A 121,896-nucleotide genomic window follows, 5' to 3' on the forward strand; every position below is an offset into this window, starting at 1 on the left:
AGAAGAATTTGTAGAGGGTAGTGTTCCTATCTGTCTTTGTCATTGTCCTTCTAGATAGTACAGATCACTGGCTTGGAACAGGCTGTGGAAGGAGCCTTGGGGACGTCATAGATTCCCTACAGTGTGGAAACAGGCCATGTAGCCCAACAAATCCACACCAACCTCCCAAACAGTATCCCACCCAGACCCATTCCCTACCCTATTACTTTATATTTCCCCTGACTAATGCACCTAACCTACACACCCCTGAACACTATAGGCAATTTAGCACAGCTAGTTCACTTAACCTGCGCATCTTTGGATTGTGGGGGGAAACTGGAGCACTCGAGGAAACCCACGCTGATACAGGGAGAATGTGCTAATTCCAGACTTGTTGTAGTGCATCTCATAAATTGTACACGCTGTGTAATTATATAGAGTTATAAATAATTCAAGTCAGAAACAGACTATTTGGCCTAACTATCCTGTTGTTACAAGTATGTTCTATAGAACCTTCTAAATCCTCAACCATTTCCATTTCAAAGGGCAAGTTCAGCAGAGACATGGAAACACACCACCTGCAGGTTCCCCTCCAAATCACTCACCATTCTGACTTGAAATATATCGCCATCTCTTCAGTGTTCTTCATATACTCGGAGTTCCTCAAACTTAGTACCAGTCTAGTAAATCTCCTCTGAAACCTCTAGGTTAAGTATGCCCTCCGTAACAGCATTGTGAGTCTACCTACAGGACAAGGACTTAGGAACATAGGAGTAAAGTAGGCCATTCAGCCCCTTGAGCCTGCTCTGCCATTCAATAATATCATGGCTGATCAGTGACCTAACTCAATATATCTGCCGTTGGACTATACCCCTTAGATTAGATTACTTACAGTGTGGAAACAGGTCCTTCAGCCCAACAAGTCCACACCAACCTTCCAAAGAGCAACCCACCCAGACCCTTTCCCCTACATTTACCCCTTCACCTAACACTATGGGCAATTTAGCATGGCCAATTCACCTAATCTGCACATTTTTGGACTGTGGGAGGAAACCGGAACACCCGGAGGAAACCCATGCAGACATGGGGAGAATATGCAAACTCCACACAGACAGTTGCCTGAGGCAGGAATTGAACCCAGGTCTCTGGCGCTGTGAGACAGCAGTGCTAACCACTGTGCCACCGTGCCACCCATTGTGATACTGTGCTGCCCATACACCATTGTTAACAAAAAAAATTATCTATCTCTGATTTAAAACTAATAACTTAGATAGCATCAACTGTCATTTATGGAAGAGAGATCAAAACCAAATTCTAAAGTGCTTCCAAACATCTCTCCTGAACAGTCTGGCCCTAATTTTTAAATTCTGCCCCAATTTTAGACCCCAACTGATGGAAATAGTTTATCTTTAGCTGTCCGTCTTTTCCTTCTAATATCTTGAATACTTCAATCAAATCATCCCTTAATGTTTTAAATTCTAGAGAAAACAGGCCCAATTTGTATAATTACTCCTCATAACTTAACCAGTGAAATCCGGATTTCATTCTTGTAAACCTACGTTTGTACTCACTCCAAGCCCAATTGATCCTTCCTGAGATATGGTGCCGGAATCTGCTCTCAGTAGTCCAAGTAGGATCTAAACAGGATGTTCTATAGTTGTAGTATATCTTCTGAATCCTTATACTCCAGTCCTCTAGGTAACCCAGCTGCCTTGATTATTTTCTGCATATTTGTGGCATTTTAAAGATCTATGTACCAGAAGCCCTAGTCTCTTTGGATTTCCATTGTATTTAATTTAATACCATGTAGAAAATAGCTTAATCTGTCCATTATCAATTCAAAATTGATAACCTCACCCTTGTTTACGTTGAACTCCATCTGCCACAGTTTACATATACAATATTCTTTTTGTAATTTTATTCAATACATGTCTACAATGCTACCTCACTTTGTGTCTCCACATATTTGGATATATGACTTCCTATGCCACTATTCAAGTCATTAATGGATAATGTGAGTAATTGATGCCCTATCACAGATCCTCGTGGGACACCATTGGTCACATCCTGCCAATTTGAGAACTTACCCATTATCCCTACTTTCTGTCACCTGCCACTCAACCAATTTCCTAATCATGTCAGTAATTTGCTGTCAATCCTGTGGGCTTCTCCCTCAGTTAACAGTCTCGATCATATGCTTCTGGAGGTTCATATAAACAATATCCATAGACATTCTCCTGTCTACAATCTTAAGTCACCTCCTCAAAACATTTGCTGCAGCAGTTCAAGAAGGCAGCTCACCATCACCTTCTCATGGGCAATAAGAGATTGTTCAATAAATGCTGGCTGAGCCAGTGATGCCTTCATCTCATAAGTGAACTTTTCAAAAGTCCCTTCCTAAGCTAACTTACTAATTTCAGCTTTTAAAAATTTCTCTATTCCTTTTCTTTCAGTTCCTTTTGAAAGTGTCAAAGCTATTTGTCTCAAAAATTCTTGTTGTACTGCATTTTATGTTCTTTACATACATCCCTTTTTTTCTGGTTTTGTTATTATGTATCTTGTACTTAGGGGTTCTAGTTTGGGATTCCCTCAGCAGTGGAAATGTTTCACATCTAACCTACCCATCCCTTTAAAATCTCTTAAGTCTTTCCAAAGAAGAAAGTATGATTAGTCTTCCCCAAAGCTGTAATCTCATTTCTGCTACCTCCTTGTAGATCTGCTACCTCTGACTCTAAACTAGAAAACCTAAACTCTTCCCCCAAAAGGCTGTGGAGACTGGGTCAATTTAAATTTTCAAGAATGAGTTTGAGAGGTGTTAAGTTAAAAATCAAGGCTTATTTAATGGAGTTGTGGTAAAGATTAGCTATGGTCTAAATGAAATATGAAAGAACAATCTCCAGCATGGTTCTGAATAATATCTGCATGTTATTGATTGTTATTTATCAGTGACGAAGCACAGCCAGGAAAAGCACAGCCAGTCAGGCAGCATCCAGAGAACAGGGGAGTCGACATTTCGGGCATGAGGCCTCCATCAGGAATGAGGCTTGTGGACCCAGGGGGCTGAGAGATAAATGGGAGGGGGTGGAGCTGGGAGGAAGGTAGATTTCACTAGTTTCCCCACTTCCCCTCCCCATACTTTATCCTAGTCCTAACCTTCCAACTCAGCACTGCCTACTTGAATGGTCCTACCTGTCCATCTTCCTTCCCACTGATCTGTTCCACCCTCCTCTCTGACCTATCACTTTCACCCCTACCTTCATCTACCTATCACATTCCCAGCTACTTTTCTCCCAGCCCCATCGCCTTCCCATTTATTTCTCAGCCCTCTTGGCCCACAAACCTTATTCTTGATGAAGGGCTTATGCCCAAAATGTCCACTCTCCTGCTCCTCGGATGCTACCTGATCAGATGTGCTTTTCCAGCACCACACTCTTTGACTCTGATCTCCAGCATCTGCAGTTCTCACTTTCTCCATTGTTATTTATCAACCTAGGTTATCCTCATACGTATCTTTAATAACTCTCAACCTCCGTTTTCAGTCCTGGTTGATCTCCCTGCCCTCCATAAGTAAATCTTGCTTACTTATACAAATTTAGTTTACCCATCTGTTGCTCTACCTCTCTTTCCTTCTTTAAAACTCTTTACTAATTACTCTTCTGACCAAGCTTTTCATCATCTGACCTCATATCAGCTTACATTGCTCAGGTCCACCTTTGCTTTACAGTGCTCCTATGAAGTGCCTTAGGAAATTTTATTGTGTTACGTTGGATAATGCCAAGCTTGGTTTTCAAGAGCCTGTAGGATTTGTTTTATGACTTCCCCTTTCCTTGGATTATTTTTTAATCTGTGAAGCAGGATGAGACATGTGTGTGTATCTTCTTCCAAAGTGTACTCAGTGAGAGCTCTGTGATCAGCCTGAAGAAAGAAGACAGTTCACTGAAGTCCTAGCATCCAGACTTACAAGGATCCAATTATTGTTTAAAGGCAGGTGGAGTGATGCAAAGCGCACAGACAGCAAGAGAGTTTAGATTATCCATGAACTCTGGACAAACTGACAAAGACTGTCGAATCTTCAAAATAAGTAAAACTGCCACTTGGATTCACTATCAATCTGCAGATTAGTGAACAATCAGTTCAAACTGATCTTGGGGTCGGTAAATCACTGCAAAAGCAGATTGGCATATTTGAAATTTGGAAAGAGTAAAGAAAAGAATTGGATTATACTCCTGATAATTATTTCACTGTGTAACAAGGATTTGTTTGAGTATGTGATTCATCTCTGGCAGTGCAATATCATGGTTTGCAAAGTCATTGAAAACGTTATGCCTCATGCTGGAATACTGTCATTGGGGGAAATAAATTGACTGTTATTTCAGGAATTTAGTGCTGTCCTCCCCCTTAGCTGTCGTCTTTTTGCTGTCTCTTTTGTACTGAGGTTTCTGAATAGCTCATTACAGACTGAGTTGTCTGGACAATACCCAAATGCATGGCAGACTCAACCCAAGGAATATACAAAATAAAAAGCCACCAAGACAGATGCACATTCTTTTTATGTAAAATGAAATAGTTATACATTTGTAATAATGACCTGCTTATAATATCTGAGTCTACATAAACATCCCACTATTGTGACTGTCTGTTATAATATTCATTAGCAGAAATCTTGGCAGGATCATCTTGTTGCTGTCAGGTTTATTATTAAATTTACCATCAGGTTATGATTAAAGGTTCGGATTATAAACAGTCAAGCTCCAATGTTTAGAATCATCCAGTTTCTTTTGCAGCCCATTCTGCTTTTCTCATATGACAGTTACAAGTTTAAAAGGACCTTTTATACACGTGGTCATGCATAGATTTCCAACTTTGTTGAGGTATTTCAGGTGGCTGGATCACAGGTCACCTGATCATGTGACAGCTGGTCAGATGATATGCAATCACAACACCCACAAATATTAATGTGCTTACCTTATAAAATTCATGTCTACTGCAATTGATTATCTTTGTAAGTTCTTGACAATAACTAGAAGTTCTGAGAACCAGGAGGAGATATGTCAGTTGACGAAGCTAAAAAAAAACAAAAAATTGAATCAAAGGGGAATGGATTCATAGGGAGAAAACCAGCAATATAGAGGTACTTTGATTCATATTAATAATGTTAACAGTCAGGTTCCTTTAGTAACTAACACTAATACAATTGGTAGTCTGTAGTAACATAGCTGATAGTGATAGATGCAAGGCTCAAATACCCTACCTAAAAATTAGTAGTAATCTTCAATTCACTGTTCAATAGCAAATCCTTCCCATAGCATTGATCTCCTGCATAGGTAGGGCAAGGAGACATATCCCATATTGGCATTTTTTTGGAAGGATTACAAGTTGATCTCAACGTATTTGGCCACGTCATGAATGCCCCTTTTGTGGTTGGCATGTCTTGGAGTGGGACTTGACGACAGCTTCAGGCTCAGAGGTAGAAACGGTACTTGCTGTATTGTCATTAATGTTAAAAAACAAACTCACTGACAACTATCCTGTAACCTGAGCTAGATTTAGTTGACACAACACTAGGTATGGTCAGAGTTCCTAGCCAAGCCACTGTTAAAAGGGTCCCATCTCTCAGCCTCTCTGTTAAATGGGAGAAACTGTCAAGAAAAAAAAGGAATAAAAAGAGAATTCTAGAGATAATCAGCAGATGAAGAAATCATATTAAACATTAAACATGAATTTTGTTTCTCTCACCACATTTGCTGCAGGACCCACTGTTGTTCTCCAGCAGTTTGTTTCCATCTCAGATTTCCAGCCATCATATAACTTCGTTTTTAGTCAAGATAATAAGAGACATAGTTAAAACATGACATTTCATACCTTTGCTGTGACTGTTTGTCGAAACAGCACTTATTATGTTGCACACTGAGTTCTCTTTGCTTTCTACTCCCATCATCATTGTCTCATACTGCCTACCTGTTCCTCAACATACAATATTAAATTTGAGCTACTTATCATCATCTTCAAATCCCTCTATAACTTGTATTTTAGATCAAATATTAAATCAGGCCTAATATGCCTGTTTCATTTAAAGCAAAATAAAATTAATTTGCATCTTCATTGAAGAAGAACAAAGAAATCTGGGGACGTGGCTAATTTTCATCCTCATCTACATGTTAGTTGCTGATGAAGGGCTTTTGCCTGAACGTTGATTTTCCTGCTTCTCTGATGCTGCCTGATCTGCTGTGCTTTTCCGGCACTACTCTAATCTTGACTCTAATCTCCAGCATCTGCTGTCCCATTTCTGCCTACATGTTAGTTGTATCAATTGAAGTTAAGCACATATAGGTGGGAGCTTTGAGCACATATATACATTCACTTACAGAGAGCTCAGTGATAGTGTCCCTACCTGTGAGCCATGTCATCTAGGTTCAAGCCCTATCATTTCCAGAGGTGTGTAATAACATCACTGAATAGGTTGATCAAAAAATAGTTCTACTTTTACTGATACAAGAGTAGAGTTAGGAGATGTATATTTGTAATGTTTCATTCTGTGAATAAATATATTCCAAGACTGGTTCAGGTTTCATCATTCACCATTTAGTTTCTGGACCACAACAACAGATAATGAACTAGATATCAAGCCCTGCTATTCCCAGCATCCTCATCACAAAAGTTAAAGATTTTTTTACAACTGTGCAGAAGTTGCCAGACTCAGGGTGACAGAAAACATGGACAAGGTTTCTGTACTTAACAAGAATGACTATTTATTACAAATAAGCAGACTCTAGGTACAGTTACACAGTCAATGTATAAGTCTACTAGTTAAAACTCTAATCCCCTTATAAACTCTCCTGACACACATTTGCACACGGACAGGAAGAAAAAAGCATGGATGTTATAGACACAAGGAAAACTGGAAAAGCTCTGTAGTTTCTGTTCACAGGATTGGAGTTTACAATGAGTGTTAAGATTACTTGCTTTCACAACACGCAGTAATCCTTCAACAGTCCTTAGCTTTAAAATAATTGTTTTTCCATTGCAGTCCACACAATTAAAAATACAGAAAAAACAACACTCCATCTTTACACTATTAGAAATAAAATAACTCTTCATTCATCTCATTGCTCTTGGTATGACTTTGCTGGGCACAGATTGTTGCAAAACAATTTTCACCACCTTCAGGTATTATTCCTAAGATGGTGTTAGTGATTACCGACTTTCATTGGATTTACATTGGTCCATGATTATGCTTGATAAGATACTACAATGATGGTTATTGCTTCCTGCAGAATAGCTGACCAAGTAACTCCTCCTTTTACCCCTGTCACTTGATATATTGGAAGGATATACAGGCTGATAGTCAACTGTTTGGTTATCAACACACACACACACCATGGCCATTACTTCATTGAGCTTCTGGCCTAAAGTAAGAGACAATACCTCTGTGCCCAAGATGTCACAAAACAATTAGTACACTCAAAATTAATCGATTGTTTGCAAAGCAATTTGTGACATGCAGAAGACATGAAATGTTGTTCAAATGTAATTATTTAGTGAGCAGGGTGAGTGAAGGCTGATAGTAATGTTGGCTCATTGAGTTTTTACATCAAATTGTGCACTGTGCGGAGTAGAAAAGTCTGAGCTGGAGATTGAAGTATAGTAAAGCAATTTGAGATGAGCACCAAAGCAACCGTAATAATAGATCAGTTGGCACTGGTACCACAGCTGATCATTGTTTCATGTTAGAGTGTAACAACTTAAGTATGTAGTGTAACAATTTAAGTATGTAGAGTAGCAGAGGGTTCTGCTTTTAATCACAGTGTAATCAACACATCTTCATTTCACAGACTTTGAGAAGCATTTCTGATGCAGTGATAGCCCACGGCGATTTAAAGTTAACTGCAGCTGCTTCTGCCTTGTGTTTTATGGTGTGCTAATACCTTCAGCTCTCAATGCATGAGTCTCTTAGATTGGCAGCAATTCAAATAAAGTTTGCTGGATTTGTCAAATTTATTGATTAGTGGGATCCAATAACAACCATATCTTGCCTGCTGGTGATCTTAGTGAATTCATCAAATGGACTTGGGAATTGCAGGTTGGTAGTTTATGCAAATTAACTGCTTAAATTTCTTATCTAATTCACTGTATTTGTATTTCACAAATTCTCCACTCCTGTCTTTTCTCTCTTTTTTACATTGTTTACAAAACGTTTTTTTCCCATCACCAAATCACTCGTGATATTATATTAAACAATTAAGCACCACCAATAAATCACCCATTTTCCATTCTTGCTCTTAAGATATCAACTCAATAATCTAATGTCCAGTAGTTCTAACTGCCTCAACTAAAGCATCAATTTACAGCAAATTCTATCCCACTTTATCCAATATCTGCAAGACTGCATATTCATTGGGTTATAATCTGGATTGGAATTTGACTGAAAACTTAATTCTACCTTGAGCATTCTCACACTTGTTGGTGCATGTCACTGTCAGTACAGTAATCTACATTCATTGCCTGTGGTAGTGTGATGGCTGGAGCTGCCAAAGTAGAGATGTTGTTCTTCAGAAGAAGAATTATAGCAAACTCAAAATGTTAATTCTGTTTCTCTCTCTACTGTCAGATTTCCTCCAGTACTTTCTGTGCTTGTTTCAGATTTCCAGTATCTGCAGTATTTTACTTTTATTAGAGGTGTGATGATCCTGACTGCCTCTTTAAAACAAATGCTCACATATTGCTTATTGATATTTTCCTAACCAATCTATTCAGAGATGTTATTACATACCTCTGGAGCAAGTGAGACTTGAACCTGGGTGCTTGGCTCTCAAGTAGTAGCACCTCTACTGCACACAAGGGTTTCTTTGGTAAGTGGTACCAAAAGACACAAACTGAGACTTGCTAGAGGTTAATTATTGAAAACAGATGCTTAATTGCAAGGTCAGAGTAAACAAACAGGAAATGATTAATTTTAACTGTCTGAATGCCTTTCATACTTTGAAATGGCGTAACAGAAATATGTGCTCTGAACACCAGATTTGGGAGTATAAATAGCTTCACAATTGCAGTAATGCAGTGAATGATTACAGTTTTACTGCATGCACTGTGTTTCCATATTTAGCATTTGTAAAACATTAGTGTAGTTTTGCTTCCTTTCTACCACAATTTATTTAAGTCAACATTTCAAATGCAAAGCAATAAAATTAACTAACATAATATAAAATGTATGATTTTCACACAGAGATCTTTTTGGTATGAAGGCCAGTAATAGTCCTAGTGTGAGGAACTGTTTCATATGTTCATGGTAGCAATTCTTGGGAGTTTGAGCTGTCTCCTATAACTATGAATTTGTTCTCTATTTGTTAGCCAACATTTACTTGGCTCATTGTCCAACTCCATAGAATTTTTCTCTGCATTAGTCTCTTCCTTTCAACTTCAAAGGTCGCATTCACATGATCATTAGTTCTTCCTGTAGTTGAAGTGTCTTTTATGCCTGCAGGTGTTTCTTTGGTAGCAGAACATTCTTGCCTGCAGTTTAACTGTGTCAATGCCTAACACATCTGCAGACTAGAAAAATCCCAGTATCAATTACTGTTCAATTGATCTTAGGTAGGGCAACAGAAAAGTGCTACATTTGGCCCTAGGTCAGAGAATAGAATACATGCTCCTGATAGCTATTCAGTGGCCCCTGCTAGGAATGCAAGTGTGAACATTGGAATTGAATAGGGAATTGACTGAGCAGTGTTGAGAAGTAGTTAAATTACTACTTAGCACTTCCTGCCATTGTTGACACTGAAATAATGGCTTTTTGTTTTGATTTACAACTGTTAATGGGTGAATGATGGTGATGTCGTTGATTGAACAGCTTGAGAGGTTGGATGAGTGTAAGTAAAAGATGTTCTTTGAAGATACTATCATTGATCTTGACCACCCACGTATGACCTAGGAGCCACTAGTGTCACTAGTGTCAGGTATTTAGGAACAGTCAGTCGAATCTCAGACAGTGACGAACAGACTACAGACAGGAGGTGGAAGACCTGGAAAAATGGTGCACTGAGGTCAACCTAACTCTCAATGACCGCAAAACCAAGGAACTCATTATTGACTTTCATCGGGATGTTACTCATGCCCCCCTACACATTAACAGCACAGAGGTGGAACGAGTGGAGAGTGTCAAGCTCCTGGGAGTGGTCATCTACAACAAGCTTTCTTGGACTCTTCATGTGGATGCACTGGTTATAAAGGCCCAACAATGTCTCCTCTTCCTCAGGCAGCTGAGGAAATTTGGCATGACGGTAAATACCCTTACCAACTTGCATAGGTGTGCCAACAAGAGCATTTTGTCTGGATGTATCACTACCTGGTATACCATTCAAGTTCGGAGACGGTTACAGAGATGGAGAATTCGGCCTGGACAATCACAAAGGCCAAACTCCCATCTACAGAATCCATCTACCAGGTCTGCTGTCAAGGAAAGGCGACCAGCATTCTCAAAGATCCATCCCACCCTGGCAATGTTTTTCTACAACCTTTACCATTGGGGAGAAGGTACAGAAACCTGAACACATCCATCAACCAGTTTTGAAATAGTTTCTACCCTACTGTTAGAATACTGAATGGACTCACAAACTCTTAACTTTCGCCTGTACCTGTGTTTTCGTTTTTGCTGCTGTTCACCTATTATTTACTTATCTGTGCTACTTAATACTGTGATCTCCCTGTATTGCTCACAAGACAAAGCCTTTCACTGTGCCTCGGTACATGTGATAATAAACTTATTTCAATTCAATAGATCTATTAATCGTCCCTGGCCATCTGCTCCCATCCCTTCATCTGCTGTGAGGTTAGTGCCTCCCACAGAAGCATCACCTCTCTCTCCTATCAAGCTGCATCTGTGAGCCTAAGAGTCCTTGCCTCTTTGCTGGTGCTCCATTGTGCAGATCCTATGTGTAGCCAGTGTCAGTACAGTCAACTTTTCAATGAGTGCTGCTCCCCGCGATGGATGGCCTTTAAGAGGAGTAGGGTGGCAGCATCATTTCGTTATCAGTGCATGCTGCTTGGTCCCCTGATCAATGCCAGCAGTCAATAGCATGGAACCTATTCAAAGATGGGAGTTCAGCGACCACTGAACCCAAGAATAAGTGTATGCTCATTTTTAACCCTCAGTCTATGGTTTGTGCTTCCTGAAGATACAAGTTCTGCATTTATATTTCTCAAAGGAACTCTTGTGAGGCAAAAGTGACTGCAGATGCTGGAGATTAGAGTCAAAAGTGTGGTGCTGGAAAATCACACGGATCAGGCAGCATTTGAGGAGCAGAATTGACATTTCAGACCAAAGCCCTTCATCAGGAATGGTATCTCTTATATCTCTTATGAGCCCATTTTATAGTTTTCTACTTGCTTTCAAGTGCTCGTAAAAACCGAACACTTTTGACTGTGTCTTTAATCTTCTTCCTCTTCTCCAATTTCCTCACTTCCCATTAAATGTTCATCTTGCAAAATACTTTGAGCTTATTATCTAGCTGATTAATGCTACATAAGAAGGTACACTTGTATCACTCTGTGAATCGACGTTTCAGGCATGAGCCCTTCTTCAGGAATGAGGAGGATGTGCCAAGCAGGCTAAGATAAAAGGTAGGGAAGAGGGACTTGGGGGAGGGGTGTTGGAAATGCGATAGGTGGAAGGAGGTTAAGGTGAGGGTGATAGGCCAGAGTGGGGATGGTGTCGGAGAGGTCAGGAAGAACATTGCAGGCTAGGAAGGTGGTGCTGAGTTCGAGGGTTGGGACTGAGACAAGGTGGAGGGAGGGGAAATGAGGAAACTGGAGAATTCTGAGTTCATCCCTAGGAGGGTTCCTAGGCAGAAGATGAGGCGCTCTTCCTCCAGCCGTCATGTTGCTATGGTCTGGTGATGGAGGAGTCCAAGGACCTGCATGTCCTTGGTGGAGTGGGAGGGAGAGTTGAAGTGTTGAACCACGGGGTGGTTGGGTTGGTTGGTCTGGGTGTCCCAGAGGTGTTCCCTGAAACATTCTGCAAGTAGGCGGCCCGTCTCCCCAATATAGAGGAGGCCACATCGGGTGCAGCGGATGCAGTAAATGATGTGTGCGGAGGTGCAGGTGAATTTGTGGCAGATATGGAAGGATCCCTTGGGGCCTTGGAGGAAGTAAGGGGGGAGGTGTGGGCGCAGGTTTTGCATTTCTTGCGGTTGCAGTGGAAGGTGCCGGGAATGGAGGTTGGGTTGGTGGGGGGTGTGGACCTGACAAAGGAATTAGGGAGGGAGTGGTCTTTTCGGAATGCTGATAGGGAAGGGGAGGGAAATATATCCCTGGTGGTGGGGTCCGTTTGGTGGTGGCGGAAATGACGACGGATGATATGATGTATATGGAGGTTGGTGGGGTGGTAGGTGAGGACCAGTGGGGTTCTGTCCTGGTGGCGATTGGAGGGGCGGGGCTCAAGGGCGGAAGAGCGGGAAGTGGAGGAGATGTGGTGGACAGCATCGTCGATCACATCTGGGGGGGAAATTGCAGTCTTTGAAGAAGGAGGCCATCAGGGTTGTTCGGTTTTGGAACTGGTCCTCCTGGGAGCAGATGCGGCAAAGACGAAGGAATTGGGAATACGGGATGGCGTTTTATAGCGGGCAGGGTGGGGGGAGGTGTAGTCTAGTTAGCTGTGGGAGTCGGTCGGTGAAATGGAGAGGTCTAGGAAGGGGAGGGAGGAGTCTGAGACGGTCCAGGTAAATTTGAGGTCGGGGTGGAAGGTGTTGGTAAAGTGGATGAACTGTTCAACCTCGAGGCAGCGCTGATACAGTCATCGATGTAGCGAAGGAAAAGGTGGGGAGTGGAGCCAGTGTAGCTGTGGAAGATAGACCGTTCCACATATCGTACGAAGAGGCAGGCAAAGCTGGGGCCCATGCGGGTGCCCATGGCTACTCCTTTGGTTTGGAGGAAGTGGGAGGATTGGAAAAAAACGTTGTTCAGAGTGAGGACCAGTTCAGTCAGTCGAAGGAGGGTGTCAGTGGAAGTCAGTATTGGAACTGGTCCTCTTGGGAGCAGATGCGGCAGAGATGAAGGAATTGGGATTCACGATTGGAACTAGTCTTCCAGTCTCAGTCCCAACCCTCGAACTCAGCACCACCTTCCTAACTTGCAATCTTCTTCTTGACCTGTCCGCCCCCACCCCCACTCCAGCCTATCACCCTCACCTTAACCTCCTTCCACCTATCGCATTTCCAACGCCCCTCCCCCAAGTCCCTCCTCCCTGCCTTTTATCTTAGCCTGCTTGGCACACTTTTCTCACTCCTGAAGAAGGGCTCATGCCCGAAACATCGATTCTCCTGCTCCTTGGATGCTACTTGACCTGCTGCGCTTTTCCAGCATCACATTTTCAGCTCTGATCTCCAGCATCTGCAGTCCTCACTTTGCTTTTCCAGTGCCACACTTTTTGACTCTGTCCTCGGGCATCTGAAGTTTTCACTTTCTCCTCATCAACATCCTGTACAACATCAACATGACAACTTATATTTAATGGTCTGAGCAATGAAGGCAAGCATCGAAACATCTTCCTTACCAGCCATTCTACCTATGGTGCAATTTTCAAAGAACTACACACATGAAGCCCTACATCTCTCTGTTTGACAACACTACCCAGGCCCTACCATTAACAGCATAAATCCTACCCTTGTTTTACCAAGATGCAATGCCTCACATTTAAACTCCATCTGCCACTTCTCAGCCCATTGTCAAATTGATCAAGATCTCTTTGTAATCTTAAATCATCTTCTTCACTGTCGACTATACTACCAATTTTGGTGTCATCAGCAAGCTTATTAACCATGTCTATATTCTCATCCAATTCATTTATATAATGACAAACAACAGTGGATCTAGATAACCTTGTCCATGATATTTTGTACCATTTGAAAGCAACCTCTATGTTTAAGTAGCCTTGTAGGGAATATGAATTCGAACTCTCTCACTATTTTCATTAGTTTTGTTCAATTCCATGCTGCCTGTTTGACCCTACCTGAGGGAACACAGCATAAACTTGCTATATTTGCTAACGCTGAGAACCAGATAAAAAGAAAACAAGGTTTCCAGTCCCTGTCCTTAGCAAATTAGTTATACAGTAGCCCCTCGACATACGAACGACCCCGTTCATGAACAAATCGGTTTATGAACAGAATTGTACGTAAAGTTTTGCTTCAACGTACGTACGAAATTCAAGGTACGAACGAAGGTACGAACACAAAAAGCCTGTGGTTTCATTGTAATTGTTCTGCTTTGCTACGCGCACTTTGAATATCCGAACAATGGGAAAATTGATTCAGTTCACGAACTTTTCAATTCGCGAACCGGGTCCTGGTACAGATTAAGTTCGTAAGTCGAGGCGCTACTGTATTTAATTTGGTTTTGCTTTGGGTTAATATGTGTAATATGTGGCAGCAGCGTATACCATCTAGAAGATGCACTGCAACAACTCAATGTTGACAGCACTTTCCAAACCCACAACCTCCACTACCTAGAAGAACAAATGCAGCAGATTAATGGGAACATGCTCTCCTTAAAAGGGCAAAAAAGCTGGATAAAAGGCAGCACACCATCTGTCCTGAGTCTTTCTGCCCTATTGAGTTGTTTTCCTTATGGTATGGGAGAGAAACAGGTATTACAGGAGATGAAAGTGGGTGGACATTGTGCAGGAGGGTAGGTATCCTGAATGAGTGAGTAGGCAGAGAATGTATGCTATTAGTGTATTGAAGGGTTGGATGGCTGAGGGTGAGTAGAGAAGATGTTGTGAGCAGTGGTAAGAATGGTAGAGCATGTGCTCTGGTATGAGTTGGTTACAGAGCAGAAATACAGTGAGTGTGAAGTATTAAAGAGAAGACGTTGGAACTTATTCTGGCAGAGTGGAGAAGGTCATTGACTTTCTTCCTACAATATTTGGCATTTCTCCAGATGACTGAGACTGCTTTAACCTGGGACAAGGCTAGCATGGTCTGGCACCTTGGCTTCCACTGCTAGTCCTGGGACAGAGTCCTGTGTTGGCATCACCCTGTCCTGCAAGACCTCTAAGACTTTGCCTGCAAAACAGGGCACGAACTTACCCCTATCTGGCACATCCAGGGCAAATTTCAGAAATCATTTAGGCAGCTCTGGACTGAAGGTGTTTGCCTGCATGCACAACAGACTTTTAAAGATGGTGCCAGTGCATGGAATGCTGGTGAGTTTTGAGATATCTGTTGTGTGAAGAGTTGTTCTGGGAACAGCATATGGTAAAAAGTTGCAGAATTTAGATGTGAGATACACCATTGGAGCAAGGCAGCTGATTAACAATGTAAGTTTGGCAAGATATGATAACACTCATGAGGCAAGTAAAAATCCTCCAGAAAACAAAAGCAACTTGGACTTAGACAAAATTACATAAGATTCAGTCCCAGATTTTCTTTGTAGTTCCTTTCCTGAGGGAAAATGGAGTAAAAGCAATATTCTAGCCCTTCCCTGTGATCTTTGAGTCACCACGTGAACAGATCACTGAAAGGTCAAACCAACTCCAGCTTTTAACCAACAGCCAGTTTCATGAAGGTAAATCTTTCCATGTGTCTTTCTCCAACCTCCCAAACAGCTCAGCTGGACCTGTGAATTGCCACAAGTTTCATGAGTTTTTCTAAACCCTGACTGCAGCACCTAACAGCCAAATAACTCATTATAACTTGTCCTGAGTTCTAATAGCACACAGATATCCAATTGCTGTTGGCTTCTTCTACTGAGACTTCTACTCAGAATCCATGTTGTTCAATTGACTTTCCTGGGATGCAGCTAAATAAATCAGCACTTCTAACATGGAGACTGTGTGTCTCACAATTCTCTGACTTTCAGTCCCTGTCTGTAATTTCTGAACTCTCTAATGAGAGGATTCAGGGTAATCCAAGATGGAGGACAGGAAAAATTTCTGGCTGTAACAGACTGCTCCTTTTTTGCGGTATTTTAGGTGTTGGAGGTGATTGCCTCAAATTTCAGGAACAGCAATTACTGTTTTATATGCTGTTGCATTGTTTTGGAACTTTGGAGAAAAAGAAGTCAAAACAATAGCACTTTTAAAAGACAGAGGGACAGACAATAGGCAGCATGTGGTCAGGCCAGTGTAGGGGGGAGAGAGAGGAAGAGAGAGAGAGAGGGAAAGAAAGGAACCCTCACTGCTAACTGACACTACAGTGAATCTGCACAGTTACTGCCTTTGCTGTTGAATTAATGTATTGCTGGACATCAGAGTACATTGAGGAAAACTTAACAAACAGTGAAATTCACAACTGATCCTGGAGAAACCTTTTTGGGAGAGGTCACAGCACAGACACAGATAAGTGAATAGTTTTAAGTGTAGCCATGCTGTAAATCTACAATAGTGAGTAGAGTGGTTTCTTTCTTGATTATATGTTTTATTCAGAAATGTCTCTTGATTAAACTTTAAAATGTAAGCCATAAATATTAAGTTAGCTGGGAGCAGTATTTGGAGAGGAATAGGACAGTGCTATTTTCTGGGTCTGTCGATTGGAAGAAGTAAAAATAGCCCTTATAGAGTCATAGAGAAGTACAGCACAGAAAAAGACCCTTCAGTGCAACTCGTCCACACTGACCAGATATCCCAACCCAATCTAGTCCCACTTGCCAGCACCCAGCTCATACCTCTCCAATCCCTTCCTATTCATATACCCACCTAGGTGCCTTTTAAATGCTACAATTTTACTAGCCTCCACCAATTCCTCTGTCAGTCCATTACACATACACACCACCCTCTGAATGAAAACGTTGCCCCTTAGATCTCTTTTATATTTTTCCCCTCTCACCCTAAACCAATGCCCTGTAGTTCTGGACTCCCCCCACCTCAGGAAAAAGACCTTGTTTATTTATCCTATCAAGCCCCTCATGATTTTGTGAACCTCTCTAAGGTCAACCCTCAGCCTCCGACGCTCCAGGAAAAACAGCTCCAGTCCATTCAACCTCTCCCTGTAGCTCAAATCCTCCAACCCTGGCAACATCCTTGTCAATCTTTTCTGAACCCTTTCAAGTTTCACAACTTCCTTCTGATAGGAAGGAGACCAGAATTGCACGCAATATTTCAAAAGTAGCCTAACCAATCTATATATTATATATATATTTTGTTTTCACTCATTCACTCTCTTCACATAGATTCATAGACATGTACAGCATGGAAACAGACTCCTCAGTCCAACTCGTCCATGCCGACCAGGTATCCTACCTAATCTAGTCCCACTGCCAGCATCTGGCCCATATCCCTCCAAACCCTTCCTATTCATATACCCATCCAGATGCCTTTTAAATGTTGCAATCGTACTAACCTCCACCGCTTCCTCTGGCAGCTCATTCCATGCATGTACCACCCTCTGCGTGAAAAGTTTGCCCCTTACGTCTCTTTTATATCTTTCCACTCTGACCCTAAACCTATACACTCTAGTTCTGGACTCCCCCACCCAGGGAAGAGACCTTGCCTATTCATCCTGTCCACACCCTTCATGGTTTTATAAGTCTCTATAAGATCACCCCTCAGCCTCCGATGCTCCAGGGAAAACAGCCCCAGCTTATTCAACGTCTCCCTATAACTCAAATCCTCCAATCCTGGCAATATCCTAGTAAATCTTTTCTGAACCCTTTCAAGTTTCACAACATCTTTCCAATAGGAAGGAGAGCAGAATTGCACGCAATATTCCAAATGTGGCCAAACTAGTGTCCTGTACAGCTGCAGCATGATCTCCCAACTCCTGTAGTCAATACTCTGACCAATAAAGGAAAACATACCAAATGCTGCCTTCACTATCCTATCTACCAGTGACTCTAGTAAAAGGATATGCTCTTCCTGTCAGATGTGAGAGTTTAGGGAGAGTTTGTGTTACTGAGGATTATATCTGCAATAAATGCTGTTGGTTGTAAATTCTATTAGATGAAATGGATTGGTTGAAGTGACAGTTAGAGGCAATGAAGAATTTGCAAGAGCAAGGCTGTGATGGGTGGCAGTAATAAGAAGGGAGAAAAGTCACAGATACAGTCACAAAGATGGGTTAACTCCAGGAAAGGTAAGAGAGATAGGCAGTAGTCTCCTGTGGCTATCCCCATTTCAAACAAGTATGCTGTTTTGGAAAATGTAGGGGTGATGGATTCTCAAGGAAATGTAGTACAAATGGCCAAGTTTCTGGTATCAAGACTGGCTCTAATGCAATGATGGATATGTCGGGTTCCAAGAGATCGATTGTATTAGGTGACTCTCTAGTCTGAGGCACAGACAGACGTTTCTGTGACCAGCAGCAAAAAATCAGAATGGTGTGTTGCCTCCCTGGTGCCAGGATCAAGGATATCTCAAAGACAGTGCAGAATATTCTCAAAGGGGGGAAGGGACCAGCAGGAGGTCATTGTACACATTGGAACCAATGACATAGGAAGGGAATAGGATAAGATACTGAAGGGGGAATATAGAGAGTTAGGCTGGAATTTAAAACTGAGATCCTCGAGAGTAGTGATATATGGATTACTCCTGGTGCTATGACCTAGCGAGGGTAGAAATAGGAGGATAGAACAGATGAATGCATGGCTGAGGAGCTGGTTAATGGGAGAAGGATTCACATTTTTGGATCATTTGAATCTCTTCTGGGGTAGAAGTGACTTGTACAAGAAAGACTTATTGCACCTGAATTGGAAGGGGACTAATATACCAGCAGGGAGATTTGCTGGAGCTGCTCGAGAGGATCTAAACTAGTAAGGTGGGGAGGGAGGGTGGCTGGTGGGACCCAGGGAGATAATGAGGAAAGAGATAAATCTGAGACTGGTACAGTTGAGAAAAGAAGCGAGCCAAATAGTCAGGGTAGACAGGGACAAAGAGAGCAAGTAGGACTGATTAATTAAACTGCATTGATTTCAATGCAAGAGGCCTAACAGGGAAGGCAGATGAACTCAGGGCATGGCTAGGAACATGGGACTGGGATATCATAGAAATTACAAAACATGGCTCAGGGGTGGACAGGACTGGGAGCTTAATGTTTCAGGATACAATTGCTACAGGGAGGACAGAAAGAGATGCAAGAGGAAGGAGAATGGGGTTTTTGATAAGGGATAGCATTACAACTGTACAGAAGGAGAATATTTCCGGAACTACATCCCAGGAAGTTATTTGGGTAGAACTGAGAAATACGAAAGTGATGATCACCTTATTGGGATTGTATGATAGACCCCATAATAGTCAGCAAGAAATTGAGAAACAAATTTGTAAGGAGATTTCAGTTATCTGTATGAATAATAGGGTGGTTATGGTAGGAGATTTTAACTTCCCAAACATAGACAGAGACTGCCAATTTCTGATTCAGTATGTGGATTTACCTACTAGAGAAGGTGCAAAACTTGATCTACTCTTGGGAAATAAGGCAGGGCAGGTGACTGAGGAGTCAGTGGGAAGCAACCAGCAACCATAATTCTGTTAGTTTTAAAATAGTGATGGAAAAGGATAGACCAGATCTAAAAGTGAAGTTCTAAGTTGAAGGAAGGCTGATTTGATGGTATTAGGCAAGAACTTTAAAATTGGGGCAGATGTTCACAGATAAAGGGATGGTTGAGAAATGGAAAGTGTTCAGAACTGAGATAAAGAAATTCCAGAGACAGTATATTCCTGTTAGGGTGACAGGAAGGACTGGTAGGTATAGGGAATGCTGGATGACTAGACAAATTGAGATTTTGGTGAAGAAAAAGAAGGAAAAGAAGAAAGTATATGTCAGGTATAGACAGGAGAGTACGACTAAGTCCTTAGAAGAGTATAAAGGCAGTAGGAATATACTTAAGAAGGAAATCAGGAGGGCAAAAAGGGGACATGGTATAGCTTTGGCAAATAGGGTTAAGGAGAATCCAAAGGGTTTTTACAAATACATTAAGGACAAAAGGGTAACTTTTGGTTACGAGAGACAATAGGACCCCTCAAAGATCAGATCAGTAGCCTTTGTGTGAACCCCCAGGAGATGGGGGAGATACTATTTTGCATCAGTGTTTACTGTGGAGAAGGACATGGAAGATATAGACTGTAGGGAAATAGATGGTGGCATCTTGAAAAATGTCCATATGACAGAGAAGGAAGTGCTGGATATCTTGAAATGCATAAAGGTGGATAAATCCCTAGGACCTGATCAGGTGTACCCTAGAACGCTGTGGGAAGTTAGGGAAGTGATTTTTGGGCCTCTTGCTGAGATATTTGTATCATTGATAGTCACAGGTGAGGTGCCAGAAGACTGAAGGTTGGCTAACATGGTACTATTATTTAAGAAAGGTGGTAAGGACAAGCCAGGGAACTATAGACTGGTGAGCCTGACATCAGTGGTGGGCAAGTTGTTGGAGGGAATCTTGAGGGACAGGATGTACGTGTATTTGGAAAGGCAAGGACTGAATAGGATAGTCAACATTGCTTTGTGCTTGGGAAATCATGTCTCACAAACTTGATTGAGTTTTTAGGATAAATAGACAAAGTAGGGGTAGACAAGGATAGATGATGAGAGAATATTTTCCTTCCTGAGGAAATATAGAATACAGAGACATTGTTTCAAAATGACAGCTTTTCTACTTAACATGGAGATGTGGAGGAATTTCTTTTAAATTAGATTCCCTATAGCCCAACAAGTCCATCCAAAGAGAAACCCACCCAGACCCATTTCCCTCTGACTAAAGCACCTAATACCATGGCCAATTTAGAATGGCCAATTCACCTGACCTGCACATCTTTGGACTATGGGAGGAAACCAGAGCACCCGGAGGAAACCCACACAGACACGGGGAAAACGTGCAAACTCCACACAGAAAGTCACCCAAGGTTGGAATTGAACCTGGGTCCCTGGTACTGTGAGGTAGCAGTGCTAACCACTGAGCCACTCTACCGTCCTCTTCTTAGAGGGTCATTAATCTTTGGAATTCTCTACTTCAGAGAGCTGCTGGGACAGAGTAATTGAATATATTCAAGGTTGAACTTGTCAGGGACGCATCCACCCAATCCTTCAAGCACTACATGCCCTGTATGTAACGGAGTGTATCGATTATGGCTTGGACTTATCAGCCATCTCAAAAATCATTAAACTGGGCAGAAACAAACCATTCTTAATCTCAAGGTACTGCCTAAGAGGAGATTATCCATGATCTCATTGACTGTTGGGACAGGTGCAAAGGGACTGCTTCTAATTCTTTTGTCCTCTATTCAGTTTGGACACCAAACCTCAGGAACTGATCTTTTTGATGGTACCACATAGATTCAAGAGAAGGATGTCAAAAATGTTAAATTATGAGAACAAGCTTGATGAACTTGAATTGAGAAGGTTAATCAAGCTGTTTAAAATGATAAAAGGATAATATAGGGCAGATACAGGGAAACTATTACTTCACATTGGGGATCTAGAATACTGAGACAAACCTCACTAAAATGAGGATCCAGAAGTGAAGTCAGAGAGCACATTTTCACACAAAGGATAGTGATAATCTAAAACACTTTCTGAGCCAGAAGCTGCCAATATTATGTTTTCAAACAAATGGATTTTTGTAAGGTATGATACTTTTTAATCAAATGATATGAAGCAAGAGCTTGTGAACAGAGATGAGATATAATCTACCATGATCTAATTGAATGATGGAACAGACACAAAACACAGAATGTCTTACTCTTTTTTTCCACGCCTCTGTGATCCTTGAGCAGATATTATTTGATAGGATTACACTTTGTAATGATGATCCATCGAGTTTGATTGTCAAGGTCACACATGAAGGATAACCTCTCGGATGCGATACAAGAGAGTTGCTGGTGACAAAAAAACACTGTAGCCAAGATGGCATGACTGTCTTCAGCAGCAAAGATGTAGAAAAGGACAAAAATGTACAATAAAGATAGTTCTATACATTAGTTACTCACTTTTACTGTGAAAATGTTGGGTTTTGCAATATAAACTTAATTTAACTTTAAAGCTGCAATTACTGTATCACCTGAATATTTTGTCAAGTTGAGACATGAATGCCTTACTATAATACCCAAAGACACATAATGATATAATAATTATCTGAGTTGCTTGGATACCTGAATTTTGCTGGTTAACACCTGAAATACCACTTATATAATATCGACTACAGTTTGTTTTGTAACAGCTGCATTACCAATACAATAAATAAGTGGAAAGTGTTCCCATTAGCAGAAGGATTGATAATCAGAGGAAACAGGTTTAAAATAACTAGCAAAAGAATCAGAAGGGAAATGAGGAGACATGTTTGTACACATCAAGTTGTCATTAGTGGGAATTCACTACTTGAATGAGTGGCAAAAACAGATTCAACAGTACCTTTCAAATAAAAACAATATTTGCATTAAACAGAGCAAGCACAATGAGGTGAATGGCTGCCTCTTTTCAGTCTGAGGTTGGGGAGAAGGAACAATAGAAAAGTAATCTTTAAAACTTTGTGGAGGAGAGTTGCTTTTCAGACTGGAGGCCTGTGACCAGTGGTGTGCCACAAGGATTGGTGCCCAGTTCACTGCTTTTCCTTATTTATATATAGAGGAACCTCAATAATCTGAATATCAATTATCTGAGTATCAGATTATCCGAAGGAAATCTCGAGGTCCCGATAGAAACATTACATCAAAGACGTTTTTCCGATCGCATCTTGTTTACAGTGATTAAACAGGCACTGCCTCCAAATGACTGACCTCCCGCCCACTCTCTCTCTCTCTCTCTCTCTCTCTCTCCATTCTTTCCCTGGAGTTCTACAGAGCGATGTATCTAAACCCCCCTTCCCCAGATAATCTCTCCAACATTGTCCTGTACAGGGCAGAGGTGGAACCTGTCAAAAAGATGCAGTAAAAAGTTTTGTGTGTGTGTGCGCACGCTATTTGGAGACTTACAGCACAAAGGCGGCAGCAGCAGCAGTCTTATTGTTGGTGTCCAGTTCTTCTGCCCCAGAGAGGGGGTGGGATTAGAAAGGGGTGGGGGTGAGGGTGGGGGTTGGGGGGGAGGGGTGGTGTTGGACTGGGGGATCGTCTCCTGAATGGGGAACAGACTTAACAGAAAACTCCAAGCCCCAGAGGAAAGGCATGCAATCGACTAACCGAATGATCAATTATCCGAATAAAACAGTGCCCGCCCATTTCGTTCGGATAATCGAGGTTCTTCTGTAAATGATTTGGATGTGAACAAAGGAGGTATGGTAGTAAGTTTGCAGATGACACCAAAATTGGAGGTGTACTGGACGATGAAGAAGGTTATCTCAGAGTACAACAGGACTTTAATCAGGTGGGCCAATGGGCTGAAGTGTGGTAGATGGAGTTTGAATTAGATAAATGTGAGGTGCTGCATTTTGGAAAAGCAGATCAGGGCAGGATGTATACACCTAATAGTAAGGTCCTGGAGACTGTTGCTGAAAAAGGGACCTTGGAGTCCAGGTTCATAGTTCCTTGAAAGTGGAGTCCCATTTAGACAAGATAGTCAAGAAGGTGTTTGGTATGATTGCCTTTATTAGTCAGTGCATTGAATGTTGGAGTTGGGGAGGTCACGTTGCAGCTGTAGAGGACATTGGTTAGGCCACTTTTGCAATATTGCATGCAATTCTGGTCTCCCTGTTAAAGGAAGGATGTTGTGAAACTTGAAAGAGTTCAGAAAAGATTTACAAGGATGTTACAGGGTTGGATGGTCGAGTGAGAGGGAGAGGCTGATTAGGGTGGGGCTTTTTCACTGGAGTATTGGAGGCTGAGGGGTGACATTATAGAAGTTTATGAAATCATGTAGGGCATGGATGGAGAGACTGTCTTTTCTCTGGGGTGGGGGAGTCCAAAACTAGACGGCACAGGTCTAAGGTGATAGGGAAAAGATTTAAAGGGGCAACCTTTTCATGCAGAAGGTGTTGCATGTATGCAATGAGCTGCCCGAGGATGTGGTGAAGGCTGGTACAATTACAACATTAATAGGGCATCTGAATGGGTATATGAATAGGAAGGAGAGGGATATGTGTCAAATGCTGACAAATGAGACAAGATTAATTTAGGATATCTGGTCGACATGGACAAGTTGGACCAAAGGGTCTGTTTCCATGCTGTACAGCTCGATGACTCTACAGAATAAGAATGATCTCATTTTGACTGTTATGTCAGCTTGCTTCTTCCTGGAAAAATAGTGTGATTGCATGTCCTAAGCATGTTGCTGATTGTGACCATTTCACCTTCCTCTTTGGTGAGACTGGGCCTTTGAGAACATATGAAATAGGAGCTGAATTAGATGTTATGGCATCTCAAAACTGCTATGCCATTGAATAAGATCATGACCAATCTTCTATGTTATCTACACTTTTCCTCACTATTCTCACATACCTTGAGTTCTTTAGTACCTAGAACTTCATCGAACTCTGGTTGAACTATGGCTCGGCTCCCTGGGGACAGAAAATTCCAAAGGTTGGCAGTCTTTTGAATCAAGACATTTCTCCTAATCTCAGGCTGAATGGCTGAAGCCTTATTCTGAATCCATGACCCTGTGCAAGTGTGACTCCACACTCAGGGAAAACATCTGCCTTACCCTGTCCAACTCCTTTAAATTGTTCCAGTGACACCGCATCTGATCCTGCTAAACTCTACGAAGTATAGGTTTTGCCCACACAATCTTTAGTTCTTGGACAATCCATTCATTACAGAATCAATCTGATGAATTTCCTTGGTTTCTAAGGCACACGCATCCTTTCTTGGGTAAGGAGACCAAATTGTTTCATTTGTCTGACTCCAGGATTTGTCATTTTTCCATCCAATTTGAGGTTTAGAGTAACGCAGAGAAACCAAGCGCCAGTGCAACTTACGATTCAAATCTAGAAATTGTGTAAACAGGAGCCAGCCAGTCAGTTCCCAAAGTTACAGTCCTGGCTCGCGTGTCACATTACAGTGGGTAAAAGGAACTTGACCTTCAAAAACAAATTTTAAAAGGCATTTCCTGTTTTCAATATTCCTCTTTTTTGTTTTGAACTTCTGTAATTTCACGAGAAACTACCATTTCTATTCAGCATGTGAGGCACTATATTCACACATTCAACACTATTTCTTCACATCACTGCTCCTTGCTATTGCTTACAGAAGCCAAATTATTTGAGAAATGAAAAATATTTTGCTGAAGTTAGTGTTTATTTTCCTCTCTCCTGCATTGAATTTCCCATACTGTTTACTTAATGCTTGTGGTCTGTGGCACAAAGTTGCAGCACCAGACTGTAGGAGAGTAGGGTGGGGCCTTCCTTCACAAGGCACAGAAAGCAATGGGCAAATTCTTGTGTTGCTGAAGCAAGTTCCAACAGCCTCCTGTAAAAAGGCTGACAATTCTCCAGTCATTGTCGACTTTTTAACTGAGTTACATCCGCCTGTTATAACATTGTCTGCACATTGGGGTGGCGTTTGGGTTTGAGGTTGTGGGTCAGGAAATGGGAAGGCATAGTGCTTGAACATTAATAAAGTGAAGAATTGTGGCAGTTGTTGCTGGATCTCTTAAGTGTTCAACCCAAGACATTCTGCATGTGTGCACTGGCTTCTAACTACAGTCTGAAATGTTTACTTCATATTTAGGATAGTTATTATCTGTGCCAGGCATAGGAACAACTTAGGGAAAAAGTGAGGACTGCAGATGCTGGAGATCAGAGATGAAAATGTGTTGCTGGAAAAGCACAGCAGGTCATGGCCGAAACATTGATTCTCCTGCTTCTTGGATGCTGCCTGACCTGCTGCGCTTTTCCAGCAACACATTTTCAGCATAGGAACAACTTACCAGAGCACACTTCCCACTTGCTGCCCTCTGTAATTATACATCTATGTTTGGCTCATGAATAATACAGATTTGTTTTAATAAGCCTATAATTATGCAGAAAATCACCAATTAAATAAAACAAAGCAGCATTGTTAACAATGCAGAGCAGCCATTCAGCCCATCTGTGCCTGTGCCAGGTTTATACTAGAGCAATTCAGAGCTAATCTTAATGCTCTGGTCTCTCCACATAGCTGTTTATATTCCTCTACTTCTAACCTTTACAGTGGAGGCCATGAATTCATTACAATGATGAGGATGAGAAAAGTATTGGAAAGATTTGCTTTCTTCATTGCCTGAAGTTCTTGAGTCTTAATGGGCTTTAGCCAGAGGTTAAGAGAATCAACGTTTCGGGCATGAGCCCTTCTTCAGGAATCATGCCCAAAACGTCGATTCTCCTGCTCCTTGGATGCTGCCTGGCCTGCTGCACTTTTCCAGCAACACATTTTCAGCTTTGTTCTCCAGCATCTGCAGTCCTCACTTTCTCTTTAGCCAGAGGTTCAACTAAAAACAAAATGCTAGGAGAAAGTCACTAAACAAAACTAGGATTTGCAGTAGGAGAATAAATGTGACTAAATTTTCACTAAAATTGTTTTTTTTTGCAGTCAAAGCAACACAAGGTCAGCTCTCCACTGTAACACAGTTAATTCCCCATTGTGTTACAATAACACAGTAAAATGTATGCTTTTTTTCACACTTCAAAGATATCACATTAACCCATTTTTAATAGTGTAATTATTTAGCGTAGTGCTGAGGTAATTAATTAACATAAGAAAAGCAGAAGCAACAGTTCAAATTTCATCTTGACACATAGTTACATGGAATTAAACAGAAAAGTAACAAACCTTTCAGTATAAGTGATCTAGGCTGATGTTTCTGCCCCATGCAAGTCTCCTCCCACTTTGTCTCACCCAGTCAGCACATTCATCTATTCCTTTTGCTTCATGTTCTTTTACAGATTTTTTAAAAACTGCATCATAAAAAATGATCATGAAAGCTGCCCATAGTCATTACAATCCCTAGTTCTTGAAGTCTTTCAGTGAGAGGAAACTATTGCTTCTGCTTGGTCAGATCTCTGTGAGAAATGGTGTAGTTAATTCCAGCAGTCAGTGAAGTGACTTAGCACTTAGCTTCTCACCACTGCAAAGGCCAACCAGCATACACAGCTAGAATTGATCCATATAAATTGTAGCTCTACCAGCATCCCCCATATCTTGAAACATACTAATCTCCAACGAAGGTGAAACAGAGTACTTGATGTGCTTTACAATGGTACAGTTATTTTTCAGGAGAGATTGAAGTTACAGTTTACATTACACAAAATAAAAAGATACATTTGAGGTGGAAAATATTAGGTTTAATAATTGTGAATTTTTTTGTTTTATCACGTTATTGAATTGTATCAAAATGCTAATGCAATGTGTGCTGGTATACAGACAAACATGGTAGCCATTTTTCACAATGTTATCACAGGCTGGTGAAACAAACAACACTTTAAACTTTTTTGTTTTAAGGGAGTTGTTGGGTGAGGATGCACTTTGGGTCATAGTACCAAAAAAAGGCTATTCTTTAAATGGACCTCAATTTAAATTCTCATCTCCAGCACCCAGCCAATCAAGCTGAGGTCAGAACCTTAATTCCTAAAACTTCCGTTAAGTTAATGTGTTTTCCCCAGCCTCTGTAACAATTTTTTTAAAAGTTGCTGGCTGCTGTACTGTTGTATTGTAATCCTGCCAAAAACACAGAAATCAGAATTCCGGATGCTTGTTGAAGTATTTGTAATGTAAACAAAGCTTCCTGCAGACCTGAAACATACAGATACATTCCATACTACTTTTGACTGTTCAAAAACGGAGATGTTTGTCAGAATGTAGGGGATTCTAGAGAAGAGAAAAAAATCCTTCATCATACATGTTCACTCCATCCAGAGTCCACTGGGATCACTCAGTCATACATTTTCACCCCTCTGAGCAACAACTCCCACATCCATCCAGTGTGGAACTCAAAGACTGGCATTTAAACAGTATTTTTCATAAGGTCAGGAAATCTTATTTTTAAAAAATGAATCAGCTTCTTTCAATACAGCACATGACGTTCCTTGCTATGTTTGCAAATACAGGTTATATTTAAAATATAAAATTTATTTTTCCATGTCAAATATTTCATGGACTGGTCAACAGCCCCTTGTTATACTTCTTACAAACTTGCATATATGAATTAATAAAAAAAGAGGTAGCCCATTCAGCCCCTCAAGACTGATCCATCATTCAATAATCTGTTTGTAACCTCAAATTCGTAATCCCATCTTCCCCAATGACCTTTCAACCTTTGCTTACTTCAGTCTTAAAAGTGTGCAAAGACATTAGTTAGCCCACTTTTCGAATATTGTGTGCTTTTCTGGTCTCCTTCCTATTGGAAGGATGTTGTGAAACTTGAAAGGATTCAGAAAAGATTTACGAGGATGTTGCCAGGGTTGGAGGATCTGAGCCTACAGAGAGAGGCTGAATAAGCTAAGGCTGTTTTCCCTTGAGCATCTGAGGCTGAGGGGTGACCTTATAGAGATTTATAAAATCATGAGGGGCATGGATAGAGTAAATAGACAAGGTATTTTCCTGGGGTTGGAGAGTCCAGAACTAGAGGGCATAGGTTTAGGGTGAGAGGGGAAAGACATAAGAGAGACCCAAGGGGAAACCTTTTCACGAAGAGGATGGTGCATGTATGAAATGAGTGCCAGAGGAAGTAGTGAAGGCTAGTATAATTGCAACATTTAAAAGGCATTTGGACGGGTATATGACTAGGAATGGTTTGTAGGGATATGGGCTGGTTGCTGGCATGTGGGACTGGATTAGGTTGAGATATCTGGCCAGCATGGACAAGTTGGATCAAAGAGTCTGTTTCCATGCTTTACATCTCTATGACTGTGCTTCCAACATCTTTTCAGAGTCTCAACACCCAAGAGAAACAAAATTCACCATATCTCTGTCTTAAATCCCTGATTTTTAAGCATGTTCTAGATTCTCACATAAAAGGGAATATCCTCTGCACAATCACGGTCCCTCAGCATCTTGCACGTTTCAATCAAGCACCTCTTACTCTAAATTCTAATGGACACTATCCTAGACTTTGTAACCTTTCCTCAAAACACACCCACCACCACCACCACCACCACCACCATCCCATTTCAAATCTTGTCAGGTTAATCTTTTCTGAAACTGCCTTCTGTAAATAAAGTGACCTATACTGTGCACAATACTCAAGATGTGACCTGACCTAGGGCCCTATATAGAATTTCATAGAATCCCTACAGTGTAGAAACAGGCCATATAGCCCAACAAGCCCACTCCGACACTCTGAAGAATAACCCAACCAGACTCATTCCCCACCCTATTACTCTGCATTTCCCATGGCTAATGCAATTAACCTACACATCCCTGAACATAATGAGAATATACCATGACCAATTCACTAAATCTGCACATCGTTGGACTGTGGGAGGAAACCGGATCACTTGGAGAAAACCCATGTAGACATGAGAGAATGTGTAAATAACTGAAGCATAATCTCTATAAGACTCTGCTCAAACTGCATCTGGAATATTGTGAGCAAATTTGTGTCCCATGTCTGAGGAAGGCTGTGCTGTCCTTTGAGGGGTCCAGAGAAGGTTCACAAGAATAATGCAGGAAGAAAGATTTTGTCATAGGAGAAGTGGTTGAGGACTCTGGGTCTGTACTCGGAGTTCAGAAGAATGGGGGGAGGCGGGATCTGTTCAAAACTTACAGAATACTGAGAGGTCTAGATAGAGTGGATTTGGAGAAGATGTCTTCACTAATAGGAGAGAATAGGAGCAAAAGCACAGCCTCAGAGTGAAGGAAGGTCCCTTTAGAATTGAGATGAGGAGGAATTTCTTCAATTAGAAAGAACTTGTTACTGCAGAAGGCTATGGAGACCAAGTTATTGAGTGACTTTAAGACAGACAGATAGATAGGTTCTTGATTAGTAAGGGGATCAAAGGTTATGGAGAGATGGAAAGAGAATGCAGTTGAGAAACATATCAGCCATGATCGAATAGTAGAACAGGCTCAACGGGCTGAATGACCTAATTCAGCTACAATATCTTATGATCTTATGAATTTCCCTCACAATAAATGATAACATTCTATCACATTCCTTAATTGCTTGCTGTACCAGCGCACTAACCTTTTTAGATTTATGCACTCGGACACCCAGATTCCTCTGCACCTAAGACTGTGCAATCTGTTACCAAATTTAGTGAATTTAATTTGCTTCCTTTTTATTCTTTCTGCCAAAATGCACAATTTCACATTTTCTTACATTGTACTTCATTTGCCATATCTTTGTCCACTCACTTAATGTTGTTATAATATTTTTGTAGCCTCCTTATGCCTTCTTCACAATTTTCTTGCCTGTCTATCTTTGTGTTTTCAGGAAATTTGGCAACTATATCTTCCATCACTTCTCCTAAGTAATTTATATAAATTGTAAGCAGTTGAGATGCCAGCACTGATTCTGCCAATCTGAAATAGGCCTATTTATGCCTACTCTCTGTTTCTTGTTAGCCAGGCTGTGGGAGAACGGGAAATCATTTTGCTTACAGACCATTTTGCTCACAGAAACCATTTTGTCCCTAGCCAAAAGAGGGCCTACCCATAAAGCCATTGAGGATTCAAATTAGCTATATCCAGGTATGAACTACAAATGAGACATTACCTCATTGGAGGAGACACGTTATCTAAATGACCTGCTAACAGGATTCTCTCACTCACAATGACACTGCACCCCCAGAAACCCTATCTTTCCATGGGAACCCAGCTGATACAATACCGCAGCAGACAAGATGTCACCAAACTACTCAATATGGATGACCTCAGCCCTATGAGCCATTATGGACAGGATGCTACCGATTATTTATTCAATGTTCTTAGATTAGTTAACCTCTGTTACCTTTATGTGTTCAGTCCTGTCAGACCCGAAGTATTGTTAGCCCTCTTTCAATACTACTAAACTATCAGCTGTAATTAGAACTGTATTGTCTTGTAACCCTTTATAAACTGCATATGCCTGTACTTGGGTGGAGAGGTTATGACTCATCAGTGAGAACCAGTCATTCTGTGCTGAGTAGTCATTGACTACTGCCCATGATATCGTGAAATAAGCAAACATGTCAATTTCACAAGGTATGCGTATGAGCTTTTTTAAAAATTGGGCAATTCTCCAACACAGGCATTCTTCTATCTATGCCATGATACTACCTCCTACTCTACGATCTTTCATTTTCCAGAATGACCCTTGATGCACCTATTATCAAATGCCTTTGCAAATCTAAGTACAGTAAATCCACCAGTTCACCTTTATCCACAGCACATTGTCACTTCAAAGAAATTCAATTGACTGGCCAAGGATGAGTTTCCTTTGACAAAACTGTGTTAACTCTGCCTGATTATCTTAAATATGTTGAAGTTTCCTGCTATAATTTATTTAATTATAGTTTCTAACATGTTTCCTCTGAAAGATGTGAAGCTAACTGGCCTGTAGATATACTGTGGTGCCTCAGACAGTGGCATTTCTCCTTTGAATCTTTGCATCAGCTGCCTGAAATTTTATTGCATCCCTCAGCTCAAAGTTCTGGACTATATAATATTCCAGTCTGCAACATTTCACTGCCAATAGACCTTCAAAGAGCATCTTTCACCAAGTTGAAGGCCCTGCAATCACATTTGATGTTTATCTCTGTTGTTATGAAGGTGTAGATGTGTACTATACCATTAAGAGAGAATGAAAGCTGGCAAGGACTGACTCAAAGCACAGAATCTGCTGAACAATTCAATAATTAACATTTGGTTGTGAAACAAATAGCTGGAGCTGTGTTGCCATGGTACACAACAAATTTGAATTTGGCAAATCAGTTTAAATTATACCCCAAGATACCAAAATCCAATCGAATTTGAATTTTAATATTTTGATTGTTCGGCACACTCTGTGCTTTGAGTCAGTTCTTGCCAGCTTTCATTCTCTCTTAATGGTATAGTACACACCTACACCTTCATAACACTGCGCTTTCCTGGTAATAGGCCGTATAGCACTGCATCCTGCATAATGAAGCTGCTTCAGGAATGGACCTAAATGAAAGCTATTACATCTTGTTCCAGGTTGACTTCATGAAGGAACACTCCAGGAGGAGGTGGACAATAGTCATCAAAACATTAATGAAGGAGAGAGATTTTGGTGTAAGTTTGCTCGCTGAGCTGAAAGGTTCGTTTCCAGACATTGCATCACCATACTAGGCAATATCATCAGTGAGCCTCTGGATGAAGCACTGGTGGTTTGGCCTGCCTTTTATTTATGTGTTTAGGTTTCCTTGGGTTGCTAATGTAATTTTCTGTGGTGATGTCATTTCCTGTTCTTTTTCTCAGGGATGGTAAATGGAATCCAAGCCATTGTGTTTGTTAATACAGTTCTGGTTGGAATGCCATGCTTCTAGGAATTCTTGTGCGTGTCTCTGTTTGGTTTGTCCTAGGATGGATGTGTTGTCCCAGTCGAAGTGGTGTCCTTCCTCATCTGTATGTAAAGATACTTGTGGAAGTGGGTCATGTCTTTTTGTGGCTAGTTGATGTTCATGTAACCTGGTGGCTAGTTTTCTGTCTGTTTGTCTAATGTAGTGTTTGTTACTGTTCTTGCTAGGCATTTTGTAAATGACATTAGTTTTGCTTATTTTTTGTGTAGAGTCTTTCAAGTTCATTAGCTGCTGTTTTATTGTGTTGGTGAGTTTGTGGGCTACCATGATGCCAAGAGGTCTGAGTAGTCTGGCTTCTCAAATCTTCTTAAAATTCGTAGGGTCTTTCAAGTTCATTAGCTGCTGTTTTAGTGTGTTGGTGAGTTTGTGGGCTACCATGATGCCAAGAGGCCTGAGTAGTCTGGCTTCTAAAATCTTCTTAAAACTCGTGAAGAAGAGAGATGTTAATGTTTATTGCAAAATGTTTTAAGTCACACTAGTAGCAGAATGAAGCTCATTACGCTTAGTGCTAATGAGGGCCTGTGACAGCAGCAATAATGTATAATGTTGGCATTTGGGGGTCAAGTAAAGGACCTTGATGATTACAGCAAAGATTATTTGAAATAAAAAGAGATTAGTAGGCCACAGTGCCAGGCAGTAACCTTCCTGAGGCACAATGAAGCCAGTCCGAGGATGTAAAGCCCCAGGATCCCCACTTTGGCCAATAAACTTGTACTCAATTAAGTAGCACAAATAAACCTGGGACAGTGCTGTTACCTGTCAGGGAGCCTATGTCAGCTCCTCCATAAGCTTAAAGAAATTCCACCCCTGACAACACAGAGACACAATATGACTATTGACAGTGATTAGTGCTATTGCTGTTCTGTTTTGCAGGCGTTGTCAATAAACATCCCCATGCAGGGTGTGACAAAAGATCTATTCTCAGTTCAATGGATGAAGCACCCAACTGATATAACATTCAGAAAAGTTTATACATTGGCAGTTTGTAAACTGAATTCCAAAATGGTGGAGACTCTGGCTTATATTGGGCTTCCCTGATTTTCCTCACTCCATCACTGGCAGCTTGTCTGACCAAACCCTAAACTGAGAAAATTTCCTCCCTAATAAGTGCATTGGATTATTTCTGTTTAACTGTTCAATTAAAAATCTATTCAGTATGTATTTTTTCAAAACTTTCCTCATCTACTTTTGCAAGCATTGTAATTTGACATCTTCAAAATAATATCTTAAAAAGTAAGCTGCACTTAGTTCCCACAGCAGATGTCTTACTGAAGGTTCACTTTCAGTTCTCAGCCAGATCAGTAGTTCTTCAATAACCTCAGTCTGCCATGTGAATTAGGGTTAAATCAGTCATTTCCAATCAGTCTAGTCAACCCTGCAGACCTCAACCATGATCTTCCACTCAGGTAGAGCATGTAACAGTAATTAAAGTCTAGGATGGTGTACAACTATTTGAGCACACAGGAAACTGATGCCTTGCATGACATTTTATTACCCCTCCCTAAATGTCCTTGAGTGGATTGGAAGACCTTTCAGAGGGCAGGCAATAGGTAACCATATTGCTGTGGGTCTGGAGTCACACATAGGCCAGTTGGGGTAGGGTGGCAGATGTCCTTCCCTAAAGGACACTAGGACACAACAATTGACAACAGTTTAATGGTCATCATTACTGAGATTCATTCCATATTTATTAATTTAGTTGTAAATTGTACAAGCTGCCATGGTTGGATTTGAATCTATGTCTCCAGAGCTTTAGACTGAGCCTCTAGATTACTAGTCCACCACTTCCTAGGGTCATTAGACTGCTGAAAGAGGTAGTTTGGTCAGTAGGTCCATGCTGGACAGCAAACCAGCTCTATCACATAGTTCTGCAAGTTTATTTCCCTCACATACCCATACAATTTCCTTTTGAAGTCATTGATCATTCTCTGCTTCCACCCACCCATCTAGGTAACAAGTTCCAGGTCAACTTGCCACATTAAAAAAAAATCATAGAATCATACAATACAAAAGAGGCCCTTCAGCCCATTGAGACTGCACCAACAAAAACTAGTCCCACTTTCTAGCCCTTGACCCCATAACCTTGAATGTTATGGCATATCAAGTGCTCATCCAAGTAATTTTTAACAGTTGTTAAAACCTAAACTACTCTTCCAGGCAGCACATTCCAGATTCCTACTACAGTCTGGATGAAAAAATGTTTCCTCAAATCCCCTCTAAATTTCGCCTTTCACCTTAACATTATGCCCCTTTGTTATTGACCCTTCAACTGGCTGCTTTCTATCCACCTTTTCCATTCCCCTCATAATCTTATATGCCTCTCAGCTCTCTTTGCTCCAAAGAAAATAATCTGTGCTTAACCAGCCTCTCTTCATAGCTAACCTGCTCCATTCCAGGCAACACTGTAATGAATCTCCCTTGCATTCCCACAGTGCAATCACTTCCTTCCCACAGTGTGGTGACCAGAACTGCTTACAGTACTCCAGCTGTGCTCTCACTTAATTTTTATACAGCTCCTACTTACTTTATAATCTGTGCCACAACTGATAAAGTCCTGTTTGTCTTTTGAACTACCCTACTAATCTGTCCAGCCACCTTCAGGAATCTGTGGACAAATACTCCAAAATCCATCAATTCCTCTGAGCTTCCTAGTGTCCTGCTGTACATTGAGTACTTCCTGATCTTGTTACTCCTTCCAAAGTTCATCACCGCACACTTATCAGGATTAAATTCCATCTTCCACTGATTTGTCAATCTGACCAAACCATCTATTTTCCTGTGAGCTAAGACATTCTTCCTCACTGTCAATCACCCAACCATTCTTGATTATTCCATCTTGGAACTGACAGCCAAATTCCTCCAACCAGCACATAAACCAACAGCTACACTCCCACAATGACTCACCAGAACAAAAGACTCAATACTCGTCATGTGCAGGATAAAAGTGGTGTACAAGATTCCATGCAGAAACTACATGAAACACGATATCAGACAAACAGGCAGACAACTAGCCATCTGTATTTATGAACATCAATGAGCCACAAAACGCCACAACCAGTTATCTTTAGTATCTATACACACAGATGACAAGGACCACAACTTTGACTAGGACAGCACAACAATAATAGCTCAAGCAAAACAGAGGACAACCAGAGAATTGCTAGAAGTTTGCTACTCATGCACAGACTTTCATCAATAAACGCATTGACCTAGACCCAATATACTGTCCACTACAACAAACAACCGGAACTGGTAACCAGAAGCAGCAGGAAGAAAACCAAATAAATTCTAACCAACACAGCACAGCAGTGCTTCAGAAGAGGCTCCATTGCACTGAGGATGTCACTTGAAAGGGGTCAAAACATCTGCAATCCAAATTCCCAGCTCAGCGATCATTCCCACAACAACTGCAATATATATGTTTATACATCCAAAACAAAACATCCAAGATTGATCCCTATGGTGTGTCACAGGACACTAACCTCCAGTCACTCAAATAGTTTCTACCACTTAGCTAATCTTTGATCCAACTTGCCAAGTTACCCTGGATCCATGTGCTTTTACCTATATCAGCCTCCCATGTGGATCCTTGTCAAAGGCTTTGCTGGAGTCTATGTAAACTACATCTAATGCACTATCGAAATCTACAGACTTGGTCACTTCCTTAGAAACTTTAGTCAAACTTATTAGACATGACCTCCCTCTGACGCAACCATGCTGACTATCCCATGTCAAATCTTGCCTCTCCAAGTAGTGATTAATTCCCTCCTTCAAGATTTTCTGCAGTACTTGCCCTACCACTGATGTGAGACTCACTGTAATGTAATTCTCTAGTTTGTCTCTACCAACCTTCTTGATAGGTGGAACCACATAAGCTGACCTCCAGTCCTCTGGCACCTCTCCTGTGGCCAAAGAGGAATTAACCATTTGGGTCATGGCCTCTCTAATTTGTTCCTTGATTCCCACAGCAACTTGGGATCCAACTTATCCAGACATAAGGATTTGTCCATTTCTAACCCAATCAAAGCTTGTGATACCTTTTCACTCCCAATGTCAAATTGTCAAGATACTCAGAGTCCCACTTCCTGAATTCTGTACCTATATCTGCTTCTCCAAAGTGAGGACAGATATGAAGTATGTATTTAACACCCTACCAATGTCCTCCGGCTCCATGCACAGATTACCTCCTTGGTCCCTAATGGACTCCTTCCCCTTAATATGCATATCTTAGGGATTCTCTGTAATCTTACCCACCAGTGTTTTTTCCTTTTGCTCTCCTAATTGCTTTCAGCCAAGGACCTCCGTTAATTTGCTTCCCTTGTATCCATTAAAAGCCTTTCTTTTTCTTTAAATTAAAAATCACACAACACCAGGTTATAGTCTAACAGGTTTAAATTGGAAGCACTAGCTCTCGAGGGCTGATCCTTCATCAGGTGGTTGTGGACAGGTTGTCTACAACCACCTGATTAAGGAGCAGCACTCCAAAAGCTAGTGCTTCCAATTTAAACCAGTTAGACTATAACCTGGTGTTGTGTGATTTTTAACTTTGTTACACCCCAGTCCAACACCAGCATCTCCAAATCATTTCTTTTTCTTCTTATTCAATTCTGAATATTCCTAGACCCAGCGTTCACTGGATTTCTGCATGGTAAAAGCAAAAAGGCAACTTTTTAAAAAATAGTGTTTAGCCAAGAGAAGTACATTCTATTATAAGGTTCTCTTTTGTGTTTCTAAGTTGTATATAGGAAATGACTTGGCTATGGAGTGGCATTGGGGAGTGGTATACTGGATAGGGAATGTTAGTCATTCTAATGAAGTCATCATGGTGTGATGCAGCTAAATAGACAACTGTTCTTTTCTTGCCTATCAATTTAGCAAGTTTGCATCATGGAGTCCATGAGTCAACTTTTAACAGTTCTCCCACACATCACTGCGATACTAAGCTAAATATTCAGAGTAATATGACATCATAAAACACAAAGAGTTATTATTTCAGTGCATAGAAGGAAACATCATGGGAGTTTCTGACTGATTTTAAGGTGTGTGTTGCTGCTGCTGCACAGGTTTGGCAGACACCTATGTCACCTGCTGTTCTTGACCATGGAGGAAGGTGTGGCTGCTGAATCAAAGTAAATTATTTCACCCACCCTTGTTATGAAGCCTTCTGTTAGATAAATATTTAAGACTCCTGTCAAATAGCCATTGGAGGCTCCTGTTGCATGCTTTGTGCAAACCTCTTGAATGGATCCTGGACTTTATAAAAACCTTGCACTTGTACTGTAGCCTTCATGTCTTCAAGGTGTCCCACATGGTTCACAGCAGAGGAATTATTTTTGAAATGTATTTATGTTTATTGCTCACAGTACTGAAAAGAGACCAGGGCCCTTGTTTATGGTGTCAGCTAAAGGATGGCAATTCAGACAGTGTAGTACTCCTTCAGTCCTGGGTGGGAGTTTGAACCCTTGGCCTGGTGCAGAGAAAGAAGTGCTACCAACTCAGCTGACAAACTTTTGCAGGTAAAATATGATCTTTTACAAATAAATAAGTGCATTTCTCAAGCAAGCAGGAAAATCAAACAACATTTTATTTCAGTTAAAAAGGCCAAAGAAGAAAGAAAGAAAAGAATAATTTACCATCAGGAGAAAGGACTGCCTCTGACATTAATGATTTCTTTTCAGTGGTAACACTTGAGTAGTTGTGGCTTCTTACTTCTGATGTAAAGGTTACAAAATGATGATATTTCCTGTGTTCAAAACATTGAATTATCACCACTGTTCAGCCCCTGCTGTAAGTCATGCAAACAAAACACAAGGATTGTTTTATCTTCTTCTCAAGTTGGGAGGGCTTGTACACTACAGATGTCTTTTTTTCAAATAGATTCTGCCAGTTTCTCTCTTTTACCAGTTCACTCTTGAATCAGTGATGTGGTATTTTTATACTAGAAAAGAGATTAATTCACGGCTGGTGAAGTAGAAAGATGTTGTGAAGATTCTGTTTACTTTCAAGTTACAATTCTACTATCTCTACACCCACCAGCAGAATTCAGTAACGAACAATCATAGAATCCCTACAGTGCAGAAGGAGGCCATTCAGTCCATTGAGTCTGCACACTCGGCAGAGCATATGATTCACACCAGCCCCCTACTCCCCGTAATCCTGCATTTCCTATGGATGATCAACCTTGCCTACACATCCCTGGACACTATGGATAATTTAGCATGGCCCATCCATCTAACCTGGAGATAGTGAGGATTACAGAACTGGGAGGGCAGAGTCAAACTCAAATGTGGCTCTGGAATAGCACAGCAGGTCAGACAGCATCTGAGGAGCAGGAGACTGTCCGTTTTAGACAGGACCCTTCATCAGGACCATCCACCTAATCTGCACATCTTTGAACTGTGGGAGGGAACCAGAGCACGTACAGATTAGGCAAGGAGATACACCAAAGACTAAAACACTTTAGTTGAAGACTCACGCCACTCCATCCACTCCACCCAAGGATTCCTGAACACCATCAAAGACGTCAAGATAGAAGAGGATGAAATAATGTGAAATAATGGTCTGCTTTGATGTAACAGCTCAGTTCAAATCCATTAACATCAACCAGGTCAAGAAACGCTGACTACACTATTAGAAGAACCAAAGACACATACACCAAACACCACCAACTTCATTAGCAAGGACAACATCATCAAGCTAGTGGACCTATGCCTTACCATTCACTTCAGTTTCAACAACAAAACCTACAGACAAACCAATGGAACACCCATGGGATCTTTGATATCAGGATTCTTAGCAGAGGCAGTAATGCAGAGACTTGAACAAAATAGCCCTGCCGACTACCAACCCAAACTTTGGGTTCGCTACATGTCATCACTAAATGAAACAAATTAGAGGAAACCTTCAAAACCATCAATAATACCCTTACTGGCATAATATTCAGTGAGGCGGAGGAAAACAACAACAAACTGCCATTCCTAGATGTCACAGTAGAGTGAACAGCCAATGGAGAACTTCAAACCAGCGTCTACAGGAAAACAACACATACAGATCAAATACTGAACTACAGAAGCAATCATCCCAACACCCATAAATGAAGCTGCATTAGAACATTATTTCACCAAGACACCACACACTGCAGCACAGAGGAACTACAAAGAGCAGAGGAAAATCACCTATACAACGTATTCAAAAAGAATGGGTACACAATAAACATAGTCTGCCAATTTCTCAGCAAAAACCCAAACAAGGAGACAAAATGCATCCAGAAACCCTAGCCACTCTCTCCTACATCAAAGACATCTTGGAAATGACTGTCAGACAACTCAGACCTCTTGGCATCATGGTAGCCCACAAACCCACCAACATACGAAAACAGCAGCTAATGAACTTGAAAGACCCTATTCAGACAGCAAGCAAAACTAATGTCATTTACAAAATACCTTGTAAGAATTGTAACAAACAGCATATTGGACAAATAAGCAGAAAACTAACCACCAGGATACTTGAACATCAACCAGCCACAAAAAGACATGACCCACTCTCACTAGTATCCTTACATACAGATGAGGAAGGACACCACTCCGACTGGGACAACACATCCATCCTAGGACAAGCCAAACAGACACGTATGGGAATTCCTGGAAGCATGGGATTCCAACTGAACTCTATCAACAGACACATTGACTTGGACCCCTTTTACCACCCTCTGAGACAAAGAACAGGAAATGACATCACCAATCCAAGGAAACCTAAACACAAATAGAAAGCAGGTCACTGACACCAGTATTTCACCGGAGGCTCACTGATGATGTTACCTAGTATGGTGACGAAACATCTGAAAATGAACCTCCTAGCTCAGTGAGCAAACTTACATCCAGAACCTTAACCTGAGCTACAAATCTTCTCAAAATTGGCTATCACATGATTTATGTATGGATGCTGGACATCTGGGAATAATTAGAGGTCAGTAATCTAATTGGAAGTTATGGGCGATTCATGTAGCGTATTGCCTCTTCACCTGTGGACTCCCTGATGTCTGCATTCAGTTTGCCTGGCTGTAGAATCTTCACTGACCTGTGATTCAATAAGCATCCATTTCTTTTTCTGGCAAAGGAAATTGTACTTTATGTAGGACTGTTCCCAATTTCCACACATCAATTGAAATATCCTTATTAAAATAGAATCATAAAGGATGTTCTCTTGGCCTGACGCCTTGCTCAATAGGAGAAGGCATTTCAGAACTGGCCAATTCATTCCATCTGGTTCCTGTTCTCCAATTGAACTGGATTCAGCGTAGTGAGCACCAGCTCAGTGATTTCATTCTATAGCTTTTCTGCCTCATCTGGGACAATGTTTGGATTCCATTTTAGACCTGCCCACACTGAAAAAAGAATGGACTAGTGTTTATTGTACAATGCATATTTTATGTCATCAGGCTATACCAAAGCTTGTTGCAGCCATTGTAGAAAGCAAGTTCCCAAAACAAAATCACAGATATTTTTGTACAGTGCAGAGGGAAATCATTTGCTCTTTTGTGTCCATATCCAAATGGACAATTTGCTAATGACCACTTACTTTGTTTTCTACTGATGTTGGCGAGTGATAAATATCAGCCCAGGGTAATGGGGGGAATACCTGCTATTGTTTAAAATAGTGATAATGGGATCTTTCAAATTTACTTGAATGACCAGGGAGAAGCCTTTAAAATTATGTCCCAGATTGTGCTACTGTCAGGTACAGTGCTTGGCAACAGAAGTGCTATGATGGGCTTTAGCACTTACAGGCCATGAAGGAGGAAAAATAATCAGCTCACAATGACCCACTGGAAAGTTCAGGTGTGAAACAGACAATAAGTACAGTGTCCCCTTGTGATTGACCCACAAAAACACAATTATTCTCAAATTAAGGAGCAATCAGCAATAAGCATGCACTGCTCACACCAACAGGACTGCAACCTCTGGTCTACTGACCTCAATCAATTTACCACTAGCAGAATATGTGCACCATGCACAGCTTCTGAGATCTCTTGCCGGTCAGCATGGTGGTGGGAGAAGAGGGGGTCATCATCTGATTGAGTAGCTCCTTGCTGCTTTAGTGAGACTGGGGACAGCACTCCACTTCCCATTGAATCCCACAGTAGGATCATCCAGGAGAGAAAGAGGCCACTCATAAAAGCAAAATACTGCAAATGCTGAAAATCTGAAACAAACAAAACAAGTCATACAAGACTTGAAGCATTAACTCTGCTTCTCTCTTCACAGATGCTGCCAGGCTTGCTGTGTTTCTCCAGCAATTTTCTGTGTTTGTTTTGGAGAAAGAGGCCATACCTGTATCAGCTCTCTGTAAGAACTATCAATTAATCTGACTTGCCACTTCTTACTGTATAATACTGCATATTTTTTTCATTTTCAACTACTTAACTAATTTTCTTTTGAAAGTCACTATTTGATTCTGCTTCTACTGGCATTTTAGCAAACATATTCTAGATTACAATGGTATCCCTTTAAAGATAATAGATTAAACTGCAACTTTTCATCCATTAACGTTTTCGCAATGTTTCCTTCAAGTGGACCAGATGATCTGGAATGCAACAAAGTCAGGTAAGTATTGCATTCAGGACAAACTAATCATTGGATTGGGTCTAAAAACAGTTAGGAGATAGTGAGGTCTGCAGATGCTGGAGATCAGAGTCGAGAGTATGTTGCTGGATAAAGCACAGCAAGTCTGCCAGTATCCGAGGTGCAAGAGAATCAATGTTTCTGGCATTAGCTATTACTCTGGAATGAGGCTTGTGGGTCAGGGCTGAGAGATAAATGGGAGGGGGCTAGGGGTGGGGGGAAGGTAGCTGAGAAAGCGATAGGTGGATGAAGGTGAGGGAGAAGGTGATAGGTCAAAGGGGGGAGTGATAGACAGGTCCAAAGGACGATGCCAAGTTGGAGGCTTGGTTCTGGGATAATGTGGGGGGAGGGAAAATGAGGAAGCTGTTGAAATCCACATTTATCCCATGTGGTTGCAGGATCCCAAGATGGAGTATGAGGCATTGTTCCTCCAGGTGTCAGGTGGTGAGGGTTTGGCGGTGGAGGTAGTCCAGGACGTGCATGTCCTTGACGGAGTGGGAGGGGGAGTTGAAGAGTTCAGCCACGGGGAGGTGGGGTTTGTGGGTGCAGGTGTCCCAGAGATGGTCTCTGAAATGACCTGATGGAGAGGAGACCGCACTGGGTGCAACAGATGCAGTAGCTGACATTGGTAGAGCTACAGGTAAATTTCTGACGGATGTGGAAGGATCCCATGGAACGTCGGACAGAGGTGAGAGGAATGGCGTGGGCGCAGGTTTTGCACTTCCTTTGATGGCAGGGAAAGGTCCCAGGAGTGGTGTGTGGGCTGGTGTGGGGTGTGGACCTGCTGAGGGAGTCACAGAGGGAATGGTCTTTCTGGAATGCTGATAGGGGTAGGGAGGGAAATATACCTTTGGTGGTGGGCTCCATTTGGTGGTGGTGGAAGTGGCGGAGAATGCTGCATGTATGCGGAGGTTGATGGGATGGAAGGTGAGGACCAGGGGCAGGGGGTAGTGTCCTTGTTGCGTTGGGAGGAGTGGAGTTTGAGGGTGGTTAGTCAGTCACCAGAAATGACGATGGAGAGGTCCAGGAAGGGGAAGGAGGTGTGCGAGATGGTCCAGGTGAATTTGAGGGCAGTGTGGAAGGTGTTGGTAAAGTTGATGAACTGTTCATCAACTTTACCAATACCTTCCACCCCAACTGCAAATTCACCTGGACCATCGCAGTCACCTCCCTCCCCTTCTTGGACCTCTCCATCACCATCTCTGGCAACCGACTCACAACAGATATCTATTACAAGCCCACCGACTCCCACAGCCACCTAGTCTACACCTCCTCCCACCCTGCCTCCTGTAAAAATGCCATCCATTATTCCCAATTCCTCTGCTTCCGCCGCATCTGTTTCCAGGATGACTAATTCCACCTCAGAAAGTCCCAGATGGCCTCCTTCTTCCACAATCGCAACTTCCCTTCCCACGTAGTTGAAGATGCCCTCTAGCGCATCGCCTCCACTTCATGCACAACCACCCTTGAACCCCACCCCTTCCAACACAACAAGAATAGTACACCCAGCCCTTACCTTCCACCCCACCACCCTCTGCATACATCGCAGCATCCTCTGCCACTTCCTCCACCTCCAAATGGACCCCACCACCAAAGGTATATTTCCCTCCCCACCCCAATCAGCGTTCTGGAAAGACCATTCCCTCTGTGACTCCCTCATCAGGTCCAACCCCTCACCAGCCCACACACCACTCCTGGCACCTTTCCCTGCCACCGCAGGAAGTGCAAAACATTCCCCTCACCTTCGTCCAAGCCCCAAAGGATCCTTCCACATCCATCAGAAATTTACCTGTACCTCTACCAATGTCACCCATTGCATCCGTTGCACTGGGTGTGGTTTCCTCTACATCGGGGAGACAGGAAGCCTCCTTGCGGATCATTTCAGAGAATGTGTCTGGGACACCTGCACCCACCAAGCCACTGCCCCATAGCTGAACACTTCAACTCCCCCTCCCACTCTGTCAAGGACTTGCAGGTCCCGGGCCTCCTTCACTGCCAAACTGTTACCACCAGACGCCTGAAGGAAGAACATCTTGGGACCCTGCAACCACACGGAATAAATGTGGATTTCAACAGCTTCCTCATTTCCCCTCCCACCACATTGTCCCAGTCCCAAGCCTCTAAATCGGCACTGCCTCTGACCTATCACCTGCTCCCTCACCTTTATCCACCTATCGCTTTCCCCCCCTCCCATTTATCTTTCAGTTCCTGACCAATAAGTCTCATTCCTGATGAAGAGCTTATGCCTGAAACGTTGATTCTCCTGCTCCTCGGATACTGCCTGACCTACTGTGCTTTTCCAGCATCACACTCTCGACTCAAAAAGCAGTTATTAAACTCCTTAATTAGCCCTTCAAGTTGCCTGCTAATATTCCTCCATCTACAATGCCTGAACACTGTTTGCTGTGACTATGATGGTGCTAAAATTTAGCACCCAAATTCAGCCAGAAATGGATACAATGATTTTTACCCTGCATGTTGTCAATGAACTCAAAAGAAGATTGCTGCTGCCAGAATGTATAACTAGGTTTCACCCTGAGACAGGGCTTGTTCTGATGTAGAGCAGACAATTTGAAGAGAAATAAGAGCAGTATGTCAGTAAAGGACTAAAACATCTTAAAATACTCCCGACTAACACACAAGTGTTGACACTGTGGGCATTATGGAATATTTATGAGTGACAGATGCAGCCCGTGAGACATGCCATTAATTGTTAAGGTTTCAGTGTACTCATTCAACTACGTATTGCTGTTTAAGCACACAGGGATGTAATCAAGTATTGGGGGATCGTAAATTCTAATGACACACCTTCGTGTTTTGCTGAGTTAAACAGACTATATAAAAATAATCCAGGCACAATTTTTAAATTGTTCTTGGGCTACAGGTGAAGCTGGCCAACACATTGCATTCGGATTGGGATTGTAGTAACTCTTCTTGCTTTGTGGCAATTTTATTTTTAGTTTTACAACTGACTGGCTTATTAGGACACATCAGATGACATTAGAATCACATAGAATAGAGCTGGAGTCATGTGGAGGCCCAGAGCAGCTGGTGGGAGGGATTCCCTTCTCCAAGGACATCAATGAATGAGCTGAACGTTTTTCAAAAGTCGAGGTGCTGTTCTTGTTTTACCTTCAACTAATGTGACACTGCTTGATTTACTGAATTCATTTTCACGGTTTATCTCTGTATAATTTGCATTCATGAGGATTCAGTTGCTAGGCTAGTCTCAGACCATCTCCCTGGCAACTGAGTTTGAACCGCACTGTTTACAGGTTGCTGTTACACTTGATACCAAAGCGAGATTCTCAACATACAGCTGTTGTCATCACTAACACTATCTTTTCCACATCTATAACATTTCCTGACTGTGTCCTACCTCAGCTTGCTTGCTGCTAAAACTTTCATTCGTGCCTTTGTTGTTTTGAGATTGGAGATAGTGAGGACTGCAGATGCTGGAAAGTCAGAACTGATAAGGTGTGGAGCTGGAAAAGGCACAGCAGGTCAAGCAGCATCAGAGAAGCAGGAGAGTCAACATTTCAGGTTGGGACCTTTCATCAGGACTCAGGTTCCGACATGAAATGTTGACTCTCCTGCACCTCTGGTGCTGTTTGACCTGCTGCGCTTTATCCAGCTCCACACTTGATCGACTCATCTTGACATTTGACTGTTCTAATCCACTTCTGGATGGCTTCCCACATTCTACCATTCATAGACTTAAGGACATCCAAAACATTGCTGCCCATGTGCTAATTTGCACTCCTGTGCGCTCAGATCTGCATTGGCTTCCAGTCAGCAATGGCTTAATTTTAAACTTTTACCTCCTGTTTACGAATCCCTGGTGGACTCACCCCTTTCCTTTTTCTAACCCATGTCAGCCCCTCAATCCTCATTAATCTCTACAGTCAAGTAAGTCTGGCCTCTTGAGCATTTAACTGCTTTACCATTGGCACCAGATCTTTACTTGCCTACACCATAAATTCTGAAAATCTTTATCCACCTTTCTCCTCCTTTAAGTTACTACTTAAAACCTATCTCTTTTAACCAAGCTATTAGTCGCCCTTATGACACTTTGTGCTCGATGGTAAACTTTATGATTCTGCTATGAAGAAACTTTGTGTTTTATTACATGAATAGGCACTGTATAGATGTACTTTGTTGACATTGTTATTGTTAACTGCGTCATTTCCAGTACTATCTCACCCAGGTCAGATGGCATCTAAAGCCTCACTTCAGGACCAAGGGAAGTGCAGTGCTTATGTTGAGATCTTAAACCTAGAGTTAGTGTGTTCTCTCAGCTGACATAAAAGAACTAACACAAATGTTTCTTAGAAGGGAAAGGTGTGTTCTGCCTGGTGTCCTAGCCAGTGTTTACCCCCCCATTACCAAAAGCATGCTATCTTACCTTCATCGCATTGTGTTTGTGAGATCTTGTTGTGCACAAATTGGCTGTCAAGTTTCCTACATTACAACAGTGACTACTCTTCAAAAATATTTAATTGGCTAAAAAATGTTTTGCAATGACCTGAGTTCAAGAAGGTGCTTTATAAACACCCCTATTTTGGTTATTATATCTATCTTTTCTACACTCTGCTTTTTATCCATGTATCTTCCATTTCTGATTTACACAAGATTATAATTCCTCAGTAGCCCTCCAAACCCTCACCCTCATACGTGGACTTGGACAAATCTACAAACAAGCTGTTTACCATGATGCACATCATGGCTGAAATGATTCCTCAGAGGCCAATATCTCATCACCAAGTCACCCTATACTTACACATGAACATAGTACTGCCTCATACAGGGTCAGGATCACTGACACCCACCCTTTTCTTAAATTTTTTTTTAACTGTCTGACCCTCCTGTTTATATTTTTGTTTTATTTTATTTTTACCCCAACACTACAGCCTAACAGCGGTATTCACCCTTTTTTTCTGCCAGCCAGGGCTCCCTGATTGGACCAGAATTAACAGCTCCAATCAGGAAACTCATACTTTGAGGTCCAGCTGACTGACCTTATTTCAATCACTGCAGTGGCCAAGCCTCATTCTGTCCTCATGTCTCAGAATCCCAGATGTATTGTGGTGTAAAACGATGCCATTTGGCCCATCGTGTCTGCACTGACTCTTCAAATGAGCATCATCACCCAATGCCAATCTCTTACTTTGTCTCCATAACTTTGCAGGATATTTTTATCCAAATAATGTCCTCTTAAAAGCCTCAAATGAACTAATCAACCACACTTCCAGCCAACACATTTCCAGTCCCTAGCTACTCACTGTCCCTCACCTGCAGATTCTTCCTGAAAGGGATCAGTGGCAAATGAGAATGGCTTCTCTTCCAGGGCATGGAGATCTAATATTCATAGGGTCATAGGTTGCAATTTTAGTTCAGCAGGAGGCCACTTGGCCCATCATGTGGTCTTTGGAAGAACTGTCCAATTTAGTCCTGCACCCCATTTCTCCATAACCCTGTGAACCAGCCTTCTTTGGGCTTCAACATGGTTGGAAGTCAGCTAACATGGTATAAATTAGTTATCAGATCTAGAACACACAGATGCCAGCAAGTACAATGTTGGTGCAAATTTTGTCAGATTAATTTCAGAGCCTGGTTATCTCCTTGCTCAAAGTCCTCAAAATCATTTCAGCAGGTGTCCACCGATAGGAACCAGGACTGATTTTACCTGCCCTAGTTCATAGATACAAAGGTTGCATCTGAGTCCAACTAACTCAGCACTGATTGGGGATCAATTCTCTGCTTCATAATGTTTGATTTTAACATAGAACAGTACAGCATAGAGCAGGTTCTCTGCCCTTGATGTTGTGCCAACCTTTTATCCTACCCTACCCTATATACCCTTCATTTTACCATCATTTATGTGCATATCCAAGAGTTGCTTAAATATCCCTAATGTGTCTGACTCTACCACTGCTGACAGTGCATTCCACGCACCCACCACTCTCTGCATAAAGAACCTACCTCTCTCATCTCCCCGAAACGTTCCTCCAACCACCTTAAAACTACGCTTTCTCTTGATAGCCATTTCTGCCCTGGGAAAAAAAGTCTCTGGCTATCCAACCTATCTATGCCTCTCATCATCTTGTACACCTCTACCAAGTCACCTCTCATCCTTCTTCGCTCCAATGAGAAAAGCCCTAGCTCCCTCAACCCTTCTTCATAAGACATGCCCTTCAGTCCAGGCAGTATCCTGGTAAATCTCCTCTCTAGGGCTTCTACATCCTTCCTATAATGAGGTGACCAGAACTGAACACAATATTCCAAGTGTGGTCTAATCAGGGCATTATGGAACTGCAGCACAACCTCGCAGCTCTTAAACTCAATTCCTCTGCGCCTTCTTAACAACCCTTTCAACTTGGATGGCAACTTTGAGTGACCTACTGATGTTCACCCCAAGATCTCTCTGTTTCTCCACACTGCCAAGAATCCTGCCTTTAACCCTGTAATCTACGTTCACATTCGACCTTCCAAAATGAATCAATTTGCACTTTACAAGGTTGAACTCTATCTGCCACTTCTCAGCCCATTTCTGGATCCTGTCAATGTCCCATTGCAATCTACAGCAGCCCTCCACAACTCCACCAACCTTCATGTCATCAGCATACTTACTAACCCACCCTTCCAGTTCCTCATCCAAGTCATTTATATAAATCACAAAGAGCAGAGACCCAGATCCTTGTGGAACACTATTGGTCACTGAGCTCCAGGCTGAACACTTTCCATCTGCTACCACCCTCTGTCTTCTTTGTGCCAGCCAATTCTGTATACAGACATTCACATTTTCCTGTATTCCATGCCTCCTTACTTTCTGGGTGAGCCTACCATGGGGAACCTTAATGAACGTTTGGTAAAATCCATGTACACCACATCCACTGCTCTACCTTCATCAATGTGTTTTGTCACATCCTCAAAAGATTCAATAAGGCTTGTGAGGCATGACCTGCCCCTCAAAGCTATGCTGACTATCTGTAATCAAACAATGCTTTTCCAAATACTCATAAATACTGTCTCTCAGAATCTTCTCCAATAATTTGCCCAGCACCGACGTAAGACTGACTTGGTATGTAAATCCCAGGGTAATCCCTATTTCCTTTCTTGAACGAGGGAATAACAAGGTACACACCATTCAAGTCCTTATGACATTGCAAAGTGCTTCATAACTAATGGCATAATTAGCAAGTTTAGTCTCTGCTGTTACCAATATGAGCAGTAAATTGTGTAGATCAAGATCTCAAAATAATGGATGAACAAATGGCAGATAATTGGCTTCTGAATATTTTGATATAACAAATAACTTGACCAAGAGTGCTTCCTCCTCCTGCAGCACAGTGGCTCAGTGGTGAGCATTGCTGCCTAACAGCACCAGGGACCCAGATTCAATTCCACCCTCAGACAACTGTCTATATTGAGTTTGCATATTCTTCCCATGTCTGCATTGGTTTCCTCTAGTTTCCTTCCACAGTCCAAAGATGTGTAGGTTAGGTGGATTGGCCATGCTAATTTCCCCATAGTATCCAGGGATATATTGGTTAGGCATGGTGAATGCAGGGGGCTGGAAAAGCACAGCAGGTCAGGTAGTATCTCAGGAGCAGGAGAATCAATGTTTTGGGCAAAAGCCCTTCATCAGGAATTTCTCCAGTTCCTCAGATGCTGCATGACCTGCTGTGCTTTTCTAGCACCACACTTTCAACTCTATCTCCAGCATTTGCAGTCCTCATTTTCGCCTATGGTAAATGCAGGGCTCCACGGATAGGGTAGAGGGATGGGGATGGATCTGGGTGGGATACACTTCAGAGGTTCGGTGTGGGCTCGATGGGCTGAATGGCTTGCTTCCACACTGCAGGATATCTGTGATAGTGCTATGTACTTTACATGTATCTGAAATTGACCAGGCTGAATGCCTGAACCGTAGTAGTCAGTCTAGATTATCATAATTCACTGTAAGACTCAGCTACTTGCTAGATAATCTCCATAACGTGCAGACCAGCTATAAATTATAGTTATTAATGTTGACATTTCACAATCTAATTCCAACCAGAATGGAAATATTGACCTTTTGCCTGCTGTGTCAAATGAGATTGTAAAATGTAGTCAGGCAAGTCAGCCAGAGACAACTCTGTACAAAATTACTAGGGGGGTTGCTAAGGAGATTGCTTATTAATGGAGGTTTCACCAAGAGGTCAAGTGAAGAAGAAACTTGCATCACAATTCTTACCACATCCAAAAGCATTTCATAGTCAATTATTTTTTGGAATACAGTCACTTCTTTTGGGGAGGATGGGCATTACAGCACTCAATTGGCATACAGCAAGTTCTCATTAACAGCAATGAGGTAAGTGATCAGATATATTGTTCTGATAAAGATTGAGGGATAAATATTCAGCAGGTCACTGGAAGAACACCCTTAGACTTCTTCCATGAGTAATCTTTTTCATTCAGCTGAAAAGGCTGACTGAATTTCAGGTTAATGTTGCATCCAAAGGTAGCACTACTGCGTGCAACATTCCCTCAATCAAAGTGTTATAGGATTATCATCAACTGCAACTCATAACCATGAGTTGGCCATGCTAAATTGCCCGTAGTGTTAGGTCGGGGTAAATGTAGGGGTATGGGTGGGTTGCGCTTCGGCAGGTTGGTGTGGACTTGTTGGGCTGAAGGGCCTGTTTCCACACTGTAAGTAATCTAATCTAATCTAAAAAAAACTTCCTAACTCAGACTAATTTTTAACCCTCTCTTGGAATTACAGAACATCATTTAAAAATTCAGTTCATTCCATAGTGTGTGCACTGATTATTCAGCCAAGCAGATGTCACTCTCCTATAGGATGTTGAGAAACTTGAAAGGGTTCAGAAAGGATTTACAAGGATTGTTGCCAGGTTGGAGGTTTTGAGCGATAGGGAGAAGCTGAATAAGCTGGGACTGTTCTCCTTGGAGCATTGGAGACTGAGGGGTGATCTTATAGAGGTTTATAAAATCATGAGGGTGGGGGGAGTCCAGAACTACAGGGCATAGGTTTAGGGTGAGAGGGGAAAGGTTTAAAAGGGACCTAAGGGGAACTTTTTCATGCAAAGGGTGGTGCATGTATGGAATGAGCTGCTAGAGGAAGTGGTGGAGGCTGGTACAATTACAACATTTAAAAGGCATCTGGATGGGTAAATGAATAGGAAGGGTTTTGACCGATACGGACCAAGTGCTGGCAAATGGGACTAGATTAATTTAGGACATCTGGTTGGCATGAATGATTTGGAATGAGGGGTCTGTTTCTCTGCTGTACATCTCTAGGACTCTTAAATCACATGAAGACAACACAGTATAAAGAGCCCTTGTGGTGCAGTAGTAGTGTCCCTACCTCTGAGTGAGGAGTCCTGGGTTCAAGTCCCACCTGCTCCACAGGAGCCTTTGAATAGGTTAATTTTTTTTTCAAAAAAGCTATTCCAGAAGAAGTGGGGGTTAGTTAGACAATAAACTCCAGTGAGGTCAGCTTCCTGTTTTTAAAAAGGTGAATGCTGAGATAAGGAGATGTTTTTAAAAAAATTAAAACAAACAAAATCAATTTCTTTAAATGCAATTTTTTATTATATAGTATGTGTTATAATTACAGTGTGCAAAAAAAATCAAACAAATGAACAATTCCAAATGAGCTACAGGTTTTATATTTAAATAAACTCTTAAAACTGCGAGGTGAGAATTGGTTAATTTCCTGTGGTTTTTACTTTAAATTGCTGCCATTTTTAACCCACTAAAATTGTAAGCAGTCATTGGCTATGTGGAAAATAACACATACAGGAAAGTACAAAAACAAAATACTTTGGTTGCTAAAATACTCGGACTGGTCTGCAACATCTGTGCAGAGAAATTGAGTTAACAATTCAGGTTGAGATGATCTTTCATTGGAACATCAAAAGTGTAGCTTTTTATTTTTATTATAGATATTGGGATTTTTAAAAAATTGGGACATGGATGTTGCTAGCAAGACCATCCTTTGTCACCCATCCCTAATTATCCTTGAACTGCGCTACTTCCTCCACCATTTGAAGGCAATTAAAAATTACCACATTAAGGATGGCAGATTTTCCCCTGAAGAACATCAGTGAATCAGATGGGTTTCCATGACAATCAACAACAGTTCCATTTTTACCATTACTGACACAGGCTTTTAATCACCGATTTGTTAAACAAACTTAAACCTGAAACCATGTCCCCAGAGCACCAAAGTAAAACAAAAAACTGCAAATGTAGGAGATCTGAAACAAAAACAGAAATTGTTTGAGAAATTCAGCAGGTCTGGCAATATCTGTGGAGAGAGAGCAGAGTTAGCGCTTCAGGTCTAGTGAACCTTCATCAGTTCTGATGATCTGTTTTCTGCTTTTGTTTCCTCCCTGAGCGTCTATAGATTACTAGCCCAGTGAAATTATTGCTACCCTGTCATCTCCCTACTGGTTCACCCTTAACTGAGAGACTGAAGTGAATAGCAAACACAATAGTGCAGTACATTTTTAAGGTCAGAAACTGTGCAAGAAAACAAATTAAAAGTAAGAAAGATTTGCGCTTTTGTTGTACCTTTCACAACCTAAGGTTTCGCAAAGTGTTTTGAAACTAGTGAGATACTTTTTGAAATGTGGTCACTGTTAAGCAGGAAGTATGACAGTCTGTCAATTTGTGCAACAATGTAATAACGACCAAGTAATGTTTTCCAATAGTGATGATGGTTGGGGTATAAATATTAGCAAGAACACCAGCATGCACTTCCCTGTTCTTTGCTATGAAAGACTTAGGCCATCTACTTAACGTCCCATCCCTAAAACAGCACTTTTGACATTGCAGCTTAATGGACTGGGAATGTCAGTCTGGAGTTTCTGCTCAAATCTCTGGAATGTTAGTTAAATTCACATCTTCAGACTTAGATGAGAAAGACTATGCAACTCGCTGTCTTAACTAACAGGCTGGGGCTGTTTTCCCTGGAGCGTCAGAGGCTGACGGGTGACCTCATAGAGGTTTATAAAATTATGAGGGGCATGGATAGGATAAATAGACAAAGTCTTTTCCCTGGGTTGGGGGAATCCAGAACTACATGGAATGAGCTGCCAGAGGAAGCAGTGGAGTCTAGTACAATTGCAACATTTATAAGGCATTTGGAGGGGTATATGAATAGGAAGGGTTGGAGGGATATGGGCCGGGTGCTGGCAGGTGGGACTAGATTGTGTTGAGATATCTGGTCAGCATGGACGAGTTGGACTGAAGGCTTTGTTTCCGTGCTGTACATCTCTATGACTCTATCACTAACTTCCAGTTAACTGATCACCTATCTGTATAAATGCAACATATTGTCAACTGGCAGCAAGTTGGAGTTCTGAGAAGACATTTCAAGGATTGAGTCATCAATACAGGGAAAAGATGAGTAAATGACTTTGAGTGCTCCTGACAGTGCTGGAATTTCTTGTGGTAAGTGTCTCAATGAGCTATCTACAGAAACACATCAGAAATCAATGAGGATTTTAAAAAATTCATTCATGTGATGAGGACGTCGCTGGCTAGGCTAGCATTTATTATCCATCTCTAATTGCCAGAGTATAATTAAGAAGCAACTATATTGCTGTGGGTCTGGAGTCACATGTCAGATAGCAAGTTTCCTTCCCTAAAGGACACTGGGAAACAGATGGATTTTCTAACAATTAACAATGGATTCATGGAGGATTTGTCATCGATTTGATGTTATAACCAGGAAGTCTGAGTCTGAATGGTTGCCACCAGACTCTCAAGAGCCAAAGCTATTCTGAACCATCTTGAGTGAGAGCTCCTTTTCCAGCTGAGTGACTATACAGGTTGTAAAATCCTAGCTGTACATAGTCATCTGGAGCCACTAGAGGGAAAAGAACAGAAAAAAGTGTATTTAAAGGAAACTAAATTGGGAAATGATAATTCTATCTTAGTGCATACAATGACAGCAACTCGTGGAGATGCTAACAACTCATTAAAAGAAAAGTTACATCAAGAACAATATTTGCATCTACAATTTAGTGAAACCGTACAAGAAATGTCTTGGGAATATAATCAGTCAAAAATGACACTGTAACAAATGACATGCAAGTTTAATTGCACATAGTAAATTGGCTAGTTTTGATTTGAATCTTGTTGAAGAGCAACATATTTCAGGAGTGTTTTGCCATGTACTCATTTATACTTGCTATTAACATCAAGCATTCATTGGTAGGGATCCAATCTCTGTAAACAAAATGGGTTTTTTTGCCAAAGCCTTGTACCTTTTGTGACCTAACTTGGAGCTTAGGAGCTGATAGTTCTATATTACTTTCCTCGTTATAGTGCTTCAACCAATCCAAGTCAACTTGCCAACCAATCAGCACTCTTTTCTCCTATAGTATAAACTGATGTGATATTTTGAACTTTTGCACTCTTGCGTTTGTCCTGAAGAGATACAAGACATAAACCTCAGCAACATTTTCTCCTGTCAGTAAAATCCAGGTTAGGTATCACCAAAGCCTTTGCTCTAGTGAAATGCAAACCAGCTTCATAAGTTGTTGGGTTACATTTCCCTGGAGCAAGAGCATTCAAGTGCAGTTGGTGTAACGTGATTTGGGCAAGGAAATGAGGAGCAAGTCAGACCATGGTGAGCAGAGGGAAGACCATCAGGGCTCAAGCCAAGATGTTGTTATTGGCAGTGAGAAATTATATCTACATTTTGCTCAAGAATTCAATCTTCAAAAAGTGCATCTTAAAGTTACTGGTGAATAAGTCTCCTTGTTTACCTCTTTATAGGTGATATTAATCACTCCTGTTCCAAACTTGTCCATAGTTTTGAATGATCCTAGAATGGAATAAAAGAAAATCTTTAACCGATGTTCACAATTGATTTGAGATTTAAAAGAATATTTGCAATTACTTAAAGGGTCTTGGAATGTATGTGCGATGTTTTCAATTGTGGGGAAGAACACAACTAGAGACATCAATATGATTTACTCACCAAAACTTTCAATAGGAACTTACCCGAAGAGTGGTAAGAATGTGGATCTTGGGACCAGAAGAGCATGGTTGAAGCAAATAGTGCAGCTGCATTTAGGGGCAGCTAAAGTAACATATAAGGGAAAAGGGAATAGAGATTTAGAATAAATGTTGATGAGGCAAGATGGGAGGAGGCTTGAGTACAGCAAAAACACTGGCATGGACTGGTTAGACCAAAACAACCGTGCCATATTTCCTATGGAACATACAAAATAGGAGTAGATCACTTGGTACCTTGAACTTGCTCTGCTATTCAGTAACATTGTTGTTATTGATTGATTAATCCGCACTGCCACTAAGCTTTCACCCCTTGCTTTGCTCTGTGCTAAAACTAAACTCTGTTTCCAGAAACTTTTGATGAAGAGACTCCTGAAGACTTGTGACCCTCTGAAGAAAAGAAACCTCATCTCTGACTCAAATGAGCAAGCCTGTAACTTTAAACAGTGACCCCTCATTCTAGGTACTCCCACAAGAGGAAACTCCAGCTGATACAAGTAGAGTCTATTCCAACTTTTCTTCATAAGACAACCAACCCATTCCAGGTATTAGTCTCGCAAACCTACTCTGAACTGCTTCCAACACATCTGCATCATTTCTTTAATAAGAAGATCCACGCTGTACACAGTATTCCAGATGAAGTCTTACCAAGGCCTGGTATAACTGTAAAACGTTCCATATGACATTCTACTCTCTGTAAATTTAACGTCACCTAATGCGTGGCTGCTCATATCTTAACTAACACCAAGCTCTGTTCACTAACACTTCTGTGTTTGCTGACTCAGGCGTTCCTGGTCAAGCCACATCTCAATTTAAAAAGTCTCATCCTGGTTTTCAAATCATTCATTGCCTTGTCCCACATTAAATCTAATTTCTTCCAGCCCCACAACTTTCCAAGATATTCCCATTCAACTGCTTCTCAATTTGATCCTTGATTTGAAATGGGGGTTCTGGTCTGGGTCAGGGAGGTATAGCAATCTGGAGTAATCAGATTAGACATGATCTTAGTGAATGGCAGAGCTGGCTCAGGGGCCAAAGTGGCCTTCATATTCCATTTTGTAAGTTCCACTGGATTATGGAGGATTTATGATACTGTCCACTCAGCCCAAACAATCCATGTCAGTGTTTAAGCTTCACTCAAGCCTCTTCTCATCTTTCCTCATTGACCTCCAGGTCTGAGCTTTTGGATATCTGACCTAGTATCTCCTTATGTGGCTCAGTGTCATATTGTTTTATAAGGCTCCTGTGAAATAACCTTGCAGATTTTATTGTGTTAAGAGCACTATGCATATCTTGTTGCCTTTGTCACCTATTCCTTAACTAACTCCTTCCTAAGATCATGCAACTATTTGTGCTTTTAAAACTCAAATGGCAATGATGTAATCAATGTATCACAACCCTCCATCTTTTCTCCCTTATATGCTGTTAGCTTCCTCTTAAAATACATCTGTACTATTTGCTTCAAGCACATTCTTGTGGTCATCAGTTCCACATTCTCACCATTCTTTGGGTAAAAAAGTTATTTCTAAAATTTCCTATTGGATTTCTTGATGACGATCTCATATTGATCATCTCTAGTTACGTTCTGCATGCCTTTTTTTTAATTGCCTTCAGATACCTTGTGGGCGGCATGGTGGCACAGTGGTTAGCACTGCTGCCTCACAGCGCCAGAGACCCGGGTTCAATTCCCGACTCAGGCGACTGACTGTGTGGAGTTTGCACATTCTCTGTGTCTGCGTGGGTTTTCTCCGGGTGCTCCGGTTTCCTCCCACAGTCCAAAGATGTGCAGGTCAGGTGAATTGGCCATGCTAAATTGCCCATAGTGTTAGGTAAGGGGCAAATGTAGGGGTATGGGTGGGTTGCGCTTTGGCGGGTCGGTGTGGACTTGTTGGGCCGAAGGGCCTGTTTCCACACTGTAAGTAATCTAATCTAAAAAAAACCTGAGTCCCAAGCTCTGGAATTCCATTCCTGACACCTCTCTATCTCAATTTCCTACTCAAAACCTACCTTTAGAACTGAGCTTTTGGATCAGGATTAGAGTGGCGCTGGAAAAGCGAAAATCGAAAGCCCTTCAACAGGAAGGGATTTTGCCTGAAACGTCGATTTTCCTGCTTCTCAGATGCTGCCTGACGTGCTGTGCTTTTCCAGCATCACTCTAATCCGACTCTAATCTCTAGCATCTGCAGTACCCACTTCCACCTAGCTGAGCTTTTGGATGTCTGATCTAGTATCTCCTTATGTGGCTCAGTGTCATGTTGTTTTATAATGCTCCTGTGAGGTAACCTTGCAGATTTTATTGTGTTAAGAGCACTATGCATATCTTGTTGCCTTTGTCACCTACTCCCTAGCTAACTCCTTCCTAAGACCATGCAACCATTTGTGCTTTTAAAACTCAGATGGCAACATTGTAATCAACTTCATTTATTTTATCTCCTCTTCACTTCCTAACCTTGGTGGTATCCTTCACTGAAGGCCTTGACCCTACACTGTCATTTAAAATAAACATTCTTTCTATGCAACAGAACCAGTATTGGCAAGGTAGAGAACTATGTGCAGCATCTGATCTGACCAGTCTGTGGCCTCTCTAGGCGTGTTCACGGTACCTTTTGTCTGACTGATGATCTTTCGTATGAAATTGTTGTTCATTTGGATCAAAGAGCCTTAATTACTGAAGAGTGATGTAATGTTAGATTAATATGAAATAGCATGGCTTCGGAGCAGAAAAAAAAAACAAAAAAATTAAACAACATTCACAAACCTGTACCAAAAGCACACTGCATTTTCTTTAGCAATATTGTTTTCCAGCTGAATCAAGACTCCTTTCTTTCCTTTCAGATGGATGTAAAAAAATCACTCAGCATGTTTTGAAAGACCACAGGAGCTTTCCTGAGTCTCCTGGTCAATATTTATTACTCCAACCATCACCACATTTTAAGAAAGATTTGAGTATCATCAAGAGGCTGCAGAGGGAAATAGCAGAATGGTTCCAGGGATGGCAAGGTTTCTGGTACGGAGTTAGACTTGAAAAACTGGGATTGTTCTATGTGGAGAAAGAGATTTGGTTGGAGTGTACAAGATTGTGACAGGATTAGAGCTCTTTCCATTAGCTGATTGTAGACCAGATTTAATATTCTGGGCAAAAGATACAGGGAAAATATGAGGAAAAATCTTTTTATGCAGTGAGTGGAATGACCTAGGATACTCTGCCCATGGAGAGTTGAAAGCTGAAACAACGATTTCAAAACGGATTTAGATGGACTCTTGAAGAAAATAAGTTTTCTGGGCTACAGGGATCAAGTGAGGGAATGGGACTAACTGAATTGGTCCACAGGGACCTTGTATGAACTAAATGGGACGAATATCCTCCACCTTTAGTGGAACAGATTACTTGGTCATTTAGCTCAGGCTTGATTGTGGGGGTTTTCTGTGTCCAAGTTGGTTACTATGTCTCCTACAACAGTAAATACACTTGGAAAAAAAACTTAACTGGCTACAAAAGATGCTATAGAAATGTACGTATCGTTTTCTAGCCCACACAAAAACATTCACAAGTTTTCAATGCAATAGAGATTGAGGGCTGGAGGCAGAAGATATATAAATGTCGTGATTCTGTTGTCATGTCAGAAACTCAGGACCCTTCCCAGGTCACACCCTTTGAAATGGAATTTAAACTTTGGTGAAAACACACCTTTAAAAAGACAGGACCATAAACAGGTTGTAACACTCCTTCTACAGACTTCTTCCCTGAGATAATAATGCGTGAGTAATGAAAGGGTGGAGGATTGGATCCTCACTGATTGTTTCTCAGCACATGCCTATCTGTGGAACTGTGCCAAATGCACAGCACAACAGTCCAGTGGTTATGAAGCTGGGTTAACAACTTAAAAGTCAAGTTCAAATTCCATTGGGTCAAAATTGCAAAAACAAATAAGTCAGTTCAGAAGAATCATATTCTCTCTCTCTCTCTCCCTCTCTCTCCATGGATGCTGCCAGACGTGCTGTGTTTCTCCAACACTTTGTTGTCTTTTCAAATTTCTGACATTCAGAATATTTTGTTTTTATTCAATACATTTTCTGGCTAGCATCAGAAAAATAAACATTAAATTGCTGAATTGTTTAAAAAAAATTGGTTCATTAATCAAGAGCTGAGAAACAACTTTATTCCTAGCCTTTCTTAATGGGTGGCTCAGCAGTTAACACTGCTACCTCACAGCACCAGGGACCTGGGTTCGATTCCCACATTGTGTGACTGTCTGTGTGGAGTTTGCACATCCTCCCCGTGTCTGCGTGGGTTTCCACGTAGGTAAGGTGGATTGGCCGTGCTCAATTGCCCATAGTGTGAGATGCATTAGTCAGAAGTAAATATAGGGTAGGAGAATGGGTCTGGGTGGGTTATTCTTTGGGAGGGTCGGTGTGGACCTGTTGGGCCGAAGGGCCTGTTTCACAACTGTAGGGAATCTAATCTAATCTAATGGACTCCACTATAATCTCTTCATAAGCCCTGAGAGACATGGAGCCACACAGCACAGAAACAGACTCCTTGGTCCACCATAACTACGCAGAACAACACTGGACTTTAGAATTAAAAAATGGAGCTTAATAAATGGCATTAACAACTTAGGAGTATTGAAACAATATTCTCTGCCCTGATCAGATGTTGATTGAGACCTGATAACACTCATCTGCCTAACCCATAAATTCAGCTTATCTTGAAGTCTATATCAAAATTCAGACAAGATACAGAGAGCTTTAGAAACTGGGCAGTCATTACAATCGATCGTTGTTCTTTGTCAGAGCCCTGTATGTCAGCCTTGGCTCAGTAGGTAGCACATATTTCTGAATCAAAAAGCTCCTGGTTCAAGTCACACTGCAAGGCTTTTTTTATTATCCTCTCTTGGGGATTTCGGTGTCACTGGCCTGACCAACATTTATTGCCCATTCTTAGTTGCCTCTTGACAAGGTGGTGATTAGATTAGATTAGACTTACAGTGTGGAAACAGGCCCTTCGGCCCAACAAGTCCACACCGACCCGCTGAAGCGCAACCCACCCATACCCCTACATTAACCCCTTACCTAACACTACAGGCAATTTAGCATGGCCAATTCACCTGACCCGCACATCTTTGGACTGTGGGAGGAAACCGGAGCACCCGGAGGAAACCCACGCAGACACGGGGAGAACGTGCAAACTCCACACAGTCAGTCGCCTGAGTCCGGAATTGAACCCGGGTCTCAGGCGCTGTGAGGCAGCAGTGCTAACCACTGTGCCACCGTGCCACCCACATGCCACCATGCCACCCACTGCCACCGTGCCACCGTGATGAGCTGCCCTGCTGAACTGCTGCAGTCCATGTGATGTAAGCAGACCCACAATACTGTTGAGGGCATGAGTTCTATGAATTTGACTGAGCAAAAGTGAAAGAACGGCGATATATTTCCAAGTCAGGACAGTGAGAGGCTTGGACGGGAAGTCGCACATGGTGGTGTTCTTATGTATCTGCTGCCCTTGCCCGAAACAGAAGTGGTTGTGGGTTTGGAAGGTGCTGTCTAAGGGTTTTTGGTGAATGTCTGCTGGGGAACTTTTAGATGGTACACACTGCTGCTACTGAGTGGCGGTGGTGTAGTGGATACTTGTGAATGTAGTGTCATTCAAGCGAGGCTGCTTTGTTTTGGATGGTGTCAAGCTTATTGACTGTTTTTGGAGTTGTAGTCATCCAAGCAAGTGGGGAATATTCCATCACACTCCTTGGACAGACCTTGGAGAGTCAGGAGGTGAATTACTCACTGCAGGATTCTGGCCTGTATGTTGCCACTCCATTTATATGACAAACACAGCTTGAGCACAAAAATCAAAGCTAACTCTTTAGTGCAGCTCTGCAGTGATGAAAAAGGATAGACCAGATCTAAAAGTTGACGCTCTAAATTGGAGAAAGGCCAAATTTGACGGGATTAGGCAAGAATGTTCAAAAACTGATTGGAGGCATATGTTCACAGGTAAAGGGATGGCTGGAAAATGGGAAGTCTTCAGAAATAAGATAACAAGAATCCAGAGAAAGTATATTCCTGTCAGGATGAAAGGGAAGGCCGGTAGGTATAGGGAATGCTGGAAATTGAGAGTTTGGTTAAGAAAAAGAAGGAAGCATATGTCAGGAATAAACAGGAGAGATCAAATGAATCCTTAGAAGAATACAAAGAAAGTAGGAGGAGTATACTTAAGAGGGAAATCAGGAGGGCAAAACGGGGACATGAGATAGCTTTGGCAAATAGAATTAAGGAGAATCCAAAGGGTTTTCACAAATATATTAAGAACAAAGGAAGAGGATAGGGCCCCTCAAAGATCAGCAAGGCGGCCTTTTGTGTGGAGCCACAGAAAATAGTGGAGATACTAAATGAATATTTTGCATCAGTATTTACTGTGGAAAAGGATATGGAAGATATAGACTGTAGGGAAATAGATGGTGACACCTTGCAAAATGTCCAGATTACAGAGGAGGAAGTGCTGGATGTCTTGAAACGGTTAAAAGTGGATGAATCCCCAGGACCTGATCAGGTGTACCCGAGAACTCTGTGGGAAGCTAGGGAAGTAATTACTGGGCCTCTTGCTCAGATATTTGCATCATTGATAGTCACAGGTGAGGTGCCGGAAGACTGGAGGTTGGCAAACGTGGTGCCACTGTTTAAGAAGGGCGGTAAAGGCAAGCCAGGGAACTATAGACCGATGGGCCTGACCTCAGTGGTGGTCAAGTTGTTGGAGGGAATCCTGAGGGACAGGATGTACATGTATTTGGAAAGGCAAGGACTGATTTGGGATAGTCAACATGGCTTTGTGCGTGGGAAATCATGTCTCACAAACTTGATTGAGTTTTTTGAAGAAGTAACAAAGAAGATTGATGAGGGCAGAGCAGTAGATGTGATCTATATGGAATTCAGTAAGGCGTTCAACAAGGTTCCCCATGGATTAGCAATGTTAGATCTCATGGAATACAGGGAGAACTAGCCATTTGGATATAGAACTGGCTCAAAGGTAGAAGACAGAGGGTGGTGGTGGAGGGTTGTTTTTCAGACTGGAGGCCTGTGACCAGTGGAGTGCCACATGGATTGGTGCTGGGCTCTCTACTTTCTGTCATTTTCATAAATGATTTTGATGCGAGTATAAGAGGTACAGTTAGTATGTTTGCAGATGACACCAAAATTGGAGGTGTCGTGGACAGCGAAGAGGGTGACCTCAGATTACTAGGTAAAAACAATGACTGCAGATGCTGGAAACCAGATTTTGGATTATGGTGCTGGAAGAGCACAGCAGTTCAGGCAGCATCCGAGGAGCAGGAAAATCAATGTTTTGGGCAAAAGTCCTTCATCAGGAATAAAGGCAGTGAGCCTGAAGCGTGGAGAGATAAGCTAGAGGAGGGTGGGGGTGGGGAGAAAGTAGCATAGAGTACAATAGGTGAGTGGGGGAGGGGATGAAGGTGATAGGTCAGGGAGGAGGATGGAGTGGATAGGTGGAAAAGGAGATAGGCAGGTAGGACAAGTCATGGGGACAGTGCTGAGCTGGAATTTGGAACTAGGGTGAGGTGGGGGAAGGGGAAATGAGGAAACTGTTGAAGTCCACATTGATGCCCTGGGGTTGAAGTGTTCCGAGGCGGAAGATGAGGAATTCTTCCTCCAGGCGTCTGGTGGTGAGGGAGTGGCGGTGAAGGAGGCCCAGGACCTCCATGTCCTCGGCAGAGTGGGAGGGGGAGTTGAAATGTTGGGCCACAGGGCGGTGTGGTTGATTGGTGCGGGTATCCCGGAGATGTTCCCTAATCTGGACCAGATGGGCCAATGGGCTGAGAAGTGGCAGATGGAGTTTAATTCAGATAAATGCAAGGTGCTGCATTTTGGGAAAGCAAATCTTAGCAGGACTTATACACTTAATGGTAAGGTCCTAGTTGCTGAATAAAGAGACCTTGGAGTGCAGGTTCATAGCTCCTTGAAAGTGGAGTCGCACGTAGCTAGGATAGTGAAGAAGGTGATTGCTATGCTTTCCTTTATTGGTCAGTGTATTGAGTACAGCAGTTGGGAGGCTATGTTGAGGCTGTACAGGACATTGGTTAGGTCACTGTTGGAACATTGCGTGCAATTCTGGTCTCCTTCAGATCGGAAAGATGTTGTGAAACTTGAAAGGGTTCAGAAAAGATTTACAAGGATGTTGCCAGGGTTGGAGGATCTGAGCTACAGGGAGAGGCTGAACAGGCTGGGGCTGTTTTTCCTGGAGCATCAGAGGCTGAGGGGTGACCTTATAGAGGTTTACAAAATTATGAGGGGCATGGATAGGATAAACAGACAAAGTCTGTTCCTGGGGTTGGGGAGTCCAGAACTAGAGGGCACAGATTTAGGGTGAGAGGGGAAGGATATAAAAGAGACCTAAGGGACAACGTTTTCATGCAGAGGGTGGTACGTGTATGGAATGAGCTGCCAGTGGAGTGGTGGAGGCTGGTACAATTGCAACATTTAAGAGGCATTGGAAGGGTATATGAATAGGAAGGGTTTGGAGGGATATGGGCAGGGTGCTGGCAGGTGGGACTAGATTGGGTTGGGATATCTGGTCAGCATGGACGGGTTGGACCGAAGGGTCTGTTTCCATGCTGTACATCTCTATGACTCTAAATATTATGCTGTCAGAGAGTGTTGTCTTTCAGATGAGTTGCTGAATTGAGACCCCATCTGTCTGCTCGGGTGGACGTAAAGCATCATGAGGCATTGCCTCAGAGCACAGTAAGGAAATGTTCCCTGGTATCCTGGCCAATATTTATCCCTTAATCAACATCAGAAAACATCAGAAAACAACAGATTATTTGGTGCATCATCACATTGCTGTCTCATATACCACAACAAGCATAACACTTCAAAAAATAATTAATTGGCTGTAACATCTTTGGGATATCCAGTGATTGTGAAAGGTGCTACAAAAATTCAGTATTTCTTTACATCAAACAACGTTGTTCTCTAGAGTTCACTGGTTGTCTTACAATATGATCAGATTTACGCACAATATTCATATCACATCAACTGAAGAGAGATTTCCTTTTCTATCCCATTTATAATTGTAAACACCAATTAGGTTGAAAGTTTGGCAAATGCTTCCTGCTATTCCCCAGGCCACAGAATGATGTGCTCAAGACTGAGAATCCTCAGCAAGTATTGGAACTAGAAGACACAGTTTTGATCTAGTACATTCCACCAAGCCACTCTCATACAGAATGCTTTCAAACCATTCAGGATACACACCAGAAAATTGCCGGAAATGCAAAGCAAGTCAGTCACCATCTGATAGGTGGATGGTCTGAGCGAGATTATACATCAGTGGTTCCACCCAAAGCACTAATTCATCTTATCTCTTTTCAATGCTGATTCACTTGCTGAGTATTTCCAGTACTTTCTGATATGGTTTTGCATTTCCGCCATTTGCAGCTTTTCTTTCTTAATCTCTTTTCTAAAGCATTCGGCTTTCTGACATTTTCTTAGTGTCCAACAACCGCATTTGTAAGTCAGAGATGGCATGAGAAGCTAGGTGAGGGGTCACATGTTTTCGGTGAGAAATTAAATTAAAGGCCTACTTGCTTCTTCCAGGTTTTAGGGAGATATTAAAGAGTTTGCAATGGATTGCAAAGAGGTGAGAGTTAAGGAAGAGAGATGTACATTTCCACAGGGATTGACATGATCTCAGGACATCCTGAAGCATTTTACAGCCAATGAGGTACTTTATGAAGTGCACTCCCTGCTGGCATGGAGAAATCTGGCAAATTAATTTGATTTATTTATTGTCACGTGTATTTTGTTATATAATACAGTAAAGAGTGTTGTATACTGTCACCACTCTCTGCCGCCACATTAAAACACAGAGAAATAAACCAAAATGTAGAATATAAACACAGAAGAATAAAGAAAAATGGTTCAACTTTATGGTCCTTCTTTTTAAGGGCTCCACCAGGGACCATGGGTCTGATGGCCAGGCATGAGTCACTTCACCGTGCCGCCATCACTGGAATCAGTCACCCGTTGTCTGGGGCCAGCTCACCTCCACTGACACCCCGGCCACTATGAATCTTGCTGCACTTCGCCAATGGCAGAAGTGCCAGGTACCACACCAGCCCAAACTCGACTCTGGGCTACCATGAGTCTGCTTCAGGTCCACCTGCCGATGCTGCCACTGCCAATGCTGCAGTGTCTTGTACTGAGCTCAAACTCACCTCTACAAATCTGCCCTGGAAGCAGACACCGTCAGGAACCCAAACTTGCCTCTCTCGCAGCAGCCATGAGTGGGCGCTAAGACCTTGTCATCAATGCACCCAAGCTCTCGCTGATGCTGCCGCCATGTGTCCATGCTGGGTCTACGTACTGACCGTCAAGAGTCGCACTGGGCCTATTTACTGACTGCCATGGGTCCACGCTGGACATATTTACTGACCGCCACCAGTCTGCACTGGGCCTATTTACTGCCCGCCACCAGTCTGCACTGGGCCTATTTACTGACCGTCTTCAGACTGTGCTGGACATATTTACTGACCGCCACCAGACTGCGCTGGGCCTATTTACTGACCGCCATGAGTCTGCGCTGGGCCTATTTAGACCACCATGCATCCACACTGGGCCTATTTACTGACTGCCATCAGACTGCTATGTCTATTTACTAATCACCACCAGACTGCGCTGGACCGATGTACTGATCGCCATGAACCCATGCTGGGCCTATGCACTGATCACCATGAGTCTGTGCTGGGCCTATTTACTGACCGCCACCAGACTGTGCTGGGCCTATTTACTGACCGCCATGAGTCCATGCTGGGCCTATTTGCCAACTGCCACGGATCTGCACTGGACCTATTTACTGACCGCCACCAGGCCACGCTGGGCCTATTTACTGACTGCCATGGATCCAAGCTGGACCTATGTACTGATCGCCATGAGACCATGCTGGGCCTATGTATTGATCACCACGAGGCTGTGCTGGGCCTATGTATTGATCACCACAAGCCTGTACTGGGCCTATTTACTGACCGCCACCAGACTGCGCTGGGCCTCTTTACTGACCGCCTTGAGACTGCTTTAGGTCTATTTACTGACCGCCACCAGACTGCGCTAGATCTATTTACTGACCGCCACCAGGCCACGCTGGGCTTATTTACTGACTGCCACCAGACTGAACTGGGTCTATATACTGACTGCCACCAGTTTGCGCTGGGTCTATTTACTGATCGCTACCAGACTGCACTGGGCCTATTTACTGACCGCCTCCAGTCTATGCTGGGCCTATTTACTGACTGCCACCAGTCCACGCTGGGCCTATTTACTGACCGTCACCAGTTCGTGCTGGGTCTATTTACTGACCGTTACCAGACTGCACTGGGCCTATATACTGACTGCCAGCAGACTGCGCTGGGTCTATTTACTGACTGCCACCAGCCCAGGCTGGGCCTATGTACTGACCACTACCAGACTGCCCTGGGTCTATTTACTGACCGCCACCAGACTGCACTGGGTCTATTTAATGACTGCTAGCAGTCCATGCTGGGCTCATTTACTGACCACCATTAGTTCACGCTTGGGCCTATTTACTGACTGCCACCAGACTGTGCTGGGTCTATTTACTGATTGCAACCAGACTGCGCTGTGTCTATTTACTGACCGCCACCAGACTGCGCTGTGTCTATTTACTGATTGCAACCAGACTGCGCTGGGCCTATTTACTGACCGCCACCAGACTGCACTGGGCCTATTTACTGATTGCAACCAGACTCCACTGGGCCTATTTACTGACCGCCACCAGACTGCACTGGGCCTATTTACTGACTGCCACCAGTCCACGCTGGGCCTATTTACTGACCGCCACCAGACTGCGATGGGTCTATTTACTGACCGCCATCAGACTGCACTGGGCGTATTTACTGACCGCCACCAGACTGCACTGGGCCTATTTACTGACTGCCACCAGTCCACGCTGGGCCAATTAACTGACCGCCACCAGACTGCGCTGGGCCTATTTACTGACCGCCACCAGACTGCGCTGGGTCTATTTACTGACCGCCACCAGACTGTGCTGGGTCTATTTACTGACCGCCACCAGACTGTGCTGGGTCTACTTGCTGCCGCCACCAGATTGCGCTGGGCCTATTTACTGACTGCCATCAGACTGTGCTGGGTCTATGTACTGACTGCCACTAGTCTGTGCTGGGTCTATTTACTGACCGCCATCAGACTGCCCTGGGTCTATTTACTGACTGCCACCAGACTGCACTGGGCCTATTTACTGACCGCCACCAGACTGCACTGGGCCTATTTACTGACTGCCACCAGTCCACGCTGGGCCAATTAACTGACCGCCACCAGACTGCGCTGGGCCTATTTACTGACCGCCACCAGACTGCGCTGGGTCTATTTACTGACCGCCACCAGACTGCACTGGGCCTATTTACTGACCGCCACCAGACTGCACTGGGTCTATTTACTGACCGCCACTAGTCTGTGCTGGGTCTATTTACTGACCGCTACCAGACTGCACTGGGCCTATTTACTGACCGCCACCAGACTGTGCTGGGTCTATTTACTGACCGCCACTAGTCTGTGCTGGGTCTATTTACTGACCGCTACCAGACTGCGATGGGCCTATTTACTGACCGCCACCAGACTGTGCTGGGTCGATTTACTGACCGCCACTAGTCTGTGCTGGGTCTATTTACTGACCACCACCAGATGCACTGGGCCTATTTACTGACCACCACCAGACTGCACTGGGTCTATTTACTGACCACCACCAGACTGCAATGGGCCTATTTACTGACCACCACCAGACTGCGATGGGTCTATTTACTGACCGCCACCAGACTGCGCTCGGTCTATTTACTGACCGCTACCAGACTGCACTGGGCCTATTTACTGACCGCCACCAGACTGCACTGGGCCTATTTACTGACCACCACCAGACTGTGCTGGGTCTATTTACTGACCGCCACCAGACTGCACTGGGCCTATTTACTGACCGCCACCAGACTGCACTGGGCCTATTTACTGACCGCTACCAGACTGCGCTGGGCCTATTTACTGACCGCCACCAGACTGCGATGGGCCTATTTTCTGACCGCCACCAGACTGCACTGGGCCTATTTACTGACTGCCACCAGACTGCGATGGGCCAATTTACTGACCGCCACCAGACTGCGATAAGCCTATTTACTGTCCGCCACCAGACTGCACTGGGCCTATTTACTGACTGCTACCAGACTGCACTGGGCCTATTTACTGACCGCCACCAGACTGCGCTGGGCCTATTTACTGACCACCACCAGACTGCTCTGGGCCTATTTACTGACCGCCACCAGACTGCTCTGGGCCTATTTACTGACCGCCACCAGACTGCGATGGGCCTATTTACTGACCGCCACCAGACTGCACTGGGCCTATTTACTGACTGCTACCAGACTGCACTGGGCCTATTTACTGACCGCCACCAGACTGCGATGGGCCTATTTACTGACTGCCACCAGACTGCGATGGGCCTATTTACTGACTGCCACCAGACTGCACTGGGCTTATTTACTGACCACCACCAGACTGCGATGGGCCTATTTACTGACTGCCACCAGACCGCACTGGTCCTATTTACTGACCGCCACCAGACTGCACTGGCCCTATTTACTGACCGCCACCAGACTGCGCTGGGTCTATTTACTGACCGCCACCAGACTGCACTGGGCCTATTTACTGACCGCCACCAGACTGCGATGGGCCTATTTACTGACTGCCACCAGACTGCGATGGGCCTATTTACTGACCACCACCAGACTGCACTGGGCTTATTTACTGACCGCCACCAGACTGCGATGGGCCTATTTACTGACTGCCACCAGACCGCACTGGTCCTATTTACTGACCGCCACCAGACTGCACTGGCCCTATTTACTGACCGCCACCAGACTGCGCTGGGTCTATTTACTGACCGCCACCAGACTGCACTGGGCCTATTTACCGACCGCCACCAGACTGCGATGGGCCTATTTACTGACCGCCACCAGACTGCGATGGGCCTATTTACTGACCGCCACCAGACTGCGATGGGCCTATTTACTGACTGCCACCAGACTGCACTGGGCCTATTTACTGACTGCTACCAGACTGCACTGGGCCTATTTACTGACCGCCACCAGACTGCACTGGGCCTATTTACTGACCGCCACCAGACTGCGATGGGCCTATTTACTGACTGCCACCAGACTGCACTGGGCCTATTTACTGACTGCTACCAGACTGCACTGGGCCTATTTACTGACCGCCACCAGACTGCACTGGGTCTATTTACTGACCGCTACCAGTTTGCACTGGGCCTATTTACTGACCGCCACCAGACTGCGATGGGCCTATTTACTGACCGTCACCAGACTGCACTGGGTCTATTTACTGACCGCCACCAGACTGCACTGGGCCTATTTACTGACTGCTACCAGACTGCACTGGGTCTATTTACTGACCGCCACCAGACTGCACTGGGTCTATTTACTGACCGCCACCAGACTGCCATGGGCCTATTTACTGACCGCTACCAGACTGCACTGGGTCTATTTACTGACCGCCACCAGACTGCCATGGGCCTATTTACTGACCACTACCAGACTGCGCTGGGTCTATTTACTGACCGCCACCAGACTGCCATGGGCCTATTTACTGACTGCTACCAGACTGCGCTGGGTCTATTTACTGACCGCCACCAGACTGCTCTGGGCCTATTTACTGTCCGCCACCAGACTGCACTGGGCCTATTTACTGCACGCCACCAGACTGCGCTGGGCCTATTTACTGACCACCACCAGACTGCACTGGGCTTATTTACTGACCGCCACCAGACTGCGATGGGCCTATTTACTGACCGCCACCAGACTGCACTGGGCCTATTTACTGCACGCCACCAGACTGCGCTGGGTCTATTTACTGACCGCCACCAGACTGCACTGAGCCTATTTACTGCCCGCCACCAGACTGCCATGGGCCTATTTACTGACCACCACCAGACTGCACTGGGCTTATTTACTGACCGCCACCAGACTGCGATGGGCCTATTTACTGACCGCCACCAGACTGCACTGGGCCTATTTACTGCACGCCACCAGACTGCGCTGGGTCTATTTACTGACCGCCACCAGACTGCGCTGGGTCTATTTACTGACTGCTACCAGACTGCACTGGGTCTATTTACTGATCGCCACCAGACTGCCCTGGGCCTATTTACTGACCGCTACCAGACTGCCCTGGGCCTATTTACTGACCGCTACCAGACTGCGCTGGGTCTATTTACTGACCGCCACCAGACTGCTCTGGGCCTATTTACTGACCGCCACCAGACTGCGATGGGCCTATTTACTGACTGCCACCAGACTGCACTGGGCCTATTTACTGACTGCCACCAGACTGCGATGGGCCTATTTACTGACCGCCACCAGACTGCGCTGGGTCTATTTACTGACCGCCACCAGACTGCGATGGGCCTATTTACTGACCGCCACCAGACTGCACTGGCCCTATTTACTGACCGCCACCAGACTGCGCTGGGTCTATTTACTGACCGCCACCAGACTGCACTGGGCCTATTTACCGACAGCCACCAGACTGCGATGGGCCTATTTACTGACCGCCACCAGACTGCACTGGGTCTATTTACTGACCGCCACCAGACTGCACTGGGCCTATTTACTGACCGCCACCAGACTGCGATGGGCCTATTTACTGACTGCCACCAGACTGCACTGGGCCTATTTACTGACTGCTACCAGACTGCACTGGGCCTATTTACTGACCGCCACCAGACTGCACTGGGTCTATTTACTGACCGCTACCAGTTTGCACTGGGCCTATTTACTGACCGCCACCAGACTGCGATGGGCCTATTTACTGACCGTCACCAGACTGCACTGGGTCTATTTACTGACCGCCACCAGACTGCACTGGGCCTATTTACTGACTGCTACCAGACTGCACTGGGTCTATTTACTGACCGCCACCAGACTGCACTGGGTCTATTTACTGACCGCCACCAGACTGCCATGGGCCTATTTACTGACCGCTACCAGACTGCACTGGGTCTATTTACTGACCGCCACCAGACTGCCATGGGCCTATTTACTGACCACTACCAGACTGCGCTGGGTCTATTTACTGACCGCCACCAGACTGCCATGGGCCTATTTACTGACCGCTACCAGACTGCGCTGGGTCTATTTACTGACCGCCACCAGACTGCTCTGGGCCTATTTACTGTCCGCCACCAGACTGCAATGGGCCTATTTACTGACTGCTACCAGACTGCGCTGGGCCTATTTACTGACCGCCACCAGACTGCACTGGGCCTATTTACTGACCGCCACCAGACTGCAATGGGCTTATTTACTGACCGCCACCAGACTGCACTGGGCCTATTTACTGACCGCCACCAGACTGCGATGGGCCTATTTACTAACCGCCGCCAGACTGCACTGGGCCTATTTACTGACCGCCACCAGACTGCGATGGGCCTATTTACTGACCGCCACCAGACTGCGATGGGCCCATTTACTGACCGCCACCAGACTGCGCTGGGTCTATTTACTGACCGCCACCAGACTGCGATGGGACTATTTACTGACCGCCACCAGACTGCGATGGGACTATTTACTGACCACCACCAGACTGCACTGGGCTTATTTACTGACCGCCACCAGACTGCGATGGGCCTATTTACTGACCGCCACCAGACTGCACTGGGCCTATTTACTGCACGCCACCAGACTGCGCTGGGTCTATTTACTGACCGCCACCAGACTGCGCTGGGTCTATTTACTGACCGCCACCAGACTGCACTGGGCCTATTTACCGACCGCCACCAGACTGCGCTGGGCCTATTTACTGACCGCCATCAGACTGCACTGGGCCTATTTACTGACTGCTACCAGACTGCACTGGGCCTATTTACTGACCGCCACCAGACTGCACTGGGTCTATTTACTGACCGCTACCAGACTGCACTGGGCTTATTTACTGACCGCCACCAGACTGCGATGGGCCTATTTACTGACTGCTACCAGACTGCACTGGGTCTATTTACTGATCGCCACCAGACTGCCCTGGGCCTATTTACTGACCGCTACCAGACTGCCCTGGGCCTATTTACTGACCGCTACCAGACTGCGCTGGGTCTATTTACTGACCGCCACCAGACTGCTCTGGGCCTATTTACTGACCGCCACCAGACTGCAATGGGCCTATTTACTGACCGCCACCAGACTGCACTGGGCCTATTTACTGACCGCCACCAGACTGCACTGGCCTATTTACTGACCGTTACCAGACTGCGATGGGCCTATTTACTGACTGCTACCAGACTGCGCTGGGCCTATTTACTGACCGCCACCAGACTGCAATGGGCCTATTTACTGACTGCTACCAGACTGCGATGGGCCTATTTACTGACCGCCACCAGACTGCACTGGGCCTATTTACTGACCGTCACCAGACTGCGATGGGCCTATTTACTGACCACTACCAGACTGCGATGGGTCTATTTACTGACCGCCACCAGACAGCGCTGGGTCTATTTACTGACCGCCACCAGACTGTGCTGGGTCTACTTGCTGCCGCCACCAGATTGCGCTGGGCCTATTTACTGACTGCCACCAGACTGTGCTGGGTCTATTTACTGACCGCCACTAGTCTGTGCTGGGTCTATTTACTGACCACCACCAGATGCACTGGGCCTATTTACTGACCACCACCAGACTGCACTGGGCCTATTTACTGACCGCCACCAGACTGCACTGGGCCTATTTACTGACCGTCACCAGACTGCGATGGGCCTATTTACTGACCACTACCAGACTGCGATGGGTCTATTTACTGACCGCCACCAGACTGCAATGGGCCTATTTACTGACTGCTACCAGACTGCGATGGGCCTATTTACTGACCGCCACCAGACTGCACTGGGCCTATTTACTGACCGTCACCAGACTGCGATGGGCCTATTTACTGACCACTACCAGACTGCGATGGGTCTATTTACTGACCGCCACCAGACTGTGTTGGGTCTATTTACTGACCGCCACCAGACTGTGCTGGGTCTACTTGCTGCCGCCACCAGATTGCGCTGGGCCTATTTACTGACTGCCACCAGACTGTGCTGGGTCTATTTACTGACCGCCACTAGTCTGTGCTGGGTCTATTTACTGACCACCACCAGATGCACTGGGCCTATTTACTGACCACCACCAGACTGCACTGGGCCTATTTACTGACCGCCACCAGACTGCACTGGGCCTATTTACTGACCGTCACCAGACTGCGATGGGCCTATTTACTGACCACTACCAGACTGCGATGGGTCTATTTACTGACCGCCACCAGACTGCGCTGGGTCTATTTACTGACCGCCACCAGACTGCGATGGGCCTATTTACTGACCGCCACCAGACTGTGCTGGGTCTATTTACTGACCGCCACCAGACTGTGCTGGGTCTACTTGCTGCCGCCACCAGATTGCGCTGGGCCTATTTACTGACTGCCACCAGACTGTGCTGGGTCTATTTACTGACCGCCACTAGTCTGTGCTGGGTCTATTTACTGACCACCACCAGATGCACTGGGCCTATTTACTGACCACCACCAGACTGCACTGGGCCTATTTACTGACCGCCACCAGACTGCACTGGGCCTATTTACTGACCGCCATCAGACTGCACTGGGCCTATTTACTGACTGCTACCAGACTGCACTGGGCCTATTTACTGACCGCCATCAGACTGCACTGGGCCTATTTACTGACTGCTACCAGACTGCACTGGGCCTATTTACTGACCGCCACCAGACTGCACTGGGTCTATTTACTGACCGCTACCAGACTGCACTGGGCTTATTTACTGACCGCCACCAGACTGCGATGGGCCTATTTACTGACTGCTACCAGACTGCACTGGGTCTATTTACTGATCGCCACCAGACTGCCCTGGGCCTATTTACTGACCGCTACCATACTGCCCTGGGCCTATTTACTGACCGCTACCAGACTGCGCTGGGTCTATTTACTGACCGCCACCAGACTGCTCTGGGCCTATTTACTGACCGCCACCAGACTGCAATGGGCCTATTTACTGACCGCCACCAGACTGCACTGGGCCTATTTACTGACCACCACCAGACTGCTCTGGGCCTATTTACTGACCGCCACCAGACTGCACTGGCCTATTTACTGACCGTTACCAGACTGCGATGGGCCTATTTACTGACTGCTACCAGACTGCGCTGGGCCTATTTACTGACCGCCACCAGACTGCAATGGGCCTATTTACTGACTGCTACCAGACTGCGATGGGCCTATTTACTGACCGCCACCAGACTGCACTGGGCCTATTTACTGACCGTCACCAGACTGCGATGGGCCTATTTACTGACCACTACCAGACTGCGATGGGTCTATTTACTGACCGCCACCAGACAGCGCTGGGTCTATTTACTGACCGCCACCAGACTGTGCTGGGTCTACTTGCTGCCGCCACCAGATTGCGCTGGGCCTATTTACTGACTGCCACCAGACTGTGCTGGGTCTATTTACTGACCGCCACTAGTCTGTGCTGGGTCTATTTACTGACCACCACCAGATGCACTGGGCCTATTTACTGACCTCCACCAGACTGCACTGGGCCTATTTACTGACCGCCACCAGACTGCACTGGGCCTATTTACTGACCGTCACCAGACTGCGATGGGCCTATTTACTGACCACTACCAGACTGCGATGGGTCTATTTACTGACCGCCACCAGACTGCAATGGGCCTATTTACTGACTGCTACCAGACTGCGATGGGCCTATTTACTGACCGCCACCAGACTGCACTGGGCCTATTTACTGACCGTCACCAGACTGCGATGGGCCTATTTACTGACCACTACCAGACTGCGATGGGTCTATTTACTGACCGCCACCAGACTGTGTTGGGTCTATTTACTGACCGCCACCAGACTGTGCTGGGTCTACTTGCTGCCGCCACCAGATTGCGCTGGGCCTATTTACTGACTGCCACCAGACTGTGCTGGGTCTATTTACTGACCGCCACTAGTCTGTGCTGGGTCTATTTACTGACCACCACCAGATGCACTGGGCCTATTTACTGACCACCACCAGACTGCACTGGGCCTATTTACTGACCGCCACCAGACTGCACTGGGCCTATTTACTGACCGTCACCAGACTGCGATGGGCCTATTTACTGACCACTACCAGACTGCGATGGGTCTATTTACTGACCGCCACCAGACTGCGCTGGGTCTATTTACTGACCGCCACCAGACTGCGATGGGCCTATTTACTGACCGCCACCAGACTGTGCTGGGTCTATTTACTGACCGCCACCAGACTGTGCTGGGTCTACTTGCTGCCGCCACCAGATTGCGCTGGGCCTATTTACTGACTGCCACCAGACTGTGCTGGGTCTATTTACTGACCGCCACTAGTCTGTGCTGGGTCTATTTACTGACCACCACCAGATGCACTGGGCCTATTTACTGACCACCACCAGACTGCACTGGGCCTATTTACTGACCGCCACCAGACTGCACTGGGCCTATTTACTGACCGCCACCAGACTGTGCTGGGTCTATTTACTGACCGCCACCAGACTGCACTGGGCCTATTTACTGACCGCTACCAGACTGCGCTGGGCCTATTTACTGACCGCTACCAGACTGCACTGGGCTAATTTACTGACCGCCACCAGACTGCAATGGGCCTATTTACTGACCGCCACCAGACTGCACTGCGCCTATTTACTGACCGCCACCAGATTCCGATGGGCGTATTTACTGACCGCCACCAGACTGCACTGGGCCTATTTACTGACCGCTACCAGACTGCACTGGGCTTATTTACTGACCGCCACCAGACTGCACTGGGCCTATTTACTGACCGCCACCAGACTGCGATGGGCCTATTTACTGACCGCCACCAGACTGCACTGGGCCTATTTACTGACCGCCACCAGACTGCACTGGCCCTATTTACTGACTGCTACCAGACTGCACTGGGCCTATTTACTGACTACTACCAGACTGCACTGGGCCTATTTACTGACCGCCACCAGACTGCGATGGGCCTATTTACTGACTACTACCAGACTGCACTGGGCCTATTTACTGACCGCCACCAGACTGCGATGGGCCTATTTACTGACTGCCACCAGACTGCACTGGGCCTATTTACTGACTACTACCAGACTGCACTGGGCCTATTTACTGACCGCCACCAGACTGCACTGGGCCTATTTACTGACCGCCACCAGACTGCGCTGGGTCTATTTACTGACCGCCACCAGACTGCGATGGGCCTATTTACTGACCGCCACCAGACTGCACTGGGCCTATTTACTGACCGCCACCAGACTGCGATGGGCCTATTTACTGACCGCCACCAGACTGCGCTGGGTCTATTTACTGACCGCCACCAGACTGCGATGGGCCTATTTACTGACCGCCACCAGACTGCGATGGGCCTATTTACTGACTGCTACCAGACTGCACTGGTCCTATTTACTGCACGCCACCAGACTGCACTGGGCCTATTTGCTGCACGCCACCAGACTGCACTGGGTCTATTTACTGACCGCCACCAAACTGCGCTGGGTCTATTTACTGACCGCCACCAGACTGCACTGGGCCTATTTACCGACCGCCACCAGACTGCGCTGGGCCTATTTACTGACCGCCACCAGACTGCGATGGGCCTATTTACTGACTGCCACCAGACTGCACTGGGTCTATTTACTGACCGCCACCAGACTGCCCTGGGCCTATTTACTGACTGCCACCAGACTGCGATGGGCCTATTTACTGACCGCCACCAGACTGCACTGGGTCTATTTACTGACCGCTACCAGACTGCACTGGGCCTATTTACTGACCGCCACCAGACTGCACTGGGTCTATTTACTGACCGCCACCAGACTGCACTGGGCCTATTTACTGACTGCTACCAGACTGGACTGGGTCTATTTACTGACCGCTTCCAGACTGCACTGGGCCTATTTACTGACCGCCACCAGACTGCACTGGGTCTATTTACTGACCGCTACCAGACTGCACTGGGCCTATTTACTGACTGCCACCAGACTGCCCTGGGTCTATTTACTCACCGCCACCAGACTGCCATGGGCCTATTTACTGACCGCCACCAGACTGCGCTGGTCCTATTTACTGACCGCCACCAGACTGCGATGGGCCTATTTACTGACCGCTACCAGACTGCGATGGGCCTATTTACTGACCGCCACCAGACTGCACTGGGCCTATTTACTGACCGTCACCAGACTGCGATGGGCCTATTTACTGACCGCCACCAGACTGCACTGGGCCTATTTACTGACCGCCACCAGACTGCACTGGGCCTATTTACTGACCGCCACCAGACTGCACTGGCCCTATTTACTGACTGCTACCAGACTGCACTGGGCCTATTTACTGACTACTACCAGACTGCACTGGGCCTATTTACTGACCGCCACCAGACTGCGATGGGCCTATTTACTAACTACTACCAGACTGCACTGGGCCTATTTACTGACCGCCACCAGACTGCGATGGGCCTATTTACTGACTGCCACCAGACTGCACTGGGCCTATTTACTGACTACTACCAGACTGCACTGGGCCTATTTACTGACCGCCACCAGACTCCGATGGGCCTATTTACTGACCGCCACCAGACTGCACTGGGCCTATTTACTGACTACTACCAGACTGCACTGGGCCTATTTACTGACCGCCACCAGACTGCGATGGGCCTATTTACTGACCGCCACCGGACTGCGCTGGGCCTATTTACTGACCGCCACCAGACTGCGATGGGCCTATTTACTGACCGCTACCAGACTGCGATGGGCCTATTTACTGACCGCCACCAGACTGCACTGGGCCTATTTACTGACCGCCACCAGACTGCGATGGGCCTATTTACTGACCGCCACCAGACTGCACTGGGCCTATTTACTGACCGCCACCAGACTGCACTGGCCCTATTTACTGACTGCTACCAGACTGCACTGGGCCTATTTACTGACTACTACCAGACTGCTCTGGGCCTATTTACTGACCGCCACCAGACTGCGATGGGCCTATTTACTGACTACTACCAGACTGCACTGGGCCTATTTACTGACCGCCACCAGACTGCGATGGGCCTATTTACTGACTGCCACCAGACTGCACTGGGCCTATTTACTGACCGTCACCAGACTGCGATGGGCCTATTTACTGACCACTACCAGACTGCGATGGGTCTATTTACTGACCGCCACCAGACTGTGTTGGGTCTATTTACTGACCGCCACCAGACTGTGCTGGGTCTACTTGCTGCCGCCACCAGATTGCGCTGGGCCTATTTACTGACTGCCACCAGACTGTGCTGGGTCTATTTACTGACCGCCACTAGTCTGTGCTGGGTCTATTTACTGACCACCACCAGATGCACTGGGCCTATTTACTGACCACCACCAGACTGCACTGGGCCTATTTACTGACCGCCACCAGACTGCACTGGGCCTATTTACTGACCGTCACCAGACTGCGATGGGCCTATTTACTGACCACTACCAGACTGCGATGGGTCTATTTACTGACCGCCACCAGACTGCGCTGGGCCTATTTACTGACCGCCACCAGACTGCGATGGGCCTATTTACTGACCGCCACCAGACTGTGCTGGGTCTATTTACTGACCGCCACCAGACTGTGCTGGGTCTACTTGCTGCCGCCACCAGATTGCGCTGGGCCTATTTACTGACTGCCACCAGACTGTGCTGGGTCTATTTACTGACCGCCACTAGTCTGTGCTGGGTCTATTTACTGACCACCACCAGATGCACTGGGCCTATTTACTGACCACCACCAGACTGCACTGGGCCTATTTACTGACCGCCACCAGACTGCACTGGGCCTATTTACTGACCGCCACCAGACTGTGCTGGGTCTATTTACTGACCGCCACCAGACTGCACTGGGCCTATTTACTGACCGCTACCAGACTGCGCTGGGCCTATTTACTGACCGCTACCAGACTGCACTGGGCTAATTTACTGACCGCCACCAGACTGCAATGGGCCTATTTACTGACCGCCACCAGACTGCACTGCGCCTATTTACTGACCGCCACCAGATTCCGATGGGCGTATTTACTGACCGCCACCAGACTGCACTGGGCCTATTTACTGACCGCTACCAGACTGCACTGGGCTTATTTACTGACCGCCACCAGACTGCACTGGGCCTATTTACTGACCGCCACCAGACTGCGATGGGCCTATTTACTGACCGCCACCAGACTGCACTGGGCCTATTTACTGACCGCCACCAGACTGCACTGGCCCTATTTACTGACTGCTACCAGACTGCACTGGGCCTATTTACTGACTACTACCAGACTGCACTGGGCCTATTTACTGACCGCCACCAGACTGCGATGGGCCTATTTACTGACTACTACCAGACTGCACTGGGCCTATTTACTGACCGCCACCAGACTGTGATGGGCCTATTTACTGACTGCCACCAGACTGCACTGGGCCTATTTACTGACTACTACCAGACTGCACTGGGCCTATTTACTGACCGCCACCAGACTGCACTGGGCCTATTTACTGACCGCCACCAGACTGCGCTGGGTCTATTTACTGACCGCCACCAGACTGCGATGGGCCTATTTACTGACCGCCACCAGACTGCACTGGGCCTATTTACTGACCGCCACCAGACTGCGATGGGCCTATTTACTGACCGCCACCAGACTGCGCTGGGTCTATTTACTGACCGCCACCAGACTGCGATGGGCCTATTTACTGACCGCCACCAGACTGCGATGGGCCTATTTACTGACTGCTACCAGACTGCACTGGTCCTATTTACTGCACGCCACCAGACTGCACTGGGCCTATTTGCTGCACGCCACCAGACTGCACTGGGTCTATTTACTGACCGCCACCAAACTGCGCTGGGTGTATTTACTGACCGCCACCAGACTGCACTGGGCCTATTTACCGACCGCCACCAGACTGCGCTGGGCCTATTTACTGACCGCCACCAGACTGCGATGGGCCTATTTACTGACTGCCACCAGACTGCACTGGGTCTATTTACTGACCGCCACCAGACTGCCCTGGGCCTATTTACTGACTGCCACCAGACTGCGATGGGCCTATTTACTGACCGCCACCAGACTGCACTGGGTCTATTTACTGACCGCTACCAGACTGCACTGGGCCTATTTACTGACCGCCACCAGACTGCACTGGGTCTATTTACTGACCGCCACCAGACTGCACTGGGCCTATTTACTGACTGCTACCAGACTGGACTGGGTCTATTTACTGACCGCTTCCAGACTGCACTGGGCCTATTTACTGACCGCCACCAGACTGCACTGGGTCTATTTACTGACCGCTACCAGACTGCACTGGGCCTATTTACTGACTGCCACCAGACTGCCCTGGGTCTATTTACTCACCGCCACCAGACTGCCATGGGCCTATTTACTGACCGCCACCAGACTGCGCTGGTCCTATTTACTGACCGCCACCAGACTGCGATGGGCCTATTTACTGACCGCTACCAGACTGCGATGGGCCTATTTACTGACCGCCACCAGACTGCACTGGGCCTATTTACTGACCGTCACCAGACTGCGATGGGCCTATTTACTGACCGCCACCAGACTGCACTGGGCCTATTTACTGACCGCCACCAGACTGCACTGGGCCTATTTACTGACTGCTACCAGACTGCACTGGGCCTATTTACTGACTACTACCAGACTGCACTGGGCCTATTTACTGACCGCCACCAGACTGCGATGGGCCTATTTACTAACTACTACCAGACTGCACTGGGCCTATTTACTGACCGCCACCAGACTGCGATGGGCCTATTTACTGACTGCCACCAGACTGCACTGGGCCTATTTACTGACTACTACCAGACTGCACTGGGCCTATTTACTGACCGCCACCAGACTCCGATGGGCCTATTTACTGACCGCCACCAGACTGCACTGGGCCTATTTACTGACTACTACCAGACTGCACTGGGCCTATTTACTGACCGCCACCAGACTGCGATGGGCCTATTTACTGACCGCCACCGGACTGCGCTGGGCCTATTTACTGACCGCCACCAGACTGCGATGGGCCTATTTACTGACCGCTACCAGACTGCGATGGGCCTATTTACTGACCGCCACCAGACTGCACTGGGCCTATTTACTGACCGCCACCAGACTGCGATGGGCCTATTTACTGACCGCCACCAGACTGCACTGGGCCTATTTACTGACCGCCACCAGACTGCACTGGCCCTATTTACTGACTGCTACCAGACTGCACTGGGCCTATTTACTGACTACTACCAGACTGCTCTGGGCCTATTTACTGACCGCCACCAGACTGCGATGGGCCTATTTACTGACTACTACCAGACTGCACTGGGCCTATTTACTGACCGCCACCAGACTGCGATGGGCCTATTTACTGACTGCCACCAGACTGCACTGGGCCTATTTACTGACTACTACCAGACTGCACTGGGCCTATTTACTGACCGCCACCAGACTGCGATGGGCCTATTTACTGACCGCCACCAGACTGCGCTGGGTCTATTTACTGACCGCCACCAGACTGCGATGGGCCTATTTACTGACCGCCACCAGACTGCACTGGGCCTATTTACTGACCGCCACCAGACTGCGATGGGCCTATTTACTGACCGCCACCAGACTGCGCTGGGTCTATTTACTGACCGCCACCAGACTGCGATGGGCCTATTTACTGACCGCCACCAGACTGCGATGGGCCTATTTACTGACTGCTACCAGACTGCACTGGTCCTATTTACTGCACGCCACCAGGCTGCGATGGGCCTATTTGCTGCACGCCACCAGACTGCATTGGGTCTATTTACTGACCGCCACCAGACTGCGCTGGGTCTATTTACTGACCGCCACCAGACTGCACTGGGCCTATTTACCGACCGCCACCAGACTGCGCTGGGCCTATTTACTGACCGCCACCAGACTGCGATGGGTCTATTTACTGACCGCCACCAGACTGCACTGGGCCTATTTACTGACTGCTACCAGACTGGACTGGGTCTATTTACTGACCGCTTCCAGACTGCACTGGGCCTATTTACTGACCGCCACCAGACTGCACTGGGCGTATTTGCTGCACGCCACCAGACTGCACTGGGTCTATTTACTGACCGCCACCAGACTGCACTGGTCCTATTTACTGCACGCCACCAGACTGCACTGGGCCTATTTGCTGCACGCCACCAGACTGCACTGGGTCTATTTACTGACCGCCACCAGACTGCGCTGGGTCTATTTACTGACCGCCACCAGACTGCACTGGGCCTATTTACTGACTGCTACCAGACTGGACTGGGTCTATTTACTGACCGCTTCCAGACTGCACTGGGCCTATTTACTGACCGCCACCAGACTGCACTGGGTCTATTTACTGACCGCTACCAGACTGCACTGGGCCTATTTACTGACTGCCACCAGACTGCCCTGGGTCTATTTACTCACCGCCACCAGACTGCCCTGGGCCTATTTAATGACCGCTACCAGACTGCGCTGGGTCTATTTACTGACCGCCACCAGACTGCTCTGGGCCTATTTACTGACCGCCACCAGACTGCGATGGGCCTATTTACTGACCGCTACCAGACTGCGATGGGCCTATTTACTGACCGCCACCAGACTGCACTGGGCCTATTTACTGACCGTCACCAGACTGCGATGGGCCTATTTACTGACCGCCACCAGACTGCGCTGGGTCTATTTACTGACTGCTACCAGACTGCACTGGGCCTATTTACTGACCGTCACCAGACTGCGATGGGCCTATTTACTGACCGCCACCAGACTGCGATGGGCCTATTTACTGACTGCCACCAGACTGTGCTGGGTCTACTTGCTGCCGCCAGTGCCGACGCCGCCAGTTCCCGAGCTCTTCAGGCAAGTAAAATAAAAGAAAGAAAACAAGAAAAAAGAAAAACAAAAGCAGACAGAGCAGACAAGCCCTAGGCTCAGAAATCCTACGCCACTGCCTTTTCACCAGAAGATTGCACACTGCCAAGTCCCACAAACAGCCATGTGATAATGACCAGATGAACTGGTGGTATTCGTTGAGCAATAAATATTGGACATGACACAAGACAGAACTTCCTTCTCTTCTGCAAAATAGTGGAGTGGCCAGATGATATTTTACATTCACCCAAAAGGCCAGTCAGGGATAAATGATAGATCCTGTGACACTGCAGCACTCCATCAATACTGGACTGAAGACTCAACCCAAAGTGATGTGCGAGTGAAGAATCATTGCATCATAAAAATAATTATTCAAAGTGTTTTCAGACATTGCACTGAAACAAGGAGAACATAATTCAAAGTATTTTCAACACCAATCCTTCAAAATACTCTCTTTAAACTGAGTTGCAGCTAAGTCAGCTCCTTAAGTCACAAGGTTTGTGGGTTCAAGTCTTACTTTAGGATCTCAGCGACTGACAATGATACTCAATTGTGGCTGTCTTCCCCTAGTTAAACTTCCCCAACCAGAGACTGGACTTTGTAGCTTGCTCACATACAAGAAAAAGGTACAAGTTACTCACGGATCATTGTGTCCAGCTTTGTCAGACAGCAAATGAATGTCACATAACTGAAGGTCAGATCAGGGTCTGTGTACCTCAGTCCGATCAGCTGCATCAAGAACTCATCCACCTGGAATCCTAGGGGTAAAGTGATTCATTCGTTTGACGAATGCAAAACCTCAAATCCACCAATACCCTCCCCATTTGCAGAGTCTAATCAGCCCACCTCTTCTCAGAAATGTTGCCTCTCCACAAGAGCACAGAGCTTCATACAGAGACCCTGCTTGATATTGGTTAGCAAGATTAGATTAGATTACTTAGATTACTTACAGTGTGGAAACAGGCCCTTCGGCCCAACAAGTGCACACCGACCCGCCGAAGTGCAACCCACCCCTACCCCTACATTTACCCCTTACCTAACACTACGGGCAATTTAGCCAGGCCAATTCACCTGACCCGCACATCTTTGGACTGTGGGAGGAAACCGGAGCACCCGGAGGAAACCCACGCATTCCACACAGTCAGTCGCCTGAGGCAGGAATTGAACCCGGGTCTCTGGCGCTGTGAGGCAGCAGTGCTAACCACTGCGCCACCGTGCCGCCCACTTAGGATCACTCCTGCTGCCATTCAACGATAGGGTTTGTCAAAAGGAATTTGTTAGTGGCTAACTATGTTTTATCCAAAAAGGGATAAATAATTAAACCAGGAGACCAGGCATTGGCCAAAGTATTATCAAAGCAGGTCAGATCATGCTGAATTACCCAGAGGTTTAAAAACTTGATAGACAAGAACTCAACTCAGTGGATTGCAGCAGGCCCCCAAATTCCTCTGACATACATCTCCCACTGGGGATTGCTTGTAGATACGACAGCTAAGAACTTATCTCATGTGAGGGACGCAGGGTTTTTGATCAAGAACAAACCTGTCCCCCCTCATTCCTCGAATCAGCCTGTCACACCAGCATACTGGTTAATTCATTCCCTGTTTGGTAATCCGAGTGTGGTAAAAAATTCATTGGTAAGTAAATGGCCAATTGTCGAGGAGTAAGTTAACAACCGAGCTGTGGTGCTGTTCCCTACCACCAGCATCAAGCCTCCTCCTGGTCACTATTGTTTTGCAGGGCTGAAGTTAGCTCTATAACCCCACCTGCTGCTTGCAAGGCGCTGAACATTTCCTGGCTGTTCATGGTCCCTGATCCATCCTTATCGAACTGATTGAAGACTCGCTGAAGAAAATGAAGTGAAAAAGATTATTTGCCGCAAAACTGGTCAACTTTATATCACAATTTGTTTGAATGATAAAATTGGTTAGTAGTGTTTCGTTCAGAATTTGCATCAATTATTATACTTTTCTGCATTTTGCAAATGATGACAATATTATGGGTGGCATAGTCACTCAGTGGTTAGCACTGCTACCTCACAGCACCAGGGTCCCGTGTTCGATTCCCGCCTCGTGTGACTGTCTGTGCGGAGTTTGCACATTCTCCCCATGTCTGTGTAGGTTTCCTCCCACAATCCAAAGATGTGCAGGTCAGGTGAATTGGCCATGCTAAATTGTCAATAGTGTTAGGCGCATTAGTCAGGGGTAAATCTAGGGTAGGGGAATAGGTCTGGGTGGGTTACTCATCAGAGGGTCAGTGTGGACTTGTTAGACCAAATGGCCTGTTTCCATACTGCAGGGAATCTAATCTAATTAAAATACAACTTGACACAAGGTGGTGGCTGATGAACTGATGATCAGTCACTATCATACTGTAATATTTATGTTGGCTCTCATATGGAAGGATGAGATGTAGGCCACATCATATTGAAGAACTCAGTGAACTTTTATTACAGCACCTGGTACCTACATATGTACAGGACAAACACAGGCATGTCTCAGCTCAAGTTAAACAATTCTGATTAACCATGGCACAATTCCCTCAGCTTGTCATGTTGCAAAAAAAATTTAAAATCATAACTTAGACATCAGGCAGCTTAGCACCTTCTTTAGATTAGATTACTTACAGTGTGGAAACAGGCCCTTCGGCCCAACAAGTCCACACCGACCCGCCAAAGCGCAACCCACCCCTACCCCTACATTTACCCCTTCCCTAACACCACAGGCAATTTAGCATGGCCGATTTACCCGCACATCTTTGGACTGTGGGAGGAAACCGGAGCACCTGGAGGAAACCCATGCAGACACGGGGAGAACGTGCAAACTCCACACAGTCAGTCGCCTGAGGCAGGAATTGAACCCGGGTCTCTGGCGCTGTGAGGCAACAGTGCTAACCACTGTGCCACCGTGCCGCCCACAATTCTAAATTGTGTCTTCTGATTACTTGCCTTCTGTAAACAGGAAGAAACTATTAAAAATTTTTATAAGGCATTTTAATGTTTTTAAACACCTTTTAAATTCCGTGGTATCCTTCACTGCTCCAAGTAGGACAACTTCAGAACAATACAGACCAGATTTGGTCTCCTTCCCCGTAGTACACAGCTCGAGTGTTGCTGGCGACCAGTCCCAGTACTTCCACCTGGTTTCACTGGTGTTCATGTGTACAGACATTAAACTCTGCTCTGCCCAAGCACAAAGTAAAACGTTCTTTCCCAATACTCACCGTCCATTGGCAGATTTTACTCCAGAGATTACTGAATTCTGTGAATCCAATTTTTCCAAATCCATGTCTCTTGAGTTTATCCCAAATTAAGGAATTATTAAATAAATAGAATTAAATTACAAATCAAAAGGTTTGATCACTGGAATTGATAATAAATGTCTGTGTTCAATCAATATACAATGAAGTTTGTATATTTTTGTTATCTTAAAGTGCTGTTTGCTTTCTCTCTGTCTCATGTGTTTCTATCTCATCCATGCTCTTGGGGACAGAATCCCAGATCTCAGACCCCTGCACCTCTACAGCTAGTCACTGAGGACCATCTCTCATTACTGTTAATTTCCCATGAACTATAATGGAATTCACTGATGGCAGCAGAACTACAGGCGTTACTGAGGAAATTCAGGCTATCAGCCTAAGAAAGTTCTTGTGTATCCTCAGCCGAAGGTCAGGAAATTCTTCTAAAAGGTTTTGAATGCCAAAGATTTTATTCTGGATCATGTATATAATAAAAACAAAAGCAGCTCACAAAAATACACACAGGATGTTGCAGTACAGGAACAGGATGCCAAATTAAGTGGGTAGCCATGTCTGCCTCAGTAAATGTCTGTCTCTAGTTACAAGTCCAAACAGCTCAGTTTAAATTCCAACCTTGTCACGTGAGGAGGTGAGAACATCCTATTACTTGAAAGCTCCAGGTCATGTAGCCATAAATGTCTCCTGACATCTCAGGCTGTAATAATCCATCTGGATAATTACACAATTATAACAACCTTGTCACCATACGCAGAGTTAGCTCTGTAGGGACATGTTTTTTTTCCTCTCTCTCCCTCTCATTTAGAGTCTGAACTTGCTTGATATGCACACCTGCTCTGTGCTCCTGACTTCCTTTGTACTGTTGAAAGTCTTGTACCCAAAAAAAATCTTTTTAAAAATAGGTTTTGCATGTTTGTTCAGGCATTAGAATTGGCTGGAGTTGTGAAAACAAATTAAGTCAACTAGCATTTCGTGCCTGCTGCTGGCTTCTGTTTAGCGCCCCTTGCTGGTAAATGTCTGTGTGGATATGATCAATGTCAGTTGTAGTCATGAGTGAATTCAAACACCCAACCTAGTTACAGTGACCAAGCCACTATCAGCATTAACATGCGTGTGAGTGAAATATCAAGCTTCACTCCAAGGAATGGCCCCTTAAGCTCCTCCTGAGGAATCAAATATGAGGCTGAAGAAGAGAAACTAGAAAAGCAACAGGGCAGACAAAAGAATTAGCCACCGACAACTGACGTCATTATTTGAAAGTAACGAATCGGTGTGACAGAGATAAGGGGGACCTTTTTACTCACAGAGGGTCAGGAGTCTTTGGAACTCTCTGCCTCCAAACAGGGGAAGTAGACTCTGAATACTTCCTAAGGCAAAAATGGATTCATTTTTGATAAACAAATGCAAAGTGAGGGGGTGAAAGGTTATCGAGGATAGGCTGGAAGATGGAGTAATCAGATAAGCAATAATTGTATTGAAAGGTAGAGTGGGCTTGAGGGACTGAATGGCCCACTCCTGCTCCGAATTTACACGTTCACATGGCCCTACACTCTACAGCAGGATACATCTGTCAGCGAAATGAGGCTCTTGCAGGCATCCAGACCAAACCCATCCCATTTTTCATTAAGACCTAGAATGAGAAATTATCAAAAAATTTTATTCATATAGCATCTTTAACATTATAAAACATTCCGAGCTGCTTCACAAGAGTGTTGTAAAATTAAGTTTGACATTGAGCTACATAAGGAGATATTTAGGAAAGTGACAGGGGTTGGTATTAAAGACCGTCTTAAACAAAGAGAGAGGTGCAGGTATTAAGCGAGGAAACTCCTAAGCTGATAAAGGGAGATCCAGATTTTAATGATAGTCTGTCTCAAGATGTGTTTTCTAACATCAACCTGAATTTTAAGCTTATGTTCCCCTGTTCTGAACTCGCTCTCGGAGGAAATAAACTAGGCAGAGAGAAACGGACAGCTCTTTAAAGGATCTTGACTATCTCAATTAGATTGCCTTCTAATATTCTAAGGAATTAGGTCCAGTCTATTCAAACAGACCCAAAACTTCTGTCTTGCAATGGTAGTGTCCCTACCTCCGAGCCAGGAGACATGGGTTCAAGTCTGACCTGCTCCAGTAGGTGTGTAATATTGTTTCTGAACAGGTTGATTAGAAAATATCTTAGCAAGTGGTTCTTGACATCTAACTCTTTCAGCGCCTCACAATCATGGTGGAATCTGGGAGGTGGATTATTTTTAAAATGCATTCTAAGAATGAGAATGTGTTTACCGGATTTCTGTAGGATTTCTATCAGTAGTTTCTGTAGCTCCAATGCTGAAATAGCTTCATCCTGCAAGAATAATCAACTCTCAGTGGGACAACACTGGTCAAACTAGCCCATCTCCCAGTCTCAATATTAGGAGGGAACACAAATAGCAGAATAGTGCATTTTGTTTTACTTATATCACTTCTGAAGGTGGTCAAATCAGTCTGTGCAGAGCTCTGTAGGTTTCATGACACCATTTCCATTTTCACAATTGCCCCAGCCAACTGAATGGCCTCCTTGGGAAAGAAATATGTGTGATGCCCCAACCAACTGATTAAGCTGCGATCATAAGTATCCCAGAAAGAGGTCGACATCCTTGTGAGAGAACACAAGGAAACTGGAGGGAGGAATAAATACAAGCTCACCGGTCCACACATCCTGTCAAACAGTTCCTTGGATTCTCCAGCAGAGGGAAGTGGACAGGGTGCAAGGTTTGGTAGACGCTGAAGATAAAACGTGTGCAAAGTCAGTAATTACAGCTCTGTACTCAAAATATGCATTTTCATCAGGTCCCATCCACTAAAAGACAGAATTTGTTTGGATTACTACCAGTTTATTGTAAGAGATCAGTTAAGTCAAAGACACTGGATGAACAGTGCCTACTTATAGAATCAGAGCATTTTACAGCATGTTGGCCCATCGTGTCATCAAATATCCATCAATTCTTGTCCCACTTTCCAGTACTTGGCCTGTAGCCATGTGTGCTACAGCATTTCTCAGCTTTAATCAGCTGAACTAATAAGAGATGGCTAATAACTATCGTAATCATAGACAAGCCACAGTGTGCACCTTCTGTTCTGTAAGATATACTACAACAACTTGCCAAGCCTCCTTCAAGAGTACTTTCCATTCCCTTTACTTGTACCACCTGGGAGGTTGAGCACAGGGAACACTATCACCTGTAAGTTCCTCCCCGAATCTAGCACACCATCCTTCATGATCACTGGGTCAAAATTCTCAGATTCCCTCCCTAACAGCACTGTGTAGCTAGACCACACAGACTGCAACCATTGAAGAAAACTGCTCACTACCACCTCTGGTAATGTTGGACAATATACACATGTACATGCAAACATGCACACAGAGACACACACACAGGCTCATGTCTGTACTTGCCTGAGGATTCTCCATGGGTAAGGTGTTTCTCTCTGCAGGCCTGGAAGACAGACGCATTAATTAAACTAGGTACCTGAGAATAAACTACCGGAGAATAACGTGGGCACACTTCACTTCACTGCCTATAGATCCGAGTTTCAAAGATACATGTTCCATGATACACGGCAGGTACTTTACCAAATAATTTGCCATGTTCATTATCTCTGCTTTCAATGGATTCCCACCCTGCACTGGCAGCACTCTGTGTATTACCTGCCTTGAGCTGTTTGAGTGAGTTAGTCATGTTGGTGTCTGGTGGCCCCGTCAGCAATGAGAGGCTGCTTTAATAAACAGAGCAGGATCTGACTGATAGGGGACTGAGGAAATACTTTTTTTTTTGCTAAACTAAAATCTGGTAAAGAATGGCCCAGCATTTGGGCTTTTAATATGATTCTGCATGACCCATTAACTCAGCCTAACCATCTTCCTGACTGAATCTCCTGTGAGAGGTACAGCAATAAAAGCAAAAGAGAAAGCATCTGATGTGGCGAAGAGAAGTGGGAAATCAGAGTATTGGGAAGCTTACAAAGACTAACGGAGAGCAACAAAAAGAGAAATAAGGAGGGAGAAGATTAAATAGGAGGAAAAGCTAGCCAGTAATATAAAAGAAGACTGCAGGAGTTTCTTTAGATATATAAATGGCAAAAGTGGACACTGAGCCACTGGAAAATGACGCTGGAGAGATAGTAGTGGGAACAAGGAAATGGCTGAGGAACTAAATAATTGCTTTGCGTCAGTCTTCACAGTGAAAGACATGAGTAATATCCCAAAAATTCAAGAGAGTGAGGTGGCAGAGCTGAATATAGTGGCCATCAACAAGGAGATGCTAGAAAAACTGAATGTCTTGAAGGTGGATAAATCACATGGACCAGATGGACTACACCCCAGAGTTCTAAGGGAGATAGCTGAAGAGATAGCAGAGGTGTAAGTGGTGATACATAGAGCATAGGACAGTACAGCACAGTACAGGCCCTTCAGTCCTCTAAGTTGTGCTGACCTATTATCCTACTCTAAGATCATACTAACCTACATACCCTTAATTTTACTATCATCCACATGCCTATCCAAGAGTTGCTTAAATGTCCCTAATGTATCTGACTCTACTACCACTGCTGGCAGTGCATTCCACGCACCATCACTCTGAGTAAAGAACCTATCCTCTGACATCTCCTTTAAACCTCTTAAGAGTGTGTCCCCTCATGATAGCCATTTCCACCCTGGGCAAAAGTTTCAACATCATGTACATCTCCATCAAGTCACCTCTCATCCTTCTTCACTCCAATGAGAAAAGCCCTAGCTCCCTCAACCTTTTTTTTCATAAGACATGCCCTCCAGTCCAGGCAGCATCCTATTAAATCTCCTCTGCATCTCTCTGAAGCTTCCACACCTTTCCTATATTGAGGTGACCAGAATTGAACGCAATATTCCAACTGTGGTCTAACCAGGGCTTTATAGAGCTGCGGCACAACCTCACAGCTCTTAAACTCAATCCCTTGTTAATGAAAGCCAACACACTATACGCCTTCTTAACAACCTTATCAACTTACAGGATCCTTCAAGAATCGCTAGAATCAGGGAGGGTCCCAGAGAACTGGAAAATCGCTAACATGGCACCCTGTTTTAAAAGGGAGTAACACAAAAGTTGGAAAATTACAGACCGATTAGCCTAACCTTGGTCCTGGTTAAGATCCTGGAATCCATTGTGAAGGATAAGATTTCCAAATACTTGGAAGTATATAGTAAAATAGGGCAAAGTCAGCATGATTTCATCAAGGGGAGGTCATACCTGACAAATCTGCGAGTATTCTTTTGAGGAAGTAACAAGCAGGTTAGACCAAGGAGAGTCAATGGGTGTTGTCTACCTGGATTTCAAGAAGGCCTTGGACAAGGTGCTGCACAGGAGGCTGTTGAGTAAGATAAGGGCCTGTGGTGTCAGAGGCAAGGTGCTAGCCTGGATAGAAGCTGGGCCGTCTGGCAGAAAGTAGAATGTGGGGATAAAAAGATCCTTCTCAGGATGGCAGCCGATGACAAGTGGTGTTCAGCAAGGCTCAGTGTTGGGACCACAACTTTTTACTTTATACATTAACGATCTCGATGAAGGAACTGAGGGCATTCTGGCTACGTTTGCAGATGATATAAAGATGGGTGGAGGGACAGGTAGCACTGGGGAGGCAGGGAGGTTGCAGAAGGATTTGGACACGTGAAGACAGTGGGTAAAGAAGTGGCAGATGGAGTATAACATGGGAAAGTGTGAGGTCATGCACTTCACTCGGAAGAATAGAGACATGGACTATTTTCTAAATGGGGAGAAAATTCAGAAATCTGAAGCACAGAGAGACTTGGGAGTTCTAGTCCAGGATTCTCTCAAAGTAAACTTGTCGGTTGAGTTAGTAGTTAGGAAGGCAAGTGCAATGATGGCATTTAGTTTGAGAGGATTTTGATATAAAAACAGTCATGTACTTCTGAGGCTCTGTAAGGCTCTGGTCAGACCACATTTGGAGTATTGTCTGCAGTTTTGGACCCCATATCTCAGGAAGGATGGACTGGCCCTGGAGCATGTTCAGGGGAGGTTCACGAGAATGGTCCCAGGAATGAAAAGCTTAATGTATAAGGAATGTTTGAGGACTCTGGGTTTAGACTCGATGGAGTTTAGAAGGAACGGAGAAAGGGGGGATCTAACTGAAACATACAGAATACTGAATGGTCTGGACAGAGTGGATGTTGAGAAGATGCTTCCATTGGTAGGAGAGATGAGAACCCAAGGACATTGCCTTAGAGTAAAGGGAAGACCTTTTAGAATGGAGATAGGAGAAACATCTTCAGCCAGAGGGTGGGGAATCTATGCAATTCAATACCACAGAAGGCTGTGGAAGCCGGGTCACTGAGTATATTTAAGATGGAAGTAGATAGGTTCTTGAGTATCAAGGGAAACAAGAGTTATGAGGAGAAAGTGGGAGAATGGGGTATCAGCCATTATTGAATAGCCTAACTTTATTAGATTCCCTTTAGCGTGGAAACAGGCTATTTTGGCCCAACAAGTCCACACTGACCCTCTGAAGAGTAACCCACCCAGACCTATTCCCCTAACCTATATTTATCCCTAACTAATGCACCTAAAATTATGGACAATTTAGCATGACCAATTCACCTGACCTGCACATCTTTGTATTGTGGGAGGAAACCCACACAAACACAGGGAGAATGTGCAAACTGCAACAGACAGTTACCCAAGGCAGGAATCGAGCCCGGTTCCCTGGCGCAGTGAGGCAACAGTGCTAACCACTGAGCCACCCGTGTCACCCTGTAATTTCTGCTCCTACGTCTTATGGTCAGAAGCTAAATCTCAGGTTCCTCGATGTCATGGCAGTAAAACCACCATCTCTGATCTAAACAGAAGCCAGTGTGCCAGGTTAAATCCCTGCTCAGCACTAACTGAGTAACCAAGGGCAGCTACAAATGGCCTCAGCAGCCCTGAATTTGAGTGGATGAGGAAACCAGGCAGAGTTTCTTCCACAGCTCAGCTGGAGAGACACCACACAGGAATAACACACAGAGATTCACCACACTCAAACTGCTACCACGAACCATCAGAGTGAATTTGAGACTTTTAGCCACTGGAGCACAGCTACCAGCAATGGAGCTGCTCTTTTGTGATGGAGTCGATGATGACAAGAGGGGTAGGAAATTGGTGAGAGAAAGCTAGTTTTTGGACATGGTCCCTGAAATGGCCTTGTCCCAAAATGTTAACTCAGAGACCTAGGATGTCTTGTGGTGCAGTGGTCTTTGCCTCTGGGCCAGATGCACAGGATTCAAGTCCTGCACTCAGGATCTGATGTCTATAGAAGATGTCACAGGTTAACTGTCAATCTGCAGATCCCCCAGTGTGCTTACATAGGCAGGTTGAGCTGGAGAATCTCCTACTCAGCAACTGTATACTAAAAGACTCTATATGCAGGCTCATACAGCATGCAAACGTCACCCTCACTTCAACCAAACATCCTCCCTTGGTGAAAGCGATTGACCTCCCAAAGAAAGATGTCCCAGTCTGAAGATGTGCAGGTTAGGGTGGATTGACCATGCTAAGGTGCTCCATAGAGTCCAGGGACATGTAAGTTAGGGTGAACTGTCCATGCTTAATTGTCCACAGTGTCCAAGGATGTAGAGGTTAGGGTGGATTGGCCATGTTAACTTGCCACATAGTGTCTAGTGGGTTAACCATGAGAAATGAAGGGTTACAGAGTTAGGGTTGGGGGGTGAGCCGGGGTGGGGTGTACTTTGCAGGGTCAATGTGGACTCGATGGGCCGAATGGCCTGCTTCCACACTGCAGGGATTCTATGATTCTATGAATGCCCAGTGGAGGTAAAACCCAGATATCAGGCCTTTGAAACAACATATACATATCTCATAACTTTCTCCTTTGTTATAATGTCAGTTTATAGAATCTTTCCGTTTAGAAGGGGATTATTTGGCCCATTGTTCTTAAACTGGCTCTTCAAATGAACTCTCATGTGGAGTCCAAACTACTTAATGTAAGACCGAGAAACACCAGAGTCCTACATTCCAGGACCCACTATCTTGTGATTCTTCCTCATGCGTTCCCATGAAAATTGCCATTTGCAGTCACATGAAGATTCATGATGGAATCTCAGACACCTGGCACCTCCGGATCCAAGGTCAGCTAACACCAATGACCACTTAACCACACTCTCCTGTTCTTTCCTTACACAATCTGGCTAATTTCTCCTCTTTCGAGTTCATACCCAGTTCACCTTGTGAAAAATTCTGACTGAATCCAGATCACAGCACATCACTGCCTAAAACAAAATGTCTCATCGTCCCTGGCTATTTTAATTCTTGGATAAAGAAACTTGTGCTTACTCAGCCGTGTTACCCTTCTCAGTGAAGACTCGCAAGAGGAATTCCCCCTCTTCGTTGGGATTGGCGGTCGATGGGATGATCACGTAGTGGCCTGGTGGCAAACAGCCTCGCATTGTGACCTCAGTGCTGTTTTTGTGCTCCTTTACAGAGAGCACTGGTGGGTTTTCCTGTAAATCCTCATGAGTCAAGAAAGCTTTTGTGGGGTTTCCCTGTGAAATTGGACATATAGACAATAGGAGCTAAAATTACTGATTTAAAGAAGAGAGAAAGAGAGAGAGGAAGGAGAAAGGGAGAAGGAAAGAGAGAGAGAGAGAGAGAGAAAGGAGTAAGAGAGAGTGAGAGGAAGGAGAAATAGACAGAGAGAGAAAGGAGGGAGAAAGAGAGAGGAAGGAGAAAGAGAGAGAGGAGAAAGGAAGAGAGAGAGGAAGGAGGAAGAGAGAGGGAGAGACGGGGAAGAAGAGAGAGACAGAGACAGAGAGACAGGAAGGAAAATTAGAGAGGGAGGAAGGAGAAAAATAAAGAGAGGAAAGAGAGAGAGAGACAGAAGAAGGAGAAAGAGCACATGGGGCAAGGAGAGAGAGGAAGAAGAGGGAGACAAATGAAGGAGAGAAAGAGAGGAAGGGGGTGACAGACAGAGGGAGAGGGACAAAGGGGAGGGAGAGATAGAGTGGGTGTGTGTGAGAGAGAAAGAGAGAGAGAGAAAGGAAGGAGAAAGGGGGTGTGGTGAGATGAGGAAAGACAGAGAGGGAGGAAGGAGAGACAGGGAGAGAAAGAGATAGAGAGACACACAGAGAGGGAGAAAGAGAGAGGTTGATGGCAGAAAAGAATTGGGATTCCACAGAGCACCCTCACCTTAAAGATATCAAAGCCAATATACAGGAAGTTGACTCCTGTAAGCCTCATCCGGCGCCTGTGTTTCTGCATCAAGGCCACCAGGAATGTGCAGGTCACCTCAGGGTCATCAGGATCATCATCTTCTTCAAAGAGGGTGAGTTTGAACTGTGGGTTCATCCAGTAGTACTTATCTGAAAGCAGTAAACCAAAAAGGAATAACACATTCTGCACCACTTAGCTTGGGACTTGGGTCATCGGAAATACCTGGGCACACAAACAGCTCCCCATCCTCTCGCTGTTGGGGCACAGCCCTTGCTCACTAACTCAAGGGAAACTTATTTGCCATTGGGCTAAGAGGCATTAGGATTCGCCATCCTCTGTGTTGTGATTTAATAATAATGGGCACACATCATAAAGTCAGCACTTTAAAGGGAGAGCCATCAAACAAAATTTGAGAACTAAGCCACAGAAGGAGAACCAAAAGCCAATGAGGAGAGTTTAGACCAACATTATAAAAATGGAAGGGAGATGGGAAAGAAGAACTGAATTCAGGAGTTTAAACCTTGGACAGCTGGATGCAGGGGGCATCCAATGTTGGACTGAAGGAAATTAGGAAGCTGCAAGAGGCCAGAATTGGAAAATTGTGTTGAGACTGGAAGATTGTAGGGTTGGAGAAAGTTTCAGAGTAAAAGAGGTCTCAGGGAAATTTGAACACAGGATGAGAGTTTAAATATGGATTTGGTAGCCAAAGGAGATCTGGGTGGGTGTGACTCGGTGTGAGTTAGGATAGAGGCAGCCAAGTTTCAGATGAGTGCAAGTTCAGAGAGAGTGGAAAAACGCACATGTTCGGGTGCCCCTCTGAGTCAAATATTCTGAAATGTTCACTCAACGTATGGAGAGAAGTATTTGGACAAACGCTTTGCAGAAATTCATCCAAGTTCCTCAGACAGCGCCTTCCAAGGACAAGGGCAGCAGTTATATGGGAACACCACCACCTTCAAGCTTCATAGTTTCATAGTAATAGAAGCAGAAATTCTCCTCCAAGCCACTCACCATCCTGACATGGAAATATATCGCCATTCCTTCAGTGTCACTGGGTCAAAATCCTGGAATTCCCTCCCTCAGGGGCACTGTGGGTCAACCCACAGCAAGTGGACTGTGAGGGTTCAAGGCAGCTCACCGCCACCGTCTCAAGAGGCAACTAGGGACGAGCAATAAATGCTGGGCAGCCTGTGACACCCACATCCCACAAATGAATGAATACAAATACAGCAAGCCTCCTTATAACTGCACCAGAGAACGAGGCACTGAGCCGACACATTGGAATGGAGTGTGGAGGGAGGGAAGCGGTTACAGCAGCTCAGTTGTGTCCTACCTTTGTAATACAAGTTGCCTCCAGCTGAGAAACCTCGAATCCAGCGCCCCTCATACACCATCTGCACCCAGGGTTTCAGCTTCCCATCCGGGTTGGACAGCTGGGACAGACTCAAGTGACAAATTTCCACATTCCCGAAGTTCTTCTTGAAGTCCTCAATGGACATCCTGATTCAAGCAAGGAGAATAATCGGACTAGTGAGCCAATAGCACAGAAACAACAGCTTGCATCTACACAGTCATGAATGTTGGTGTCAGCAGTGGCTCAATGGGTCAGCAAGCTTTGGATCCAGATCCCATTCCAAAATCTTAAACCCTTAGCTGGAGAAATACTCCCTGTCTAATTCGGAGGGAACTTCTGCCCCTCTACAACAGCTATGTAGCACCTTAATGCAATAAAATGATCCATGGCAGAGTGGAGTGCTACAAGATAAAATCATCAGCAATCTATATGAGGCAATGTTGGGCAGATGACCAAAAACTTAGTTTTAAGGAGGGTCTTTAAAGGAGAAGGGGAGAGAGAGAGATACAGAGAAAGAGACTGAGAGAGTGCAACAGAAAGAGATGGAAAGGATTAGAGAAGGGATTCCACAGCTTAGTCTTTGGGTAACCAAAAGTATGGTCATAAGAATAAGATATTAATCCCAAGGCCCCGTCTACTCTTTCACCAAGATGGAGGGAGGCAGTTTGAGGCTGTGAGGGCATTTGAGGTTAAAGGTGATGAATTTGTCCCAGTGGGAAGTTGGAGTCAGTATAAGTCAGTGACTAATGGAGGGTCTGAACTGTACAATCGATCAGTCACTTACCAAAACTCTCCATCTTCCAGGTGTACCATCTGCCTACAGTTTGTGTCAGTGACTTGGCTCCACTCTGCAGACCTGCAAAAATAAAAGACAGTTGTATTAACATCGCACTCAAGATGTGACCCTGAGTACAATGGCACTGAACCAGACATGTCATTAGTATGGAACATTCCAGAATGCCAATAAGTGTTGTCCAGTGATCTGCAATATAGTAAGTAACAGCAGTGTTGACAGAGCGACAAAATGATGTTCCCCAACATCCTCAAGACATTCTTGTCCCAGCAACAGTCATAGTTATACAGCACAGAAACAGACCCTTCGGTCCAACCAGTACATGCCGAACATAATCCCAAACTAAACTAGTCCCACCTGCCTGTGCTTGGATCATATCCCTCCAAACAGTTCTTATTCACGGACTTAACCAAACGTCTTTTAAACATTGTAACTGTACCCACACCCACCACTTCCTCTGGAAGTTCATTCCACACACGAACCGTTCTGTATAAAAACCATCCATGCCTTTTCTTTCTCCTCTCACCTTAAAAATATGGCCCTAAGTCTTGAAATCCCCCACCTTAGGGAAAAGACACCTGCCATTTCCTAATGCCCTCCATGATTTTATAAATGTCTGTAAGGTCATCTCTCAACCTCCCATGTTCCACTGTAAAAAGTCCCAGCCTCCCCCCTTAAGTTAAACCCTCCATTCCTGGCAACATCCTGTTATATTACCTTTCTTGGATTTTGGACAGATGTGCTTGCAGTTAAAAGACATATTTTATAAAGTGGAACACATTGAGGAGTTTCACAGGAGTTAATCAAGGCAAATCATTTGACACTGAGCCAGATATGAAAATATTCGGAAATACCTCAAGTTGGATTTTAAGGAGCATCTTTAAGGAAGAGGAAGAGGGACTAGGGCCCAGACAGTTACCATGGCACAGCCACGGAAATCTGGGGTGCTCAAAGGGTCGGAATTAGAGAAATGGCAGAGATTTCAGAGTGCTGTGGTGAAGGTTAAAGCAATAATGGAAGGCATGGCTGTGTTCTCAGCAATGACAAGATTTCCACAGAGGGTATGGAGTCTCAAATAAGTGAATTGCCCCTCTCTCAAATCCAGCAACTTATGGGATGTCACACTGACTCATTATAAAGCCGAGCTAATACATGGCTGGCATACTGAAGTAAGCCTCTCCAACTGGATGTTCCGTTGACACATTAAAAGGTAAACTCTAGGCGCAGGGTTCTACCTGCATTCATTTTGACTGTCCTTTGCAGGATGTTGCATACGAAGAATGTTTCATCTGTAACAGCAATAACACGGTGTTCCATTCAAACAAACCACAATCAGATCACTCTGTGAGAGAGTTCTGTCTTGCAGTACACACATCAATGACCTTCCAACTACAAAAGACCATAAGACGTGGGAGCAGATGTAGGCCATTCAGCCCATCAAGTTCTCTCCATAATTCAATGAGATCACTGTTCAACTCTGCTTTCCCGCCTTATCCCCACAACCCTGGATTCTGTTACTGATTAAAAATCAGTCCAGCTCAGCCTTTGAAAAATGGTAACAACCCAGCCTTGATAGCCCTTGCAGTAAAGAATTCCACTGATTCATCAGCTTTTCAGACCAGAAATTTATTCTTATTGCTGCTTTAAGTGTGTGACCTGTTTGTTGGCTTTTAAAGGTTTCCACTAAACTTTGCCAATTATTATCAAATTAAAAGAAAAAGCACGAGGTATTATGATATTTGAAGATTAAAACTGACATCTAAATGGCCCAGAAATGGCCCGAGACCCTTGTCCTCACCCATCACTCCAAGCCCCGTTCCACTCGACTCTTCCCCATGGATTGCGAACTCGCACCAACTCTATTCTATTGGTCTTCACCTGAACCTGTGAAAAAAGGAAAGGACGAGCAATGATTGAGTCAGGAAATACCTAATAACACCAACGGGCAGCAGACAAAGTTATTAAGAACTGTTAAAATGCAACAGTCAGAGAAGAATCACTGAGAGCAGTTACTAGAAACAAAAACATTAACATTTATGAAGCAGTTCAATGCCTTGGAGAGAGTGTAGAGGAGATTTATCAGAACAGTACCAGAAATTAAAAATTACAGCTGATGTGGAGAGACTGAAAAAACTGGGACTGTTCTTTTCTTAATGTATATATTTACTGAAAAAAATTTTCACTTTTTTCCAAAAAAAAAAGCAGAAAGGTTGTAAAAGTACAAAAGTACAGAACATTAGAAATAATATCGGACTATTTATATTATAGTAATGTTAACAATAAACTGCCCAGTATTCTTCAAGATACAGTCGTCTCATACTTACTTTTTTTAATAAATATTTTTATTGAAAAGCTTTTTTTAAACCTTTGACAAAACATTTATATATAAAGCAAAAAAAATCCATCAAAACAGAAAAAAAAGTACCAAGAGGAAGGCCATAGCATAGTACCATTGTTACTAAACAACCCACTATTCTACCAAATCAAACCTATCTACTTAACTAAAACTAAGCAACAAACATATTGAATAAATACTAGCTTAAATTACATTCAAGTTACTTAAATTATATAATGTCTGATTACTTTATTCTGTCTTATTCAACACATCTCCACTGAGGCTCCCATCCCTGGAGTACCCCCTTCAGTACCCATATTATTTTCCTTCCAGTCCCCTCCTCCCAGGGCCCCACAGGCGCCAAGAAAGGTTCCTACGGCTATACTATGGCCCTGACTAATATTGCTGACAATATTAGTTTCAGTATAATTTAAAAAGGGCCACCATGTCCTATAAAACTCTTCCGTTTTGTGGTGCACCATATTCGTGAGGTAATCTTGGGGGAGATGCTCCATCACCAGCTTATGCCACCCCATAAGGCCTGGTGGTTTTTCTGATGTCCAGTTTAGTAAAATGTTCTTCCTTGCGCATTCCATGTTCTCCCAGAGAGGGCAAGTTTGGCAGCCCCAAAAGAAGAATTACTGGATCCATGTTAACTTCAGTCCCCGGAATGTCCTTTAACTCCCTTACTATAGCATTCCAATATCTTTGGATCTTGCAACATGACCAATAACAATGTATGGGAGTACCTATATTAATTGTACATTTGGGACATTCTGGTGACACTCCTCTCTTAAACTTAGCTAGTCTTTTTCGTGCCGTATGAGCCCTGTGTAAGATCTTCAATTGCAAAGCCTGTGCTCCGTTACATTCTGAAATTTTCCTTATATTCCCCCAGATATGTTCCCATATCTATGGTGAAATGTCCTGTCCCAGCTCTCGGTTCCACATCTTACAGAATTCTTCCAAAGCCCCCAGAGCACGGCCTTTCTGTAAATGATATGAAGTACTAAGTGAAAGAGTCCCCGTACACCAGAGTAAACTTTTCTCCACATCTGATATATAACATCAGGCCAGGAGTGTGGTCTTCCTCTGTATATAGTCCCTTATCTGGAAGTATCGGAAAAGGTCCTTATTGGATAATCCATTTTTCTGACTTCCTTTTAATGGGGGAATGGCTCCCCTTTACATTCCAAGTACATCACCTGCACAGATCGCTAGCCATGACCGCACACTACAGCCCACAGTCCCCCAAGAGGAAGAAGCCCATTCAATGTGCAACGAATGGAGAAAAAACAAACTTTATCAAATCTAAAGACTATTCCTACAAACACTACCAAAACTACAAGAACTAAAAAACTAACCTCCACTCTTAACTTGAATAAACAAACACAAATCTCCAGAGATCTCTCCCTTGCCCATTGGGGGCATTCACTCCCAACCTCACAATCATCCTAACACCTTCCAGTTAACACCACGCCCCAATCCCAAGCAATGGGGACAAAAAACATATTATTTACACTCCCAGAAGTTAACAATGGACGCCCTTCCCCCTCCCCATCTGAATCTCAACTCCACACATCTTGACATCAAAAGAGAAACCACCACTCACACAGCAAAACAGAACAACAGAATAACTAATAACCACCAAACAGATATAAAACACGCCTAATTTTATACCAAAACAACACCAAGCCTATAAAGCCCGAGACCCCAAAAGGGCAAAGAATTAAGAAAGGGAAGATAAAAAATATTATATTATTGTGATTCTGTTCGCCGAGCTGGGCATTTGTGTTGCAAATGTTTCGTCCCCTGTCTAGGTGACATCCTCAGTGCTTGGGAGCCTCCTGTGAAGCGCTTCTGTGATGTTTCCTCTGGCATTTATAATGGCTAGTACCAACTAGCCACGAAACGACACGACCAGCTATCCTTAGTAGCCACACACACAGATGACAAGCAACATGAATTCAACTTGGACAACACTACTATTATAGGGCAAGCCAAACAGAGAACATCCAGGGAATTCCTAGAGGCATGGCACTCATCCACAGATTCTATCAACAAACACATCAACCTGGACCCAATATACCGGCCACTGCAGCGGACAGCTGGAACTGACATCCAAAAGTGGCAGAGCCAAGCCACTATAAATGCCGGAGGAAACAGCACTGAGGATGTCACCTAGACAGGGGACGAAACGTTTGCAACATAAATTCCCAGCTCGGCGAACAGAACCACAACAACGAGCAGCCAAGCTACAAATCTTCTCCCAGGCTTTGAATATTATATTATGCCATTGTCTGCACGCATCTTTTCCTCCTCCCCCCTCAGCCAAGTCTATCATTTCAGTGAATTCAAAAATTCTTTCTACCGAGTCAAAGTTGTATACAGTTTCCTCACAATTGAAACATAGCTCTGCCAGGTATCTCAGAGAATACTGCATGTTTAAATCTCTTAATCTTTTCTTTACATCATCAAAGCTCTTCCTTTTCTTAATTATGGTCCCAGAAAAGTCATGAAAAAAGCATTATCTTCGAACCTTTGTAATCCAAAGCCTGTGGATCTCCTCCCAGTCTTCTGGCTGTTTCTACTATTAGTTGCTTTTCCTTTGGATATGCCGGTATTGGACTGGGGTGTATAAAATTAAAAATCACACAACACCAGGTTATAGTCCAACAGGTTTAACTGGAAGCACTAGCTTTCGGAGCGTCATTCCTTCATCATTATCACCTGGTGAAGGAGCAGCGCTCCGAAAGCTAGTGCTTCCAGTTAAACCTGTTGGACTATAACCTGGTGTTGTGTGATTTTTAACTTTGCTTTTCCTTGTAATGCTGGAGTTGAGCTAGGACTGGGAGGGTGCACTGGGCCGGCAGGGACCTATGCATTGTGATCCGGTAAGCCTGCTCCACACTCCCCTGGCCCGACTCAATCTCCAGCCCCAGCAATTCCGGAAACCACCTCAAGAGTAAATCAGCAACGTTTTCACATTCTTCGCACTCCGGTAAGCCCTAGATACATAGATTTTTTTTCTCTGACCTCCATTTTTGAGGTTGTCTACTTGCTCCTGCAGGTCCCGAACCTGACCTTTCAAGGTTTGGACCCGCCTCTCAGAGCTCTCCGTCAGGGCCTGTGATGCTGCGGTCCTCTGCTCCACCACTTCCACGTGCTGATCCAAAGCTCGGATCTCCTGCTCATGCTTTGTCAGCATGGCCGTAATTGGTTCCAACACTCCCTTGATTTTTTTCACGGAGTTTTGCTCCGCTGAACGTAAGGGAGTTGAGGTAACGGCTGCAGGTATACCTGACATAATAGGGGAGTGCCCTACCTGCTGCATTTGCTCCCTTTCCCTTGGACGTCTTCATTTCAGCTCCAGATCTGTCAAATCTTAATTTAAAAGGGCTCTCGGTATTCTACCTATTTCACATTACAAACTTTCCTCAGGGGTGGTTAACTGGGGGGTGGGTGAGTGCCCACCTTGCCTGGGGTATGACACAGAGCCCAACACAGCAGACTGCCGCCATCTTGAATCCCCCCACTCTCAGGATTGTTCTTCTTAAAACAGGAAAGGTTAAGGGAATTGCGATCGAGGTGTTCAAACTCATGAAGCGATCTTACAGGAAAAGTAAGAGAGAACTGTTTCCACTCCCTGAACGGACAGTAACCAGAGGACAGAGAATTAAGAGAACTGGCAGCAAAGCAAGAGAAGACGCAGAGAATTTTCTTTTTTAAGTTCACTGAATTACCTTGGTCTGGGATGTACTGCCCAATAGGCAGGCAGAAGCAGATTCTCATGTTATCTTTCTGAAGGATTCTGGGTACATACTCGAAGGGATGTAGACTACAAGGCTATGGAGAAAGGGTGGTAACATTTGGGATTGTTTCCAAGCAGCCAAGAGAGGTACAACAGGCCAAATGGTGATCTCCTCTGCTGGGGCATTCTACACATCCAAGGCTTGGTGGCTCAGCAGCCAATCTGAACACAGCAAGATCCCACCAAATGGCCAAAAGAACCCACTTTATTGATGTCAGTTGAAGAGAGTTATTGATCAGGATGCCAAGGAGATCTCCCCTACTCTTCATCAAAATAGTGGCCTGCACAACTTTTTACATCCACCTGAATGGACAGATGAAGCCTAGGATTGGCACGACATCCGAAACAAAGCATGTTGCAAACTCAGGGAGGGCATCTCCTGAAAGCAACGAATCAATGTTTTGGAGGGAGCTTGGAAAGTAGAGAAACATCAGAAAGATGCATAATTAAGTTCTTCCCAGTGTCACATAACAGCACAGTGGGTCAGCCACTGCCCTGTTATTGGTCTTGACCAATCTGCTCATCGACAGTAACACAAAAAATGAAACTACAGCAGGGAGAGTTTTCTCCGGCCTCCAAAGAGCTGCAGAGCATCACCCTGGGACATTGGGGTAGGTGAGTCCAGAACTAGAGAGCATAGGTTTAGGGTGAGAGGGGAAAGATATAAAAGAGACCTAAGGGGCAACTTTTTCACGCAGAAGGCGTGCATGTGTAGAATGGGCTGCTGGAGGAAGTGGTGGAGGCTGGTACAATTACAACATTTAAAAGGTATCTGGATGGGTATATGAATAGGAAGGGTTTGGAGGGATATGAGCTAGGTGCAGGAGGGTGGGACTAGATTAGGTTGGGATATCTGATCGGCATGGTTGGACCGAAGGGTCTGTTTCTGTGCTGTACATCTCTATGACACTCCTTCAGCCACAGAAATCACAAGGACTCACACAGCTCATGAACAAGATGTGAACTGTAGAAGGGTTGCATTCAGATTACAGTAGTACCTTACCTGGTCTACACCAGTCACTGAATACGCATGCCCAGTCACGATGCCTTGTTCATTTAATACACCGACTGGCCCCTGCACAGACAATATGACCCATTAGGATACAAAACTCTGTCTCATCACAGTTATTGATTGAAGTCATTCATAGTAACTTTGATTTTAAAAAGTTAAAAATCACACAACACCAGGTTATAGTCCAACAGGTTTAACTGGAAGCACTAGCTTTTGGAGCGACGCTCCTTCACCTGATGAAGGAGCGGCGCTCCGATAGCTAGTGTGCTTCCAATTAAACCTGTTGGACTATAACCTGGTGTTGTGTGATTTTTAACTTTGTACACCCCAGTCCAACACCGGCATCTCCAAATCTTGATTTTAAAAAAGTATTATCTCCAAATTCCTATACATTTTGAAGGGCCATACTTTGGTCATTTCTTCCTTGTCATTAGGTTTTAGGTTTGACTGAAACATTAAGAGGATATTCCCCACTCCCTCTCTCTGAGCAATCCAAAGTATACCCACACCCTCTCATTGCAATGATCAAATACACCCCACTCCCTCTCACCTTAACACTCAAAAAAAACCCATTCCCTTTTACTAACGTTCAGATTCTAAGCCTCTTGCTGGGACATTTATAAAACATTTTAAATGTACAAAAAGTTACAAACAGAGAAACGTATAACACAATGTCACCAGTTAAAGGAGAAAGTTGTTAAGAGGGTTGACCAGAGGAAGAGACAGAGTTGGGAGTGGTTTGGGGAGTGTGAGGTCAAGTTAGGCCAACAACATGGCCTCTAATGGCAGGGTTAGACCACACTTGGAGTAATGACAGCACAACTAGACATCACATCTTAGGAAGGATAGATTGGCCTTGGAGGGAGTACAATGCAGGTTTACAAGAATGATATCTGTACTTCAGAGATTAAGTTATATGGGGAGATTATACAAATTAGGTCTGTTGTCCCTAGAATTTAGAAGGTTAAGAATGGAGTTTTAAAGATAATAATAGGAAAAGACAACGTAGATAAAGATAAACCATTTCCACTGGTTGGAGATTCTAGAACAAGGGGGAATAGTCTGAGAATTAGGAGCAGGCTGTTTAGGGGAGTTATTAGGAAGTACTTCCACACACAAAAGGTGGTAGAAGTTTGGAACTCTCTTTCACAAGTGGCAGTTGATGCCTGATCAGTTGTTAGTTTTAAATCTAAAATACCTTTGCTTTACAAAAATTTAAGGGATTTGGGCCAAAGGCAGGTACATGCAGGCAGGCCTGAGATCATTAAGTGGTAGAACAGGCTCGAGGGGCTGAATGGCCTACCACTTTTCCTATGGTTACAGGATTTGGAGATTACAAGGGCACACACATATTCAGTGTTTTTATAATGCAAAAAAAAATTCCCAAGGTGTTCCACAGAGGAGCAATTAAAATTACAAGTGGGTCTTGGAGTCAACGTAGATTTGTGAGAATGTGAGTGAACAGATCTCTCATTATTTTATGAACTCCACCTGAAACAGGTTAACCCATTACCGGTTTAGCACAGCAAATTATTGAGCCTTTCTCAAGCAGCTTTCTCAGGAATTTCCAGAGATCTTTTGGCATCTCACTGATCTGAAATGATTCAGGAGCTCCTCCAGTGAGATCAACCATTGCTTCTAATGGGTAGCCAATGTAGAGAGACTCATAGGAGCCCTTCAACCTGTCGGAAAGATAAAGAAAGGGCTCATTAAACAAGGGCATCTTAGAACACACAAGGTTCTTGAAAGTTTCCTCCCCCCACTGACTTATTTCCTTCGTTTCAAGCCTTTTTGCCCATTTCCTGAAAACACAGACTCTTCCCAGGGAACAGAACCACAGATGCCAGCTACTTCATACTATCCAAGCCACTGCAGTTTAAAAGATTAACCCCTTATTCTGAGACAGTGTCCTGAGTACTAGGTTCCCCAGCCAAGGGAATTTAGTGTCTCAGCATCTAATCCACCAATCCCCGACAGAATGTTATGTTTCAATGAGACTGTGTCTCATTCTTCTAAACTCTAAGACCTAATCTATTTAATCCTTCCTCAAAGGATAATCCCCTCATCTTTATATAAAGGTGCAGCAGTCTGAAAGGATTAATACTGAGGAGTGTCTAAAGTACTACTCAATTATGTTGGCATACAGAATTGTCAGGGAACAGCTTTAAGATTCCAAAGTAATAGAACCAACTATCCAGATCCTGCTCAGTATCTTTATCAATGTCTGTAAGTCTGTGTAACTTGTACTTACTAACATATCATAGACTACATCTTCAGTGGTACATCAGTCTTTTCTTCTTCGATGCGCAAATGGTTTTCTCCACCACACAAACTCAAATAGATGCTCACCAGGAAAGAGTTCAGTAAACTTACCACATAGAACATAGAACATAGTACAATACAGCACAGAACAGGCCCTTCGGCCCACAATGTTGTGCCGAACATTTGTCCTAGCTTAAGCACCTATCCATGTACCTATCCAACTGCCGCTTAAAGGTCGCCCAATGATTCTGACTCTGCCACTCCCACAGGCAGTGCATTCCATGCATCCATCACTGTCTGGGTAAAGAACCTACCCCTGACATCCCCCCCTATACCTTCCACCCTTCACCTTAAATTTATGTCCCCTTGTTAACACTCTGTTGTACCCGGGGAAAAAGTCTCTGACTGTCTACTCTATCTATTCCCCTGATCATCTTATAAACCTCTATCAAGTCACCCCTCATCCTTCGCCGTTCCAATGAGAAAAGGCCTAGCACTCTCAACCTATCCTCATACGACCTATTCTCCATTCCAGGCAACAGCCTGGTAAATCTCCTCTTCACCCTTTCCAAAGCTTCCACATCTTTCCTAAAGTGAGGCGACCAGAACTGCACACAGTACTCCAAATGTGGCCTTACCAAGGTCCTGTAGAGCTGCAACATCACCTCACGACTCTTGAATTCAATCCCTCTGCTAATGAACCATAGGCCTTCTTACAAGCTCTATCCACCTGAGTGGCAACTTTCAAAGAGCTATGAACATAGACCCCAAGATCCCTCTGCTCCTCCACCTTACTAAGAACCCTACCGTTAACCCTGTATTCCGCATTCTTATTTGTCCTTCCAAAATGGACAATCTCACACTTGACAGGGTTGAATTCCATCTGACACTCCTCAGCCCAGCTCTGCATCATATCTAATAGTATGCAATAGTACAAATATCATCATACAACAAGGTGGTCAGCTACAAGGACTGCTCATATAACACATCCTAGGAACAACCTTTTGCACTATGAGCTGAGCTACCTTCAACTTGGCTGCAATAATACCCAATACATGAACTGTACAACTCTCAGAACACACTTACTTGGCATAGGCTTTCTCCAGGAGTGGGCTCCAGAACTCATTGTTGTCTTTGGAATAAAGGAACGCCAACTTATTGTTAATAGTGGGTAATTGATCATCCACCACAACTTCAACCCACTGCCCATACTGCCAGAACTTGGAAAACAAGGAGATGGACAAAGTATTAGGAATGTCAGCAGCAGTGACCTCTCTCTCTTACAGAGGCTGCACTCAGAGTGTCAGCCCTTCTGATAGGATTTGAACCTACAACCTTCAGACTTGATGTTGGGAATATTACACACTGCACGAGGTAGCACCCAGTTTCGTCTGTCAGACAGAATATTTACATTTAACACTGGCATCTTAGAGACACTGGACAGATGAGACATACCTTAAAGCGGAAACAGCCTGTGTAACCTTCCCCAAAGCCCTGGTCAGGGGGTATAACCTGTTCCATCACATGCTGATTGAGACTGAGGCAAGCGATGACTGACAGGAACCAACAGTCACCTAAGAAGAACAGGAAAGTGTTAATCACTGAGGAAGGAGAGGGACTTTATCCATCCCAGAGAGAGTACTGATTTGGATGTTGCTAGTGTCTCAGTGAGTAAATCCATTACCTAGAGTGTTACTGGTCCACATACAACAAAGATGTTTCAGCTTTGACTGATCTTCTGTGGAATGCTAACCAGGGCAAAGCCAAGATGCTACACTTGGCCTCAGTCCTCAACATCGCTAAACTGCCGCCTGCCTGCTGTCAACTAGCCTCAGTGTGGATGGAGATTTCAAGTCAGGGCCTCCTCATCCACTGCTGCCAGAAGGTTTGGGAGAGATACTCCAAGAGTTAAATATTGCTACATTTCCCTTTGGAGGAATAAGGATTGTTATCCAATTCATGGCACCATATGAAAAGTTTTCCTAAGGCTCAGTCTCTAAACACCGACTCTCTGTCAGACTTAGAAGTGCAGTTACCTTTGAAAGCTCAGACTTTTCTTTTAGAAAACTGGTATAATCTCTGCAAACCTAAAAGGCACAAAACACAACAATTTGCTCAAGGTATTTTTTAATCACTTTGCTCAGCAGTTTCTGGGGCAGGTAGCAATGTGAAGTTGGGTCTCTTGACTCAGAGGTAGATTCTCTACAGTGTGGAAACAGGCCCTTCGGCCCAACAAGTCCACACCGCCCCTCCAAGGACTCTACCACTATGCTACAAGGGCTTAAACTGATCAGTTGCAGAGTTGACTTACAGCAGGATAGGCTTATTGGATATTTGCATTGAAGAGATGAGTTCTTTGAGGATCTTATGGTGCAGTGGTAGTGTCCCTGCCTCTAGGCCAGATGTCGAGGTGCTGGTGTTAGGCAGGTGTGGACCAATTCAGAAGTTGGATGATACCAGATTATAGTCCAACAGGTTTATTTGAAATCGGAACGCTGCTCCATCGTCAGGTGACATCTAGTTTGGAGACATGGATTTAAGCCTCATCTGCTCCACAGACGTGTGTAAAAACATCTCCAAACAAGCTGATTAGAAAATCTCCAAAAGTTATGTTCTTATTTGTTGCTTGCTTAATTGGGCGATATGATGGTGGGTTTTCCAAACTAAAAGGAGCTGGGTTCTTACAGGTGGGCACCGCAGGGGCTGGCGTATATTATACCCCCCTCCAGCATTACTCTAATTAAATTCCCTCGTTTGCTTCACCACCAGTTTAATTTTGTTATTGTGACTCTGCTCCCAGTGAGGTGGTTGGTTTAATTGGTGGTAGATTGACTTTCTTAATAAAAAGGCAGAGTTCTTCCCCAGTGGGCTGTCAGTTTATGGACAGCAAAAGGGTCAAGTAGGAGAAAACGGAAACTGATGTCTCTGCTGCACTATAGACTTATAATAAAAGTTTTGGATATCTCTGAAAGCCTTTTACTGTCTAATTCAACATAACAGATACCAGTGTATGAAACAATCCCCAATGTTTAGGGTGTAGGTTTGCTCACTGAGCTGTAGGTTTGATACCCAGACGTTTCATTACCTGGCTAGGTAACATCATCAGTGGCAACCTCCAAGTGAAGCGAAGCTGTTGTGTCCTGCTTTCTATTTATATCTTTCTCCTGGATGGGGTTCCTGGGGTTTGTGGTGATGTCATTTCCTGTTCGTTTTCTGAGGGGTTGATAGATGGTATCTAGATCTATGTGTTTGTTTATGGCGTTGTGGTTGGAGTGTCAGACATCACCACAAACCCCAGGAACCCCATCCAGGAGAAAGATATAAATAGAAAGCAGGAGACAACGGCTTCGCTTCACTTGGAGGGCGCCACTGATGATGTTACCGAGCCAGGTAATGAAACGTCTGGGTATCAAACCTACAGCTCAGCGAGCAAACCTACACCCTAAACCTCAACCTGAGCTACAAACTTCATAAACCTTGCAAAAAACTCCCCAATGTGTAACCGCAGATAATGAAACATATTAAAGTTTGACCCGGTTCATTGTTTCTCACCCAAAGCTCCCTGGCAGATGTCTGTTCTGGTGGCTCCATCAACAATGAACTGAGGATTAGCACAAATTTCCTGTTGAAAGTAAAACATCAGCACAAAATTATTGTAGCAATTTATGGCTGTGATTTACTATTTCATGTCAAAGGAGGACTTTAACAATTTCCCTTCTGTCAGCTTTGACCTTGTAAAATTCAACTTTTAAACAGAACATTTTGATTTGCTCAACTGGCAGAATTGAAAATGTGTTGCTGGAAAAGCGCAGCAGGTCAGGCAGCATCCAAGGAGCAGGAGAATTGACATTTCGGGCATGAGCCTTTCTTCAGGAATGAGGAAAGTGTGCCAAGCAGGCTAAGATAAAAGGTAGGGAGGAGGGAATTGGGGGAGGGGCGTTGGAAATGTGATAGGTGGAAGGAGGTTAAGGTGAGGGTGATAGGATGGAGGGGGGTTGGGGGCGGAGAGGTCAGGAAGAAGATTGCAGGTTAGGAAGGTGGTGCTGAATTCAAGGGTTGGGACTGAGACAAGGTGGGGGGAGGGGAAATGAGGAAACTGGAGAAGTCTGAGTTCATCCCTTGTGGTTGGAGGGTTCCTAGGCGGAAAATGAGGCGCTCTTCCTCCAGCCGTCGTGTAGCTATGGTCTGGCGATGGAGGAGTCCAAAGACCTGCATGTCCTTGGTGGAGTGGCAGGGGGAGTTGAAGTATTGAGCCATGGGATGGTTGGGGTGGTTGGTCCGGGTGTCCCAGAGGTGTTCTCTGAAACGTTCCGCCAGTTCTCTATGAGGTGTTGCAATTTGCTTCTGCAAGAATTGTATTTGTTGGTATTTTCAGTCTCCATTTACACAGCAGAGCAACTTAGAATATTACTGGGCACATTTCATAGCCCAAAATCATAAGTGGGTCCCTGCCCTTAACAGATTTCTGCTCATTCAAATGCCCTCACTCCCCTGTCCAGTCCTAGACAATATCTTGCATTACTCCATATAATGCCATCCACTCCAGGCCCTGGTGGCACAGTATTTTGGAAACCATAGGTTCAAAATCACATGCTCACCCCAAAGCACACTTGACACATCATGTCTCAAATTATTCAGACTTTGTGCATAGCAAATGCATTTATGTGAACATCATTTTTCCACTGTAGGTGATGGCCGAAAACCAGTTAATTCGAATACATTTAATCCTTTGCACGAGACTGATCTGATCCTTTGATACCAATCATCTTTACACATATTAAGACCGCTAATATTTATTTTCTTTATTCATGGGATGTGGGCAGTGCTGACTGGCCAACATTTATTGCCCATCCCTAAATGCCCTGGGAAAGGGCATTTTCTATTTTCCTAAACAGCTGCAATCCTTCGCATGTAAGGACACCCACAGTGTTGTTAGGCTGGGAGCTTCAGAATTCTGGCCCAGGAACTATGGAGGAATATAGTTCCAAGCTAGGATGGTGTGTGGCTCAGTAGGGAATTTGCAAGAGGCAGTGTTCCATGTATCTACTGCTCTTTCTGAGTGAGAGAAGATATAGGTTTGGAAGGTGTTTGTGGATGAGCATTAGTGAATATCTATAGTGCACCTTATAGATAGTGTTGTTGATGGTGGTACACGTTGCTGTCCCTGTCCACTGGTGGAGACGGTGAATGTCATTGTGACTGGATTTCACTTCATCAATAGGGCTGCTTTGTCTTGGGTGGTGCTTGAGCTGCAACCATCCAGGCAAACGTAGAGTATTGTATCACACTCCTGACCTATGCCTTGTAAATGGTGGATAGGCTTTGGGGAAACAGGAGCTGAGTTACTCATTACAGAATTGTGGCTGAACATATTCCTGGAAGGTTTCATCATGACACTTCTGTAATTGGATATGCTATATGTTGATTCACATGAGGCACTGCATTCCCACAGCAATGCATAAACTGACTTTTTTTATTGCCCAAGCCGATGATTCTTGACTCTATCAAACAGCATTTGACCTAATATCCAATAGCTTTAAAACTGACATCTGGAAGTGTTAATAGATCTTTATCCTAAAGAGTCAATGATCTTCCTGAAGGAACGCTCTTTGCTGCATACAGGAGGTTACTCTACAATTCCTAGAGACTCCAGATCATAAAGAATAAGTGGCTACGTATTTAAATTAGCTCACTTAAAAATCTGAGCTTGAAGGTTTGTTTTCAGATGTTTCGTCACCATACGCGGTAACATCATCAGTAAGAGTCTCTGGTGAAGCGCTGGTGGTATGTCCCACCTCTCGATTCATAAGTCTTGGTTTCTTAAGATGGGTGATGTCATTTCCGGTTCTTTTTTTTTCCCAAGGGAAGGTAGATAGGATCTAAATCGATGTGTTTATTGATAAGAGTTCTGGTTAGAATGCCATGCCTCTAAGAGTTGTTGTGCGTGTCTTTGTTTCGCCTGTCCTAGGATGTGTGTGATGTCCCAGTCAAAGTGGTGTCCTTTTTTGTCTGTATGTACGGAAACTAGTGATAGTGGGTCATGTCTTTTAGTAGCCAGTTGGTGTTCATGTATCCTGGTGACAAGTTTCCTGCTAGTTCGTCCGATGTAGTGGTTTTTACAGTTCTTGCATGGTATCTTGTAAATGATATTAGTTTTGCTGATAGTATCTAATGGATCCTTTAGGTTCATTAGTTGCAGTTTAAGTGTGTTGATAGGCTTGTGGGCTACCATGATGCCAAGGGTACTTGAGTAGTCTGCAAGTCATTTCTGATATGTCTTTGATGTAAGCTAATGTGGCTATAATTCCTGATTCCTGAAGAAGGGCTTATGCCCGAAACGTCGATTCTCCTGCTCCTTTGATGCTGCCTGACCTGCTGCGCTTTTCCAGCAACACATTTTTCAGCTATAATTTTTGGTTGCATTGTGTCTGCTTGTTTGGGTTTGTTTCTGAGGAATCGGCAGATTGTGTTTATTGGGTACCCATTTTTCTTGAAAACATTGTATTGACATTTTTCTTCTGCTTTTTGTAGTTCTTAGGTGCTGCAGTGTGATGTAGGTCATTGAAATAATGTCTTGATGCAGCTCTGTTTGTGGGTGTTGGGATGATTGCTTCTATAGTTAAGTATCTGGTCTGTGTTTGTTGCTTTCCTGTAGACGCAGATTTGAAGCTCTCCGTTAACTGTACGTTCAACTGTCACATCTAGGAATGGGAGTGTGTTGTCGTTCTCCTCTTTTGTGAATTTGATACCTGTCAGGACATTGTTGATGGTATTGTATGTTTCCTCTAATTTGTTCAATTTTGTGATGACAAAAGTGTCATCTACGTAGAGGACCCAAAGTTTGGTTGGATAGATGACAGGGCAGCTTGTTCAAGTCGATGCATTAATGCTTTTGCTACAAGCCCTGAAATTGGTGATCCCATAGACCCACGATCACTAGGACAGGCGAAACAAAGACACGCACGAGAATTCTTAGAGGCATGGCATTCTAACCATCAATAAACACATTGATTTAGATCCTATCTACCTTTCCTTGAAAAGAAGAACCAGAAATGATATCAATCACCTCAAGAAACCAAGATCAATAAATAGAGACGCGGAACATATTACCAGCACTTCACCGGAGACTCTCACTGATGATGTTACCTAGTATGGTGATGAAACATCTGAAAACAAACCTTCGAGCTCAGCAAGCTAACTTACATACTTATCATCAACCTGAGCTACAAATCTTCTCAAAAATTGGTAATAAGTAGCTATTTCACAGCCCACCCAACTTAGAGACATAGTCATAAAGCATCGAAACCGGCCCTTTGGTTCACAATCAATGCCGACCAACAAACACCAAACCACACTAATCCCATTTACCTGCACTTGGCCCAGAGTCTACTCTGTCCTGGCATTGTAAGGGTTCTTCTTAAATGTCATAAGAGTACCTGCCTCCACCACCCTCACAGGCAGCATGTTCCATATATCTACCACCCTCTGGTCATTCCTGAAGGGTTGGCAACCTTAATGTTCATGGGAGTTTGCATCTGCAGCTTAGTTGTGAAGGACATCTTCCCCTTCACTCATTGTCTATAAAGCTTTTATTAGTTTATTAACTTTTTTTTACTGTCTCTCCCTGGTTTTATTCGCAATCATTGAAACTGAATTTGAAAGTGCAGATACTACGAATGAAATGGTGTCCAACTGATACTAATTCAGTGACCAGGAAAAAGAGAATCGACCTCAGCATTAGTGAAGAGCAATTGAGATTACAAGAGCATTGGCATAGCTACCATGGTCCCAAATATTCCCAGGTTAATCGAGTAAACAAAGCTGTATGGATGTCAGAGCAGTTAGGTTTCACTAGACTCAATACCAGTGGATCTGGATGAGGAAGTTCAACCACCATGAAACAATTTCTGCTTAAGATGGAGATCACACTGATGTGAATGTAGGAATCAGATGCAGGAGTAGACTACTAGGTCTCTTCACAAAACCCAGTATGTAAGAAATATCCTCTAGTGCTGTATATTGTCTCAATTGTGTGGCTCTGTAGCTTGCATTAGCACTGCTGCCTCACAGCATCAGGGGCCCAGGCTTGATTCCAGCCTTAGGGCTGAAAATGTGTTGCTGGAAAAGCGCAGCAGGTCAGGCAGCATCCAAGGAGCAGGAGAATCGACGTTTCAGGCATGAGCCCTTCTTCATTCCTGAAGAAGGGCTCATGCCCGAAACATCGATTCTCCTCTTCCTTGGATGCTGCCTGACCTGCTGCGCTTTTCCAGCCACACATTTTCAGCTCTGATCTCCAGCCCTCACTTTCTCCTCATTGATTCCAGCCTTGATCAATTGTCTGTGTGGAGTTTGCCCATTCTCCCTGTGCCTGTGTGGGGTTTCCTCCAGGTGCCCAGGTTTCCCTCCCACAATCCAGAGATATGCAGATTAGCCAAGCTATATTGCTCATGGTGTCCAAGATGTGTAGGTGATGTGGAGGTTAATTAGCCAAGGGAAATGCAGGATGACAGGGGTAGGGTAGGGGAGTCTGGATGGGATGTTCTTCAGACAGTAAAGTGTGCACTTGGGCTAAACGGCCTGTTCCCCCACTGTAGGAATTCTATTCTGTGGATAACCTACCTCCACATCTACGAGATAAATAAGCTTGCAACTTTCATTATGCTGTCCTAAATTACAGCGCTCAAACGACTCAAGTGTGCATTTCTGCTTTTTATAGTTTTATCACAATTGCAAAATCACCACTCAGCCTATGCAAATCCCATTTAGTAATTCGTTAATAAGTGTCGTTTTGCCCAAACTGATCCATAAGCTAATTGCAGCAAATTCGCAATTAAAAGGGCTCAGCCTTAGGTGGCCATTGGAGTGGTCCCACGCCGCCTGGTCTTACCCGTGGCCTCATCCACCGTGTAATGGCAATGTTATACTGCGAGACCCCTGCCGGGCCATGGAGAGAGGAGTTGGCTGCAGGGAATTGCTGGTCTTCAAACAGGCCGCCTGGCCCCGGGAGCGTCTGGGAGGCTGGGGCTGCAGCGGTTCCGGGGACGGGGTACAAGAGGGAATTCCTCCGCAATACCGAACTGCTGTCGTAGAAACCGGGAGCGTGCTCCCCTCCGCTCCAAGGCATCCGGTACATGGTGCTGAAAGGAGCCGAGCAGCAGGATACAGGGGGGAACCGGACAGGGTGTGGGATCTCTCTAAAAGTTGATCTGCAGTTCCGCCTGCAACTGAGTTCTGCAGAAATCCAGCAACTCGCGTCATTGTTAGGGTGGGGCAACCTCAGTGAAAGACCAGAGCTGCATGGCCAAAGGTTGGTGCCTGTTGGGAATTAATTGGTTAAGAATCACACCTATATTTGCAACCTGACCAACTCAGAGAGCCTCACGACTCAAAGATCACGTCGAGTCTTGGAAAGATACAGCGCAGGAGGCTATTCAGCCCGCCGTTTCTGTACTGGCCCTTTAACAGAGCTAACCAGAATTACTCTTTGCTCTGTTCACCACGTCTGCCCAAACCCATTTTCCTTGCAGACTTGGATTTTTTAAAATCTGAGAATTCATCCAATTCCCTTCTACATTAACTCAATAGTCATATCATGACATTGGCACATGCCAGAATCCAACTTGAAACCAAGTCTAAGGATGAAGTGCTACAGTTCCCTGAATATTCATAGCAAATAAAACAAAGAACTACAGATTCTGGAAACCAGAAACAAAAACAGAAATTGCTGGAGAAACTCAGCAGGTCTGGCAGCATCTGTGGAGAGAGAGTTAGCATTTCAAATCCAGTTGATACATTAACTCTATTTCTTTCTCCACAGAAGCTGCCAGTTCTGCCAAGTTTCTTCAGCAATTTCTGCTTTTGTGCCTGAATTTTCATTACTGAGTTCTATTTTTCAAAAATTGTTTACATTTATTTTCTTCTCATCAGCTTTTTGATATCATTCAGGTCAGAGCAAATTACTACAGAGGCTGCACACTGTCCCGAAACAACAAATGCTGGAGATCACAGCTGGTCAGACAGTATCCATGGAGAGAGAGCAAACTAACATTTAGAGTCTAGATGACTCTTCATCAGAGCTGTTTTCAGTTTAGATACCATTCCTCTCCCTTCAATTTATTTATCATAAAAACACAGGAGGCCATTTAACCCCTCAAACCGGATCCACGATTCAAAGGTTTACAATTTAACAGCTCAAATTCTATCTACTGCAACACCCTATTCAATTAATATTTTCATTGTTTAAAAAATCACTTTTATAATTGAAACATGAATTAGTTTAGTATCAAATGCCAGTTTTGGATGAAAGTTCCAGACTTCTCGCATTGTGTGCAGTAATGTTTCTTAATCTTACTCTGAAAGGTCTGGTTCTGATTGTTAGACTGCGCCCTAGTCTTCAACCAGCTCAAGTAGTTTCCATCCATATCATTTGTTCCCCTCAGTGTCTTTGAAGCCGACCAAATCACCATTAATGGTATAAATTCCAACATTGGTACATTTGGTCCACCGAGCATGCTTCTGATCTGTTTGTAGCCTCAAACCCACTTTCCCAGATCCTATTTCAGGGAATAAAACCCTAGTTTGTGAAATCACTTATGTAATCAGGTTCCTCAGACCATTATTCTTGATTCTTTTATTCACTTGTGGGACATGGGTGTTACTTGCTGGAACATTAATTCCTGTCCTTAGTTGTCCTTGTGGTGAACTGACTTCTTAAATCATAGCAGTCCATGTGATGTTGGGACATCCACAATGTCATTGGGGAGGGAATTCCAGGATTTTGAGTCATCAAAAGTGGAAGAAAGGTGATATACTTACAAATCAGGATGGTGAGTGGCTTTGAGTGAAACTTTCGGGTGATGGTGTTCCCATGTTTCTTCTGTGCTTGTTCTTTTAGATGGGAGTAGTTGTAAGGAGATGTTTAAGAATTTTTCGTGATTTCCTCAGTGATAGTACACACTGCTGCTACTGATCTTCAATGGTAGAGGGAGTAGATGCTTGTGAATGTGGCACCAGTCACATCCAGTTGAATTTCTTGTCAATGGTAACCCCCTAGGATGTTGATAGAGGTGGATTCAGTGATGGTAACACCATTGAATGTCAAGAGACAGTGTTTTGATTGTCTCTGATTGGAGATGCCCATTACCTGGCATTGATAATACTTGCCACTTGTCAACTCAGGCCTGGATATTGTCCAGACCCTGTTGCATTTGATCATGGACTGCTTCAGTTTCTCAGGAGTCACAAATGACGCCGAACGTTGTACAATTATCACTGAACAACTTAGGAAGGGGGGGCGGAATATGGCAGAGCAGTGGAGAATATCATTGATGAAGCAGCTGAAGATTGTTGGGCCTAAGCACTAACTTGAGGAACTCCTGCAGAGATGTACTGGAGTTGAGATGATCGACCTCCAACAACCATAACCATCCTCCTTTGTACCACGTATGATTCCAACCAGGGAGAGTTTGCCCCAATTTCCATTTATTCCACTTTTGCTAGGGCTCTTTGATGTCATACTTAGTTAAATATGGCCTTGATGTCAAGGGCTATCACTGTCCCATCTGGAATTTAACTCTTCTGTCCATGTTTGAACCAGGCCAGTTATGAGGTCAGGAGCTGAGTGGCACTGGCAGAACCCAGACTAGGCATCACTGAGCAGGTGCTGTTAAATAGCAATGTCGATGACACCTTTCATCACTCTACTGATGATCAAGAGTAGACTGAAGGGGCAGTAGACTGGGTTTGATTTGTTTCTGCTTTTTGTGGAGAGGACAAACTTGGGCAATTTTCATCATTGTCAACCGCTCTGGTATACAAATTGGTCTCATATTTGTAAACATCACATGATTACCTAAGTGAATTTGCAGGGAGGCATACAGGGGATGTGAAAGGCGTAATATAAACATAACTTCTCCTGTGGTCCCTCTTTCCATCAGTTTTTTTTATTATTTCCAAATTTATTTTACTCATAAAATCATCTATAATTACATACAGATGTTCTGAATCAGCTCTGTACAGAGAGAAAAAAATAAAGCATTCGGAATTTTGACATTTCTCAAGAGCTTCTATACAGTTGCAAAAACAAAGACACTTTCTACTTATGCAGGAAACTAGTTATTGTCCTTCGAGGCACCAAGAAGGGTCTGACAACTGACTGGACACCAGTTATACTTCAGCACAAAGACCTGAGGTGGTGGTCTTTCCCCACTGCGCCTTAGTGGCAACTGCACCAAGTTTTAACGCGTCCCTCAACACGTAGTCCTGGACCTTGGGATGTACCAGTCTGCAACACTCTGTCGCGGTCAACTCTTTATGTTGGAAGACCGCCAAGTTTTGGGCAGACCAAAGAGTATCGTTCACAGAGCTAATGATCCTCCAGGTACAGTCGATGTTTGTCTTGGTGTGTGTTCTGGGGAGCAGCCCGTAGAACACAGTTCCACAGGAGCTGCTCGGGACAGACCTTCACAAAAACCACTGCATCTTTCTTCAGACCTTCCCTGCAAAGGCACATATTAGGAGACGTGTGACAGTCTCTTCACCAGCACAGCTACTTCAAGGGCAGAATGCAGGAGTACACAGAGACCAAACGTGCACGAATGATCTGACAGGCAGCGCCCTTCTCAATGCCAGCCTAGCTACAATGTTGAAATGTTTTGGTCATGGGGCATTCTGTCAAATGACCTTGACAGTCTGCTCAGGGAATCAGCTGACAGGATCCATCTCATCCTTTTCAGTGTCAAGGACTGACCACTCCTGATGGAGTTGTAGTCAAAGGTATTTTTCATGGCAAATATTTCCACAAAGGACAGGAGATACTGAACAGTCCAACTACATGGAGTATTCCATGGCACCAGACCCATTCTTTGCAACAGCAAGGACTGGTAGAACTTTAGTATTTGATGTTTGTGTACTGAGGGTCCACGTATTGATACAGTAACACACAAAGATGCCATCAGTATGAGGGTGGTGCTCGGTATACCTACACCTACCAGTCTTGTCCTTCACACTAACAGTAACATACTGTCTCTGGACTCTATAATTATCTCATTTTTCAAGGCCTCTCACTTCCCAACCATCCCTTTACCTGCAAATAGCTTTCCCCAATCAACATTTGAAAGTTACAATCTAATACCATTAAAATTGATCTTACTCCAATTTGGAACTTTAACTTTTTGATCAGTTCTATCTTTTTCCATAACTATTTTAAAACTAAAAGAATTATGATTACTTGCCCCAAAGTGCTCTCCCACAGACAACCCAGTCACTTGTCCTGCCTTAAACAAAAGGTTATAGTTCAACAGGTTTACAGTATTTGGAGCACTGCTCCCTCATCAGGTAGCTTTGGAAGAGGATTATAATACAGAATTTACAGCAAAAGATTACAGTCCCATGCACTGAAATGATATATTAAATAATAGAACAAAGAAAATTTACAGCCCAGGAACAGGCCCTTCGGCCCTCCAAGCCTGAGCCGATCCAAATCCACTCTCTAAACCCGTCGTCCAATTGCTAAACATCTGTATCCCTCTGCTCCCCACCTACTCGTACATCTGTCCAGACACATCTTAAATGAATCTTTCGTGCCTGCCTCTACCACCTCTGCTGGCAACACGTTCTAGATGCCCACCACCCTCTGGGTGAAGTACTTACCACGTGTATCCCCCTTAAACTTTCCACCTCTCACCTTGAAAGCGTTACCTCTCGTTATTGAATCCTTCACCCTGGGAAAAAAAAGCTGGTCTCTATCCACTCTGTCTATACCCTTCATGATTTTGTAAACCTCAATCAGGTGCCCCCTCAATCTCCTTTTTTCTAATGAAATCAAACCTAACCTACTCAACCTCTCTTCATAGCTAGCATCTTCCATACCAGGCAATATCCTCGTAAACCTTCTCTGCACCCTCTCCACAGCATCCACATCCTTTTGATAATATGGCGACCAGAACTGTACACAGTATTCTAAATGCAGCCGAACCAATGTCTTGTACAATTTTAACATGACTTGCCAGCTCTTATACTAAATACCCTGTCCAATGAAGGCAAGCGTACTATATGCCTTCCTGACCACTCTATCCACCTGTGCAGCAACCTTCAGGGTACAATGGACCTGCACTCCCAGATCTCTCTGCCCATCAACCTTTCCCAAGGCTCTTCCATTCAATTCAGTTGCATGACACTGTAATCCTTTGCTATAAATTCTGTGTATTATGATCCTCTTCCACAACCAACTGGTGAAGGAGCAGCGCTCCGGAAGCTAGTGCTTCCAAATAAACCTGTTGGACTATAACTTGGTGTTGCGTGACTTTTAACTTTGTCCACCCCAGTCCAACACTGGCACCTTCACGTCATTAAAAGGTCAAGCACTGCTCCTTCTCTAGTAAGGAAATCCACATATTAAATCAGAAAGTTTTCTTGTATACACAAATTCTTTCCTATCTAAGCCCCTAAACACTATGACAGTCCCAGTCTAAACTGGAAAGTCAAAATCCCTACCATTACAACCCTATTTTTCTTATAGGTATCAGTGATCTCCTCACATATTTGCTTCTCAACAGGGTGATCATCCCTTTCTTATTTTTCAGTTCTACTCATAACTTTACTGGACAATCTCCCAGGAATAACCTCCCCTAATGTTCTCCCTAATCAAAAATGTCACTACCCTTCCTCTCTTACCTCCCATTCTATCCCTCATACAGGATGTAAACCCTGGAACATCAAGCTGCCAGTCCTGTCCACTCCGAGCCACGTTTTTGTAATAGCTGATATCCCACTCCCATGTTCTTAATCATACCCTATGTTCATCTGC

At 44.4% G+C, this 121,896-nt stretch overlaps 1 protein-coding gene and 1 long non-coding RNA gene across 3 annotated transcripts; both read right to left on the bottom strand.

Moving 5' to 3' along the window:
- Positions 1–4,972: 4,972 nt before the first annotated feature.
- On the bottom strand, positions 4,973–21,745 carry LOC132836588 (uncharacterized). Its single transcript, XR_009647380.1, has 3 exons — positions 21,643–21,745; positions 5,716–5,787; positions 4,973–5,043 (listed from the first exon to the last, which is right to left on the bottom strand). It is a non-coding gene; the product is annotated as an uncharacterized LOC132836588 (long non-coding RNA).
- Positions 21,746–51,557: 29,812 nt separating this feature from the next.
- Positions 51,558–116,318, bottom strand: LOC132836749 (calpain-3-like). Of its 2 annotated transcripts, XM_060856181.1 has the most exons (20): positions 115,978–116,318; positions 110,643–110,712; positions 108,546–108,664; positions 108,177–108,310; positions 106,342–106,510; positions 104,820–104,891; positions 99,469–99,554; positions 97,662–97,733; positions 96,857–97,023; positions 95,500–95,672; positions 94,648–94,856; positions 89,730–89,769; positions 88,979–89,056; positions 88,577–88,637; positions 87,859–87,923; positions 86,261–86,329; positions 84,805–84,883; positions 83,680–83,796; positions 54,728–54,786; positions 51,558–53,823 (listed from the first exon to the last, which is right to left on the bottom strand). In XM_060856181.1, the coding sequence occupies exons 1-20, from the start codon at positions 116,221–116,223 to the stop codon at positions 53,797–53,799; spliced, it is 2,112 nt and encodes a 703-aa protein (XP_060712164.1). In that variant the 5' UTR covers positions 116,224–116,318; the 3' UTR covers positions 51,558–53,796. The 2 variants fall into 2 exon arrangements, 1 of the variants encoding a protein (XP_060712164.1); XR_009647392.1 differs by lacking the exons at positions 51,558–53,823; positions 54,728–54,786; positions 83,680–83,796; positions 88,577–88,637 and having other exon boundaries at positions 84,864–84,883.
- Between the last annotated feature and the right edge of the window lie 5,578 nt (positions 116,319–121,896).

Source organism: Hemiscyllium ocellatum, chromosome 47 (genome assembly GCF_020745735.1).
Source record: "Hemiscyllium ocellatum isolate sHemOce1 chromosome 47, sHemOce1.pat.X.cur, whole genome shotgun sequence".
Lineage (NCBI taxonomy): Eukaryota > Metazoa > Chordata > Chondrichthyes > Orectolobiformes > Hemiscylliidae > Hemiscyllium > Hemiscyllium ocellatum.

Bases quoted from the DNA above. Each gene is read 5' to 3' on its own strand.
- LOC132836749 (XM_060856181.1), bottom strand. From the start codon at position 116,223: ATGTACCGGATGCCTTGGAGCGGAGGGGAGCACGCTCCCGGTTTCTAC. The intron at 86,330-87,858 runs GTATCCTGCTGT...GATAAACTCAAG, and splicing joins GCCTCATTTCGCTGACAGAT to AGACATGGATTTGGAAAAAT. The intron at 53,824-54,727 runs GTAAACAAGGAG...TTTTCCCTCTAG, and splicing joins TTAATATCACCTATAAAGAG to TGGCTCCAGATGACTATGTA.